General features: G+C 36.2%; 2 protein-coding genes and 2 long non-coding RNA genes across 8 annotated transcripts; 2 read left to right on the top strand and 2 right to left on the bottom strand.

Moving 5' to 3' along the window:
- Positions 1-3,339: 3,339 nt before the first annotated feature.
- LOC114291057 (uncharacterized) lies at positions 3,340-23,464 on the top strand. Of its 4 annotated transcripts, none has more exons than XR_003639253.2 (4): positions 3,344-4,650; positions 19,578-19,631; positions 20,690-20,938; positions 23,158-23,464. It is a non-coding gene; the product is annotated as an uncharacterized LOC114291057 (long non-coding RNA). The 4 variants fall into 4 exon arrangements; XR_003639252.2 differs by lacking the exon at positions 20,690-20,938 and adding an exon at positions 8,048-8,079; XR_003639251.2 differs by lacking the exon at positions 20,690-20,938 and having other exon boundaries at positions 3,340-4,650.
- A 19,305-nt stretch (positions 23,465-42,769) lies between these two features.
- LOC114291031 (ABC transporter C family member 2) lies at positions 42,770-116,698 on the bottom strand. 2 transcript variants are annotated; one of them, XM_028235019.2, is made up of 28 exons: positions 116,494-116,698; positions 115,300-115,789; positions 114,669-114,847; positions 113,533-113,572; positions 112,675-112,831; positions 111,947-112,061; positions 111,782-111,862; positions 111,661-111,685; positions 108,614-108,670; positions 107,364-107,429; positions 85,315-85,389; positions 84,719-84,826; positions 76,959-77,093; positions 71,375-71,481; positions 71,189-71,282; positions 67,302-67,469; positions 65,897-66,037; positions 62,785-62,985; positions 62,441-62,539; positions 62,170-62,322; positions 61,369-61,754; positions 52,529-52,709; positions 52,003-52,326; positions 46,659-47,415; positions 45,480-45,601; positions 43,760-44,005; positions 43,166-43,592; positions 42,770-43,020 (listed from the first exon to the last, which is right to left on the bottom strand). In XM_028235019.2, exons 2-28 carry the CDS (start codon positions 115,633-115,635, stop codon positions 42,923-42,925), a joined length of 4,878 nt encoding a protein of 1,625 aa, XP_028090820.2. In that variant the 5' UTR covers positions 115,636-115,789; positions 116,494-116,698; the 3' UTR covers positions 42,770-42,922. The 2 variants fall into 2 exon arrangements, with proteins under 2 accessions (XP_028090820.2, XP_028090821.2); XM_028235020.2 differs by lacking the exon at positions 116,494-116,698 and adding an exon at positions 115,882-116,192.
- Positions 58,467-60,590, top strand: LOC145798699 (uncharacterized). Its single transcript, XR_014340123.1, has 3 exons — positions 58,467-58,594; positions 59,510-59,562; positions 60,326-60,590. It is a non-coding gene; the product is annotated as an uncharacterized LOC145798699 (long non-coding RNA).
- A 25,633-nt stretch (positions 116,699-142,331) lies between the features above and the next one.
- Positions 142,332-143,643, bottom strand: LOC145799642 (uncharacterized). The gene is made up of 2 exons (XM_082889244.1): positions 142,790-143,643; positions 142,332-142,587 (listed from the first exon to the last, which is right to left on the bottom strand). Exons 1-2 carry the CDS (start codon positions 143,641-143,643, stop codon positions 142,332-142,334), a joined length of 1,110 nt encoding a protein of 369 aa, XP_082745370.1.
- Between the last annotated feature and the right edge of the window lie 536 nt (positions 143,644-144,179).

The raw sequence follows: 144,179 nt of genomic DNA, 5'->3' as shown, positions 1-144,179 counted from the left end.
AACCTCTCCATCAATGAATTAAATCATAAAATAGAATAAGGACAAAGAACAAAAATAAAAGAAAGAAGAAAGCTAGAAACCTACCACACACCCAAAAGTTCTTCTTTGATTGCAACTTCTTTTTTTTTTCTTCTCTCTCAATCTCTCTACTCGTGGTAGTGTGGCTGTTGCTGCTGCTATATATGGTGAACAAATAAGAGAGTAGGATTTGTGTTTATTTTATTTTGTACTAGTGGTGGGCACACATAATGCATATGCAAGTCAAATAAATAGATAAATATACAAAATATTTATATAAGTTATATGCAACTCAAATGGTAAGAGCCTTATTTTTTAATTTTGTGGTCTAAAGTTCAACTCATACCTTCTTCTCTATTTTTTATTTTTTATTTTTTATAATAAATCTTGCCTCTAAATTAAAGGCTTTCACCATAAATTTATTTTAGGTTTAAAATTAATTAAAAAACCCTCCAAATATTTAATTTGTACTTTAGGATTTACCATCAAAATATTTGAGATTGCAAAATTATTATTATTTAATTATTTACTTTATTTTATATTTGAGTTCTTACATTCTCTCCCCCTAAAAGAAAAATTCCGTCCTCAAAACTAACATGAGTAAATCATGAGAATAGATGTGGGTACTTCTCGCGCATCTCGTCCTCGCGTTCCCAAGTCTAGATGATTACGCCACAGTACCTCAACCAATTTAATGGCCTTTGTACATAACATTTTCTCTTTCGAATCCAAGATCTGAACAGCCGTCTCCTTATACGAAAAATGAAGCGACTAATAATCAATCACATGTGACGGACTGTACACATATTTCCTCAACATAGACATGTGAAACACATTATGCACTCCTGCCAACCTAAGGGGTAGAGCAACATGATACGCAACCTCACCACCCTTCTCAAATACCTCAAATGGTCCGATGTATCTAGGACTCAACTTTCCTTTATTTCCAAACCTGATGACTCCTTTCTATGGTGATACTTTTAAGAATACCATATCCTCCACATGAAACTCTAAATCTCTTCTACGATGATAATTTGTCTACTTTGAGCAGTCAATAATCTCTCTCGGATGGTGATAATTTTCTGTGTAGCATTCTCCACCAAATTAGGTCCCAACATTTGCCTCTCACCAACCCCATACCAACACAAAAGAGACCTACACTTCCTTATATACAAAGCCTCATAAGGTGCTACTCCCAAATTAGAATGATAACTATTATTATACGCAAACTCCATGAGCGGCAAATAATTACCCTAATTACCTCTCCACTCCAAAGAAAAAGCCCTCAACATATCCTCAAGGGTTTGAATAGTCCTCTCTGATTGCCCATCCGTCTAAGGGTGATAAGTTGAACTAAAATTTAACCGAGTACCCATAGCTGACTGTAACGCACCCCAAAACTTAGACACAAAATGAGGGTCCCAATCTGAGACTATTGACATAAGTGCACCACGCAATCTAACAATCTCCTTCACATACAACTATGCAAATTGAGCTAGAGAATAGTTCATCCATACTGCAATAAAATGTGCTGACTTGGTTAATCTATCAACAACTACACAAACTGCATCGTGATTACTACTAGTACGAGGTAATCCGTACACGAAGTCCATGGTAATATGATCCCACTTCCACTCTGGTATAGGTAAGGGCTATAGTTTCCCCGCGGGTTTCTGATGTTCTACTTTAACTTGTTGACACACCAAACACTGAGCCACAAATTTTGCAATATCTCCCTTCATACCATTCCATCAAAAATGTTCATGAAGATCTCGATACATCTTAGTGCTTCCAGGATGAATGTTGTAACTAGAGCTATGTGCTTCCGTCATAATCTCCTTCCTCAAATCACCACTAGCAGGAACACAAATTCGGCTATGAAATCTAAGCAACCCATCATCACTAACCACAAAGCCTACATGCTTAGCCTTTGTCATTCTTTCTCCATTTCTTCAAGACAAAGCTTCAAATTAAAATGTTAGGAGTTCTAAAACATATACTAATGATGTAGAATGCATAGAAAAACATTTCTATGCAAGAATTCTAAACTCAAACCAAATCAAAACATGATTTTCACAACAAATCTTCAAAACCTATCTTTCTTTTCCAAACCACCATTCAAAACACCAACTTCAATCCTCTAAATCCTATCTTAAATGATCTTCTAGGTAGATCAAAGTAACAACACAAGAAAGGGGATATGATTTCTTACCTTTTGGTGAATTTCTTGAATGTCTAAGCTTAGAATTGAAACTCCACTATAGCAAAACTAGGTTTTTACGGCTTCACATCAACGACATACATAAATGCAAGCTGTGATTTCTCACTTTTACGACTTATTTTTTTTGCATGTCGTAAATAATTTTCCGATCACAACATGTCTATTGGGTAGGTCGTGAATGCTAATAACGAGAAATTTTTTATGACTTGCAATGTTAGCCGTAAATAATAAAACTTTCTATGACGTGCATGTCATGTCGTTATGCACAACATGTGTACTCTAGCTGTTAAAAATATTGAACATTTCACAGCACATAAAAGGCCAGCCGTTAAAATTTTCACTTTTCACAACGCACAAAAAGCCAGCCGTTTAAAATATTACACTTTCCATGAACGCAATTGCTATCGTGAAAGGTTCGACCGGAGGAAAAAAAAATGTAGCACCAAAATGAAAATTTCAAATGCCAAACACCAAAAAAAACTTAAAAAAAAAAAAAAAAAAAAAAAAATCAAAAGCCCCAACTCTTCAGCCCCAACATCAATCTTAAAAAAAAAAAAAAAAAAAAAACTAGGAATTTCAACATATTAGACATACAAGAAAAAAAGTTCAAAATACACGACTGTTTGGGTTCTAATGACTTCTAATCATAAACGAACATAGAAATCGTGCAGAGAGACGTTTTGAGGTCGAAAGAGAGGGAGAAGAGAGAGTGTTCGAAGACAAATTTTAGGCACTTCGATCTGGAAGAGTTTCAATCTCTCTCTTTGGAGACTTCGACCTGGTTCGGCGGCGACAACAATCGACAATACAATCTCATCTTTTCTCTTCTCTTCTCTTCTCTTCTCTCCTCTCTGCGTTTCGTTGCTTTTGGTTTGGTTTGGTTTTGGTTCGTCGTCTTCAACTTGATTCGGTACAAACCCTTTCTCAATTTCTGATTCGATACTCGAATTTCATTCTCTCTGAATATTTGTTTCGCTCTATCATATCTATGTTTTTCATTTTTTATTAGGGTTTTATAACTGTTCTTTTCGATTCACATGTCTTGATTTTCTTCTTTTCGAAATGGGTTTTTAATGTTTTTGTTGATTTCATTAGGGTTTTGAATTTTCTTTTTATTTTATTTTATTTTTTTTTATAACAAAACTCATTTCTTGTTTGTGCTTCTTATAGTATTACTTCAATTGATCTTGGTTAGTTATAGATTTTGGTTTGTTGGGTCCAATATAATGAAGAATCAACACTAAATTTATGACTTGTTTGGTAGTGTTTTTAGCATTTTTTGTTTTTATTATCTTAAAACTTGAAATTCCAGTGATGAAAATTATGAAAATGCCCTTGAAGTCGTTTGGATTTCAGGAAGTTTGTTGCCACCCTTTGTTAAATTTGCAGTTGATTTTTAGATGGTTTATCTAGTGAATTGAAGACATTTTTATTTTTTCTATGAAGTTGTCTTGTGCTTCTCATGGTGGTGAGGTAAAACTGCATATTTACAAGGTGAAATGCTAATGTTTGCCCAGCTGGTGGTCATTCATTAGTCTTGATGAACTTGTAAATTGTATAAAATGTGTGAAAAGTGAATAAAAATATGTAAAAATGTTGAAGGATGTGTAAAAAAATGTGTTAAAATACCAAATACTTTGGCTGTTTGTTTACTTTAATGACAGTCCAATTGTTGGCACATAACACTTTGAAATATTCTGAAGACTGCTTTTTCGTTCAAGCTAAAAACGAAGAGTTGATGCAGAATTTACTTCTTTTTTCTTTCTTTCTTTTACACTAGAGATGTAATGATCGGTTTCGTTGCGCGTCGTTTCTCTTTTGTCCTCTTGGAATTTGTGGTGTTCGAGAGCTTTCTTTCATTTCGATTCTTGTCTATTTCCGGGTAGGGTGTCTCTTGTTTTGAAGGGTATACGACCGAGTCCGGAGTGTCCGAGAGCGAAATAGGGAAATTCTGGACTGGGAACCAGGGCCGCACGTGCGGGGCCTTGGGCTGCACATGCAGGGAAGGATGAGTTTTAGAGGGCTGCACACTGCCTAATATGCGGGTGTGGAGGGGGAGGTGCGGAAGGAGCCGCACGTGCGGGAGGCACGCTTTGCATGTGCGGGGGCAAGTGCCGCACGTGCGGTCGGGCCTGAGTCCGGGGGGCTTTGTTTTTCTTCTCTTTTTGGGCTGTGTGTATCACTTTTCTTGTATCACTCTCTCACTAAAAATCATCTCCTCTCCCCTCTCTATATTCCTTACCCCCAAAAACACCTAGAATTCTTGATCTCTTTGGATCTATTGCTTTTCTACCCCCAAGTTCCTTCATCAAAGTTAAGGAGCAAGGCAAGGGCTTCACTTTATACGGAGGAGATCGGATTTCTACACCATTTGATCCTAGGGTTTCATCAATCTCTTCATCAAGCTTGAGGTAAGGAAATTACTTAGAGTTATATATATGTTTGTGCAAGTTTTGATTGATCTTGAGAGCTCCTCTTTGTTTATTTCAAAAATGAGTTTTGGCTCAAGAAATAGATGGTTTTGTAAGAAGAAAATCCATCTTTGTTCTTTTTATAGACTTTCTTGAAATATTGCACCATATGGGTTGAGATTGATGTAGTAATGATGTTTTGAAAAGAGATGAGGAAATGTTGGGGTTTTTGTGAAAAATCTAGAAATTGGGGTTTTTGGAAATAATAAGGGGATTTATGGAACTATCTTAGATTAAATGAAAGAATGTGTGAGAATTTTGTATTGTTATGGTAAACATGATTACTTCTTGATGAATGAGGGTTTGGAAACCAAACTTGAAATTATTGTTGAGTGCATGTACACATGTAGTTACAAATTGACACATTGTTGGAATCCATGGGTTATGAGAATTGTATATCTTAGAAGTTGATGTTTAAAAATGTTCCATATAGTCTTGAAAGGACTAAATTGTTGAGAATTGTACAAAATGAAGAAATGTTGCCATGTGTTGGTGGCTTCTGTTGAACTTATGGCCATTGGGTGAGATGGCATTGAGGGGAGGAAAAATGGGAATTTGGGTTAACATTGTGTTGTTGTTGAGACATTTAAGGATGAGAATTGTTTTGTAGCATTGTTAATTATTATATCACATTCTCTTTCAATTAATAATTTTACACTTGAAACAAGTTTGGAATGTTTGCATTGAGAAAATAATATCGTGAAATGAAATCATGGAAATGTTCATGGGGTAAATACATTGGTAAGTCCGGATAGGAGGTGTAAATGAGATTGATAAGTTGGCCTGAGTGTTCGGGGTGAAAGACCGAAAACACGTGCGGAGGAGGTACTACTTCTCTTCCGACTAGCAACCGGTAAAGTGGGGTTTTGGTAGTGCTAGTTGAGCTTACTTGCAGACACCAACCTAGGGATTACTTGAGTCGTATTTACCGCCCCCATTGGATGAAACTGTAAATTTCGAAATTGTTGAGATTTCAAATTGTTGTTGCATATGATGATATTTTGAAAGAGTATATAAACGAAATCCTCTTTTAAAAAAAAATTTAGCATTGCATGTCTTTTGCATCTAATAATGGAAATTTGGCATAAATGTATATACTTTGTTAAGGATTTCTCTACTGGGCTTTATGCTCACCCCTATGGGATTTTGGTGCGGGAAAAGATGTGGTGATCCCGTCGAGTTGAGGGCGTGGATATATTTTCGTGAAGAGTAATGACTATTTTTGTTGTGATTCATTTTGTGAGCCAAGGGCTATTCATGTGTGGGTTCATGAAAACCATTTTGTGTAACCGGCTTGAGCCTTGGAAATTGTAAGCCCGTGAGGGCATTTTATTTACTTTTGGGAATTGATGTTCTACATGCTATAGATTCATGTATTTCTGTATTATTGAATGTCTAATTCGCATGTGGAACTTTTGTACGAACCTTCTTAATTAATGATGAAAAGATTGGAGAAACTACTATTATTCCTGTGTGATGTTGGTCGATATATTTAATTTATGTTGGATTATTTCGGGGCGTTACAAGAGAAGACATTGACATGCTTCTGTTTGATATCTAACTTTTATTGGTTGGCAAGAAGCTTGTGTTAAATCATAGAGATGCTTATGTTGTGACCTAAATGATATTTGACAAATTTATTTATAGAACTACACTTTCTTTTAATTAAGGAGACATCGCAATAACCAAAGGGGTGACTTTAAACATCAAAGTCAATCAGATGTTATTATGACTTATAAGATTGACAAACCAAACATCCCTAGCTTGTGACAAATTGGAACAAAAGAGTAGGACAGTATATTAAGCAGTAACAGTAGTAGTTCAGAAAATGAAAGTGAGAAATTTAAATAAGTGCAACCAGGCACAAACCACCGAACTAATTTGGAAAAAAAAAAAAAGAAAGAAAGAAAAGAAAAGGGTAGGTGATGTGGTATAGGAGGTTTAGTAACTGTTTGCTCAATTCAATAAAGGAAAATGCTATTTTACGTGTTTTTTTTTTTTTTTTTTTACTTATACAAGTTTGCCTTTAAGGTCCTACGGTTTTCTGGGATTTGTTAGTTCCACAATTTTTGTTTTTTAAAGTTTCTTTGTGTCTTTTATTTATTAGTGCCTACGTGTGGTTGTGCCTCTTTAGTGGTTTTTTGATTATTTCGATTGGTGGGTTTGTTGAATTTCATGTTTCCTTGATTTGGTTCGAGTGTTTGGATGAATACAATTTTCATAACAAAAAACCTGCTCTCTCTTCCTCTACCCCCCACCCAACTTCTTCTTCTTCTTCTCCTCTCTCTCTCTCTCTCTCTCTCTCTTCCTTTGTCTCTCTCTGCTTCTGCTTCTTTTACCAGACCAAGTCAAAGTTTTTCATCCTCTTCACTTTACTACCTTGCTGTTTTCTTTTTTCTTTTTCTTTTTTTTTTTCTTTTCCTACTTCGATAATTGTTGTTTTGGATACTTGGATGTACATATTATATTTTTTTGGTTTAATGTTAGTATTTTAATGTTGGATGCTCTGTTTTTTGGTTTTTGAAATTCTTTAAATATTTGCTTAGTCCATTTTCAATCCTCACCTATACTTTTACTCAAAATTATGCTTTTATATGTTTAGTTTCATATATTATGAATAACAGTCTTTTTAAATTAATGGCGTTTGAAAAAGCTAATGCCCTAAAACTGCTCAGTTGACTATAAGTAGGACACTTGAAGAGACAAAAGCTCTATTTTTATCAAATGATGGAAAAATAAATTAGTTTTTCCAATTGTAAATTTTGATACATGATCACAATTGTTTTGTTTTGCTTGAATGTCTATTTATCTTAAACAGCTAACTATTTTGTCTTCACAAAACATTCCACTGCATGTTTATATGCTCAGAATATAGGAATAATGGTAAGGAAATTACAAGACACTATTATTCAAGCATATGATTACATAATATTTTAAAATCATGTAATAATTTCAAATTTTATTAAATAGTCATGTGAACCTAGCATGGTGAGAACAAATTATATCCATCCATACCATCAATATGAACGCACAAATTATATGTATATACAGATATTTCCAAAGATGCTTTTTGTTTAAAATGATCGAGAATTTAGTCCTTCATATGGGTTTTTTTTAGTCGTAGAACTATGGTTTGAATTTTTGTTTAGTTGTTTCTATTGCTCATATAAAGTCCAGGATTTGGGTAATTCAAATATTTAGAGATTTGGGTTATAAGATTTGTTGGAGAAGAATTCTAGCCAACTCTGGGTTATTGAGATGTTCTGTTCAAGTACTTGGTTGTTTGGAGCTGTCCTTTTTGTATGACTGTGTTGCTCTTGTATGCTTAATGGAGCAGATGGCCAGGTTACAGACCCAACCCAACAGAAGGTAATCCCTTGAATTAGCTTTTGTTAATTTATAGGCCTTTATGATTTGCCATGTTTTTCACCCATTTAGTTGTATTGGTATGATGGCAATCTTGGCTGTAATTCTTGAGTCGTGTTTTACTTGTAAAAATCAAATAGAGAAGTTCACTTCCATGAACTTTAGTTTGTTAGAAATTTAGGAATTACATATTTAAGCGAATTTAATACATAGTTTCAAAGTTCCCATTAATTTACAAGGACAGATGTCATTAGAGTTCACCATATGCAATGTAAGGGAGCTTCTTTTTTCATTTTTTGTTATCATTTGACAAGAACAACACATTGAAGAAAAGTTTAAACATTATTCCCTCTTTTTGGGTAATTTACCAAGAAAAAGAATGGATAATGTTTTATGCTATTTACATTTGCATAAATCTTGATTTCTTTATCTATTGGTGTATACTATTTGTATGTCAAACCTTATTACTTGTTATCTACATTATCGCTCCGCATTTGGTTTTCTATTGAAGCATGCTAGGTTTTTATAGCGATCCCGGGTTTACCCTTGTTGTACAGTGATCCGGACATGTGTCCGTGAATGTTGGTAGTTGTTTATTTTCTAGTTTGCATCCTCTTTACTTTGTATATTGGGTTATGGGATGTGTTGGGCAGGTTTGTTACAGGTTGGTTGTGCTTGGGAGCCTAGTGTTGCTGCCCAGATTTTTGGTCCTTCGCTTGAGCGAGGAGTTTGTCGCTCGAGCGAGAGTAGTGTTGCCCCGGTTCTGGACCTGAGAGTTGTAGTTTCTGGCTCGAGCGAGCTTTTCGTGGCTCGAGCGGTCTGGGTTTTTCTTCGCTCGATCGAGAACTTCTTGGCTCGAGCGAGAGTTTTCTGTGTCTGGTCGCTCGAGCGACCAATCCTTCGCTCGAGCGAGAGTGTTTTATATCAGCGGACAGCAGCGTCTTAAACATCACTTTTTCAGTCCCTTTCTTTGAGCAAAACCTAAATTCGACACTCTCTCTTCCTAAACTTACACTCTCTCTAAGATTTGATCTCCCTAGGGTGTGAATCTAGCCTAGGGCCTTTGTTAAAAAGATAGAGGGCGTTGAGAGCTTCGATTTAATCTGAAAAAGTTTGGATTTGGAGCAAGTTGATCTTGGAGTCTTCATCTCCTTTTGGGCTAAAACTTCAAGGTAGGGATATCCTACTCCTCTCTATGGGTTTTGTCTTTAAATTTTGGTATTTTGAGATGTTGGGCTTGGTTTGGTAATTTTGTAAAAGTTTGGGGCTTTTGTGTAATTTTACAAAAGTTGGGGTTTTATTCATAATAAACCTAGATGCATGTTTGGCATAGAAAAATGGAATGATTGTTGAATCATTAATGAAAATGGAACCTAAGGGTTGAAATGTTAATTATGGGAATTGACCTAATTACATTGTATAATTAATTGGGATAATTAATTGAGAAGAATGAGGAATGAAATGTTGATTGAATATCCATTGTGCGTTTATCTTCTGTTTAGAAATAACTGCTTTGGGCTATCGGTGGAGGATAGTCGTGATTGTTGTAGACAATGCATGATGATTAGGTAAACTGAAACTAATCAATGAAATGTGTCATGGAACTTGACGGTTAATTGAATACATTAACTGTATGTATTGTGTGATTGTATATAGAACCAATGTGTTTATATACGTTATGTGTAGAGGAGGAGATAGGGGATGTACTCCGCGGTTTAGGGGAAGATAGGGGATGTACCTCTAAACCGGATAGGTATTGGGAGGAGATAGGGGATGAACTCCGTAGACAGAGCTCATATGCTTGTCTAGAGAAGTGAAGATAGAGCTCATATGCTTATCTTTGTGAAGTGTGGATATTGTTGATATACATATCTGTTGTAGAATGTGGATACAGCTTGTATGCTTATCTGTGGATATTGTTGATATACATATCTGTTGTAGAATGTGGATACAGCTTGTATGCTTATCTGTGGATATTGTTGATATACATATCTGTTGTAGAATGTGGATACAGCTTGTATGCTTATCTGTGGATATTGTTGATATACATATCTGTTGAGAATGTGAGATATAGTTTTTATACATATCTGTGGAAATGATAATAGAGCTAGCATGCTTATCTATTGAAAAGGGAAAATGAAAAGTAATTGGGACTTGTAAGTCGTTGACATAAATATGTAATTTATGTGATTGTATCAGTGTTGACCAACTATCAATTGCTAATGTTTTAGTCATTGTCCATGGTTGGTTTAGTGTATTTCTACTGGGCTGTGGCTCACCCTATATGGGATTATCATTTTCAGGTGCAGGAAGCATGCCACCTCCAAGGACATAGCTGGGAGGCTAGTGGCGGGCATAGTTTTGTTGTTGTACTTTTGATGTATTACATGTAATTTCAAGCCAAGGGCTTAATGTGTAAACGAGTTAGAACTCTTTGTTGTAACCAAGTGTTAACTTGGAAAGCTGTAAGCCCGTAGGGCATTTTGTTATGAGGTTAACATGTAATACTTATGTAATGGAACTCTAATGAATGAAAGAATGTGGTTAGTCTATATGTAAATGTATGTCTTATTAGATGGGTTTATTGTTGTTATTTTGAGGGCGTTACAACTTGGTATCAGAGCGTACCGGGTTCGAATACTTTGGGTACGTGGGAAGTGATTAGTATCACAATGGGTTTGTCTCGCTTGATAGAGACTTAGATGAGGTATCATATGCTATGTGCTTAAGTGATAACATGCTTATGTGACTATGTGGGTATGGGATTTAATTTCTGGGATGTTGATTGGATCCTTAAGTTTCTGGGAGTCTTGTTGGAAAAGCATTTGATCAATGCTGTTTCTAACCGGAACTCTAGTAACGTCTTGGGACTATCATTATCCGGAAATGAAATTCGTAAGTGCTTATGTGTTTATGTGCTTATGTGGAGTGAATTACACTTGTCATGCATTAGGACGTGAGTGTTTAGTTTCGGCACACCTATGAATGTGCTAATGTTCTGTGTTACCTTTATTAGGATGTCAGGACGAGGAAGAGGTGCTAGGCGTGGTAGACCTGCGAGGCAGGAAGTACCGTCACAGGGTGAGATTCCAGCAGTGCAGGAGGGAGTGGGGCAGGCCAATGTGGCCGAACCAGTGGGTCAGCAGGCTATGGGTGCCTTGGCCAGAGAGATAGCAGGAGCTTTGGGTATTCTCAGAGCTGGGAATCAGGCAGCTGAGGCAGGGCCTTCTTTCTTGAAAAGGGAGTTCTTCCGGTGTAATCCGGACGAGTTTATCGGGGATCCTAAAGAGCCGCTTAAGGCAGATGAATGGCTCGAACAGACAACGAAGACGTTTGAGATGCTTGGCATCGAGGACGGAGCACTGAAAGTGACCTTGGCATCCTTCCAGCTGAAGGGAGATGCGGGTCAATGGTGGAAGTACGAGAAAGCTCGTGTTGGGGGTACTTGGGAGGCGTTTATAAATGCTTTTCAGGAGAGGTTTTTGTCTGCAGTAGCTAGGGAGAAGCTGAGGGATCAGTTTAGCCGGCTTAATCAGCAGGGCTTGTCAGTGGCCGAGTTTGAGGCTACCTTTACTAGTCTGTCCAGGTTCGCACCTGAACTGGTGGCGTCTGAGGAACGCCGTTGTTATGAGTTTGAGCGGAAGTTGAGGCGGGGCCTCAAGTTGAGAGTTGGTGGGTCCTATATCCGGGAGTATAGACACCTAGTGGACGCTGCAGCTCATATGGAGCTTATGATGCAGGAGGAGGATGAGGGGCAGAGAGGCTCCAAGAGGAGCCAAGATAGTCAGAGTGATGGCAGGAGGCAGAGGGGTTCTAACCCTCAGCAGTCGCAGGGTGGTGTTGCTAGATCGACCTTCCCAGTGCCGAGTGTAGGCTCAGGGAGAGGTGGTCAGGGAGAATTCACTTGTTACAAGTGTGGCCAGCTGGGTCACAAGGTATCTGTTTGCCCGCAGAAGGGTGGGGGTCAGAAAGCTGCTTCTTCTTCAGCTAGACCGCAGAGTCAGAGTTTGGGCAGGGGGCAGCTCTTGACTTGTTATCAGTGTGGACAACCTGGGCACCTGAAAAGGTTTTGCCCACAGTTGAGTGCCACTTCGGGAGCGTCTGGTTCTAGGCAGACGCAGGGTTTTCAGCCAGCTCAGTCTGTGCAGGCCTCGAGGGCCAATCCGGGAGTTTCGTCATCCCAGTCTGTGCAGCAGTCTTTTGCTCCGAGAGGTGAGCAGGTAGACCAGGGGCCTACGGGGCGCGTGTATGCTGTTACCGCGCAGGATTTAGTACCGGCTCCATCAGTAGTGAGAGGTACTTTTCTGTTTTGCAACTCGGTTGCTAATGTGTTGATAGACACGGGTGCATCTCATTCTTTTGTATCTGCTGCATTTGCATCTGTTTTGGAATTGGAGTTAGCACAGTTAGCATCTCCTATTTGTGTGGTATCGCCTTTGGGTGGTGAGTTGATCCTGAAACAGGGTGTTAGAGGATGTGATATTGAGGTCGCCGATTATAGGCTTCCTTTTCCGTTTGTTGTCATGCCCATGAAGGGTTTTGATGTTATTTTGGGTATGGACTGGTTATCGTCATACCGGGCTGTTATTGATTGCTACCGCCAGAGGGTCACGTTATGTACCTTGAGCGGGGAGTGGTTCCATTTCTTGGGAGACCGGGTTGGTAGTGTTTTGCCACCGGGGTATGATTCGCGAGGGCGAAGTGAACTTAGTAGTCTACTTGCTAGCCTTGAGAGTAGCGAGTGTGTTGAGACTCAGAGTGTGTTGCCAAGGGTGGTTTGTGAGTATTCGGATGTCTTTCCCGAAGATCTTGTTAGTTTGCCACCTCACCGAGAGATAGAGTTCTCTATTGATTTAGTGCCTGGTACGGCGCCGATTTCTATGGCACCTTACCGTTTTGCTCCAGCAGAGTTGGTTGAGTTGAAAGTTCAGCTCCGGGAATTGCTAGATAAGGGTTTCGTTCGCCCTAGTGTTTCGCCGTGGGGAGCACCGGCCCTCTTTGTTAAAAAGAAAGATGGTGCCTTGAGACTGTGTATTGACTATCGAAAGTTGAATCGGGCTACGGTTAAGAATAAGTATCCTATGCCCCGTATAGATGATTTGTTTGACCAGTTGAAGGGTTCCCGTTGTTTCTCTAAGATAGACTTGAGATCGGGTTACCACCAGTTGAGGGTCAGGGAGGAGGATATTCCGAAAACGGCATTCTGTACGCGGTATGGCCATTATGAGTTTCTGGTGATGCCATTTGGGCTTACCAATGCACCGGCAGTCTTTATGGACTTGATGAACCGGATTTTCCGGGAGTTCTTAGACCGATTTGTGGTTGTCTTCGTGGACGACATTCTTATCTATTCGCCTACTGAGGAGGAGCACGAGGCACACTTGAGAGTGGTGCTTGAGTTACTTAGAGCCCATAGGCTGTATGCCAAGTTTGGGAAGTGTGAGTTCTGGCTGGGGGAAGTCAAATTCTTAGGCCACGTAGTATCCGGGGAAGGGGTGTCTGTTGATACATCCAAGGTTGAGGCAGTGCAGGATTGGGCACAGCCTAAGAGTGTGTTTGAGATCCGCAGTTTTCTGGGATTAGCTGGGTATTACCGTCGGTTTGTGAAAGATTTCTCCAGGTTAGCGTCACCGTTGACTAAACTGACTAGGAAGGGAGTCAAGTTTGTGTGGAGTGAGACTTGTGAAAAGTCGTTCCAAGAGCTGAAAGTTAGATTGACCACCGCTCCGGTGTTGATTATTCCGGAGAGAGGGTTGGGTTATGCGGTTTATTGTGATGCCTCACGAGAGGGTTTGGGTTGTGTGTTGATGCAAGAGGGGAAAGTGGTAGCTTATGGCTCACGTCAGTTGAAAATACACGAGAAGAATTACCCTACTCACGACCTAGAGTTAGCAGCAGTGATCTTTGCCTTGAAAATCTGGAGGCACTACCTTTATGGTGAGAAGTTCGAGGTGTTCTCGGACCACAAGAGTTTGAAGTATCTGTTTACACAGAGAGACTTGAATCTGAGGCAGAGGAGATGGATGGAGTTCATCGAGGATTATGATTTTGAGTTGCATTATCATCCGGGAAAGGCCAATGTTGTGGCCGATGCCCTTAGTAGGAAAACCATTAGTGATGTAGCTTGTATAGCCATCCGGGAATGGGAGATGTTGGGAGCACTTGGCGAGTTCGATTTGCTACTGGGCGAATCTGTTGAGGCTGCGGCCTTATTTTCTGTTGTTGCGCAGCCTACACTTGTGACTAGAGTGTTAGAGGCACAGAGAGGTGACCTTGAGGTAGAATCCCTCCGAGAGAAGATCTCCAGTGGGACAGTTGAGAAGGGTTTGACGGTGTATCCCGACCTGAGTGTGAGATACCGAGACCGTTTGTTTGTACCGGAGGCTTGCCGAGAGGAAGTACTCCGAGAGTTTCACCGTTCACGCCTTGCGGTGCATCCGGGAGGTACTAAGATGTATCAGGATTTGGGTCGCCAGTTTTGGTGGCGGGGTATGAAGAGAGATGTGGCTGTTTTCGTATCGAAATGCCTTACTTGCCAGCAAGTGAAGGCCGAGCATCAGAGGCCAGCGGGTTCGTTGCAACCCTTGCCTATTGCCGAGTGGAAATGGGAGCATGTCACTATGGACTTCGTTGTAGGTCTTCCGAGGACTCAACGGGGTAGTGATGCTATTTGGGTGGTTGTAGACCGGTTGACTAAGTCGGCGCACTTTATCCCTATGCGCGTGAGAGATTCGGTAGATCATCTTGCCGATTTGTATATTCGGGACGTAGTGAGATTGCACGGGGTCCCAGTGACGATCGTCTCAGATAGAGATCCTCGTTTTACTGCTAGGTTGTGGCAGAGTTTGCAGAGTGCCTTGGGTACTAAGTTGACCTTTAGTACGGCTTATCATCCTCAGACTGACGGGCAGTCCGAGCGTACTATTCAGATCCTCGAGGATATGCTTCGGGGTTGTGTCCTGGACTTCAGTGGGACGTGGGAGAGGCACTTGCCATTGGTAGAGTTTGCCTACAACAACAGTTTTCAGTCTAGCATCGGTATGGCACCGTTTGAGGCCTTGTATGGCCGACCGTGTAGGTCTCCAGTTTGTTGGGCCGAGGTGGGTGATGCACCTTTGTTGGGTCCGGAGTTGGTTAGGGAGACGACGGAGAAAGTTGAACTTATCCGTAGGAGGCTTGTTACAGCCCAGAGTCGACAAAAGAGTTATGCCGACCGTAGGAGGAGGCCTTTGGCGTTTGAGGTAGGTGATCATGTCTTTCTGAAGATATCACCTAGGCGAGGCTTGATGAGGTTTGGGAAGAGTGGGAAGTTATCCCCTCGGTTTATTGGTCCTTTTGAGATCCTTGAGAGGATTGGCGAGGTTGCTTATCGGTTAGCCTTACCGCCGCAGTTGTCCGGAGTGCATGACGTGTTTCATGTGAGTATGCTTCGGAAGTATGAGCCAGATCCATCACATGTGTTGGATTGGACTGATTTAGAGGTAGATGAGGATGCCTCGTATGAGGAGAGACCGGTTCGGGTCTTGGATAGGCGGGATCAGGTCCTGCGTGGCAAAACCATTCCTTTGGTGAAAGTCTTGTGGAAACATCACGGAGTGGAGGAAGCCACTTGGGAACGTGAGTTGGAAGTCCGAGAGAAATATCCGGACTTGTTTATTGATATGTAATTTTGTATTTAAATTTTACATTTTGTTGAACTTAAGAGCTTTTATATATGTCTTAAGTTGTGAAACATTGAAAATGTTTTGGTTATTGGAAGTATGTTTGGAACTTGCCTCATATGGAAGTTGAATGTAACATTATAGGTGTTTAGTATATTGTTGACATTGGAAAGTTAGTGCATAATGTTGATGCATGTTAATAATACATATGTTGTTTACATATTGTGATATGTCTCTTGTTAAAGGGATGGGATGACCAGTAATGGGTCGAATTGTTGAATGTTAAATTGTAACATTGTTTAAAATGGAGGAAAACCTGTTTTTGAAAACTTGTGCTTAATTTCGGGGGCGAAATTCTTTAAGGGGGGGAGGTTATAGCGATCCCGGGTTTACCCTTGTTGTACAGTGATCCGGACATGTGTCCGTGAATGTTGGTAGTTGTTTATTTTCTAGTTTGCATCCTCTTTACTTTGTATATTGGGTTATGGGATGTGTTGGGCAGGTTTGTTACAGGTTGGTTGTGCTTGGGAGCCTAGTGTTGCTGCCCAGATTTTTGGTCCTTCGCTCGAGCGAGGAGTTTGTCGCTCGAGCGAGAGTAGTGTTGCCCCGGTTCTGGACCTGAGAGTTGTAGTTTCTGGCTCGAGCGAGCTTTTCGTGGCTCGAGCGGTCTGGGTTTTTCTTCGCTCGATCGAGAACTTCTTGGCTCGAGCGAGAGTTTTCTGTGTCTGGTCGCTCGAGCGACCAATCCTTCGCTCGAGCGAGAGTGTTTTATATCAGCGGACAGCAGCGTCTTAAACATCACTTTTTCAGTCCCTTTCTTTGAGCAAAACCTAAATTCGACACTCTCTCTTCCTAAACTTACACTCTCTCTAAGATTTGATCTCCCTAGGGTGTGAATCTAGCCTAGGGCCTTTGTTAAAAAGATAGAGGGCGTTGAGAGCTTCGATTTAATCTGAAAAAGTTTGGATTTGGAGCAAGTTGATCTTGGAGTCTTCATCTCCTTTTGGGCTAAAACTTCAAGGTAGGGATATCCTACTCCTCTCTATGGGTTTTGTCTTTAAATTTTGGTATTTTGAGATGTTGGGCTTGGTTTGGTAATTTTGTAAAAGTTTGGGGCTTTTGTGTAATTTTACAAAAGTTGGGGTTTTATTCATAATAAACCTAGATGCATGTTTGGCATAGAAAAATGGAATGATTGTTGAATCATTAATGAAAATAGAACCTAAGGGTTGAAATGTTAATTATGGGAATTGACCTAATTACATTGTATAATTAATTGGGATAATTAATTGAGAAGAATGAGGAATGAAATGTTGATTGAATATCCATTGTGCGTTTATCTTCTGTTTAGAAATAACTGCTTTGGGCTATCGGTGGAGGATAGTCGTGATTGTTGTAGACAATGCATGATGATTAGGTAAACTGAAACTAATCAATGAAATGTGTCATGGAACTTGACGGTTAATTGAATACATTAACTGTATGTATTGTGTGATTGTATATAGAACCAATGTGTTTATATACGTTATGTGTAGAGGAGGAGATAGGGGATGTACTCCGCGGTTTAGGGGAAGATAGGGGATGTACCTCTAAACCGGATAGGTATTGGGAGGAGATAGGGGATGAACTCCGTAGACAGAGCTCATATGCTTGTCTAGAGAAGTGAAGATAGAGCTCATATGCTTATCTTTGTGAAGTGTGGATATTGTTGATATACATATCTGTTGTAGAATGTGGATACAGCTTGTATGCTTATCTGTGGATATTGTTGATATACATATCTGTTGTAGAATGTGGATACAGCTTGTATGCTTATCTGTGGATATTGTTGATATACATATCTGTTGAGAATGTGAGATATAGTTTTTATACATATCTGTGGAAATGATAATAGAGCTAGCATGCTTATCTATTGAAAAGGGAAAATGAAAAGTAATTGGGACTTGTAAGTCGTTGACATAAATATGTAATTTATGTGATTGTATCAGTGTTGACCAACTATCAATTGCTAATGTTTTAGTCATTGTCCATGGTTGGTTTAGTGTATTTCTACTGGGCTGTGGCTCACCCTATATGGGATTATCATTTTCAGGTGCAGGAAGCATGCCACCTCCAAGGACATAGCTGGGAGGCTAGTGGCGGGCATAGTTTTGTTGTTGTACTTTTGATGTATTACATGTAATTTCAAGCCAAGGGCTTAATGTGTAAACGAGTTAGAACTCTTTGTTGTAACCAAGTGTTAACTTGGAAAGCTGTAAGCCCGTAGGGCATTTTGTTATGAGGTTAACATGTAATACTTATGTAATGGAACTCTAATGAATGAAAGAATGTGGTTAGTCTATATGTAAATGTATGTCTTATTAGATGGGTTTATTGTTGTTATTTTGAGGGCGTTACAGTTTTACAGTATTTGTGCAATCTTGAATTTATAAAATTCTCTGTAATTGTTTTGTCAAGTGCAGCTATTGTGAGAACCCGAATACAAATCAAATAAATAATTAGGTATTAATAATTTTACAAATATCAAATATTTTACTGTGAATCTTAAAGTGCAAACTAAATATTATTGGAGGATCTTTTAATTAATTTTAAAACCTAAAATAAATTTATGGTGAAAGTCTTTAATTTAGAGGCAAGATTTATTATTTAAAAATAAAATAAAATAATTAGAGAAGAAGGTGTGACTTGAACTCTAGACCACAATTTGATAAATAATGGTCTTACCATTTGAGTTGCTTACAATATATTTAAATATTTTGTATATTATTTATTTATTTGACCTACACATGCTTTAGGTGTACCCAACCACTAGTATTAAATAAAATATACACAAAACCCTACCTTATTTGTTCTTCACAGCAGCTAAGAGAGAGAGAGAGAGAGAGAGAGAGAGAGATTTGAGAGAAACTTTTGGCAACATTAGTGGTCAACAACACTAAGGTATTGTCCTATTTTATTATATCTATATATTGTGATGGTTCATGTGTAATCTGCTTATTGTTGGGAAGGAATAGGAGAAACGGGTGTGTTGTTTGGGTGCCAAGTCTGTGATTGGTGATGAGAAATAATAAGTCTAATTCTTAATCCAAAAAATTCTGTACATAACCACAAACTGTAAAAATCAAGAAACCTTATCAAACGGATGAATTTTGAATTGAAATTTTTACAGTAGATTAATTACATATTGAATTGCATATCAAAATTTTCTCAAAATTTGTGGAAGTCAAAATCTATATTAACTGGTGCGTTCAAATCTGTTCAGAAAATTGGTGTTAAACAGTAATTTCGGAAGTGTTGTTCTCTTTGTGTATAAATCAGAAAATTATCAAATCAGCGTCATTAGAACTGGTTACGAGTCTAGTTTCTTACATTTTTGGCCTTGCGTTGATTGCTCATGTATACTAAGAGAATCATTAATTTCTTTAAAGTGCTGCAGAAAACAATCTGTTTGGGCATAATTAATTGTAAACAATTATTTTGTTAAGCAAATCAAGTGAAACCATTTGGATTTGAAACTTATGATATATTAGTTGATATCTAGAGGGTTTTGGAATTTTTCGAACAACATGGAGTGGGTTTTTAATTTTTAAAGTTAGCAAATAGATTGGGAAAACTTGTTTAAAACTCTGTTTTATTTTGAAGTTACATTTAATTAAGTTTCGATCTGAACCCATGTCTTGGGTAATTTTAGACCTTGAAGAACATGAGCTTAGGTAATATTTAAGAGTAACGATGAGTTGTGTTTAGCCATGTTAGTGCACTTTAGTTTGGGGTTACTTAGTTCTTATTCTTTAGTATTTTTAAATAAGTAGTGACGTGTAGTCTTCATACTTGATTCAGGACACTAGTTGGACTTTCATACTCTATTCGAGGATTATATTATTTCGTTTTCAGGTGAGTAGTTTCATGCTACATATTTTTATAAATGTTCCCCTACCCTGAACTGTTGGAAAATTTAATTTTGTTTCAAGACTAAACTATTTTGATAAATTATTATATTATCAATGGAATCAAATTATTTCTGAAACATGTGTGAACTTGGCATACTGTAAACTATTTGTTTTGGTCTCATGTTTATAATGGTGAACTACCATGTTTTGCGAAACTGATGTATATCGATTATTGGAACCATTTGTATATTTTAGTCAAGGGAAATTATTCCACTGTGTGTGGTGACTCTGGCCACTAAGGAACAGATCTGGGTTGGGCTGTGATGACTCTAGTGCTCAACGATTGTAAGGAAAAGACCTAGGTTAGGCTAGGTGACCTTCAATCGGATCGTCTTAGAGAAAAGGCCCGGGTTATCACCCTGAGGATGATTCTTAGTTCGGTGTTGGATCCAATGGGGCTTATAGCCTTGAGAACTGTGTGGCATATTACTTGTTATTTCTTGGTACCCAGAATATTATTGGTGTTCATTTTGTAATCTGTTTTAAGTGGAAAATGTCATTTATCATATTCTTGAGAGACATGAGTATTTTAACTGTTGAACTATGGAACCTTCTTTTTGAAACAGATTATTTTTATCAAAACTGTATACCAATCTAGTTTCTGTGATATATATCTTACTTTGGAATTGAATTCTGTTTTCAAAACTGTATTTACTATTTATGTTGCTACTTACTGAGCTATCAGCTGACTTAGTTGTTTATCGTTTCCAAGTGTTAGAAGGACTTAGAGTGGACTTATGGCGTAGTGGGGACTCAATTGCATGGACCACTAGGACATTCATTTATATTGTTTTAGATTGTTATTTCGAGTTTGTGCATATTTATTTTTATTTTTATTGAGATTCATTTAGGATTATTTTGATTTGTGGGCTCTTTGTATCCCATAAGTTTGGATGGTATTGATTATGGTTAGTTTGTCGTTAGTCACAAGTTTGGGTTTTGATTTATTTATTTCTGGGCTATCATCACTTTTATTCTTTGTGATTTTGGGTTCATGTTTAGGCTTACGTGTGCTTGGGGCTAAGTCCATGTGTGCCATGGCCGGTCATACCCGGGTTTGGGGTATGACAGCTATATTTCCCCAAATTAATATAAGGGACCATTATAAACGACGTAGAATAAGTAAGGAGGCTTCTGAAGAGGAAATCCAAGCTGTTAGGAATTTCCTAATACAAAGATATAAAGAGCACAAGCTGAGTATTGATGCAATTGAATCAGCCGATGATGGTGCACTCACAAGAAGATATTTGGGTAAATTTTGTATGGTTTATAACTTAATGATAGTTTTTTTTGGATGATTTAGAACATTTTAGACAGTTTTGAACGTAAAGATAGGTTTTGATGTTTAGAAACATAGTTTTTAGATTATTTGGAATGTATAGATAGTTTTTGGATATTCAGAACTTATGGATAGTTTTTTTTTTTTAATTTTTTAATTTTATGTTTAAAACAATATTTTGGTGGTTGATTAATGTTTATTTATATATATATATATATTTGTAAAGTTTGTTTGTAATGTTTTCTTATATTGTAGAGAACAAGTAAAATAGAGACTGCTGAATTAAAATATACATATACGTATTCTATGGCATGCAAAAAATGTTGTAAAACTTGAGTTATTTACGACAGGAAAATGGGTTGTATTAAATATTTAGTAATGAACGTCGTGGTTTGTCCTTTGAATGAGCAGCGTGCAAAAGTAGTTGTAAAGAAAATCAAATACGATGTACAAGATCTGCTATTACAGGGTTTAACGATGTACTATGGCATGCTGTTGAAGTGAATGACTTTCCATAACTGGTCATAACACGGCTTTACATTGCGTGTCGTAGAATCGTATCCACGACGTGTATTTGGTGTCGTAAAAACCTAATTTTGTTGTAGTGCTCTGATTTTTCTTCCTTTTCTTTTTATTTTCTCTTCTTTTCCTTCTTCTCTAGCTCAAGAACAAGAAATCTCTCATGCTTTCTTCTTTCTTTCATTTTGTTTGACGCAAAAAGATTAATTTACTGAAGTGTTTCACTAATTATTCCATTAGCTTAATTAACAAACCTTAGTTCTAATTAATCGAGATTACTTCATAATCATAATTAGTTTAATTAATCCCACTTAGGCTTATTTAATCTTGCTTAAGTTTGGCTAATCCCACTTAATTTTTAATAAAGTACCCAATAAACTCTATTCATTAGACTAAAATCATTAAGCTCCTAAATTAAGGTTTATACGATTTCTAAACATACAATATTCAAGTTCAAAGTCATTCCCCTAACTTTTGATGTTCACCAAGGTTCCTATGCTAGAACTTCTCTTTCAAACATAAGCATTCCCTAAGTTTTCTATCAAGGCTACCCTATTCATACTCAACAATTATAAGTTCTCTAAGCTAGCATATTACATATACAACACAAAGCAACATAAGAAAATTCTAAAATGAATGAGTACATGAATACAATGCATGGCTCGGGTGTTACATGTTTAATATGGGTTTGTGTAAGTGTATGCGGTATTTTAGTTGTATTTCATTAGGAGATTGATAAAGAAAATTGTGAAAATGCATGTAAGAAATAAGGCTTTGGAATTAGTTGAGTAATTCTTTATAATTTTCTTATTATACCTATTTTCTTTACATTAAATAGAATGTGGGTACTTTAATTTGAGAAAGCCCCAATTTTGGTAAAATCCTAATTTGTGAAATTGCATGAATTGTAAATATTATATCTCTTTCTTCAAATTGAGGATAACTACATGAGTATTATGTAATTAAATATTGTTAGAGATTGTATTGTTGGTTATTGGTGTAGAATGACACTATTGATGAGATTGACATCATAGGATGAGCTAAAACCCATTTTATAATTGCATATGTGAATTGTTGTATTAACCGGATGAAAACCCATTGTTGAATGGACGTGTGTTAAACACATTTTGAATAGAATTGAGTAATGGCATAAGTTGCCCATTTTACAATTTAAACATTATCGTTTTAAGTTGATTGGTATGGTGAATCTAGATAACATATAGAAACGATGATTAAGGTAGCGAGATAGTCCTTGGTGAAAGACCGAAAACCCGCGCAGGATAGGTACCCATTTGTTCTTTCAGTTAGTCCTGGTAAAGTGGGGGTTGATTAGGTGGTGCTTAGTGATGACTACTGGCAAAGTGATGGTTATGATAGATTACTAGTTGATTATGTGGTGCTTAGCGATGACTACTGGAAGAGGAAGATAAATATACCTTGGTAGGATTTACCATGATAAAATGATGATTTGGATTATGAAATGAGTATTTATCAAACTTGTGATGCCTAATGATTTTTAGAAAACAAAACTTGCATTGATTTGAGATATCATTTGAGCATCCTATACATATGTAGCATCATGATCATGTGCTTGCGTAAACGCATATTAGTAGATGGAAAGATTATCCTACTGGACTATATGTTCATCCTACGTGGCTGAAATCTTTTTTAGGTGTTGATGATGTACTACACAGTGAGTGCCTTGGACTTTGTGCAAGGGCTTCCTGGAGCTCTCTTGGATGTTCACTCTAGGGCCATTCTTTGTAGCGTAGGCCGAGTGCCCTTTATATTTCATAAGGGTTAATCCCTTTGTAATTGATGTGAGCCTAAGTGCATTTCTTATATCATTTGATGTTTTGTTTTGTATGACACATTGTATATTCACTTCACTTAAATGTTGAATATATGATGTATGTAATGAACCAATTTAATGTATTTGACGATTTTCATATTTATATACACAAGGGACCTTTTGATTATATTTATTTATTCATTATTTAAGTTAAATTAGTTGGGATTCGGATCTTAGAAATCCGGGGTGTGACATGAAAACTTAACAAATCAAAATCTCTTCAGACTTGCTCTTCTTCATACCTCCATACATATAGGGGAGATGGGTGAGCCATTCTTACACATAGTTCAAGAGAGTTTAACAAACTTTGGAAAACAATAATCGTTCTTACACATAAGTTAAGAGAGTTCAAAGTGTTTCCTTTTTCAAGAGCATGACATTCAAAGCATAATAGTAATGTACATCCATCGGAACAAGACAATACAAGGGAATAATCGACTCGAATACCGATTAGACGAACCTATAATGCCCCCATAAAATCACTTCAACGATTGCCTATTTGTACATTACATTTCCAAACAGTGATCATAAATTGATACATACATATTAACAATGGGAAAATATATGATTCCCAAAACACTTGTCTTTATCATTGAACTTCTTTGATTACACATTCATAGTATGCTTCGCATGTTCCCATTAGTACAAGATTACATGTAATTTAAAAGATAGATGATGTATATACTAAGATGCCTTAATGGCTTACAATTTCCCAAAACTTCAAGTTTGGTTCACAAAACAAAATAATAAACAAAACAAAACAATTTGAACACATTAGTCCATTAATTAATCACAATAGGCACAACAAATGAGCATCTGTGCTCCACAAAAGGTTCAACCATGCCCTCTAATCAATGAGGTAGTGCTCCTTTGTCATGACCTGAAAGGTTGTTATTATAGGAATGAGCAATAGCCCAGTAGAGATGTAATGCACCCAAATAAATACAGTAAATCCAACCCAAAACATTTGTTAATAGTTACATAAATCAGAGTAAATAGTCATTTTATTACATGAAGTTAATGGTATAAAAGAGTTTAACATAAATAAATGTCCTTCGGGCTTACACCTTTCCAAGTCTTGGCTTGGTTACAACAAAAGTGAGGTTAGCTCATACAAATTTAGCCCTAGGCTATACAAAAATAAAACAAAACAAAAAGCTCTTGCTTTCCAAAGGTGCCTCCAATGCTATTATCTTGGTGGAGGCATGCCATCATTACCTGAAAATGTTTTTCCCAAATAGGGTGAACCACAACCCAGTAGGAATAATCTAACACAATATATGAGATTTAACAAAGGTATAAGTGCAATGTTCATATACAATGTCTGAGATAAAATATTTACACTTTTATACATATTCATAAAGATATCAAGTCCATATTCCATTTCACTTTCCTTCAATTCATTTCAATACATGAGCCAATTTCATTATTTCTTAATAACCCAAATGAGACTACAACTCAATAGCTCAACAATTTCACAATTAATACACAAACACTTCCAACTACCATTTTACGGATATTTCGTCTGCGAGATTGGCACCCATGTATAAGTTTTGAGACTTTCACCCAGGACACTCCGACCAACTTAATTATAATGAAGTCCATCCCCTTTCTCCTCACAAACAATCATACATATTCAATGTATTTAAACATATAATCACACATGGAGTACATTCATTTTCTCCTCCTAAATAACCATACATATACAATGTATTCACACATAATCATATTCAATGACAACCAACGAGTGATTAGTTTCAATTCACCTAATCCACATGCAGTTTCTACAACAATCAAAGCTATTCTTCACAGATAGCCCAATACAGATATTTCTAAACAGATATACAATCCAAAGACAAACAATTTAATGAAAATTTCCAAGGCTGTGAGGCATTATATATTCAATTCCATCATTTATTTTAATACTCACTCAATTCCATGTTTGCAACACCAATTTCAACCATTTATACAAAAATAGATATGACAATCATTTTAGGGCAAAAAATCCCCCTTTTCAAAATACCAATCCAAGTACCAAAATCACCTATTTTGACACAACATGACTTCGTTTTCAAATCCCATGTTCATTTATTTCATTTCTACCAAAAACCCCTCTTTTACATTTCACCCAAACCCTAGGTTTGGCTCAAAATACTCTCAAATTCCACAATTGTTACACAACCACAAATAACTAAGTTAAAAATCATAACAAAGTGTAGAAAATCCCTCCCTCAAGGAGAGAAGATGAGCCAAGCAAGAGAGAAACCCCAAAGATGCCGAAAATCAACTTTAGTCGGATCAAAGTGAAGATCTTGAGAAGCTCTATCTCATTATCAAAGGGGGTAGGGTGGAGAAATCCATAGATCTAGGTGGAAATGTAGAGAGAAGGTAAGTTTAGAAAGAGAGAGTCTCAACCTAGGTTTTTAGAAAGTTTTAGAGAGAGAGAGGGATGAAAAAGTGAAATAAAATGTCACTTTCGAGATCTGATATATGCATAGTCCGCTCGAGAGGAAGAGTTGACGCTCGAGCGTCAGACACAAAAATTTGTTTCACTCGAGTGCAAAAAGAGACTCGCTCAAGCGCGGAATACACACGCTCAGTACTTTTGCAGACAACAGGCAAATTGCTCGTGCGTGGAAAACACTCCTCCAGTATTTTGCAGATGTGCAAAGCACTGAGTGTTTGCAAACCCTGCTTGAGCACAAGAAGGCCCGCTCGAGCGGAAGACCAAAATTCTGGGCAACACAAGGTTTGAAAACCAAGTAACCAACTTGTTCCAAACACACTCAAAGTGCCCAAATAACCAAGTTTAAGGAGGAATAAAGAGCAAAAGACAATGAACAACATTCAGAAACCATAAACTCGAATCCGGAGTACAACAAGTGACGGGTTAAAACAGAAATCGCTATAAGAGAATATAAAATCTATTGCTCAGAATCTGTTGTGTGGACATATTCGATATAATCATGTGTAACCCAAAATCATTTAACAAGGTGTATAAACATTCGATATAATCATGAGTAACCCAAAATCTGTTGTTCTAAAACTTTTATTCAAAACAAATTCACACATATATGTAAAAGAATATAAAATCTTTCCAAACAATCCCACATTCTCCATCCCCACACGGATGGGTCAGTGGGAACCTCAAACTTTTCACATTTATTGTCCTCACACGATCAGGCATATAAACACCTCAAACATTCCCACATTTATCGGCCTCACACGATCGGGCACATGGGCACCTAACTTCCCTACACAGGTACCAAATACATCACACAATATATCATTTAAACAAATCCCTAAATTTGTCTCATCACAAGATGTCTCAACACATCCTCATCTCCTCAATTCATTTCCCATTGATTTCCAAAATAAAGAGCCATAATCAATAGTTAGGGTTTTGCATGAACTTAGGGCTTTTCCTCCTATTCTCTTTAAATCCAAGAATCATGGGATAAATGTTTTTTCTTCAAAGAATATTCTATCATTATAAAATTATTGAGGCAAAGCCCCCTTCTTCCATTAATGTCCATAAAATCATATCACCGCTTTTGTAGCACACATATATCATGAAATCTGTCACATAATCAAATCAAGATATAGATATACACAATTAAAAGTATTCCTACCTCAAGAATGGAAACAAGGAGATAGAAGCCCAACAAGAACTTTGAAGAATATGCGAATCAGTGAAAACCTTGATCTAAGCTTGCTCTTCACTTATCTTGGAAGATCTAAGGTGAATCTATAGTAGAAATGAGAGAAATCAAGAGTTTTGGGTTAGGGTTTTTCGAAAATAGGTGATAGAGGGAGAGATGAAATGAAAAAGTGAGAAAGAAATGAGCAAAAGTCAATTTTTCATAAGCTAACTCCAAACAGACCGCTTGAGTGCTCACCCTTGCACTCGAGCAAAGAATGAAGGCTCCTAGAATCCCAAGTGTGAGGAGGAGACCGCTCGAGTGCTCACTCTTGCACTCAAGTGAACTGAGATTTGTTGGACAAACACAGCCTTATAGACTCAGTTCCTAAGGCGCTCCTTGCACATCAACCTTATTTCCATTTGTAACCATTTAAGTAAACACTTTCATTTAGCCTCTTACATTTATATTTCATTTACTTAAGTTCACAATGTAAATAAGGAAATGCCTCCCATTCGGATTCAAAGAAAAATATAAAATAAAAAAAAAATGAAAATCCAATTAAATCAAAAAGTGGTTTCCCCAGTTTTAGTACAAAAATAATTTTCCAACTAGAATTTCTAAGTTTGATGTTGAAGTAAGGGGTTAATACTATGTAGAAAAATCCCATAAAATTAAATAAGACTATTGAATATATATGGAACAATTACCGCTAAAAATTATTTTAAAAAGCGTAAGTTTTGGAAAACCCAATTTTCACACAAAAATTTTTCAAGTTAAGTCTAATTTTCGATAGAAAACTTTTTTAATACAACATCTTTATACAAAAAGGAATAAGGGTCAGATATCGACTCGAGCCGTTACAGAACCCTCCCCTCAGGTGGCAAGTGTGATCTCTATCACACATTACTAGCACGCTTATGATCCCCTAGTGGCTAGGATATCGTGCTACAAAATAAATAACCCGAATCCGAATAGAAAAAATCACAAGATTAGGGAATAATTAATAAATGGTTTCATCCAAGGATTCATCAATTAAATTATTATAACTTCAGGGATAACGCAAAAAAAGGGGAATTAACTTGCTCTCTGATATGTATATATATATATATATATATATATATGTAACATTCACAAAATGGACTTACAAAAGGAATCACATACAACCTATATATATTCACAATTTCTACATGATATGAATATATATGGGATGTGATCGGATCATCATCTAGCCTATACACAAATATTCTACCTATGGCTTATACAAAATAAAGAGGCCATTCCCTTTTGCAAGTTTAGCCCTCGGCCTTACAAATAAAAAAAAAATAAGTCCATAGCTCACAAAACAAGTAAAAGAGAGATACGTGCTTTACATCTTCATACATCATTAAGATGGTGGTACACCATCCAATCTTGAAAAATGTTAACCATGAAGGGTGAACAAAAGTTCAGTAGAAAATTTCTTTACTTAAGAAACATGCTCTGACATAACTTATGATCATGATGCATTGTGATAACATTGTATAGGCATAAAGACAATTTCACAAGTTAAAACTTACTATTCATGACGGTTAATACTGTCGCTAAATATTTGAAAGTTAATGTATTCGCTACTGTTATTACTGTCGTTAAAGAATTCAAGTAATATGTATGCAAGACAGTCAAAACCATCGCTAATACTCACGAAGGAAATGAAAGACTACATTAGCGATGATTAAAACTATCACAAAAAATAATAATTTTGCTTAAACAAATATATATTTTATTAATTCATTGGTGTAATTTTGCGACGGCATTTAATCGTTGCGAAAAATAAAAGCATATATCATGTATTAAAACTATTCCCCATATAAATAATCAATAATTTCTGAAATAAAATACATCCACATTCACAACATCAATTATTAATATTTCATGGAACAATAATAAATTCACATTCACAAAATCATGTAGGAATAATAATGTAACAACCCGAACCCGCCCCTAGAGGTCTAGGTCATGACCGGCCAGTAATCTCTAATTACCTTCGGCCTCAAAGACAAATACAAATTGTGTAATGGACAACGGGGCTTAGCAGAAGCATTAACAATAATTAAACAAGTCCATTGAGTGGTGCTTATATGCCAAAGACTTAAACTCCATTCAACTGATCATAGTAATATTCACAATAAACTTAAACTTTTAACACAACTCTAACATACAAATAAAGACTTCAAATAACAAAAGCAAAAGATTAAACAAAAAGGGTTGACAAGCTTGGCGCCGCTTGAGACCAAGTAACGCCCCATCACGAAGGCAATTCATGAACGACTTTAACAAAAGGGGTGGACTTCCGAAGCAACTCTAAACTTGACCTACATATATATAAGGGAGAGGGGTGAGCTAGAACCTAGTGAGTAATATCAAAATAAAGAGGTTAAACGAATGGAGTCCAACATAATACAAAACATACTTATATTCTCAAAACGAATCATATAAGGAATTCAAATCGAACATTTGTCAAATCGAAAACCATTAATCATGCATCGTACATGGTACATCCAATAGAGTAACAAAGGGGCCTGAAGGCTTACCAAAGGGACCATCAAGGTCTAGCAAATGGGCCATCAAGGTCTAAACAAAGGGACCATAAATGTCTAGCAAAGAGACCACTTGGGTCAATCATTAGAGGTCTCTGTAATCCAATAATCGAAAGGCTATGATATTGTCTCCCCTAGGCGAGGCCTCACTAAAGGATATCACAAATACTTTTCAAATAGGACATTCATTCATTCATATAAAAATAACATTTCATAAATATCATTCTTGAAACAATTCAAAATACATTTCAAACATATCTTTATAAAGACACTACTCACTGTGGGCTTGATCTGATGTAAGCTTTGAGTGACCAACCTACACAAAACATATAACAAAGATAAAGGAAGCAAACCATACAACAATTAATTGAGTAAACCCTATTCCGATTCAATTCAATCCCTTAAGTAGGTTTCCTAGCTTATTTCCTCATGAATGATGCTTAAACAATGCCCAAAATGCCTAAAAGATCATGAAAATGAAAATATGCACTTCAAAGTGTTTTTCAAAAGTTGTTGAAACAAGGCAGTTCGCTTGAGCGCACCTTTGGTCGCTTGAGCGATTTACATGGTCTGCAAAAGTACTAGATGCTCGAAATTTAGGCTTGATAGTCGCTCGAGCCAAGTGCAATGAAAGATGAGTTCACTCAAGCAGACTCTTGGTCGGTCGAGCGATATGCAATGCCTCTGCAAAAATACTGGACATCCATGAAGTGCGCTCGAGCAACGTGGTCAAATTCTGGGTTTTCCAAAACAGAATTTGAGTTCCAAAATATGAATTTAAGTTCCACAGCTAGTTTGCCCAAAACCATTGTCAATTCTCAAAATCAAACTCAAAACTTCACAATCCAACCATGCATGCAAACGATTCAAGTATAACACTTCCAAAATGTCAAAACATGGACAATTGTGTGTAAAACCATGAAGAATTCTTAAAAACAATAAGTACGAACTCCATACAAGTAAGAATTTTTGGAAAACAAACTCAACAATGATGAATTATGCATGCATGTACACATTAAGCCAATTCTCACCATCATTAAGTTCATTCTATAATTTCCTTAACAATTACATGAAATTCACCCTAATTACTTCATGAATTCAACTCTTAGCTGAATTGTCTACAATAATTAAGGTTATAGTTCTTACCTGGAGCTTGAATTAGTGTTTTATTTCACAAATTTCTTCAATTCTACCTCTTCTCCTCACAATTCCTCTTCTATTCTCTCTCTAAAGGTTGATCTCTCTCTCTCTCTAAATTTTTAGTTCAAAGGGTTGATTATGAAATCAAATTCCCTTCATAAGTCATATATATACTTAGGATTAGTTTAGGCTAATTAAGTGTACTTAAGGCTAATTAAACAAGCTTTGAGTTAATTAAACTAACTTAATTCTAATGACTATCTGTAATTATTTTAATCTGAATCAAATTTTAATTAAAATTTCCAAAAAGCTCTAAATATTCTGATTGGCACATTTAACTTGTCAATTTCTATTTCTGAATTCATTTGGACCTTTAATTTTTTATTCAAAGTAAGCATTCTAACAGATATTTCATAAGCAAACAGATATAAACAAAATTACACACATAACCATGCAAATTCCTTTAATAAAATAATATGCAAAAATGATATGCATGTTGGAGTCGTCACAAATAATATGTCCTGTAAGAATACAAAATCAACCAAACACTCATTACAAAAATATATAAAGTATCTCCAAATAAATATTATAACATCTAATACAATATTGTCTAATAATTTAATAGAACTCGAATTTGTATCTAAAACAAAACAAATATTAGCATCGATAGTACAAATCAAAACAAATATTATAACATCGACAATATGTTTTAGCATCATCAACAGTAATTTTCAACATCGACATGAGAAGATATCATCACTTACTCAAAAGGGTAGCATATGCAAAGAAAGAAAGAAAGAAACAAATTATTTACAGTATAATTAATTTTAAGCTAATTACAAACATTGTAAAACATTCGATATTTATTATTAAAAAAAAAATTAAATTTGTAATATATGCATGAGTCGATCGCAACGCAATGTGTCACATCCCTAACCCGCCCCTAGAGGTTAAGAGCATGATTGTAACAATTTGTTCTAGGACACCGCACGAACGATCTATTGGTCGCTCGAGCAGAGATGCGAACCTCTCAGTATCTTACCTGTTTACAGGCGAGACCACTCGAGCGGTGAAGTGGTCGCTCGAGCGTATAAATAAGACTTCCAGTATTTTTACTGTAGTTCTGCAAAACTTCTGAGACCCTGTATTTACCGCTCAAGCAGTGAAAAGTTCACTCGAGTGGTCTGTTTGGGACAGCACACTGAAAAGTCAATCCAAAATACTTTTTCCCTCACTTTTTCCATATCTCTTCTCTCTCTCTCTCTCTCTTTCTCACACACACCTATTTCCGAAACACTAGTCCCTAAACACTTGATTTCCCTTGATTCCTACCAAGATTTACCTTATATCTTCAAAGGGGGTTGATGAACAAGCCTGGATCAAAAGTTCTATCGATTGTTTTGTCATTTCTCGAAGTTTGAAGTTAGGTATTCATCTTTTGTCATCAACCTTGAGGTAGGGGTACTTTTAACACATTATATCTTTGATTTGAGATAAAATTGTGGTATTTTCATGGTATTTATATTGATATCTTGTGGTGCGAGGAGTGGTGTGTTATTTAATGGGTTTGATCAAAAGGGGGCCATCTCTTATGAAATACTTAAAGGGTTTATGTTTTGTGTTGATGATTATGTTATGGGTGATGAGAATTGACCTTTAAATGCTTTGAAAGGAAAAAGCCCCATTTTATTTATTTATTTTTAAACCCTAGCTTTCAAGTTTGCTTAATAAAGGGGATTTGGTTCAATTGGCCTTCTAATCATGAAATTGGATGTATTGACTTGATGCTTATGTTGGAACGTGAAATGTTGGGAAACTTTTATCTCAATGTCTTCAAATAATGATGGGTATGACTTGGAGAATTACCCTAATTGGATATGTTTAAAATTATTGGATTATTGTGAATTGAAACTACCTTAGGGAAATTGAGATTTGTAAAACCATACATCATATACATTCATTATTTATACAAGTGGCATGGAATTGTTGATGTTTAGAACATGTGGAGGGGGTTAAATAACATATAAGTCCGTGTCATGAATCGGGTCCTTGGTTTGAGTTGTGTCATGTATTTTGGTTCCCGCATAGAGAGTCAAGGTGCCCAATTTCCCTGTCTCGTGCATATCGCCGGATGAATGCGGAAAAGATTTTAGGGTGTCCATAAGCCTGCCATTTCTAGAGTCGGCAAATGTGGACAACATGGTTTTGGGTGTCCACGAGCCTACTGTTTCAGGAGTCGGCAAATGTGGAAGAGGAAGGTTTTGGGTGGCCATTGCCCGCCATTTTTAGAGTCGGCAAATGTGGAAATATTTTTTGTATATAAATCTATATATATGTATGATTTTGCAGCTCTGCTTGGGACTTCATAGTGTATTTATATCACACGATTTTGAAAATAAATAAATATGTTATGCAGTTTGCTTAATTTGATCTCCATGGTTTTCACAAAGGAACGGGCATGGGTTTTCTCATTGTTGCATGGCATGATCGTATGTATCTCAATTAATTATATAATTTGTTAATGATATTTCCTATTGAGCAATTGCTCACCCCAAAACTAACAACCTTTCAGGGAATGATGTGGACGTGCCATTGAAGTGATTAACATTGAGGAGTACTTGTCGAGGGAAGTGCGGAGGCTCTTATTTGTGTTATGTGATGAAGCCTTGGGCTACTTTTGTGTGGAGTTAGAACTCCATCTTTTGTGTACTCAAGGAAAAATCCTTGAAAAAATGTAAACCCACAGGGCATTTTGTTTGTATTCTCTCTTATGCTTTGAACTATTATGTTAATGTGTTTAAACAATGATGTAACCACATAAATAGTTCAAGGGGGAAGAGATGACTTTGATATATGTAATAGATCACTTAATGCTTTGAATTCTCATCATTGGTTATGATATTCTTGTATTAGCATTATGAATGGTGATGAAATATCAAGACGTTACAATGACCAACCAGTAATCATAGATTACTTACGGCCTCTTAGACAAACACAAAATATTTATTAAATATCGGGGCTTGAAACGGATGCAAATTCAATAATAAAACAAGTCCATTAAGCTGTGCTTAAATGATAAACCATAAACTTCCACAGAACATTGCATCATATCTTATAATATTTACAAAAAGATTAAACTTCATCTCATACATATACAAGTCCAAACACAAGACTTTACAAAAACCAAAAACTAAACAAAAGCTTGGCCTAATCATAAGTCCAAGCAAACGCCTCGACATGGAGGCACTCCACGGTTAGCTTCTCAAAAAGGTGGACTCCCAAGACAAACTCTAAGCTTAATCTACCAAATTCTCACCTACATACATATAGGAGAAGGGTTAAGCTAAAGCTCAATGAGTAACATCAATATAAAGTGGTTAATGATTGAAGTCTCAACATAATACGAAACATGTCTTTTAATTTTCAAACGAATCATATTTTAAATGCATAACGAAACATTATTGTATCCAAAATCCATTATCAAAGTGTCATACGTGGTAACATCCAATAGAGTAACAAAGGGGCCAATAGGCCAAAATCAATGGAACCATGAAGATCAGTACAATGGGACCAACAAAGGTCAAACAATGGAACCACTCTGGTCAAACATCAAAGATCTATGTACTTCAATCATTCAATGGGCCATGGTATTATATCCCGCAAGCAAGGCCTCACTAAAGGATGTTATGAATACATTTATAAAAAGGATCTTCATTCATATATACAAAATAAGTCACCATAAACATCATTCTTGAAATAGTTTCACAATCTATTTCAAAAATATATTTATAGAGATATTACTCACAATGGGCTCAAACGATTGCTAAACCTTGGGGTGTCGGACATATACAATGCACATAAACAAACACATATTGAAACACACCTTTCAAACGAATACTTCTTATCTAATCCATTTCCTTGTGTTGGTTTCTAGCATATTACTTTCTCAATGAAGCCTAAACAATGCCTAAGAATGCTAAGAAGAAGATGGAAGTAAAATTATGCATACGAGAATGTTTTTCAAAACATGCTGAAAACAGAGTCATTGCTAGAGCGATCATTCCATCGCTCGATCGATGAATGTAAGCTCCCAGTACTTGGTCTGCAAACCGAGATTCTAGATTGTCCAAATGTAGGTTCAAACGGTAACTTGACTGCTCAAGCAATCTGCAAAAATACTGGATGATCTCAAAGTGCACTTGAGCGACAATTACACCACTCAAGCGGTTTGTTCGAATTTTGTTTTCCAAAAATGAGGAATTAAGTTTCCAAACATGAATTCAAGCCTTGATAGCTTGCATGACTTATTCAAAAACATGAAAATACTTTGAAAAACATGAGTTCATGGTCAATTTTGAAACCATTAACTCAAAACATCATTAACTAACAAAATTGAAACCATTAACTCAAAACATCATCAACTAACAAAATTGAAACCAAAACCTTCATGCATATGGGATTTGTAGCACTTGTACCCTTTTAAAACTTTTGGGAAGTGTGTTTGAACCCTTTAGTTTATTTTAGGAATCTTTGGTGTTGTTGTATCTTGGTTTTGGAGGAGTACAAATAAATTTAAACTTGTTGGGATTGTTCGTTAACGCTTATTTACATTGAAAAGTTGTTTGGCAACTTAGAATTCTTGTTTTGGGGTTGACACCAATCTTGGTGGTGTCCACACTTGCCTTTTGTTGTTGGCCTTAAGGGTCGACACTAGTCTAGAAGGGTCGGCCCTTGTATGTTGCTGAATCTGGAAGTTGCTTGCTGAAATTTGGTGTCGACACCAGTCTGGGAAGAGTCGACACCTTGCCTGTTGCACTCTTTGCTTTTCTGTCTGAAGGGCTGACACCTCTGCCCGAAGGGTCGACACCTGCGTGTAATTTTCAGCTTTTTGGGTTGGTTTGGGCCCTACTTTTTGGGGGGTTTTGACTTGTCCTTTTTATTTGACTTTAGGGCAATTTTCTACTACTATAAATAGACCCAAACCACTTTCCTCTCATTACTCTTTCTCCTCTTTTCCTCTTAAACCGTGATTTCTCTCTTCTCTCTCTCAAACTTGACTTTTCGCACCCAAATCTCTAGATCTACTCACCTAGAGTGGTCTTTTCAACATAGTCCTTTGAGAAAGATTGTAGATCTTGTCAAGGGTTTTCTTTTGGTCCGAATAGTTTGTGGTTTCGTCGCCGGTGAATTTTGGGTTGTTATCTCTTTGCTTCAAGAGGTAGGGATTTCTTTGCTTCTTTCCAATACCTCATCTATAAATAGATATGTGGTAGATTTTATTGCATAAAAACCATATTCATTATGGATTTTCTTGAAAGCCATGAAAGGAGATCTAAGGTTTGATATTTGTGATTGGAGTTGTTAAGTTGTTTGTTGTTTGGGTTAATTGGGAAATGATTTAATATGTTTGTGAAGAGAGAGAGGAAAGCCCTAATTTAATATTATTGATATAATGGATTTAAAAGGAAGGAAGTTGAATAATCTTTATATTTTGCTAATATGGGTTGTATAATTGTGTTTATATGAAAAAAAAATAAAAAGAGAAGTAACCACGGTGTTGGTATTATTTTAGACTAATCATGTGAAGTTGAGTTAAATTATGGTTTTGATACCAATGGAATTGGTTTTGTAAAATAAAGAGAATGGATTTGGTTTTGGTTTTGTAAAATAACGAGAATGATTTTTTAGAAAATGGTTGGAGTCGTGTGGATTGTAAAATAAAGAAAAGTGGTCTTTTTGAATGTAAATGAAATTATCACCCTTTGTATATTGATAATGAACTTGAGGCCAGATTTTGAAACTTTTACATATTATCATTGTTATTGGACTGAAAGTCTTATGAAAATTAAAATTTTGTTTTCCTTTCGTATTAGATGTAGAAATGGATAGATATGAATGCAAATGGTGGAGTTGGATATTTGTCATCTCTCACCTATGAAAATATGGATAGTTTATCTATTTTAGATATTGTATATCAATTTAGATATAACTGTAATAGGCTATCGGTGGAGGATAGTTTTGATTGTTGTAGAAATTGCATGTGGATTAGGCGAATTAAAATTAATCTTTTGATGATTGTCATTGAATATGGCCATGTCTATATACATTGTATATGTATGATTATTTGGGAGTGAAAGGGGATGTACTCCATTGTTTAATTTTGTATTCATATACATTGCATATGTATGAATGATTGTTTGGGAGGAGAAAGGGAATGGACTCCACTATAATTAAGTTGGTCGGAGTGTCCTGGGTGAAGGTCCCGAAATTATACATGGGTGCCTAGCCCGTGGACGAAATATCCGTAAAATGGTAATTGTAGTGCTTGTATAGCCTACGTTTACATGAGTCTCGTTTGACGGTTGCCCGTGGACAAAATATCCGTGAAATGGAAGTTTGAAGTGTTTATGTATATGTGTTGTATGATTTGAAAACCATTGAGTTGTAGCCTCAGTTTGGTTGTTGAGAAATAATGACATTGACTCATGAATTGAGATGAAATAAATTAACTTGAAATGAATTGTCATGAAATGAAGTAAGACTAAAATGGCTTGAGGTGTATCTTTGGCCTGGCATTTCGTTATGGAAAGGTGTATCCTTGGCTTACCGTGCTTAAGGCAGGTAGAGTAGAAATTATTTATCATTATTGTCTCAGTGTATCTGTGTATATTATGGGTTATGATGGTTATGGTTCTGGAAGGCCGAGTTGCCTCATTCGTTGAGTAAATAGTTGTTGGTTGCTTGTTGTTTTCCCTTTGTACTGATGGTATATGCGTATAAATATGGGTGTGTTGGAAGTAGACGTAAGTACTGTATTGAGATTGTGAATAATGTGAATGACATCAGATACTTGTGAACATGTTTCAAAAAGGAAAATCAGGTGTAAGTCTGGAAGTTTGGAGAAAGCGTAATGGGCTTTGTGAAATTGTTTTCAAGAATTTGTTACTGTCATATGAGTTGTGATAAAAGGTAACAAGAAGAAAGAAAAGTAAATTGCTTATGTTGTTGAATGAAGTGAATGATTTTGAGAAAAAGTTCTTATATAATTATATTTCTATATAAATCGTCACATTATGTATATGATATAATTTAAAGCATTCATGATCATAGTTATCTGTATGTTGTTATTGTTTAGGATCATATTTGGGATTCCTACTGGACTTTATGTTCATTTCACGTTGCTAATCCTTTTTCAAGTGAACATCGAGAAGTGTTTCAAGATCGAGGATCTTCTTTATGTGTTGGCTACGAGCCTTTTGTTTGTGGGTAGAATTCCATTGATGTAAAAGGGTTAAACCCTTTTTTTTTAATTTAAAATATATAAGCCTACGGGCAATTTATTTATTTATATATATATATTTTTAAACTCATGTTGCATTTACTTCATATTCGAATGAGAGAACCTTTAATAATAGTACTCATTATTATATTGAATTTCCATGCAAGATCTCTGAAAGTGTGTTACAATAAAGGATTTGGTAATGGTATCCGTTGGCATAAAAAGTAGGGCGTGACTGGATTTTCAACACTTAACACCATAAAGAAGATAAACATGCAATGAAGAACAAGATTCATAGAAATATTTTTGGAAATATGCGAAGTTTAAACTCTCATGCATGCTAGAATGACAAAATTCAAAGATAAAATGATGAAACATAACATATTGAATCATGAACATGCACCTTAACTTGATTTCATCATTTTCTTGACAATTCCTTACAAATTACATGCAAATGATTCTAATTACTCCATGAATTCAACTCTAAGGTGGATTTCTTCAAGAATTAAGGTTGTAATCCTTTAATTTGATGTGTTCTAGCAAATCCTTGATCCTCTTTTTCAATTATTCACAATTCTACAAGTCTCTATCTCTCTCTAGAGTTGTTCTCCCTCTCTCTCTAAAATTCTCAGCACATTTGAAATAGAATGAGCTCAATTCCTTTTCTTCTTAAGTTATATATATTAATAGATTAGCTTAATACACTAATGGTTCATTATCTTAATTAATTAAAACTTAAGGCTAATTAATTATACTTATGTCTAATTGGTTAGTTCTAATTATTATTATTCTGAATCAAATTTTTAATTAAATTCCCGTATGGTTCTATGCATTAAATTAAACTGATTAAGCTAATCACTTATTGTTTTCTAAGTCATTTAGGCTTTCCATTCCTGATTCAACTATAATTCCTAACAATGTATCAATGCAAATCAAATAATTAAAACACATATTATGCAAATCACTTTCAAAATCACATAATCAAATATATGCAAAAATGATATGCATGATGTGGTTATCACACAATGTATCTACCAACAACTTCTTCAACTATTCTTAGACCTCAATGTGGTATTTCCAAAAGGGCATTCAACTTTTTCACTTTTAAGATACAAACTTTGCAATATTCGGGCCCAATTGGAACTCCATCAATTTCAGACGATGGATAGACACTAATAAGAAGTCCCTCTGTCAATTAAAACGTGAACTATCAAAAGAAACTTTAATTCCAACCTACAATGATGATAATACTATTAAAACCATAAAAAAATAAAAATAAAAATAAAAACTAGAAATATAGACAAGTGTGTCTAAACATGAATTAGGCTCTGAATCCAAAATTGGAAACTGGTTTTGAGCAATCATTTGTGCCTAATTAGTCGTGCGTGCCAAGTTTTGTTGACATCTGACACCGTTTGACAATTTGTGTGTCAATTACTCAAAATCTAATTTTTAAGGACAATTTTCATAAATGGGAATTTGGCTCTAACTACCAAACCGGAAACTGGTTTCAAGTCTCGTTTTCTCTCTCAAGTCATTTGTGCCTAGTTAGTCATGTGTGCCAAGTTTCGTTGACATGTGATACCATTTGACAATTTTACTGTGCCAATAGCTTGAAATATAATTTTCTTAAGGACATTTTTTTATACACAGGATTTAGGCTCTAAATCCATAATCGGGAACCAATTTCGAGTGTGTCTTCTCCTACAATTCATTTGTGCCTAGTTATGTGTGCCAAGTTTCGTTGACATTCGACACCGTTTGACAATTGTAGTGTGTCGAGGGCTCAAAATAGAATTTTCTTCAGGACATTTTTTCATAAATGGGAATTAGGCTCTAAATTAAAAACCGGAAACTACTTTCATGTGTTGTCTTCTACTACAAGTCATTTGTTCCTAGTTATTCGTGTGTGTCAAGTTTCATTGACATCTGACACCGTTTGACGATTTTAATGTGTCAATGGCACAAATTGTAACTTTCTTAAGGACAAGTTTTCATATTCAGGGATTAGGCTCTGACTACCAAATTGGGAACCAGTTTCAAGTCTCGTCTTCTCCCATATTTCATTTGTGCCTAGTTAGTCGTGTGTGCCAAGTTTCATTGACATCCGATACTATTTGACAAATTTAGTGTGTCAACAACTCAAAATGTAATTGTCTCAAGGACAAGTTTTCATAAAATTGGAATTTGGCGTTAACTACTAAACTGAGAACTGGTTTAGAGTGTCATCATCTTTCACAAGTCATTTGTGTTTAGTTAGTCGTGTATGTCAAGTTTCATTGACATCAGACACCGTTTGACGATTTTAGTGTGTCGACGGCTCAAAATGTAATTTTCATAATGACAAGTTTGCATAAATGGGAATTAGGCTCTAACTACTAAATCGAGAACCGGTTTCAAGTCCTATCTTTTTTCACAAGTCATTTGTGCCTAGTTAGTCGTGTGTGCCAAGTTTTATTGACATCCGACACCATTTGACGATTTTAGTGTGTCAACGGCTCAAAATGTACCTTTCTTAAGGACAAGTTTTTCATAGTAGTGAATTAGGCTCTAACTACCAAACCGAGAACCGGTTTCTAGTCTTATCTTCTCCCGCAAGTCATTTGTGCCTAGTTAGCTATGTGTGCAAACTTTGATTGACATCCGATGCCATTTGACAATTTTAGTGCGTTGACGACTCAAAATGAAATTTTTGAAAGGAAAGTTTTCATAAATTGGAATTTGGCTCTAACTATCAAACCGGGAACCCGTTTGGAGTGTCGCCTTCTCCCACAAGTCATTTGTGCCTACTTAGGCATGTGTACTAAGTTTCGTTGACATTTAACGCCATTTTACCATTTTAGTGTGTTGAAAGCTCGAAATAGAATTTTCTTAAGGACATTTTTTCATGAACAAGAATTAGACTTTTGAGTGTCATCTTCTCACACAAGTTATTTGTACCTAGTTAGTCATGTGTGCCAAGTTTCATTGACATCCGATGCCATTTGATGATTTTAGTTTGTCAGCGGCTCAAAATGTAACTTTTTTAAGGACATTTTTTCATAAACTGAAATTAGGCTCTAACTACCAAAATCGGGAACCGGTTTCGAGTGCCATCTTCTTTCATAAGTCAATTGTGCCTATTTAGTTGTGTGTGCCAAGTTTTGTTCACATCCAACATCGTTGGATGATTTTATTGTGTCCGATGGCTCAAAATGTAACTTTCTTAAGGACAAGTTTTTGTATTCGGGAATTAGGCTCTAGCTATCAAATCGGGAACTAGTTTTGAGCCCTATCTTCTCCCACAAGTAATTTGTGCCTAGTTAGTCGTCTGTACAAGTTTCATTGATATTCGATGCCAAATAGTCGACAACTCAAAATGTAATTTTCTTGAGGATAAGTTTTCATAAACAAAAATTAGGCTTTAACTACCAAATTGGAAATCAATTTCAAGTCCCGTCTTCTCTCAATTGTCATCTCAAGCATAGAATGTCAGAGCATTAAGGAATTTTAGTTGCACAACTCATGGGATTCGATTTCAAAATTGTTTAATTGACTGATTTGTAAAAATCAAGAGTGAGCAACAGATATTCTGATCCGCCCAAATTGATCGAACCGAACTGATCTGCGGCATTTTGAAGGGAAGTGTGATGACGAGCGAACGGTTGCAGATTGATTTTTTTCAATCCTCCTAATTTTGGACGAATGGCAGATTTGAGATTCTTTTGACCGCAACCAAACTGCCAAACCATGAGCACCCCTAGTAATTTATAAGACTTTGTATTTTCAATTTATTTAGATCTGTTTGTATTTTCAATTGAAAAGGAATTTAGATATTCTGTTGTATTTTCAATTTGAAAATCCTTTTATCAAATGGCAAAGGTTGATATTTGATATTTGTGTGGAAAATATAAGATTTAATTGTCATCTTTTAAAAAAATCAAATTAAATAGTTTTTGAATAAAAAAAAAGTAATAAAATAATTTTAATAATGCATGATTTTCTTATATGCATTTATTATTGTTATTTTACAATTTATTTGATGATCGTTTGGTTATGTTGAGTTGGATTATTATCCAAAAAAAAAAAATGTTCAAAGTTTTATTATGTTCAAAATTTATAAAAGTTTAAACTGCCAAACCGATTCGCATCCATCCGCTTATCCGCCAATTCGTTCGATCTGCATCCATCAATTCGGCAGACAGATGCGGATTGATTTTTTCCAATCTGCCCGTCCGGCAAATGGATGATGGATTAAAGGTTTTCTAACCGCAACTGAATCCCAAACACCCCTAGTAAAAATGTTGTTTGAATTGTTTTTAATGAGAAAAGCAAGGGTCATGTATTCCTTTCTGATTGACCAATTGCGCAAAGTAGTATATATACATACTAAGCCAAAATCCATACTTAATCCCTAATCTTATATTGTTTTTATATACATGCTGAAACGTTTCGAAGTACTATCTATATATATAGAGAGGGGTCCATGCAAGTTTTACATTCTTAATATGACGAGCTGTTGCAGGCTGGGCATCAACTCTTACAACTTTGATTATTATCACAGCCTTGAAGAAAGCTTGATTGTGCTATGAGGTGACATGATTTGATTTTGTATGACTGAATGGTGATATACTGCAACTCATTTTTTGTTAAGCAAAATTGTGATGAAAACATAGAGTTGCTGAAGAAAAACTACTCGTACCAATGTTAAATTTACCATTTGGGAATGAATACAAGCATAAAGGCAGTGAGTTAGAGTTCAAAAGCAGCACTGCAAATCAGACATCACTGACTACCCAAACTAACGAACCAACTTACTGCAAAACTGGACATTATATTATTCTAAATCAGAAGGTAGAACAGGCAATAGTAGTACAATCTTTGAAAAGGAAGGTGCAAGCAGTTTATAATTAAATATCAAATGTTGCAACTTGGAACGAGCGAGGTACTTCTCTCTCTCTCTCTCTCTACATGTCAACACGGTCCCAGTCAATTGTTCCATCTTCAAATCCATATCCTGATTGGTGAAGCCTGTTTCGACCCAGCCTGCTCATCACTGCAAGACCTAAACATAAATGAAAACAAATTTCAGTCAGGAAGAATCATTAAAAATTTCTTCAGTAAATTCTCAATTTCAATTTTTAATAGCACCAGGAAAATAAATATTATTTCTAGAATGGTTAATGTATCTGACGATATTTAATTTGTACCTTCAACCATTTTGTAGAGAGATGACCACCATCTATCACTAGGAACCTGGTATTGATTAAGGGTCTCTTCAATGACCTTGTCATGCTTCCCTTCCAAAACTCCCTGCAGAGTTATAACTGCATCTTTTGTTTTTGTGAGAATATTGCTCTCATCTGCAATTTCCAACTGTATAAGGTCATTCTGCGACGAAGTGAGGCTGACAGCAAGAGAATACTGGGCAGCTGCAGCCCAACGAGAAGAGGCAAGCCATCTTCTCTGCCCAACTAATTGCCCGCTCTCTTCTCTCTCCACTTTGTTCTCTCCTTCCCCACCGAGTACTAAGCTGCGCAAATATTGAGCATTTGCGGCGCCAGTACTCTGAACCATCTTAGAGAAAGCACTCTCGTCATTTTGCAGCAGCTCCTCAGGGGTTGCACATTCTAAAACCTGGACACAAGGCACAGAAACACAAAAACAACAAATCAACAGAAAGTCACACTAAACCGAAGATCAATAATCAATTTATAAGTCTTTCGATGGATACCGTAATGTGAATCCAAATTGGGTAAACTTCTAACCAAGACAATGTGAGGGAACGATAAAGTAAAACATACCCGACCAGCTTCAAGCAGAATAATTCGGTCACAGTCAATGATGGTATTAAGACGGTGTGCAATAATGAGCATTGTACAAGATTTGATTTCTTCTCGAATTGTCTTCTGAATAAGAGCATCAGTTCTAACATCAACAGAAGCAGTTGCTTCATCAAGAACAAGAATCTTTGATCTGCGAAGCAATGCTCGAGCAAGACTTAACAGCTGCCTCTGTCCAACACTGAAATTTTCCCCTGCCTCTGAGACCTGGACACACCACAATGAGAATTAGTCTAGTAAAAAGTTGAAATTTCTTTGAAGTTTTAAAGCATAAGAGGTTATATAGAAACTAGTCTTGAAAATTAAAGGAAGAAGCTCTTTTCAAAACATTTCAGTGAAAACCATATCGAAGACTATCTCTGTTAATATTGTTAAGAAGGGGTCATTGCCTGCCCCAATCCTAAAAGCTCAAGCTGCCAGGCATGAGAACTCAAATTCGAGTTCAATGGCAAACCACTTTGCGCAAATAATACTGAGGATTTATTGGTAACAGTCTACTTCTCCCAGCACCTGACACTTGCAGGACTAGCATTGAGTATTGCCCCTATATTTGTTTATCAATAACTTCGTTGTGGTATTTTTCCAGTCAAGACTAACCCATGAAAATAGATGCAGAGATGCATAACACAGTGGCAGGTATCAGCAAGATTAAATCATTCTAGATCTGGAGTATTTCATTATAAATATTTGAAGTAGATATAAAAAATGAAAATTACTAGATATTCCAGCACCTAAGGATAGGGTTGAATGTTTATTATCTCTAACACTCTCAATCAAGAAGAACATAGGTCCTAAACAAATGCTTAAATCATTTGACTAATGTTTCTTTTAAACAAAGAATAACAATTATCTTGAGCTTGAAAATAATTTTCTGACAAACCAAACATTGCCTAGTAAACACTTCTCTTCCGCATGCATCCTTATTTCTCATAGATATCTGAATTATAAAAATATCTGTACATAGGATTGAGCACATCAAACCCTATCATCTATTAAAAGAAGGTCATCTTTAGATTTGAAACAAATGCCCAACTCCACCAGACCAAACTTAGCAGAAAGAGTCAAGGATTACCGAAAAAAGGGGGGAGACACAGAAAGAATCAGTCCTGTACAGTAGAATCCATGAGGTCAAATGAGAGAACCACGAGAAAATCCACGGCCTATTCAAGCATAAGTTCTTCCTCTAGAATAATTCAGCTGAACGATTAAAAGAATACACTTCCAGCCGCTGACTCACCATGGAAGAAAGGGAAAAGGGATGGAAAAGGTATCTCTAAGGAAAGGAAGCTGCCTATCCCTTTTTTTGTTTGGTTTAGTAAGGAAAGAAAGAAGTGGTTAAACAAAACATTCCTTTCCTCCTCTTCTCTTCAATCTTTCTTTCCATTCATCCACCCTACCAAACAGTGTAAAAATGACATACTAGTAGAGATCAAAGGACGGACCATATATTGAAACTAATATCATGAAACCACCGCAATTGACAACTGTAACTTTCAATTAAAGAAATCCTCCATAACTTTCAAGGAAAGAATTTCTTCGTTTAGTTAACAACCGAAAGACAATAGAATCTGGATGACATGTCAATTAACATCATTCATGGATGGACAACTGTTGAGAAGAAATTTACCACGCCAAACCAAAAATTATAAAGCTTCAGTGAAGCAAATATATGAGCATATACCTCAGCGTCCAGTCCTAAGGAATTCCTCCTGATGACATCTTTCAGGTGTGCCCTTTCTAAAGCCTCCCAAAGGTCAGCGTCATTGTGTTCGCTGAAAGGATCAAGATTAAATCTCACAGTTCCTGAACAAAATAAAAGCAAAGATCACATATACAATACAGGAATCATCATTTAAACATTTTTGTTAAATCATAATGACTTGAAAAGATTTTATTTTTTATTTTTAAATCACTTGTCAAAGAAACTTAATATTGTTATGGAATAAATAATTTGGCATGGATGCTTTAACCTGAGGAGTAACTAAAGATTAATACAAACTACTAAATAGTTTTATAGGCTTCATTTTATTTGAGGAAGCAAAGATGATAGAAGGTTCTTCACCAATCTCTTAGAATGATGTCAACACAAGGGCTATCAAACCTTTTCTCATCACAATAAATACAAAAGAATCACAGGTGATCTCTAAGGCAAAATACAAACAGATAATGCAAATAGAGGTTAGCAGAATACTACAGTAGGTGTGAAGTAGTTGACATATAAGGTTTTATTATTTTTATATCTATATATATTGTCTTTTCTTCCTTTCGAGTTTTCATGTAAGGTATTATAGTTCACAAACACATTTCTCCAAAATAGGTGGCCCCTTCTTCTCAATCCAAAATTTGACAAAACTGGAGCTAATTCAATTCTAATCCACTCCCATAAAGTTGGAAGGAAAATCCAAGGCACCTGCACCATGACATTTTAAGTAACCAACTGCTGAACTTCGAATATTGCCATCTAACAATTCCTCTTCATGTCACGTTATTTTTTAGCAATTAATATCGACACACACATAAAACATGACATGTATGGTATATTCATGCATGCATAGACATCCGTGGGATCTAGAAACCTCCTCCCTCATGTTCCCAACTAAGTATAACTGTCACTTTGGTTACATTACATAACAACAAAAAATCAATAACAGAATCAAATTTCAATCTTAGCTGATGAGTGCCTGGAGCAATAAAATTACTACAGTTCCCTATTAAGAGTAACAAATATTCAAAAGGATATCAAATACAATGATAGAGAAGATGATACCATATCAAATCAAGCTACACAGAAAAATTTAGATGTTTCACTAGCTACAACTGGTAACTATTCCAATGAACCCACAATTGACGACATTCATACCTGAAAACAGAACAGGTGCTTGTGGTATTATACCAAGAACCTTGCGGAGATCTGTCAATCCAAACTTTGCAATATCATAGCCATCAATCAAGATTCTACCTGTTTCCAGTTCTACAATCCTAAATAAAGCGTTGAGCATGCTAGATTTCCCAGCCCCAGTTCTCCCAACTACTCCCATTTTGTCACTTGGAGTTACTGTGAAGGACAAACCATGCAAGACTGGAGGAAGTTCAGGTCTGTAACGGAGGACAACATCCTCAAATTTAATGGATCCTGAGGAAGGCCATGCAGGAGGGGGACGATTGCTCTCAATAATAGATGGACCCTCAGAAGGCAAATCTATATAGGTGCCAACCCGCTCAACAGCATTTAAACTATTCTCAGCCAGACTTGCAAGTCTCAGCACAGCGGTTAATAAACTTGTAATATTTAAAGCATAACTGAGAAGCAGACCCATGGTAGAAGCAAATGCCTCCTGGTTTTCTGCTCTTCCATTCTGCATGACTGCAAAGGTTGCTGTAAGCCAAATTGTGAGGCCTCCTAATGTTTCCAGACGGATTGCAAGCCAGCGGTTTGCACTTATGTTCACAAGAGTGAATCTGATATTGTTGTCCATGGATTTCCCATTAATGTTGGCCATTCGATCATATGCTTTGTATGCACGAATAGTTGACAGACCATTCAATGCTTCTCCAAATTGTGCATACACTGGAGATCTGGAAATAGAATCTAAACGCTTCACCTCACGCGATGTACTCTACAACAAAAGAAAAAGCTTAAGTGAAAACAAAAGAAGAAATATTTTCAAGGGCTTAGTGATTTGGACTTATAGACATGGTAAACAGATAAGTGTTTCAAAGCATATGAGCCTTCCGTTTGGCATAAGCTAAAATGGGGCTTTTTGGCTAAAATAGCCACAAAAAGACAAAATAGACTTTTTAGCCCAATAAGACAAAATGTCACATCCAAACCATAATTATTTCATTTTTTCTCACAAAAGTCAAAAAAGCCAAAAAGCCTATCCCAAACGAGGTTTTTTAGCCCCAGGCTAAAATGGCGAAAAAGCCAAAAAGCCAACCCACATCCCAAACGAACCCTGAATCACAAATTTTAAGAAACCACATATTGCCATTTGTGACAACTGTGAACTGAATAAGACAAAATCGAACCTTATATTCACACAAACACACGTACACAATAACAAACATGCCCAATCTGTTAAGTTACTAAAATTTCCAAAAGCCTAAACTGTTAGGAAACGTACCCAACAATGTATATCAAGCTATCTAACACCTTTCCTCACTTGCAACCCCGTCTTGCATATGGAGAGAAACAAAGAACCAAACAAAAGGAGAAGCAAACAACCAAACAGAGAGCGAAAAATCAAACGGGGACATACTACCAAATGCTAACAGAGAGACTTGAATCCTGTTGGAATGTGTCCCATATTGCCTGGAGTTGCCCCATTTGTGCTGGTTATAAGGCTCCAGTTTCCCTCTCCTTAATACTTGGGTTTTAAGGAGAAGTGTAGGTTGAGCGTTTCAATTTGGTATCAAAACTTGGTTAGGCCTGTAACTGGTGGGCTATTTGTCCAGCTAGTGTGTGTTGTGGTCCAGGAGGGTGTGTTGGAATGTGTCCCACATCGCTTGGAATTGCCTCATCTATGCTAGTTATAAGGCTCTAGTTTCCCTCTCCTTAATACCTGAGTTTTAAGGAGAAGTGTGGGCTGGGCTTTTCAACTTGGTATCAAAGTTTGGTTGGGCCTGTGACTGGTGGGCTATTTGTTTAGCTAGTGTGTGTTGTGGTGGTTCAGGAGGGTGTGTTGGAATGTGTCCTAAATCGCCTGGAGTTGCCCCATCTGTGCTAGTTATAAGGCTCCAGTTTCCCTCTCCTTAATACCTGGGGCAACTCCAAGCGATGTGGGACACATTCCAACTGTAACGCCCTCAAAATAATAACATTAAACCCATCAAATACGACATGCGTTGACGTATAAACAAATCCACCTTCTATTATTCATTAGCGTCTCATTACATAAGTATTACATGTTAACATCATAACAAAATGCCCTACGGGCTTACAGCTTTCCAAGTTAACACTTGGTTACAACAAAGAGTACTAACTCGATACACATTAAGCCCTTGGCTTGAAGTTATATGTAATACATCAAAAGTAAAACAACAAAACATGTCCGCCTCTAGCCTCCCAGCTATGTCCTTGGAGGTGGCATGCTTCCTGCACCTGAAAATGATATTCCCATATAGGGTGAGCCACAGCCCAGTAGAGATACACTAAACCAACCATGGACAATGACTAAAACATTAGCAATTGATAGTTGGTCAACACTGATACAATCACATAAATTACATATTTATGTCAACGACTTACAAGTCCCATTTACTTTTCATTTTCCCTTTTTCAACAGATAAGCATGTCAGCTCTATCATCATTTCAACAGATATGTATAACAACAATATCCACAGATAAGCATAAAAGCTATATCCACATTCTACAACAGATATGTATAAGAACAATATCCACAGATAAGCGTAAAAGCTATATCCACATTCTACAACAGATATGTATATCAACAATATCCACAGATAAGCATACAAGCTGTATCCACACTTCACAAAGATAAGCATATGAGCTCTATCTTCACTTCTCTAGACAAGCATATGAGCTCTGTCTACGGAGTTCATCCCCTATCTCCTCCCAATACCTATCCGGTTTAGAGGTACATCCCCTATCTTCCCCTAAACCGCGGAGTACATCCCCTATCTCCTCCTCTACACACAACGCATACAAACACAAAGGTTCTATATACAATCACTCAATACATATAATTAATGTATTCTATCAACCGTCAAGTTCCATGACACATTTCATTGATTAGTTTCAGTTTACTTAATCATCAAGCATTGTCTACAACAATCACGACTATCCTCCACCGATAGCCCAAAGCAGTTATTTCTAAACAGAAAATAAACGCACAATGGATATCCGATCAACATTTCATTCCTCATTCTTCTCAATTAATTATCCCAATTAATTAAACAATGTAATTAGGTCAATTCCCATAATTAACATTTCAACCCTTAGGTTCCATTTTCATCAATGATTCAACAATCATTCCATTTTTCTATGCCAAACATGCATCTAGGTTTATTATGAATAAAACCCCGACTTTTGTAAAATTACACAAAAGCCCCAAACTTTTACAAAATTACCCAACCAAGCCCAACATCTCAAAATACCAAAATTTAAAGACAAAACCCATAGAGAGGAGTAGGTTATCCCTACCTCAAATTCGGAGTCCCAAAGGAGAAGACGACAAAACCCAACGTGCTCCAAAACCCGAGATTTTCAGATTAAAATGAAGCCCTCGACGATCAACAACTTTTTTGTAAAGGCCAAAGGTGAGTAAATCACTCCTACTAGATCAAAACCTAGAGAGAAGGTAGAGTCTAGAGTGAGAGGCTCAACAATGGTGATTTTGGAAAAGTAAGAGAGAGAAGAGAAAGTGAAAAAGTGATTTGAAAAGTCACAACTTCGAAACTTAAACCCAGTCTTCCGCTCGAGCGTAAAACACCCCGCTCGAGCGGCCACTCACAGACTTACGCTCGAGCGGCCAACCTCCCGCTCGAGCGCAGAATGCACTCGCTCAGCACTTTTGCAGAACCAGACCTCCGCTCGAGCTCCCAACCCTACGCTCGAGCGTACAACACTGCACAACAAATACTGGAAGGGTGTATTCCCCGCTCGAGCGCCAACATTGCCGCTCGAGCGTACAGGACAAAAATCTGGGCAACTAGTTTTGGTTTCTAAACTCAACCAACCTGAAACAAACCTACCCAACACATCCCATAACTCAAATATGAAGTAAAGAGGATGCAAACAAGATAATAGTCAACTACCAACATCTACAGACACAAGTCTGGATCACTATACAACAAGGGTAAACCCGAGATCGCTATACCAACACACTCTCCTGGACCACAATACACTAGTTGAACAAATAACCTACCAGTCACAGGCCTAACCAAACTCTGATACTAAGTTGAAAAGCCCAGCCCACACTTCTCCTTAAAACCCAAGTACTAAGGAGAGGGAAATTAAAGCCTTATAACTAGCACATATGGGGCAACTCCAGGCGATATGAGACACATTCCTATACACCCTCCTGGATCAGGACATACAATAGCCAGACAAACGCACATCAGTTGAGATGGCACCCGATCGTGATTATGTGTGATTAGTCAAGGCATCTATTCGGTGTGAGATTGATCTGCACCATAGATCACCGATTCAATGGTCAGATCTGATTGGATGCGATCAAGTGACATGACCATTCGATCAGATGCATCAAGGCCTATAAATAGGCTGAGAAATTAGCCATTTCAATCCATCCAAAATCCTAAACGCATTCCTGCAATTCTCTCTCTCCCTCTTGATTTAGAGCTTTCGATCAAGAGTTTCTTAAGCAAGTTTCTGCTTTTCTTACTGGTAATCAAATTCTACAAACTTGATTATTAGTGTCTTGGTTTTATTGATTATATCAAGAGTATTATGATCTACTATCATCAGTGCAAACTTTGGTAGACTTGATCCTTAGATCAGGCTTCATTGTATCCTAGAGGCAAATTTGTTATAACCCCTTGCACACTTATTGGTGGATGCAAATATTGTCTTTAGGAAAGCGACTAAGTAATGCGACTTGAAGCACCAATTTTATGTTCTACATAAACAAGATCATTGCCAAGTCTTAAAGACCCGAAGACCACCAACTGAAGAATTCAAGACTAATTTATCCACCAGTACATATATAAAAATATATATTGAGGAATGGGTTTGTGTTGTCAGCACTAGTAGTGGTTTGAAACTTTGAATATGTCAAATTGGGTGAAGGGGAAGGGATGGAGCAACGGTGAGTAAAGGGAAGGGTAAGTTGGGGCTGATACAATGTAATTAGGTGTATGATAGGATTGAGATGGGTGGTTTAATGGTTGATAAAGGGTGATTGTGATTTGGAGTAGTTAAATTGGAGTTGGGATTGGCATCAATTAAAAAGAGGGAATGAGATGATGCCACATGTACTGCAAATTTTCCTCTTTTAGTGACTTTAAAAGAAGATGGACAGATGGTTTGAAGTGGAATCAGTTTAGCAATTCAAGGTTTATAGCGAAAATTTTAAGAAGTTAGGGTTTAATTTGTTACAAGGGTCGAACCCTAGAGATTACTTATTTATTTTCCTGTTTGTTGATGCGTGCATGAGGTCAAAACTGGTTATGTTCTCAGAAAAGTATAAAAACACAAAAAAAATAAAATAATAACTTTTGCATACCTGATAGTATAGATAGGCTGCATAAAACAAAAGTAGAAGTGGCAGTATCGCCCATAAGGACATTGTACTCACAATTCCTATCAACACAAATGTTGACAAGAGCTGTGATACTTGCCGCAGAAACAGATTCACAAACATTGCAACATTCCGATCTATGTCACCAAGATCCTTAGAAAATCTGTTGATAATCCGTCCAAGGGGATTTGTGTGAAAGAAGACCATTGGAGCTCGTAGTATAGCATTAAGCATTGCATCATGCAACCTTTTTGCTGCATAAAGGCTTGTGATGATCAACCAAAATGAATTTGCCAAAGTCACCATAACCTGAATCCAAAAAATGTATAATCAGCTATGACATTATGTTTTCTTTGCAGCACTAAAATTTTAAATCAAGGCACCAAAGTTACACAAGAAACAGTAGCATTAGAGTTGATGCCACACAGTCATAGGATAGGTCAATTGAAATTTAATGACAATTAAATTGAAATCTAAATGACACAAATTAACATCCGATTGAAAGACATACTTGACCCAATGATAGAAGTGCATAAACCAGATTGTAGAAACCAGGCCCGTAGCGCTTTGAACTGCTTTGATCTGTCCACTTACTTAACCATGTGCTACTGGTAATTCGTAGAACTTCTGTTAGGAAATAGCATGTGAAGAGTATCATAACTACCCATAGGCCTCCCAATGCATCCTTATACCTGCAAAAAAGAATATTGAGATTGACAAAATCAATAGACAATTTCATCACACAGTCAATTGAATCGGACATCTCACAACATTTGATTTTTGCATCAACAAATTTAACCACTAGTATTACTAATGTATTAAACATCATTTTGACACCCATCACTGCATCATGAAACTAAAAGATTACGGTATTTTTTACTAGTTTCTGATGCAGCAGATGTAGATAAGTTATTCAGGCACTGCACATCCTAGGAAGACCAAGTTAAAAGGTCACTTTAATACAATCAGTCCATAGTCCTCTCATTGGGACTTTGTGTCTGTTACTTCCATCAGAAATTTAGTTTTTCTATGCAGAACCTATACTTAGTGGGTCAGCTGCTTAACTCTTAATTAGGGATATTTTAGCCTCAGCATTTTTTTTTAAAAAGGTAATGTAATTTTAATTTGGGACATAGTTGGACAGAATAAAATTGCTTAGATTCGATAAATAGAGCTGAGATTGCTATTTTGTTGGGGCTACGCTAGTATCATGCAAAGGTGGTTCCAGAATAACAAGTTATGAGTCATAGTGAGGGAATCTAGAAAGGACTCCATGCCGATGCATTAAGAAATTAATGCAATAGATTTTGAATTTATTAATTGGTCAAATGAAAAACACAAAGAAAATGTTGGAATGACATTTAATTGCATAATTACCAAAGCAAAAATAATAAATAAATAAATAATCAGTACCAATAAATGCAGACTAGTTATGTTCTTGAAGCAAACCAAGTACAATCACTGTAACTGCTTGATCCATCAGTTGCACATGGACATTTTGGAATGGTCAGGAGTACAGGAGAAGGTGAAATGGTACCACCATCATAAAGTTAGACAAAGGAATTGTATGAACAAAGTCATTATATGAAGGCATATCCTCTAATAAATTCCTATTATGTCAGCAACTAAACAAAAACCTAAAAGCTATTATTATTTTTGGGCAAGTAAAAATTTCATCAGAACTGACAAAAACTAACGTGCATCAAGTACACAAGGGGCTGTACAACAACTCAACTGTTAGGATTCTTATCCTATGACTTGGTTGTTTTTGACAAAATTCCTCGCAAAACACACTTCTTTTTATCTTAATGGTTATTGATTTTGTTTTATCCATCTTGAAATATTTGATAAAGTCATAGATTCTTAAATCATGTGATTGATTTTCTATATCTATCTTGGATTAATCAGATTTTGTCTTTGTTTACAAAGTGGACAATTGGTTGGTCAAACATGTGCACAAGCATGTGCAATGTTATGATTGCAAGCATGGGCAAAGACTGCTGTTTGTCTCGTAAAAGAATGAAGAAAATCATTCCTTAGCACGTGGAGAGAAGAAAGAAGCCTGTAAAAGTCTGAAAAAGCAGCTTGGCTGTCTGCATCATCACACCAGCGAACATGTAATCGCCCCCGTGATTAAGAGGAATGGCAGCCACGATCAGGCCACGACCAAGCCGCGAGCAAAACATGCTCCCAGTACTTGTCTGTAAGTTTAGAGAAGAGAAAGAGATAGGGAATGAGAGATAACTCATCCCCTTTGATATTAAAAGTAAAGCGTAATTACAGGAGTGCCATTAGGAATGAATTATGGGCCAGCCCATTACCGCAAAGAAAAACAAATAAGAATAAAATATATGAAATATTGTTTCCTATTCTAGCACTCCCCCTCAAGCTGGTGAGAAGATATCTTTCATGCACAGCTTGTTGAGAATGTCATGAAATGGTTTTCTCCCTATTCCTTTGGTGAGAACATCTGCTAGTTGGTCCACAGACTTCACAAATGGAGTACATATGGTTCCACTGGTAAGCTTTTCTTTGATGAAGTGTCTATCAATCTCCACATACTTGGTTCTGCCATGCTGAACTAGATTATGAGCTATGTTGATCGCCGCCTTGTTGTCACAATACCACCTTATGGAATCAATCTGATGAATCCCCAAGTCTCTCAATAACAGCTTAATCCATAACAACTCACATACACCCTGAGTCATAGCCCTAAATTCTGCCTCTGCACTGGATCTTGCCGCCAACAAATGTGCAATACCCAGAAGTTGATCGTCTATCAGTGACTGATCGAGCCCAATCCGCATCAATAAATGCCTCCACACCAAGATGACCATGTTCTGAGAAATAGAGACCTTTTCCAGGAGAAGATTTTAAGTATCTCAAAATTCTCATAACTGCCTCTAAATGTGCAGCTCTAGGAGCATGCATAAACTGGCTAACCATATTTACCACAATGGCAATGTCTAGACGTGAGTGAGATAAGTATATGAGCTTACCCACTAGCCTCTGGTATCTACCCCTGTCCACTGGCTCTCCCCCTTGATCCTCACTCAGTTTTTGGCCCGGCTCTAGAGGTGTATCACATAGCCTACCTCCAAGCATCCCAGTCTCCTTTAGTAAGTCAAGTACATACTTCCTTTGACATATGAAGATGCCATCCTTGGACCTAGCTACTTCAATGCCCAAAAAGTACTTCAAATTGCCCAAGTCCTTGATTTCGAACTCCTTGGCTAGGTACTCCTTTAACCGAAGGATCTCTTCAACATCATCCCTTGTTAGAATAATATCATCAACATAAACAATGAAGGCTGTAGTCTTACCATGTGAGGAGTGTTTCACAAATAAAGTATGACTAGCTTGACTTTGCTTGAACCTATATCTCAGCATAACTTGAGCAAATCTTTCAAACCAAGGCTGCTATTCGGTGTGAGAATGATCTGCACCATAGATCGTCGATCCAACGGTCAAATCTGATCAAATGCGATCAAGGGACATGACTATTCAATTAGATGCATCAAGGCCTATAAATAGGCTGCGAAATCAGCCATTTCAATCATCCAAAAAATTCATAAAGCATTCCTGCAATTCTCTCTTTCTCTTTCTCCCTCTTGATTTAGAGTTTTCGATTAACAGTTTCTTAAGTAAGTTTCTTCTTTTCTTACTGGTAATCAAATTCTACAGACTTGATTATCAGTGTCTTGGTTTTCATGATTATATCAAGAGTATTCTGATCTACTGTCGTCATTGCAGACACCGATAGACTTGATCTTTAAATCAGGCTTCATTGTATCTTAGAGGCGAATTTGTTGTAAACCCTTGCACACCTTTTGGTGGGTGCAAATATGCTAAGTAACGCGTCTTGAAGCACCAAATTTCTGTTCTTCAAAGATATGTTCATCGCCATGTTTTGAAGACCCGAAGACCACCAACTGAAGAATTCAAGACAAATTGTTCCAACATGACACACATAGCACCTTCTTACAATTGTCCGTGCTTAGCTAATTGTTTATGTGAGAACCCGAATATAAAAATTAAGTAAATAATTAAATAATAATATTACAATCTCAAATATTTTGGTGGTGAATTCTAAGGTACAAATTAAATATTATTGGAGGATCTTTTAATTAATTTTTAAACCTAAAATAAATTTATGGTGAAAGTCTTTAATTTAGAGGCAAGGTTTATTATAAAAATAAAAATAAAAATAAAAATAGAGAAGAGGGTGTGACTTGAACTCTAGACCACAAAATTAATAAATAAGGTTCTTACCATTTGAGTTGCATATAACTTATACATATATTTTGTATATTTATCTATTTATTTGACCTACACATGCTTTAGGTGTATCCAACCACTAGTATAAATAAAATAAACACACCCTAATTCTTATGATATTGTTTTCCCACAACTTTTCTGAGCAGTCGTGAGAGGTAAAGGGAGGGAGAGAGACGTCTAGGTCATTGGGTGAAAATTTTGTTGAGTTTTGAGGTGGCCATTGGCAAGGTAAATCCCTTATTATTTTTATTCCTTCACTATCTTTTTCTTCTTCTTGTGAGTTGCTAAGTAGTTCATGGATCAAATCGGTGAAGTAGGTACATGTGTTGGGCATGGCTATGAAATATTTGGCAGATTGGGATAGTGTTTTATGTATAAAGAATGGTGTAATTCTTAGTCCAAAAATTCTGCACAGAATCACAAACTTTAAAAATCAAGAAAACATGTCAAACGGATGAATTTTAATCTGAAATTTTTACAGTAGATTAATTACATATTGAATTGCATATCTGAATTTTTTCATAATTTTTGGGAGTCAATCCATATAAACTGATGTGTTTAAATCTGTCTAGAAAACTGGTTTTTAACAGTAAATTCGGGAGTGTTGTTTTCTTTGGGTATAAATTCAAAAATTATCAAATCAGCGTCATTAGAACCGGTTACGAGTCTAGTTTCTTGAATTTTTAACCTTGCGTTGATTGCTCGTGTATACTAAGAGAACCGTCAATTTCTTTAAAGTACTGCAGAAAACAACCTGTTTAGATATAATAAATTGTAGATAATTATTTTGATAAGCAAATCAAGTGAAACCAATTGGGTTTGAAACTTAGGATATATTGGTTGATATCTGGAGATTTTTGGAATTTTTCGAATAGCGTGGAGTGGGTTTTGTAATCTTCAAAGTTAGCGAATAGATTGGAAAAACTTGTTTAAAACTCTGTTTTATCTTAAAGTTATTTTTAGTTAAGTTTCAATCGGAACCTATGTCTTGGGTGATTTTAGACCTTGAAGAACATGAACTTAGGTAATATTTAAGAGTACCGGTGAGTTGGGTTACTTAGTTCTTATTCTTTAATATTTTTAAATTAGTAGTGACGTATAGTTTTCATACTTGGTTCAGGGCACTAGTTGGACTTTTATACTCTATTCGAGAATTATATTATTTCGGTTTCAGGTGAGTAGTTTCATGCTACATATTTTTATAAATGTTCCCCTACCCTGAATTGTTGAAAAATTAAATTGTTGTTTTATGACTAAACTGTTTTGATAAAATATTATATTATCAATGGAATCAAATTATTTCTAAAACATGTGTGAACTTGACATACTGTAAACTATTTGTTTTTGTATCATGTTTATAATGATGAACTACCATGTTTTGCGAAACTGATGTGTATTGATTATTGGGACCATATGTGTATTTAGTCCAGAGAAATTATTCCACTGTGTGTGGTGACTCTGGCCACTAGGGAACCGATCCAGGTTAGGCCGTGATGACTCTAGTGCGCAACGATTGTAAGGAAAAGACCTTAAAAAAAAAACTAGGTGACCTTCAATCGGATCGTCTTTGAGAAAAAGCCCAGGTGCCACCCTGAGGATGACTCTTAGTTCGATTTTGGATCCAACGGGGCTTATAGCCTTGAGAACTGTGTGGCATATTATTTGTTTTTCTTGGTACCTAGAAAATTATTGGTGTTCATGTTATAATTTGTTTTAAGTGAAAAATGTCATTTATCATGTTCTTGCGAGACATGAGTATTTTAAGTGTTGGACTGTGGAACCTTCTTTTTGAAATAGATTGTGAGAACCCGAATATAAAAATTAAGTAAATAATTAAATAATAATTTTACAAATCTCAAATATTTTATTATGAATCTTTAAGTGCAAATTAAGTATTATTGGAGGATCTTTTAATTAATTTTAAACCTAAAATAAATTTATGGTGAAAGTCATTGATTGAGAAGCAAGATTTATTATTAAAAAAAAAAAAATAGGGAAGAGGGTGTGACTTGAACTCTAGACCACAAAATTAATAAGTTAGACTCTTACCATTTGAATTGCATGTAACTTATATATGTATTTTGTATATTTATCTATCTATTTAACCTAAGTGTGCCCACAACTAGTATAAAATAAAATAAACACAAACCCTAACTCTTGTTATAATTGTTTTCCACAACACTAGCAGCCCTAGCAGCCGTGGGTTTATGAAGAAAAGAGAGGGGTTTTTCAATCATCAAGATTATTGTTGTAGCCAAGAAGGAGAGCTTTGGGTGTGTTGTGCTGTGTGGCTTCCTAGGTTTTCTTCTCTTCTTTCTTTGTTCTTTATCCTAATAATATTGTTATTTAATTCATTGATGGAGAGATTGTAGGTGTATGTATTTTGTGTATATATATATGCTGTTAAGAAATCTAAGGAGTTAAATTCATGTATAAAGAATCGGTGTGAATCTTAGTCCAAAAATTCTGCACATAATCGCTAACTTTAAAAATCAAGAAACCATATCAAACGGATGAATTTTAATCTGAAATTTTTACAGTAGATCAATTACATATTGAATTGCATATCTGAATTTTTTCATAATTTTTGGGAGTCAAAATCCATATAAATTGAGGTATTCAAATCTGTCCAGGAAACCAGTCCGAAACAGTAAATTCGGGATTGTTGTTCTCTTTGGGTATAAATCCAAAAATTATCAAATTAGTGTCATTAGAACCGGTTATGAGTCTAGTTTCGTACGTTTTTGGCCTTGCATTGATTGCTCGTGTATATTAAGAGAACCGTCAATTTCTTTAAAGTGCTGCAGAAAACAACCTGTTTGGATATAATAAATTGTAGATAATTATTTTGATAAGCAAATCAAGTGAAACCATTTGGGTTTGAAACTTAGGATATATTAGATCATATCTGGAGGTTATTGGAATTTTTCGAATAGCGTGGAGTGGATTTTGTAATTTTCAAAGTTAGCGAATAGATTGGGAAAATTTGTTTAAAACACTGTTTCATCTTAAAGTTATTTTTAGTTAAGTTTCGGTCGGAATCTATGTCTTGGGTGATTTTAGACCTTGAAGAATATGAACTTAGGTAATATTTAAGAGTAACGGTGAGTTGGATTGAGCCGTGTTAGTGCGTTTTAGTTTGAGATTACTTAGTTCCTATTTTTTTTAGTATTTTTAAATTAGTTGTGACGCGCAGTTTTTATACTTGGTTCAGGCCACTAGTTGGACTTTTACACTCTATTCGAGGATTATATTATTGCGTTTCAGGTGAGTAGTTTCATGCTACATATTTTTATAAATGTTCCCCTACCCTGAACTGTTGGAAAATTAAATTGTTGTTTCAAGACTAAACTGTTTTGATAAATTATTATATTATCAATTGAATCAAATTATTTCTGAAACATGTGTGAACTTGGCATACTGTAAACTATTTGTTTTGGTCTCATGTTTATAATGATGAACCACCATGTTTTGCGAAACTGATGTGTATTGATTATTGGGACCATGTGTGTATTTAGTCCAGGGAAATTATTCCACTGTGTGTGGTGACTTTGGCCACTAGGGAACAGATCCGGGTTGGGCCGTGATGACTCTAGTGCTCAACGATTGTAAGGAACAGACCTTTAAAAACAACTAGGTGACCTTCAATCGGATCGTCTTTGAGAAAAGGCCCAGGTGCCACCCTGAGGATGACTCTTAGTTCGGTATTGGATCCAACGGGGCTTGTAGCCTGAGAAATGTGTGGCAGATTATTTGTTTTTATTGGTACCCAGAAAAGTATTGGTGTTCATGTTATAATCTGTTTTAAGTGAAAAATGTCGTTTATCATGTTCTTGCGAGACATGAGTATTTTAAGTGTTGAATTGTGGAACCTTCTTTTGAAACAGATTGTATTTACCAAACTGTATGCCAATCTAGTTTCTGTGATATATATCTTATTTTGGAATTGAACCCTGTTTTCAAAACTGTATTTACTATCCATGTTGCTACTCACTGAGCTATCAGCTGACTTAGTTTTTATCACTTCCAGGTGTTAGAAGGACTTAGAGTGGACTCATGGCGTAGCGGGGACTCAATTGCATGGACCTCTAGGGCATTCCTTTAGTTTAGAGTGTTATGTCAAGTTTGTGCATATTTATATTTATTTTTATCGAAGTTCATTTAGGATTATTTTTGATATGTGGGTTGTTATTATCCCATAAGTTTGGATGGTTTTTGATTACGGTTGATTTTGCCGTTTATAATTGTGACATGTCTGGATTGAGTTTTGGTTATTTATTATTGGACTATTGTTCAGTTGTTCAATGTGATTGGATTCGTGTTTAGGCTTACGTGTGCCTTGGGCTAAGTCCCTGTGGGCCACGGCCGGTCATGCCCGGATTTGGGGTGTGACATAGATTGTATTTACCAAACTGTATGCCAATCTAGTTTCTGTGATATATATTTTATTTTGAAATTGAGCCATGTTTTCAAAACTGTATTTACTATTCATGTTGCTACTCACTGAGCTATCAGCTGACTTAGTTTTTATCATTTCCAGGTTTTAGAAGGACTTAGGGTGGACTCATGGCGTAGCTGAGACTCGATTGCATGGACCTCTAGGACATACATTTATTTTGTTTTAGATTGTTATGTCAAGTTTGTACATACTTCTTTTTATTTTTATTGAGGTTTATTTAGGATTATTTTGATATGTGCGCTGTTTATATCCCATAAGTTTGGATGGTATTGATTACGGTTGGTTTTGCCGTTTATACTTGTGGCATGTCACTGGATTAAGTTTGGTTATTTATTACTGGACTTTTGTATAGTTGCTCAATGTGATTATGGATTAGTGGTTAGGCTTACGTGTGCGTTAGGCTGAGTCCCTGTGGGCCACGACCAGTCATACCCGGATTTGGGGTGTGGCAGTTTAGACTTTAGAACAAGCCGGGGCATGTTGGTAATTCAAAAGAAATTATTTGTATATAAATATTTTTTTTCTGTAGGCATCAGTGTAAATTATAGCAGATGAAGAGAAGATAAACAAGAGAGTGCATTTTGGTGCACATGACAAGTTGCTCACTGTCTTACCTCTTCAAAACTTTTCGGCTGACAACACCCATTTCCCTCTCTTCCTGCTTAATAAGAATAGATTTTCCTTCTTTTTTCTTATCTGTTTGGGCTGCATCTTTAGGCAACTCATTGGTCAGTCCATCAGCAACAGGCTTTGAGGTTTCATGACTGGCATTTTCATCATCTTCCTTTTCTTCCACATATTCTTCCATTTTTCCTGCATTTTCCATCAGTTTTTGGAAGAGCACACCATTACTTGACAGGTACTCAAAGGTTCCTTCCTCTTTCACCATACCTTCATGGACCAGAATAATTCTATCAACTTGTGAAAGAAAATGAAGCTGGTTTGTGACTAGAACTCTTGTTTTCCCTCTTAATTCTTCCTTAATGCATTTTTCAAAAACCTGCAGGTGCAAATGACACTGGTCAATAACAAAGGAAAGTGAAGAAAAAGGAAAAAGAAGTTATGCTACATCCATACAACAACTCCGTTCATGCAGCAAAAATTTCATAATTTCAGTTTACAAAGAAACAGTTAACATCAGTCATACAGTAGCTCTCTACAAGGGTTTTTACTTAATCTCTCACTAGAGACATTTCCACACACACACATATATATTATAAAAATCATCTATAAGATGCATTTGTGTTAAAATAGAAACTGAATAACTTGACTAAAAAATGATAGCCCACAGGTCAAGGAATAATGTGGCTGTAAATATAACAGCATATTACAAAATTAAGACTCAACAAGTAGAAACTAAATGCAACAATGATAATGAGTGACTATAATATTATTAATTAAAACGAAGTAATTACCTGCCGACCAACATGAGCGTCCAGAGCACTTAAAGGATCATCAAATATGTAAACATCTGAATTAGAATATACAGCTCTTGCCATTGATACTCTTTGCTTTTGACCACCGCTAATATTAACCCCTCTTTCACCAATTTCAGTAAGATCACCTCCCTAGTAAATAAGACATGAGAGACACACAAAACATTAGGTTACAAGCAACTCATCAATAATAATATAAGACTACTGCACATTCATGAGAGAAGTAATATTACTCTGAACTTGTACTCACAGGCAGCAATTCAAGGTCATGCTGTAATGCAGTAACATCTATTGCCTTCTCATATCTTGCAGACTCAAAGACAGACCCAAACAATATGTTCTCACGTACCTGAAAAGTGAAATTGAATGTCACAAACTTATAAGATATAAAGCCCTTAACACCAAGTGGACAACGTACTCCAAATTGACCTAATTGTTTCAAAAATAGAGATCATTTTCCACTTGAACCATGTAGGTTACATATTTATAACTTATATTGGCTGTGATCAATCACAGAACGCAGGAAGTATTAAAATGGCAGATATTTTGCTTAGACACTTAGATCAGTATAAAACAAGCATGCTTTTCACTTACAGTTGAATTGAAAATCCATGAAACTTGTGGGACATAAGCCACTGTTCCTCTGATAACAACACTTGCATCTGCTACTGGAGGAAGCTCTCCAAGCATTGCCGATACGAGTGATGTCTTTCCTTCTCCAGTACTTCCGACAACAGCTACCAAGCTACCCATTGCTATATCCAAATTAATATTTGACAATGTGGGCTTCTCTGCCTGAATTCAAAGTAAAATAAAAAAATTAATACGCAGAAGGTAACCATTGTGTAGCATTTCAACAAAATTATATATATATATATTTTGTAATAAGTAAAATTTCATTAAATATCATTCTTCTAGAAGACCAAATTGAATCCCATCTAAGTATCTACAGGGACATACAACTCTTCCAAAAAAATCAACAAAATTGTGCAACAAGAATAGAAAATTCTCCATAAACCACAAAAAAATAATAAATAATAATAAATGAAACAAACAGGGGGACAACCAAAGTGCCTTTCAAACAAAATAGACTTCTCACAATTATCAAAACATCTCTGATTCCTTTCACTGCATAAGCAGCCCATGAGGCAAAGAGAAGTCACCTTCCATGCCCTTCGATATCTACCTCTCGGACAACCACCACTCCAGGACACAAACAAATATTGGACTGAGCAAGGCATCACCCATTCCACTCCAAAAATCGAGAACGCAGAGCTCCACACCTCCCTAGCTACTAAACAGTGAAGGATGAGATTATTAACACTCCCCTCACCTTTAATTTGGCGCCAATATAAGTTCCCCCACACAAATGTACTCATACATCCAAATTATCCATCATCAAGATGGCTCCCTTGAAAGGAGCCTTAGGTCTCCAAATCCTCTTCCAATTGAAATCCATAACTCATCCTCCAATCGAGGAATCATAGAAGAAAAAGACCCACAAAAAGCCATTCAAGGTCCCTTTCCAAACCAATTCGTCCTCCACGCCAATTCTCACTTGAGAGTCTCGAAGAATACGAAAGAATGTGTAGGTTTTAAGGTATTAGAGGTGGTTTGTTGTTGACCTCTAGGAAGATGGTAGGCACTTCAATAGCCAAAGATTGCCAGAGACGGCGGAGTAGAACACCAAGGTAGCATTAGAGCTATAGAGAGGGTGGGCCTTTCATCCTTTACTATGTGTTTGTTTAATAGGAGAAAGCACTTACTAATCCCAAGTGGAAAGATGCTATGGCAGAGTGGATAAAAGCTCTGAGCAAGGATGACACTTTAATGTTAGTCTCTCATCCAACTGAGAATTACCTTGGGCTGCAAATTGGTGTTCACTATCAAGCAAAGAGCAAATAGAATAGTTGAGAAACACAGCGTAAGGCTAGTTGCAAAGGTATCAAAAGACTTTTGCTCCTATGATAAGATCACTTTTCTTATTGTGTTTGCAGATGACATAGTTGACAAGTAATGATATGAAGTGCCTCAGTTCAAAATACTTCTAGCCAAGGAGTTTGGGATCAAAGATCATTGCAATACTCTCTTAGGATTGAAATTTCTAGATTAGATAAGAGCATTATTATCTGTCACATAAAGTACATCTAAACTTTTTTGAAGAAATAGGCATGTTAGGTTATAGACCAACGGATACTCCTATTGAGGCCAATCATTAATACTTGATTGGATATTGCATATGCAGTATGGGTTGCATACCTCTCTCTAGTAGTAGTGTGTGTTGGTGATCTAGTGGATAAGGGAAAGTGCCAAATACTTGTAGCGAGACTAATATCTCTCTCTCACTCACTCTTGATCGGATATTGCATATGCAATATGGGTTGTTTGTCAGTTTATCCATAATTCTCATACAGTGTGTTTATATTTTCATTCGATTACCTTAAATTCACTTTAGGTAAACGAATCTTGTTCTCCAACCATGATCGTTTGAGGCTAGAGGCTTTTGCTAATGTAGATTAGCTAGGCACATTTGATGATAGGAGGCCTACCTCTGCCTATTGTACATTTGAAGGTGGGAATTTGGTACTTGGCGAAATAAGAATCAGCCAGTGGTGGCCAGATCCAATGGCTCATGAAATTGGCAAGCTTATGGGGCTTTAACTTTTAGTGGGAGACTTGGGAAAGTATGGTGATGGACCCATGAAGTTGTACTATGATAATAAGGCTTCCATCAATATTGCCCATAATCAAGTTCAATGTGACAAAACCAAGCACATTAAGATAGACTAGATTTATTTTTTTATTTTTTTCCCCAGCAAAAGTTGAATAAGGGTTGGATTTGTATGCCCTTTTTGAAATCAAAAAGATCAATTGCCTCATGTAATCATTTAAGGGCTTAGTGGCAAAGTTTTTCATCCTGATGCATGCAAGTTAGACATGAGAGATAACTATGCTCCAACTTAAGAAGAGTGTTAGGCTGTGCTATGAGGGTATTTTTTTTATTTTCTCCTTAATTAGTATAAATACATGTAATAAGGGAGAGAACCTATATTCTGGCTATCTCTCTCTTCATGTTGTATCACGTCATTTTTCTCTTCTATGTTATTCTTCCTCTTCTCTTTTCTTTTATTTCATTCTCTTCATTACACTTAATTTAATTTCCTCCAAGGTTGAGATCACATATAATATTTATCAATTAAGAAGTTGAACTGGCTTGGCAAGGGCTTCACATACATGTGATAGCAAACTATTAAGAAATGCTCAAATTTTATAATTTTAAAAATTAAATTGATCAATAAAGACCTTACTCCTAGAATAGGACTATGTATACAAGTATTATGTGTGTGTGTGTGTGTATTGTTAAAATGTGTTTCACATCGCCTAGAGCTGCCCCATCTGTGCTAGTTATAAGGCTCCAACTTTTCTCTCCTTAATACCTGGGTTTTAAGGAGAAGTGTGAATTGAACTTTTCAATTTGGCATCAGAGTTTGATTGGGCTTGTGACTGGTGTGCCGTTTGTTTGGCTACTGCATGTTGTGGTCCAGGAGAGTGTGTTGAAATGTGCCCCACATTGCCTGGAGTTGCTCCATCTGTGCTGGTTATAAGACTCCAGTTTCTCTCTCCTTAATACTTGGGTTTTAAGAAGAAGTGTGGACCGGACTTCTCAATTTGTATCAATAAAAATCAATAAGGTTATGAGGATGACCTTTGAATCCCAAGAAAAGTATCCGTCTTTGACTGAGATAGCCGGAAGTCCTGGTTCAATGGGTGGGTTGGGTAAAAGAATTCTCTCTTCAGCTAAAAGAAGTTCCTCCAGACGTTTTAAGGAGACATTTGCATTTACAACCTGTAAAATTACAATGGCATTAGAAGCAAAAACACATAATCAGTTTTTACAAGGATTTTTCTTTAAGAAGAAAGTTTTGACCAATAAATTGAGGATAGGATAAACATGAACAAGGTATACAACAATAGAAAAAAAAAGAAAGTTTAGATCAATAAAACTTTTTGAAATTAAAATTCACCCATTAAAGGCATGTAAACTAAATTCTAAAACTAATCATTACATCCGAAAAAGGAAGACCATATTCAAAGGAACTATATCAAGAACAGCTTATTAAGTCATGGCTACTGCAATGAAAGTTGTATCAATCAAGTTGAGTTAACAAAGAATAAGAAATGGGAAAAGAACAAATTGAGAAAAAAATTACAGTAAAACAATTAGTTGAAGCCCAAAAAGAGCTAGCAAAGAATATTATGTATGTTCTAGTTTACCACCAATGTTTTAAGGTGTTTAATTCTAAAACAATAAGCTACACCTCCAGTATAACATGCATTTTCTATGGCTAGTAGACACCAAACATTAAAACTTTATCATCCAACAATGTTATGTCAAACAGTTTCAAATACAAAAGTAAATGATAATAATAATAATAATAATAATAATAATAATAATAATAATAATAATAATAATAATTAAAAAAAAAAAAAAGGTAGCTTCATTAATGCTGCATCAAATTTTTTTGGTGCAAGAATTAACTATGTGAGTATTTAAATTGATTGCAAAGACAGATCAACATGTAGAAAGAACAATTACAAGTGTTGGGAAACAAAACACTGCAATCTAAAAAGGCTCTCTTCCAAGGTGTACCTTACTAACAAGGGTTAAACAACCACTTGTCCTGAAATTTTAAGTTGTTAGGAAATGGACTGAACAATATATATCAAGCTCTCACACCTTCCCTTAAATGCAACCCGCTCTTGTTTTTCAAGAAGCGGGTTGACCAATTTACTGGAGTGCACAGAGACATACAGAATGGGGGAACAAATGCAAACAAAGACTTGAACAGACCTCTCAAAATCAAAAAGGTCTGATAGCATGTTAAACAGCCATTTACCCCAAATGCTTGAGCAGTTGGGGAATGGGGTGAGCAACAAACATCAAACTGTCATAACAAGTTATGGGATAAAGAGAATTAGCATAAAGTAAGCTTTCCCATGAAACAAATTATATAACCCTTCCAACAATAATAATGATGCATAAGATAGCTGATAAAAAATAAAAAATTATGTCGGTGAGATGATAACAAAACCTAAGAAACAGTCAGAACCTGAGTTATTATGTCGGGAAGCCTGAATAGTGGAACCTTTAGCACATTAAACAAAGAAAGTGATGTAAATGCCCTTGCAGGTGTCAGATCTCCTCCAAGCAAAGTGAACACCCCAAACGAAATCACAGACACAGTAATTGGAACACTGTTTAGTATGAAAGTGTTACACTGCCAAAGAAGAGAAAAAAGCATGCAGAAAATTATTACACCCTTAGTCACAAAATGAGGGTCATGACTGAAAAAGCACAGTTCAAGAAGCAACAACAAATTCATATCACTTGACCTTTTTGGCACAACGCATCTAACATTCCCATTAGCAGAAGTGAAGTACACCCAGTTTAGTCTCCACTAGATTGGGAATATAGACTTAACATTTCTAGAATTTGCAACATATTTTGTGGTGAGGTGTATCATAGGAAAACAGAGGATATTACTTCGAATTTTCCATTTTGTACATCCAAAAATGAAGCAAGATACACACATTTTTAGGACAGAATGAAAAATATTCAGGAAATCAGACAAGGAAAATATAGGTGAAACTGTGAAAACTTGTATACCTTGTATAAAAGTAGGTTCAAGACTTAACCCCAAGGGGTTGGTTTGGAACTCCAGGGGGTTGGCCTGGTGGTAAGGCCTTGGGTCTTGGGAGTGTGCTCCCTCCTCCAAGGTTCAGGGATCAAAACCTCTTAGGTACTAACAATTCCTTGAGGCCATCAGACTGGGGGAAAACTCTTGAATTAAACGTGATACACTTGTAGGAAACACTATGTTGATGGCTTGTGCACCCCTAGGGATTAGTTGGGTTTTGATCTGGATACCCCCCATGCCAATCAAAAAAAAAAAAAGTAGGTTCAACACTTGTGGTTCTATCTTCCTCGGACCATTTTGCCCTCAAACTTTCTTTGTCTATATAGGTTTACCATTTCCTTTTCTTCCCTCCATTACCAATAAAATAATAACTCCCTTAAGTGTCCAGATACATGTTATCAGTGCATATACCTATCTATGTACTCTATAAAATAAAAAAGCGGGGACTTGTAGTTTAAACTTTATTTTAACATCTACCCTTCACTATTTTACTTAATTCCAAATGACGCCTTAGTATAACTTCCTACTTTATCAAAGTTTTTAATGGTGAATGTGTAACGTGAGGCATTTTACCCCTCCTGAGGCAAGGCATAAGCCTTAAGTAGTCAAGGCGTAAACCTTTCAAATTTAAAATTTTATATTTAGTAAAAAAATTAAATATTTTCAAATAGTAAAATTTATTAAATATTAAATATTAAGGTGTAAATATTTGGGGGACTTACATGTATGCCCTAATAGGTGGACTTATTGTCCAATAGATCCTGTGATAATTAATGATATTTTTTATCAAACACTATTTAAAAGCATTGCTAATTGTTAATTTTCAACAATAGTTTGAAAATTGTCACAAAAAATGTCACTAATTATAAGTTTTAGTGACAGTTCAAAAAAATCATCGCAAAAAAAAAAAAAAATCACTAATTTTTAACTTTCAATGACCATTTGAAAATTGTCACAGAAAAACGTCACTAATTGTAAGTTTTAGTGACAATTTATAAAATCATGACAAAAAAAAGTCACTATTTGTCAATTTTTAGCGACATATACAAAAAAATCGTCAGAAAATATGATTTTTAGCGACGATTTTATTATTACTAATTTTCAATAGGACTTGATAGGAATTAAGTCCAACTATTAGGATCTATTGGCAGTTTACCCCTCAAGGTGTCAAACATTTCACTGCAAAGAAAACAATTTGCCCTTATTAAAAGTGAAATTGATATTCTTAGCTTTAGTGATCGAACTTGTCACTTGAGTGTTAACTTTGTTTTTTTTTTTTTTTTTTGCTTTTTCTTAATTAGTCATTTACATCATTTTTTCTATGGAATATAGTCGCAAAAGAGGTTCTTTTTTATTTATTTTTATTTTTTATGTTTAAACCATCTACTAGACTAATTTTAACAAGAGCCTAGGATAAGTTCTTTATACGCATACTCCTCATATGCTTATGCACAAAGAAAAATGCTAAATATAATCCAATTTCTTACCTCATTTTTTCACTCCTAGACACAAGTGAGTGGGTCCTATGTGCATTTATTAATGTGGGCCCTATTGCTTTGTGTCTACGAGGAAGAAAATGAGGTAAGAAATGGAATTATGTATAGCATTGCTCATGCACAAAAGGCATACAACGCGCACCTAAGCCGCATGCCTCAGACAATGATATGCAAGCCTTTGGGAAGTATAACCTAAAAATCAAAGCCTTGATGTGTTTTACCTTAGCCTTGCCTCGAGGCGAGCCTCAGTATAGCTTTTAAAACATTGTTCTTTATCACTTCAATCTTTCTAATCTTTGTCCCTCTAAAGATCCAAACTTTAAACTACAAGTTTAGTACATGAAGATACACAGAAGATTCTATGCTCAATATAATTATTCATTCTCATAATGTGTTAGACACTTACATACACATACATATATGTGTATATAAATCATTATTTTATTTAGTGCTTATTTGCAGCTTGGAATTGGTGGTTAATGTAGGTGGACAAAAAAATATTTCCATAGTGATGGGGGCACCAATGCTGTGGTAGATGGGTGGCAAAGAGATGGAACTAAAGGTCAGGGTAATGGTAATGCCAACAAAATGAATTTGATGATTTTGTAACATGCACAGAGTGGCTACTCATTGAGTTTTCTGTTGGAGTAGTATGGAGATTTTAATTGTGATGCTGGCCATTTACAATTAGTTCTGAGGTTGCCATTGATTGGTGGAAATAATAACAGGAGCAAATGCTCATTGGTGGCATTGTGGTCATTTTGTGATGGTTCAGGCCTCAAACAGAGAGGGTGGTTTATTTTTTGGAAAAGGAAACTTTTTGAATGTTCCAAACATCATACTTGCAAATTTACAACTTATCCAAAATGCAGGAATTACTGCCAGGATCAAAATCTTATATACTAAAACAAAATGAATTCAAAAAATATATGTATACCTTTAATATCTGAATGATTTATCAAAATTGAGAAGAAAAAAAACATAAATATTACTAGTATTACATTTGCAGATGCATTAATGATTAACCTCTCTCTATATCAATCTATTCATTGTGTTTAGTCATAGAACCTCCAAGTGCAGATGAGGCGGGTCCAACTAATGAACGAAAGAAGGGGGTGTGTGGAGTGCGAGCATAAAATAAATATATGCATGTCATTGTATGTGTGCGAATGTGCAAGTGTATATTGCATGCATGGAGTGTGTATAGAAAGGGAGAGGGATGGAGAGATGACCAAATGTTAAATTTTAGTGGGGTCACATAACCCTTGACGAATGCATATCATATTAAACACATGCTTCTAACCATGTAGTTCTTAATAGGATAACTAAACTAGCAATACTATTTCAACCTAAATACTTGCTAGGATCCTAATCATTTAATCAATTTATTTGTTCTATTTCCTTTATAAGTTGTGGATTTGCTATCTCAACAATAGTGATTTGATTCTACCTTTGTAAAACCACTTTTCAGAAGCAACAAAGTGATGGTTGACACCAAAAAATTGTATCAAAGCTATAGTCCCTGAAATAAAAGGACTAGAAATCTGGAACCACACACATGTATATGTATGTACTTGCATGTCATGCAGTAGATATAACAGATCCTAGTGATGTTAATAACAATGGTCCAGAGGAGATCATATTTCTTTCACAGTAAATGATACCGTAAAAATATGTTACATATCATTGAATAATAGCATATACATAATCCTTATCCTTCTAAATAATACTAGAATAAAAGCTAACATATCATTCTTCTCGACTAAGGAAAATTTATGAAATTTTCAATGAGTTTTGCCATACCGCTGCTAGTAGTTGCGCTTTCCAGAACCATGCCAGCTCATCAGTCCGAACACTTTGAACTTTGGATTGGAAACTATTCTCCCATGCATAACATCTGAAGCATTTATTAAACAAAGGGTCAAATGATTATTTCAAGATTCCAATTTGCGCAAGTTTCAGATAAAGTATTCAGAAAATGAACTATACTTCACAGTGTCCATAGCAGCCAAAATTTCATTCATGAGGCCAATTCTCTTGTCCGTGCGTTGCAATCCTTCCTTGGAGAGTTTCCGCATTTTGCTTATCACGAAGGTCTGTCCCCACAAGATAAAATTCAAAAGTTAGAGACAACATTATTCAGGATAAAATTATATGATAACATGGGATAAGTATAAGTTAAAATATCACACTAGGGGCTGGGTCTCACACTAGGGGTGCCGCCACAGCCTGAGGGCTTGCCGAAACAAAAGAAAAAGAAGAGAAGAGAAGGGAAGGGGCTGCTGACTGAAGAGGAAGGGCTGCCGGCAGTGATGGTGGTGGTGGAATGAAGAAAGAACTAGGGTTTGGCTTTGATACCAAACAGAAAGAAGACATTTGGTGTAATTGATATACCTTTGAGACAAGGTTAGTCAGGTATTATAGCGATCCCGGGTTTACCCTTGTTGTACAGTGATCCGGACATGTGTCCGTGAATGTTGGTAGTTGTTTATTTTCTAGTTTGCATCCTCTTTACTTTGTATATTGGGTTATGGGATGTGTTGGGCAGGTTTGTTACAGGTTGGTTGTGCTTGGGAGCCCAGTGTTGCTGCCCAGATTTTTGGTCCTTCGCTCGAGCGAGGAGTTTGTCGCTCGAGCGAGAGTAGTGTTGCCCCGGTTCTGGACCTGAGAGTTGTAGTTTCTGGCTCGAGCGAGCTTTTCGTGGCTCGAGCGGTCTGGGTTTTTCTTCGCTCGATCGAGAACTTCTTGGCTCGAGCGAGAGTTTTTTTGTGTCTGGTCGCTCGAGCGACCAACCCTTCGCTCGAGCGAGGGTGTTTTATATCAGCGGACAGCAGCGTCTAAAACATCACTTTTTCAGTCCTTTTCTTTGATTAAACCCTAAATCCGACACCCTCTCTCTCTAAACTTGCACTCTCTCTGAGATTTGATCTCCCTAGGGTGTGAATCTAGCCTAGGGCCTTTGTTAAAAAGATAGAGGGCGTTGAGAGCTTCGATTTAATCTGAAAAAGTTTGGATTTGGAGCAAGTTGATCTTGGAGTCTTCATCTCCTTTTGGGCTAAAACTTCAAGGTAGGGATATCCTACTCCTCTCTATGGGTTTTGTCTTTAAATTTTGGTATTTTGAGATGTTGGGCTTGGTTTGGTAATTTTGTAAAAGTTTGGGGCTTTTATGTAATTTTACAAAAGTTGGGGTTTTATTCATAATAAACCTAGATGCATGTTTGGCATAGAAAAATGGAATGATTGTTGAATCATTGATGAAAATGGAACCTAAGGGTTGAAATGTTAATTATGGGAATTGACCTAATTACATTGTTTAATTAATTGGGATAATTAATTGAGAAGAATGAGGAATGAAATGTTGATTGAATATCCATTGTGCGTTTACTTTCTGTTTAGAAATAACTGCTTTGGGCAATCGGTGGAGGATAGTCGTGATTGTTGTAGACAATGCATGATGATTAGGTAAACGGAAACTAATCAATGGAATGTGTCATGGAACTTGACGGTTAATTGAATACATTAATTGTATGTATTGTGTGATTGTATATAGAACCAATGTGTTTATATACGTTATGTGTAGAGGAGGAGATAGGGGATGTACTCCGCGGTTTAGGGGAAGATAGGGGATGTACCTCTAAACCGGATAGGTATTTGGAGGAGATAGGGGATGAACTCCGTAGACAGAGCTCATATGCTTGTCTAGAGAAGTGAAGATAGAGCTCATATGCTTATCTTTGTGAAGTGTGGATACAGCTTGTATGCTTATCTGTGGATATTGTTGATATACATATCTGTTGAGAATGTGGATATAGCTTTTATGCTTATCTGAATGTGAGATATAGTTTTTATACATATCTGTGGAAATAATGATAGAGCTAGCATGCTTATCTGTTGAAAAAGGGAAAATGAAAAGTAATTGGGACTTGTAAGTCGTTGACATAAATATGTAATTTATGTGATTGTATCAGTGTTGACCAACTATCAATTGCTAATGTTTTAGTCATTGTCCATGGTTGGTTTAGTGTATTTCTACTGGGCCGTGGCTCACCCTATATGGGAACATCATTTTCAGGTACAGGAAGCATGCCACCTCCAAGGACATAGCTGGGAGGCTAGTGGCGGGCATAGTTTGGTTGTTGTACTTTTGATGTATTACATGTAATTTCAAGCCAAGGGCTTAAGGTGTAAACGAGTTAGAACTCTTTGTTGTAACCAAGTGTTAACTTGGAAAGCTGTAAGCCCATAGGGCATTTTGTTATGAGGTTAACATGCAATACTTATGTAATGGAACTCTAATGAATGAAAGAATGTGGTTAGTTTATATGTAAATGTATGTCTTATTAGATGGGTTTATTGTTGTTATTTTGAGGGCGTTACAGGTATATATGTTGATGATATGTACAGAGAAAGGAAATAACATAAAAGGAAACGAAATCAAAATCAAGGCCCAAACAATGGCCATAAAATAAGTCCTAATTGATTCTAAATAATTTTAATTCCAACAAATTTTACTCTTAATTTATTTTTTATATATATGTAATTTCAAATTTAATAGTGATGTTTGATAGATCTCAACAAATAGGTTCTAAAAATATAAATTTTATAAAAAAATGGACGTGTACAATGAAAGGTATGAAATTTTAAAGATTGAAATACAAAAATTCAAATAATGTGCCACATTAACGTGCCAATGTGCACATAGTGAATGTAATACAACCTAATATATGGATCATTTAAAATAAAGGTAAAACAACCATACTAGTAACCCATAAGCCAAGAACAAAATAATTATAGAATAATTAAAGAAATGTAAAAGTTAAAAGCATGACTCCAAATTAAAACATTCAATAACTGTGGAACTGTATGAGTCAATAAATTTAGGAAAATTTTCTATTTACACACCTTCAATCCTCTCAGTGCACACAATCTTTTTAAATTTTTTATTAATATGTTATCCTTTTAGTCAATTACATTTTCAACTTTTACACAAATCAATCATCTCTTAATCCACACCACCCCACAAACCCTAATCATAGCTGTCGCTAGCACCGCCCACTAGTCGCCAACACTTCCTTCTTTTCCAACGACTCTTCCCCTCCTCTGTCGCATCTCTCTCTCTCTCTCTCTTCTTCTTCTTCTTCTTCTTCTTCTTCTTCTTCTTCTTCCAGCCTTTGTCATGTTTCTCTCTCTCTGCAACTCGCGTCGCCTCTCCCCGCTGCAACTTGTGCCACCTTCTCTGCCGCCAATGCTGCAACTCGTTTCTTTGTTGAAGATTTGAAACCCTAGGCTTCTCTCTCTCTCTCTATGAGGTGGAGGAAGGCTGGGTTGCAATGGAGGTGGTAGGGGAATGAATTGCAATGGTAGGGTTAGTCACAACGGCAAGTGTGGGAGATGGGGCTGTTGGCGATGGTGAGGGGGGAGCAAGGTTGTTATCTGTGATGATGGCTGGTAACGACGGTTGAAGGTGGTGGTGAGGGAGGATGACAATGATGAGCAGCGGGTTGGGGAAAGAGGGCGACAACGAAAGAGCGATGATGCGGTGGTTGATGGAGGTAATGAGAGGAAGGAGGCTGTGGAGGGGCAACCACCAAAGGTGAAGAGTGGCGGTGGTGGCGGTCGGTGGTGGTAGTAATTCGGGTTTGGGTTTGTTGAAGAAGAGGGTAATTTGGTATTATTTAAAAAATAAGGGTGTGTAGTGGAGAGCCTCTATTTACACACCACATTTCATCTCAAGCAACACCATTAATTGGTTTAATTTTTATTACAATATTAACTTTATGTAAAATGACCACAAAGGACAAGGGTTATGACACACACCTTTTGTAAAATTACCATAAAAGACTATAATGAATGTAATACACACCAAGTATCTAAAACGTTATGTTAGACAGCCTACCTCCAAATAATTTAGTTATGTTCGACACTAAAATGTCAAACAAATTTACATTGTTCGATAGAAACAATCCGGACAAATGGTTAATGTTTGAAAGTGCAGTGTCGAACGGTTCGGAAAATGAAATTTCAAATACAATGCTCATGGCAATGAAAAAACATATATAAAACCCTAAAATCTAAGCTAAATCAGAATTCTCACCTACTGTATCTCCAATGTGAAGTTGTTTCCAACTGTGATGACAACAACGAACACCACCGGCGACGTCTTTGATGAAACAGATATTGGAGGAGAATGGGTCTTCACCACTGGTTTAGACTGGGACGACAATGAAAGAATGGAGGGTGAGATGAAAGATCGCGGGTAGGTGGGGTATGTGAGTGAATGAGGGTAAAGATGGAAGATTGTGAGCAGGGTGTATGAGTAAAGGTAAAGATGGAAGATTGTGGTGTGTATTGAGCAAATGTTTTATTTATCAAATTACTAAAGGTGTGCCTTAAGTAGTGGCGTGCCTTGAGATGAAATGTGGTGTGCAAATAAAGGCACCCTGTGTAGTGAGATAAAATTACACTTTCCAATTTAGGTGTGGTTAACTAAGAAAATATGAGAATATGGTGTGAATTGAGAGGTTTAGTGGTGTGTAAATAGAATTACCCATAAATTTATGGCAAGATTAAACTTAATAAGACCAAATTATGAGACTTTCCACCAACTTTCCCTAAAAGAAACATAATCACCAACAAGCCAAATTAGATTCTTCATTAATAAATATAATCCCTTGGATAAGAAAATGCTACATACTTCGTGATACCAAAGAAAGAATCACCTTCTAAGCTAGGAATTAGGATATGTTCTTCTATGAATTTCCATAGTCCTAGGTCAATTTCAAGTAAGACTTAGGATTATTTCTACTATGAATTTCAAAGCTCATGAATTTCCATAGTAATAGGTCAACTTAAAGTAGATTATTTGCAATGCATTCAAATATCACACCTCCAATGTGTTTTATCCCCCATCTTTTGTATATAATCTCCACAAATGTTTTTCGACGAAAAAAAATCATTCTAACCATACATTTCTGTCTAGTGTTATCATGATTAGTACCTGGAGTAATTTATTACCACAGTGAGTCTTCTAATTGATATATAAACATTTTGTTTGGAAAGGCACTAATGCTAGCCACAACATGGTCCAAAAAGAATGCAATTCATTTATTGAACTATACATTGTAAACTTAGACTCACAAATAAGTTGACAATTAAAGAAGGGCAAAAAATGCCCTGAAGATCACGATTTACTGCTCCTTTATTAGTACTTGTAATCTTTGTATGAGTTAAACTCCAATGTTTTGCCCTAGTTTTTGTAATTTTGATAAGAACCAAGTCCAGAACATCTCCAAAAACCTTCAATTCCAAGCTTAAATTGCTTGCTTAAACAAATACCTCGACTGTTGACAAAAGAGTTAAAAGATCAATAAACAAGGTGAGCCTAGAACAATGGGATTCACATTTACAGTGATTCTAAAAGGGGCCAAACAAATAAATATATTAAAAAAATTAAAAAATTAAAAAAATACAAGGGGAAAAAATATCATTACATCTAATATTGCACTGTATTTTTCCAAAATATACCATGAAAACAAAAGAAGACAGACAGACAGAATGAGAGAGCCATATACCTGTACAGGAAACAAAAGAACTAGCATTAGTGCTCCAAGAAGAGAAGCAAAACCCAACTGCTGGTAAAGCAGAAACATTGCGACGATAATACGAAAGGGAGCTGACCACAAAATGTGAAGCGATTGACATACTTGCTGCAGGTAGGAAAAAATAAAGACTCAGCCATAAAGATGATCAAGAAACTTGTGTACATATGTAAACAGATTGAAATATTACAGATACGCATCAAATCAAGGTAGACCACTCTAATATTACAGGTGACAATTGCTTAGTGAATATTCACATTATTGACTCCACAGTAATCTTTTTCGAAGTGAGAATAGAGCAATCCTAGTGTTACCAAAGCGAGGACAGATTAATCTTAAGCTACTTTAATATATCTCCACACTAGTTACAGAATGTAAATTTAACAAAACTCTGAGGAAGACATTAAGTGTAACTCTGACACATGTTGGGCAGCACGTGTCTGTAACCACAAATCATAGGATTCAGTATAACTCCAAAACCACCAACTGTTAGCTTGAATGCACTGCCTTTAACGCAAGGGGTGGTCCAGTGTTTCAAGTTCCAAATGAGACATGTATGTAAAATAATAATAATAATAATAATAATAATAATAATAATAATAATAATAATAATAATAAATAAATAAATAAATAACGTTTGAGTGAAAACAAATGAGAGAGAAAAAAAAAGAGATTGAATGCAACTCCAGATAATATTTCACAGATAAAGAGGTCGTAGTGCTATAGTTTCCCACCAAGTTTGAAAAGCTTCATCAGCTGTGCAACTTAATGCCTGCTGTAATTCTTAATCAGCACAAAGGGCCACTATGGAGGTTGAAATCAGTGGTGGTTATTTGTTCATGGATATGACAAAGGAGATTTGGGATGTGGCTGCACAGACTTACTCTAAGAAGGGCAATATGGCACAAGTATATGAACCGAATTGTAGAATTCACAATACTAAGCAGCTGGATTCTACTGTTGTCACTTTTTTCCATACCCTTCGTGCTTTATGGAAGGAATTGGATAACTTTTTTCTTGATGACCAGAATTGGGTCACTGTCAGACTCTTGCAATGGATAGTACCGTAGATGCATTGAAATCGCAAAAGTTGATTGAGCAAGAATGGATTATTGAGTTTCTTGCGGATTAAATCCACAGTATGATCAAGTCCAGATTCAAATTTTGGGTAGAGAGCCACTTCCATCATTTTTCCAAAAAAGAGAAAAAAAAAATTGGAAAACCCCTGTAAGGCCTCTCCAATGAAAAAACAAAAAAATATAGGATGAAAGAGCATTGAAAAATGAGCCTGGGAAGATTTTTTTTTTTTTTGTAACCTTAGTACGTATTCTTCAGTCCAGAAAACAAAGCCTTGGATGATAACTTTGCTCTAATACCATGAAGAATTAAATAAAATAATAAAAGAAGAGAATGAGAAAAGAGGAGAGAAACAGACGTAGAAGAAAAGAGAGAATGAGAACATTAGGGTTCTCTTCCCTGTTCTTTATTATTTATACTAATAAGGAAAAACTACAATACTGCCCTTCTTACTAACACATAACCAACATCCTTCATTTCTTTTGTTGAAGAAAATTTTTCCTTCTTTGTTGACTTAGTTAGATATTTCTAAATTAGTTTGCGAACCTTATGAACTTGCTAAACACCATCGTGTGTCTTTTCCTATCAGTAATAATAGAAGTACCTCTCCTTTCACTATAATTTATACTGATGTTTGGGGTCCTAGTCGAGTTGTTGGTTTGTTTGGTTTCAATTCATTGATGATTTTTCTTGTTTTAGTTGGGTTTATTTGATGAAGGACAAGAATGAAGTGTTTTCTTGCTTTCAACTGTTGCACAAAATGATACTCACCCAATTCAATACCCCTATATGCATTATTCGTTCTGACAATGCAGGTGAGTATTTTTATGGGGGCCTATGCTCATATTTTCATGACCATGGTATTATCCATCAAACCTCTTGTAGTGACACCCCTCCCACCAAAATGGTGTTGCTAAACAAAAGAATCGTTCGTCACCTCCTTGAAGTTACTCGGGCCTTAAGTTTTTCTATGAGTGTTCCCAAGGTCTATTGGGCTAATGTTGTCTTCACTGCTGCTTATTTTATTAACCACATGCCTTCTTTTTAGAGTCCTAGGTTTCCAGTCCCCCATTGAAACTTTATCCACCTCCTCCGTCTGTTCCTTCTCCACCTAGTTTTTTAGTTCCTCCTCGTGTTTTGGTTCTGTATGCTATGTTCATATTCCACAGTGTCTACGTGGTAAGCTTGATCCTAGGGCAACCAAATGCATCTTTGTTGGTTATTCACCTACTCAAAAGGGTTACAAGTGTTATCACCCTCCTTCGGGTAGACGGTTTGTATCCATGGATGTGGCCTTCTTTGAAGCTATGTCTCATTACCTGCCAAAGCCTTCTCTTCAAGGGGAGCAGTTGAGTGAAGATTCATCTTCTCCTGTGCTATCTTTTGTGTCACTAAGCCCAGTGGATCAAGGTTCTAAGAAGCAGAAGGTTTCTATGGAGAAGGAAAATGCTCATGACCATGTACATCTCCTATGGAGTTGAAAGTATACTCTAGACAACAGAAGGATAAGACTGTCTCTTTTCCATCTACTTGCGAATCCGATTCCTCTGACTCAAGTAATCCTGTTTGTGTACCTAGTTCTGAACTCTCTAATCATGAACTTATTCCTTATGTTGAATTTGATCTTAATGTTCTTATTGCTCTTCGTAAAGGTGTGAGATCTGTGCTCAATATCCTATCTCTAACTTTGTTTCCTTGCATCATCTTTCACCATCTTATCATGCTTTTGCATCCCAGCTTTTTTTTGTGTCTGTTCCTCATAATGTTCAGGAAGCACTTAATGATCCTAAGTGGAGAAATGCAATGTGTGAAGAGATGAATGCTCTAAAGCAAAATAATACTCGGGAATTGGTTGAATTACCTAAAGGGAAGAAGTTAGTTGGATGTAAGTGGGTGTTCACTGTGAAACATAAGGCGGATGGTTCAGTTGAGAGATATAAGGTGAGACTAGTGGCCAAGGAATTTACTCAAGCATATGGAATTGATTATCAAGACCTTTGCACCAGTAGCAAAGATAAATTCCATCAAAGTCATTCTTTCATTGGCAGCCAACTTGTGTTGGCTTCTTCAGTAGCTTGATGTAAAAGATGCATTTCTTTATGTTGACTTGGAAAAGGAGGTGTACATGGATTATCCCTCCTATATTTCCACTTCCTAATAATAGTGGAAAGGTTTGCAAGCTAAAGAAGTCATTGTACGATTTGAAGCAATCACCAAGATCTTGGTTTGAGAGATTTACCAAAGTTATGCTCAGATTTGGGTGTTGTCAATGTCAAGCTGATCACATTTTATTTGTCAAACATTCCTCACATGAGAAGATAATTGCACTGATAGTGTATGTTGATGATATTGTATTGATTGGGAATGATATAGTTGAGATGGAGAAATTCAAGAATTCCTTAGTTAAGGAGTTTGAGATGAAGGACTTTGGGGAATTAAAATACTTCTTGGGTATTGAGGTTACTCGATCTAAACATGGTATTTTCATCTCCCATCGTAAGTATGTGCCTGATCTTCTTAAGGAGACTGGGATGTTAGGATGTAAACATGTGGACACTCCTATTGAACAAAATCATAGACTGGGGGATAGTGAAAGGGATACTCCTGTTGATAGGGGTCGTTATCAAAGACTTGTTGGTAGACTTATCTACCTTTCACTCACTTGTCCCGACTTAGCATATGTAGTCAATGTGGTTAGTCAGTTTATGCATTCACCTCGTGAAGTTCATATGAAGGCTGTATAGAATTTTGCGGTACTTGAAGTCAGTTCTTGGTAGGGAGGGGCATATTATTTTTAAAACATGATGATTTGTAGATAGAAGCTTCTACTGATGTAGATTGGGTGGGATCCATCATTGATAGGAGATCCACTCTAGGGTATTACACCTTTTTGTAAGCGGTAATCTTGCAACATGGCATAGCAAGAAGCAATCTGTGGTCGCCAAATCGAGTGTGGAGACAAAATTTAGAGCAATGGCTCATGGAATAAGTGAATTGTTGTGGTTGATGTCACTTTTGAAAGAGTTAGGTTTTGATCAAAAAATCCCTATGAAACTATATTGTGACAATAAACTACAATTAATATTACACACATCTAGTCCAACATGATAGAACAAAACATGCGGAGGTTGATAGGCACTTCATCAAAGAAAAACTGAATGAGGGTTTAATTTCTACTGAATTTGTCAAGATAGGTGATCAACTTGCAGATATTTTAACCAAGGAAGTGTTTAGTGTGTTGTTTTACTCTGTTCTTGACAAGTTGGGCATGCACAATATCTTTTCCCCAACTTGAGGGTGGGTGTTGGTTATGTGCTAGTAAGAGGGGAAAGATTGTAATTTTTCCTTATAAGTATAAATAATAAAGATTAGGGAAGAGGGGCAAGATTGTAATTTTTCCTTATAAGTATAAATAATAAAGATTAGGGAAGAGAACCCTAATGTTCTCATTCTTTCTTTTCTTCTACATCTGTTTCTTTCCTCTCTTTTCATTCTCTTCTTTTATTATTTTATTCAATTCTTCACCTCCCTCTCCACCCAAAACCCATGTTTCGACAACCATAGTTTGACTTTGCTTACATCCATCATGGGAGCTTCTATTTGCACAAAACAAAATTCTCAATTCACACAATTTTGTCATTCAAATATCAACTATCAAACAAAAATTAGTAGTTTGGATATCAATTATCAAACAAAAACTCAGTTCGGCACTTGATGTTCAAACAATTAGTTTTTGTTTATTAGTTGATGTCCAAGCAATTGATTTGTGTTCAATAGTTAATATTTGAATTGACAAAATGGTGTGAATTGAGAAAAAGGGTGGTGTGCAACATTTTCATATCTTCAAGAGTGACCTTACTTTTTATTTAGTGCAGTAACCAACAATAAGTTCTCATGTGAACCCTAAAAGTTCTCAAACATTGAACAAAAGCCCCACCCCCTCATTTCCATTTAGAACTTCCAATTGTACTAAAACTTCCATATTCTGCACAAAACAAAACAAAAACAAAAAGCACAGCCTCCAAAAACAAAGGGATAGATAATAAAATAAAAACTCATAACAAAACAATTCCTTAATATTGGTCCATATTTACCAAGGATTTGTGGAATGGTGGATCACATCCAAACCTACCACTTGTCATCATGCATAAAGTGACTGCTCTAGACTTGCATTTTCACTCTTTGCAGCCAAAGAATTTACCATTGTACCAAACAACAGCTCCTAAGAGAAAGGAGCTTATGAATAATATTAATAATTCCTAAACGATGCATTTCTAAAATATGTATCTTCTAAGAAGCACAAACACTTCTATGAAGATAACGGTGTTGTGTCATGTAAAGAGAAATAATTATTATATGTCATATATATGAATATTTAAGCCAAAGATAATAATTTTGGAAATCTAAAGGATGTGAATAACTAAAAGAACATATCAATAAACTTCTATGAACCAGCTTCATGGCAACCAATTTTCCATTGATCGAAACTGAGTATCCGAAGAAACTTCATAAGTTCAGAATTAAGTATCCAAACATATATAATTTGTTTGACACTGAGCATTCAAATGAAAATGTTACAACCAATTTTCTATCTTTTGAAACTTAGTACATATTTAATTTGTTCGGCACTGAGTATCCGAAAAAACTTCATAAGTTCGGAATTAAGTTTCCGAACATATTACGGAGTGTCCAGACGAAAAAGCTATAGACTTGGGGTGTAGAAAGCAGCATTTCTAGGATTTTTTTGATTTTTAAGGTTATAATAGGTATTATTTGGGGTGTCCAAACAAATAAATAAATATTTAAATTTTCAATTGGTGTATTCCAAGTAATGGGGTGACCAACATAATTTTTGGGGTGCATTTAGAGCTACCCATAATTTGCAAGTCTTTCAGTTACACAAAGGCCGCTTATCTACACACAATAACTCACACATGTGCATACATCTATGCAGGGTTTCCAAAAGCGGTGCTATGTAACGGTTGTGGCCGTTAAGTGACGGTTGCGGTAGTAGGCGCTACCCATTACACCCGCTTTTGTGGTGTGATAGAAATTCACATGTGTAACGATCATTTCGGTGTTACCGTAACGGCCCGTTACACACCTTTATAATATTCTAAATAGCTTCCTTTCAAAAAAAAAAAATCTTATAAAAAAAATAACGAATACTCGAATGATCCAAGCCAAAATAATAAAAAAAATTGTATGGATTTTTTTTTCTATATAATTTTTTTTTTAATTTTTATTTCATTAAATTAGCATGTAAAATAAAAAATATATAAACAATGGTTGTATTTATTTTTATAATCATTTCATTTAATATTTAATTGTAAGGCCATCTCCAACTGTGTACCAAATCCATCACCAAATTCAAATTTGGTAAAAAGTATCCTTTTTTTCTACTCCAATGGTTTCATCAAACAGATATCAAATTGAGAATATCAAAAATGTTTCACCAAACTGAGGATGTTTTGTGCCTTTCATCAAATCACTGTTCATTGCCGTTGTATTTTCACCACTGGATGTCCCCTGAATATCCTCCCGAATAACCACTTCAAGGCAAAATTTTGTGAAAATTTTAAACTGGCCGGTTGATCACCCGGTCGACCCCCAGGATGACTACCTCAAGGCAAAAATTTGTGAAAATTTACATTGGCCGGTCGGTCGGTCGGGCGGCCGGTCAACCGGTGGTCTGATGAAAAGCCAAAATCCTCCGTTAGAGCAAGTGATATCAAAGAAAACTTTTACTCAAATTTGATAAAAAAAAATCAATGCACCCTTGGAGATGCTCTAAATATTTTTTATTTTGTTACTATAATGTGTTGTCTGAAAAATGTCTTTAGAAAAAATCAATAGCTCAAAAATAATTTTTACTTATGGCACAATTTTATTTTTATAATCATTTTATTCAATACTTAATTGTAAATAATTTTATTTAGTTAGCTATAAAGTTGTCTAAAAAAGTCTTTAAAAAAAAATCATTAGCTCAAAAATAATTTTTGTTTATGGTATAATTTTTATTTTTATAATCATTTTATTTAATAATTGTAAATATTTTTTATTTAGTTAGTTCAAATATTAGTCAAAAATAATTTTGTAGACATTAAAAATCAATTATTCTTAAAGTCATTAACTATTGAAATAAAATGTAAAAAACTCATTTTGTAATGATTTAAAAATATGAAATATATTGGATCATACTTAAAAACTAACAAAAATTGATTAAAATCTATTTTAAACCCTAATACATGTGATTCTGGAAAAAAAAAAAAAAAAATTGTTTATCAGTAAGTTTCTTTCTTATCGTGTAAAAAAAATAAAAAAATTCACGGCTACGGTTACCGCAACCATTACGCTACGACATTTACACTCCGCAATCGCAATCGCGCCACCACAACTGTTACAGCGACTGCAACCACTTTTTGAAACCTTGCATCTATGTCAATAGTGTGTTTAGATCTAAACAAACATCTTGGCATCTAAGTAAATTTTATAGAAATGTAAATATACATAATGTTGACTTTTGAACAGTATAACCATCATCCAGCAAAAAGATAATTGCATCATTATGAAGCACATTAGCTACGCAGATTAATTGCATCATTTTGAAGCAAATTCGATATTCATATGCATAGTGTCATAGAGCTAAAATATACCTGGAGTGATTCAACATCAGTTGTCATCAAGTTGGTTATTTTTCCAGATGCAAACTTCTTGCGACTCTCATGGGTTAACCTTAAAGACTTGCAGAATACAGCAGCAACCTACAAATGAAAGGAGTCTCAATTATTGTGTCAACAATATGAGCAGTGTTGATGCATTCATGTAGCTCAGCGTTAAAAAAAAAAGAAAAAAAAAGAAAGGTTAGCTTTATAGCTAGACCTAACAGAAAATATTACAGAACTCGTTAATACACCCAAACAAAAGTCAATGAACCTACCTTACTGACTTGAAGTTGAACTATATAGTTGAAACCTGAACTCGCCCAACCACTTTCTGCCTTAACCTTTCACCAACCCCCAGGCCCAACCCCACCTCCCAAAAATAAAGAAATGATTGCCAACAAATTAAGTAGGCAATTCTATGCTTCTAATTACCAATAAAATAAGACCCACTATGAACAACCAAAATGATTGCCAGCTCAAGAACCACATCAGCCCAAATCTTATAACAACTTCAATTTGGAAAGAGGAAATACTACAAGAATTATTTAACAGGATGTTAGCAAAACTAAAAAATAAAAAAAAATTACCAGAGTTGATCGTATCCGGTAACCAACACGCATAACATTTTGAAAGTACTGAGCTTCACACAACACTCCCAATACCTGAATCAAGTTATAAGCATCAGAAATACTAAGTGCTTCATGATCAACAAGCATTTGTTCAAATCAATTCGGCTAAAAAAGAAGTTCAGTGAAGTGATTACTTCAAAAACCAGCACAGAGGTATTGATCACAAGGACTAATGAAATGTAAAATAGGAGGACAAAATTAAGAGATGCTTGCTACTTCTGCTGGACGGAAAAAAGTAATGAAATTGTATTGAGGGGCACAAATATGAAAGAACAAAGTGATCAAAACAAAAATTCACCACATATAATAAAAGATATCATGAAACCATTGGACTATAGAACTGCATAAACATTCTTTGCTTTCAGGCTCTGACTGAAATTCAAAAGCCATATCTTTAATTATTCCTTAAAAAAACCCCAATAAATAAGAACTTTTAAACAGATACAATCACCAAAAGTCTCAAGAAGACAGTCATAACGATTTGAAGGTCTTGGCAATTAACCCCAAACTCACATCATCAAGCATTATCTTAAACATCTAGTTTAATTACATCAGTAGTTTAATGACAGTACATAAATGTGTGTAATTATGCAGTATAACACCAGACAGCGTGCTAATTATTCATATTTCACAGTTCATTATTTCATTACAATTTTCTGATCGGCAACAGAAACAAAGGATAAAAAAAGTTCAAAATACACCAAAGGGGACAAGGTAATTAATCTGACTTTTTCTCTTTCGTATATGGCTGAAGCCATAAACCACCTTGTAAGGCATGAGAAATCCCTATGGGGCCCTGATACAAAACTTCAACCAGGCCTACAACCGTAAGTAAGCAACTTTCTATTGGTTATGCTCTCTCACACAAAGCTGCCTAAATCCTTTTGGGGTGAGGCAATGAGGCCTGCGGTTGATCTAATCAACCTTTCACCTTCAGCTCCACTTGATGGTGATATACCGGACAGAGTTTTGACAGGGAGTGATGTTTCTTATGGGCACTTGAAAGTGTTTGGGTGTAGAGCATTTGTGCATATTCCTAACAACGAGAGATAAAAGCTTGATGGAAAGACAAAGAAGTTTATCTTCCTTGGATATGGGCATGAGGGGTTCGGGGTACAAGTTGTGGGATCCAGTTGATAAAAAGATAGTCCGGAGCAAAGATGTAATCTTTTTTGAAGATCAAACCATTGAAGACCTTGACAAAGTTGAGAAGCCAGTTTCCACAAATCAGTACCCGATAAACTTGGATCCAGTATCTCCATCCACGGTGCATAATGATGATGTTGGAGATGTTCAAGAAGATGTTGGTGATATAGTAGCTGATGATCCTATGGCTTTAGAAGAGCAAGAGGAATAAGCACCTCTTGACCCACCAACAGAACCACAATTGAAAAGATATGCTAGAGAGCGTCAGTCTTCAAGAAGGTATTCTCCTAATGAGTATGTGATGTTTACAAATGAGGAAGAACCAGAGTGCTATCAAGAAGCTACAACTCACAAGCATAAGAGGGAGTGGATGAAAGCCATGCAAGAAGAGATGAAATCCTTACATGAGAATCACACTTATGACTTGGTGAAATTGCCTAAGGGAAAAGAGCACTCAAGCACAAATGGGTCTACAAATTGAAGACAAAAGAAGGAAACTCATAAACTAAGTACAAGGCAAGATTGGTTGTGAAGAATTTTATCCACAAAAAAGGAATTGACTTTGAGGAAATCTTCTCACCACTAGTGAAGATGTAATCTACAAGGTTTGGCCGCAAGTTTGAACTTAGAGGTTGAACAACTGGATGTGAAGATAGCTTTCCTTCATGGTTACTTGGAGGAAGAGATCTACATGGAACAACCTGAGGGGTTCAAAGTGAAAGGCAAGGAAAACTTAGCTTACAAACTAAAGAAGGGTTTATATAGATTGAAGCAAGGACAACGGCAATGGTACAAGAAGTTTGACTCCTTCATGGTTGATCATGAATACAAGAGGACTACTTCAGATCATTGTGTGTTCGTGAAGAAATTCTTCAATAGCAACTTCATCATTTGCTACTTTTATGTGGATGGCATGTTGATAGTTGGGCATGATGCGAGCAAAATTGAGAAGTTGCAGAAAGAGCTTAGCAAATCGTTTGCTATGAAGGATTTGGGTCATGCAAAGAAAATACTTAGCATGAATATTACCCGTGTCAGGAAAAATGGCAAGATTTGGCTATTACAAGAGAGGTATATTGAAAAGGTGCTTGAAAATTTTCACATTGACAAGGCTAAGCTAGTGAGTACTCCACTTGCAAATCACTTCAAACTTAGTTCAAAGCAATGTCCAACAAATGAGGAAAATTCCTTACGCATCCACCATTAGTAGTTTGATATATGCGATTGTGTGCACCAAGACGGATATAGCTTATGAGTTTCATGTCATGAGTAGATTTCTTTCAATCCTAGGAAAGATCATTGGGCCAGAGTGAAATAGATTCTCAAAAGGCATTTCCAAGATGTGTTTATGCTTTGGAGATGAAAAATCTTTGTTAGAAGGCTCCACATATGCAAAACATGGCTGGAGACAATGATTCTAGGAAGTCTCTACCTCAGGGTCCTCGATGACTTTTTCAAGCGAAGCTATTTCTTAGAAATCCAAGTTGCAAAAATGTGTTTCTCAATCTACCACAGAGACCAAGTGCATCACAGTCACAAAGGGATGCAAGGAGATAATATGGATTGAAAGGCTTCTACATGAATTAGGTGTAAATCAAGATAAGTATGTTCTCTTCTGTGACAACCAAAGTTGTGACAATCCCATTTTATGTTATGCTGTTAATCTTAATTATACTTGTGATTATGTGCTTAATATGATTTTGGATGCTAATGATGTGATTATATATGTTTTTGAATTCATATCTGTTCATTGTAGGAAAAATCTGTTTTAAATTCTGTTATAATTTAAAATTGAGGGTCGTAGAGGCGACAGAAATTAAAATTGACCTTGTCATTGCGATTAGCATAATTTTTAGAGCCTACGGTAAAACTCTTAGTTTGCTTCCACTTTTGGCCTCGTATTATAAAATATGTGTCTGAGGTTGTAAGTAATCTCATGATTACTGGTCGGTTATGATCCTAATCCTTAGGGGCGGGTTTGGGTCATGACAAATGTGTTATCCGCTTGAACAAGAATATGACATTCCACTCAAGGTCAAGCACATTGACGTGATGTATCATTGGATACGCAATGTGATGGAGGAAAATTTGCTTCAACTTGTTCACACCAATGAGAATGGTTCGGATATAATAACAAAATCTTTGTCCAAGGAGAAGCATGAATTTTGTAGAAGCAAAGCAGGGTTGGTTGTGCCCCCCACCTAAGTTGGGAGTAGGAGATTTGCTGAGTGGTGTCCCTCCTAGTGGGGGCCCCACACAAAGACTCCTTGGAGTCAAAATTGTTTATTATATATTTTATTTGTAAAGCTTTTCTTGGAAGCTTTGTGCCTTTCAAGACAAAAGAAGGAAAAAATAGACATTTTGTCTCTTAACTTTGAAATCAAGATCGGATGGCCATTTCAAGTCCAAGAATATTCTCTTGGTGATTGTATACCTTTAGTTGTGACTAAAGATGAACCCTTATAATCCCATTATTTTATAGTAAAAGTTTGATTCGTAATTAAACCTATGGACGTAGGCATTTTGCCAAACCGTGTAAATTTGGCACCTTGTGACTGTTTTGTTGCCTTTAATTTTCAGCCATAGTATTGCTTGGTATATTTGTCGTTTCTTTGCCCATTTCTATTCACATGAGGAAGGAAAAATAGAGGGCTTTCCCAACAAAGACGAGACATCAAATGACAGAATTCTAGGGAAAAGAAGAAAATTGCATCAAGATTTATCTCTAATTATTGAAGAGCTAGCCTATTCATAAGCTTACAATAGAGTGCTAATCAAATACCAATGTAAGAAAATAGAAAAATAAGGAAACACAATACTTTTAGTAATATAAATTAACATCCCCTTCAAACTCTTGTAAGTAAACCAACATGACTTTGGAAAGAGAAACTGAAAATAGAGAATAAAAAATAAAAAGCCGCATGACGAAGGTGACTGAGGTGGTGGTGATGTAGCAGTAAACAAGAAATGCAGCTTTGACTGACACAGTGCAGGCCGAAATCCAGTACCATGCTGAGGAGTGCATGGGTGCAAGATTTGAGAAGACACTAGCATAGCGAGATCGCACCGGAAGGCCAAAGAAAACAGATTAGACAGTCTGACTGAGCGTTGTATTAACCTTTTTGGGATTGGATGTATAACTTTAATTTTAGGGTAGTTTCGTCTTGTCTTGTTATTAGGGTTTCACTCATTACTTATTCTTGGTAAACTATATTATAGTGTCTAATTTGTGAGGTTAATAAGATAACCATTCTTCTCTTGAAACACTAACAAGCTGGGGCACACAATGTGGAAAGTCTGACAAACCAGCACACAAGATGCAAAGTGTGACAGAGTTAGATAACAAACCGGGGCACACAAGGTGCAGAAGCCGATACAGATAGAAGAGTGTTAGATAGCTTGACATACATTGTTGGGCTCATTTCCTAATGGCTTAGGCTTTTGGAAAAACCGGTGACTTAACATGGTATCATAGCTCTGGTTGAAAGAGGTCTTGGGTTCAAGTCTCTCCATTAGCATTTGGTATTCTATCCCCTTTGGGTTTCTTCCTCTTTGTTTGGTTGTTTGCGTTGCCTTCTGTTTGCCTCTCCATGTGCAAGACGAGGTTGTATGTGAAGAATGGTGTTAGATAGATTGATATACATTGTTGGGCCCATTTCCTAATAGCTTAGACTTTTGGGAAAATTGGTGATTTAATAGAATGTGACATTCAAAACTCCTTTCATGCATCACGTATATTAAACGGTTCATGCATTCATGTTATATATTATGAGCTTGTGTGATTTAGGACTTACTAGTGTTAGAAGAGGAGAAGCATGAAAGACTACGTTAGGATTTGTTTGCAACGTGTTTTAAGGGATAGTTTAGATCTTGATTTGAGAACTATAGGACATGCCTAAACCTTAAGTGAGGGGCTTAAAGACCTTAGTCTAATAAACTTGATCCTTCATGCCACTTGTTAATTTGCTAAATAGGATTAGTGTTAGTTAAGTATGATTAGGGAACCTTAAGTGGAATTAGGATAAGTTTGATTAGTTAGACATAACTTAGGTTAGCTAAGCTAAATAAGTAAGGTTAGCTAATTAATGAAGCTACAACCATTGCCCTAGCTACACATAATAGAATTTCATGAGCTACATCAAACAACACCTTCATCTAGCTAGGAGAATCAAGAACAACCGTGAGAAGAAGAAAAGGAGAAGAAAAGGGAGAAAAACAAAGAAAAATCCAAAGGAGCTAGAGATTCAAGCCTAGAAATCATAAGAAAATCACAACAAGGTAAGAAACTTGACCTCTTCTATGATCCCATGTCAAAACTTAGCTAGATATTGGTTAGAAATGAGTTTTGGAGGATTGAAATGGAAAGAAAATAGAAAAGTTTAGGAACTAGGAAGGAACTTGAGAAATTCATGGAAAAATTAAGGTTTGAATTGATTTTATGCAGGATTTAAGCAAAACTGTAAAAATTGATGTATTATTGATTGATATGTGTTGATGTTTATTACAATGATTCATGATTCCTATATATAGAAGAGGGTGAGTGTGTAGTAGGTGAGGAGTAGGTGAGGAGTAGGTGGAGAGTAGGTGAAGTAGGTGAGTGTGTAGTAGGTGGTAGTGGTAGGTGTGTAGTAGGTGGATTTTAACAGCCCCCCGCAAACTCAAGGGGGATAGGAACTAACCAACTTGAGTTTGGAGAGAGTAACAAAACAAGAAAATAGACCAATACATAAAATAAAGAGGATAGGAAACACTGGATAGTTGTGTCATAACGGGGTAGAGGACACTGGATGGGTGTGTCATAACGTTGTAGAGGACACTGGATGGTTGTGTCATAACGTTGTAGAGGACACTGTATGGTGGTGTCATAACGTTGTAGAGGACACTGTATGGTTGTGTCATGTAACGCCCTCAAAATAACAACAATAAACCCATCTAATAAGACATACATTTACATATAAACTAACCACATTCTTTCATTCATTAGAGTTCCATTACATAAGTATTGCATGTTAACCTCATAACAAAATGCCCTATGGGCTTACAGCTTTCCAAGTTAACACTTGGTTACAACAAAGAGTTCTAACTCGTTTACACCTTAAGCCCTTGGCTTGAAATTACATGTAATACATCAAAAGTACAACAACCAAACTATGCCCGCCACTAGCCTCCCAGCTATGTCCTTGGAGGTGGCATGCTTCCTGTACCTGAAAATGATGTTCCCATATAGGGTGAGCCACGGCCCAGTAGAAATACACTAAACCAACCATGGACAATGACTAAAACATTAGCAATTGATAGTTGGTCAACACTGATACAATCACATAAATTACATATTTATGTCAACGACTTACAAGTCCCAATTACTTTTCATTTTCCCTTTTTCAACAGATAAGCATGCTAGCTCTATCATTATTTCCACAGATATGTATAAAAACTATATCTCACATTCAGATAAGCATAAAAGCTATATCCACATTCTCAACAGATATGTATATCAACAATATCCACAGATAAGCATACAAGCTGTATCCACACTTCACAAAGATAAGCATATGAGCTCTATCTTCACTTCTCTAGACAAGCATATGAGCTCTGTCTACGGAGTTCATCCCCTATCTCCTCCAAATACCTATCCGGTTTAGAGGTACATCCCCTATCTTCCCCTAAACCGCGGAGTACATCCCCTATCTCCTCCTCTACACATAACGTATATAAACACATTGGTTCTATATACAATCACACAATACATACAATTAATGTATTCAATTAACCGTCAAGTTCCATGACACATTCCATTGATTAGTTTCCGTTTACCTAATCATCATGCATTGTCTACAACAATCACGACTATCCTCCACCGATAGCCCAAAGCAGTTATTTCTAAACAGAAAGTAAACGCACAATGGATATTCAATCAACATTTCATTCCTCATTCTTCTCAATTAATTATCCCAATTAATTAAACAATGTAATTAGGTCAATTCCCATAATTAACATTTCAACCCTTAGGTTCCATTTTCATCAATGATTCAACAATCATTCCATTTTTCTATGCCAAACATGCATCTAGGTTTATTATGAATAAAACCCCAACTTTTGTAAAATTACATAAAAGCCCCAAACTTTTACAAAATTACCAAACCAAGCCCAACATCTCAAAATACCAAAATTTAAAGACAAAACCCATAGAGAGGAGTAGGATATCCCTACCTTGAAGTTTTAGCCCAAAAGGAGATGAAGACTCCAAGATCAACTTGCTCCAAATCCAAACTTTTTCAGATTAAATCGAAGCTCTCAACGCCCTCTATCTTTTTAACAAAGGCCCTAGGCTAGATTCACACCCTAGGGAGATCAAATCTCAGAGAGAGTGCAAGTTTAGAGAGAGAGGGTGTCGGATTTAGGGTTTAATCAAAGAAAAGGACTGAAAAAGTGATGTTTTAGACGCTGCTGTCCGCTGATATAAAACACCCTCGCTCGAGCGAAGGGTTGGTCGCTCGAGCGACCAGACACAAAAAAACTCTCGCTCGAGCCAAGAAGTTCTCGATCGAGCGAAGAAAAACCCAGACCGCTCGAGCCACGAAAAGCTCGCTCGAGCCAGAAACTACAACTCTCAGGTCCAGAACCGGGGCAACACTACTCTCGCTCGAGCGACAAACTCCTCGCTCGAGCGAAGGACCAAAAATCTGGGCAGCAACACTGGGCTCCCAAGCACAACCAACCTGTAACAAACCTGCCCAACACATCCCATAACCCAATATACAAAGTAAAGAGGATGCAAACTAGAAAATAAACAACTACCAACATTCACGGACACATGTCCGGATCACTGTACAACAAGGGTAAACCCGGGATCGCTATATGTCATAACGTTGTAGAGGACACTGTATGGTTGTGGCAGACTGTTGTAGCAGATAAAGTCTGGACAGGTGACGAGGTCACACCGGACCGATGGAGAAGCTAACCGGAATCAAATGTCGGGACAGTTTATGGGGTCATGTCGGACCGTTGGAAAAGCTAACCGGAATCAATGTCGGGACAGTTTTATGTGGTCATGTCGGACCGTTGTAGATGCTAACCGGAATCAATGTCGGGACAGTTTTATGTGGTCATGTCGGACCGTTGGAAAAGCTAACCGGAATCAAATGTTGGGACAGTTTATGGGTCATGTCGGACCGTTGTAAAAGTTGCACCCTCAAAAGGTGTGCCCAATGTTGTCAAAAGGCGTGCCATCAAAAGGCGTGCCCAATCCATAAAAAGGCGTGCCATCAAAAGGCGTGCCATCAAAAGACGTGCCATCAAAAGCCGCGCCCATGTTGTCGTCGAGCGCCGAGCGGCGCATGATGCGCGTGTCTGCCTCTTCGTCAGGGTCTTTATAAACTGAGGCGGAGGCTGTGCTTGGAAGCATAACAAACTAGTTGAAACCGCTGAACATTTTCATTCTGAAACATCTGAATATTTGCATTCTGAAACATCTGAACAATGGCCTCTTCTTCCCGTTCAGCTACCCAGAATATGGCATCTTCATCCCGTGGTCTACTCACTCTCTTTCCCGACCTCAACGAGTCAACAAGAGAGATAACGGGTGCGGTGGCCAGTGAACCTCAACCAAACACCTCGGGGTTTGCTCCGTTGAACTTTCCGATGCGGTCTGTGGAGCAAAAAATGGCGGTGCAAACTGATATTGAGGCCAATCAGTATACTTTGAAGTCATGCGTGGAGACCATGACGGCGGTCACAAACTTGTCGCACCGGCTTCAGAGCAGGACAAATGAGGTGCAGCAATTAAACGTCCAACTGGCTCTGCTCCAACGCATGTATAAGGATGCGCGAGCAGAGATAAGTGTACTAAAGGCGGAAAATAAGGAGCTGAAGCGGAAGGCTACAGTGATGTTCTGATTTGGAGGTCCGCCATATGCTACAGTGGAGGAGCAAGGAGTAGTGATCGTGCCCAGTGGAGTGGGAAACACGGAGGTAGCACCGTCAAGGGCCGCACAGGACGGAAGCAAGAAGAAGAGACCAGCGGCAGAGTAGAGAAGAAAAATCCCACTGTTCCGATTTGTGTTGGTTTTTTTTTTTTGTGTGTGTGTGTGTGTGGTGGAAAATGGTGATCGGGGTGAGCCCCGACATAAATAAAATGAGTTTGGTGTGCAATTCATCTTCTTCTTTTTTCTTTTTTTTTTTGCAAAAAAAAATAATAATAATAATGAAAAAAAAAGATTAAAAATAAAGTGAAAGAAAAAATAAAAAAAGAAAGAAATAATGAGAATATATGGGAAATCAAAACGAGAGAGTATTGTGTTTGGGTAATATAGCCTCCGTTTGGGAAGTGGGTTGGCTTTTTGGCTTTTTTGGCTATTTTAGCCTGGGCTAAAAAGCTTGGTTTGGGAAGGGCTTTTTGGCTTTTTGACTTTTTGGCTTTTTTTTGTGAGAGAAGAGTGTAATGATTATGGGTTGGATGTGATGTTTTGTTTGTTGTGGCTAAAATAGCCTGTTTTGTCTTTTGTGGCTATTTTAGCCCCAACCCACTTGCCAAACACCACCATAGTATAATAAAAAGAGATAGATATATAGATAGAAAATAAAGAAAGTTGGATATTTAAAAAAGATTAAAAATGAATTGGAGAAAATAAATAAAAATAATAAATTTTGAAATCAAATGAAGGAGAGAGAGGGGACAATCCATGTGATAAAGTGGAGAGAGAAAGAGCCCATGTGATTCTGATATAGTTGTGAATGGATTTGGTTGTTTTTGTTTTTTTTGTTGTTTTTTTGTTTTTGTTTTTTTTTTTTTTTTATAAAATATATATATTATAAAACCAATAAATAGAGCAAGCACGTGGATGACCCAACATGAAGTTACCTCAAAAAGCAGCCATACATTAGCTAAGTTATATATACAAAACTCAACTTTATGAAGACCACTTCAGAAGTCCCAAAACCAATCTGACCAACCACACAAATCCGCCACGTGCTAAGAACCGTGCTGGAACCTGCAGACATCACATATCCATACATCACACTCTGCCCCACGTTTGAACCAACAAGCCTACAGCTGGCTATAACACTGCAGCACGCCATTTGAGCAAAAAGGAAAACTAGACCCCGGATTTTGATTAAAAAAAGGGACCAGAGAGAGAGATAGTGGGTTGATTAAAAAAAAGAATGTGGGGTTGAAAGTGGGTTCATTCATCAACTTCATGGCCTCAATGATGCAGAGAACCTGTCCCTGCTGTACTTGGTCTCCAACCTTAACAAGCGGTGGTTCACCAGGTGCTGGACTTCGGTAGAATGTCCCTGCCATGGGGCATTTAAGAGGTGGAAGGGATGAAGACAAGGGTTTGAAATTGGAGGGTTTGTGATGTCCTTGTTCGTCGGAGGTGAGGAAGATTTGGAGGTCGGAGGCGTGGCGGAGCTCCTGCAGGAACTGGCGGCAATGGCCGCAGGGGGCGGCGGAGACGGTGAGGGCGAGTAGGCGGGGGCTGCCGTGTACGACGAGGTTGGTCACGAGAAATTGCTCGGCGTGGACAGAGTGGTGGAGGGGGAGACCAGGGAACTCAAGGTTGACGCCGACGAAGATCCGACCGTCGGATCCTAATCCGACGGCGCCGACGTGGTAGTTGGAGATAGAAGGGCGAACTAGGGTTTGAGCTGATTTGACGAAGGTAGGGAGGAGTTGGAGGAGAGAGAGGCCTGAGTGAGTAGCCATTGATGAGGCCTCTGATGCTGCAATCACAAATCTGGGTCCATCCATTTTGGTGAATCAATGGTGATATATATGTGTGTGTGAGAGAGACAGGAGGGGGGAGGCATGTGTAGAGGTCCGGCGGGCGGCCAAGGCAAGGCTGCCGCCCGCCGGTGAAGTAGAATTACTAGCTTCTTAACCTTGCTCTGATACCATGTAAAAATTGATGTATTATTGATTGATATGTGTTGATGTTTATTACAATGATTCATGATTCCTATATATAGAAGAGGGTGAGTGTGTAGTAGGTGAGGAGTAGGTGGAGAGTAGGTGAAGCAGGTGAGTGTGTAGTAGGTGGTAGTGGTAGGTGTGTAATAGGTGGATTTTAACAAAAACAATGGTCGCACTATGAACTAGCATCACTTATTCATATGATTAGGACGCTTTAGAACTTGATTTTGAGGGATTGGAAGTCATGAATTAAAAGGAGGTATTCAAAAGATTTAAAAGTTGAATTTAATGTATCTTTTGCATGTTTAATCTTCAAATCAATACATGTTTATGAGTTTTCATTAGTTTTTCATCATTTATATACATATTAGGATGTCATGGAACAAGATTTAAACCTTGAGGATGTGAAAAATGAAGTTTGGAAGCTGAAACCACCTGGAACAGCAGCCATCGCGGCTGTGTTCTTCTCTCCACACATGCAGCACACCCTCCGCACGTGCGGAATTGGTCCCCGCACGTGCAGCCAGCCAACCCAAAGCACAAATTGTATACTACTTTAATTGCACGTGCACCCGCACGTGCGGCAAGGGTTCCGCATGTGCGGCCCTGTTCCACCTCACGTGTGGTTTGCAGGGTATTGGCTCGTTTCGTTTTCTTTCGTTTCCTTCAACCTTCGGACACCCTTATATGCATTTTGAACCTTAATAAAGACCGAATGCACTTCGAAACTAACCTAAAACAAGTTAGAATAATAATGAAAACTTAAGTTAAAAACTGATTAATCTTGTTTGTGTTTACGAAGTTCAATGTTCTGTTCTTGTTTTGTAGGTCAAGCCTAGAAGAAGCTAAGCCTTTGAGCAAGGAGCCAATTGTGAGTAGTAGTGTAGTAAAGTCATATTCTTAAAGCTATGATTCAAAATGCAACATCTGACATGTTTAGAAAGTTATGTTATTGTTTTATTATGAATGAACATCCTATATTTTTGTACCATGTATTAAGATGACATCTTGGAACATGTTTGTTATTGGGAATCGCGCCAATAACTTTGTACTAACTGAGCTCTTTGCCACTTGTTGTGGACAAGTTATTTGCCAAGCCCTGAGAATGTTTATCACTATGTATATGCATGCAAGTTAAGTTTTGTTACCCCATGCAAATTATGCTATATTTGAAATGAGCTTGTGATTGGTTTTAATGAAATTTATCGGTGTTCATTCATTAACCACTTTACTATATTGTTATTCACTGGGCTTTGAGTCACCCCTCTCCCCTACATGTATGTAGGTGATGCCGAGGATCCTGTTATGGATGAGAGATCAAGCTAGAAGTCTTTTTCTTTTGTTTTTTCTACTTTCGGGAGCAAGAGTTCTTGGACAAGGATCTTATATTAGAGTTTTGGTTTTTGTTGGTTGTATATTTGTAAATATTGCACTTGTCTTTTGGATGTTGAGTTGTAAAAAGTTGAAGATAAATAAATAAAGTTGCTTGTATGTACCATATGATCTATGCACAAGCCTTGGAAGGACTCTTGGTAATTAATGAACTAAGTTGATCTTCCGCTTAAGCCCCAATGTTTTTAGTCCAACCTTGTTGTCTTGTTAGGCCTTTGGTAGTCCGACATTGCTGGCCGATCATGACTACTATCCTGTTTGGGGTGAGATGGGGGCGTGACATAGAGAGAACAAGGGCAAAATTCAAAATGGAGTGTATCTATTATGTATCCAATTAAATTAGTGAGAAAACTATTTATTATGTATTTTTTTTAATTTTTTTTCTTTCATACTTGAAATTATGATCCCAGCCCCTCTCAACATTAAAAATTCGCCAAGGATTGAATGTCCGCCATACATGTAATCCAATTAATAAAATTTGCAATCAAACATAGGATTGTGAATCCATGGACTAACAATCCAAATCCTATGCTATAATCCTACTAATCAAACATGCCCAGAGAGAATAGAGCAAGCTCAGTGAGATAGAGTGGCTCACGGCATGGACATATCAGGAATTTTCCCACCAACAGAGCATCTAAATTGCACTAGATAGAGTGACCAATAAGCAAAGAGTTGCCAGTTTAGGCCATGCAGGACCCGACAGGATTTCTCCGACTGGAAGGGGGCAAAAAAATGTATTAGTAGGTGAGATACATAGGTGCACCATGTGAGAGGTACACTAAAGAGGTGGAATTGAGCAAAACATAGGCCAAAAACACGTACAAAGGTCAAAAATAGTCAAAAACTGGTTAGAACCAATAAAGAACCGGCCAAGAAAACAGTGAACCAGTCAGAGAAAAATTTAGGTGGTCTAATCCGGTTCAATTGAACCAGGAGAGCCAGTAGGGGTAGGCAGACTGCAGACCAAGAACACAATATGCATGAGAGGCAGGGCCAGATTGGGTCAAGAGAGGTGACCCTAGGCCATGAGTGACAGGACCAGATTGGATCAAGAGAGGTGACTCTAAAACACGAGTGAGACAAACAACACATGAGGGAATGTAGAGGTGTCTACCATGTGATAGCGAGTGGAATAGTAGTGGCGACTAAATCATCACATGTCATCTTGTAACTGTGTGTGAGGGCGTGATGTAGGAAGCTTGCTGGATTTTTAAACAGAAGTTATTTAAGGGCCCAAATAGTGAGTAATTAGGGTTTGAATGGTTAAATTAAAGGCTAATAGATAGGGAAGGGATTAGGGTTTATTTGGAAGTGAGAGGATAAGGTTTGGGACTGAGAAGTATACTTTTAGTGAGCTGTGAATAGTAATCAGCGAATAACAACTTGGGTATGTGAGCAAAGAATATGACAGAGAATAAGTAGAAGAAGAAGAGAGAGAAGAGGTGCTTCACCCTCACAAGAGTTAGGCCAATCACACAAACGCAATCTCAAATTCTCATAACATCAACAATTCTATTGAATCATTGGGATTACACATATAATTATAGGAAAAGACTCTCCTACTTCTACAAGGACTATGACTCAAATTTTGAAACTCATAATATTTGGCAACCACTAGTATTCGAAACCAACCAACTATGACTTCCAATTCCACTTTAATCATAATAGGAAACTTTAATGATTTCTAATTCTACTCCAACTTCAAAATAAGAATCTCGGACTTTTGAGCACTAAGATTAATCTAGACATGGTAGAAACCAATATATAATGGTTCATTTAATAACTTGACCCAAAATAAAATCCTAGGGAGCTTCTATTTGCACACACCCATTCCACTCTGTGCACACACTTAATGATAATTATTTTTATTACAATTTTATTCCCAAGTGAAATTACTATTATGGACATCACACACAATTCAAATAAACACATTCGGAAGTTGAATGTCGAAAAAATGAAACAAATCAGAAATTCTATTGTCGAAAGAAATGATAATTTTCGGAATTCTACTTCCGAACAAGTTGTTTATTTTCGGAATGCTACTTCTGAACAAGTTATTTATTGAGAAGGATGTGCATAGAGTGTAATGGGTATGTGCAAATAGAAGCTCCCAAAATCCATGGAGCCATGACTAAGAAAGTATAAAATTACTAAAACACCCTTAACTACTAAACACTATCATGGACACTTCTTTTTGGACAAAAAAGGCTTCTTGACAATCATGGGACTCTTAGACTTTGACTTAGAAAATATGAGGAAGAAGAACTCCGAAAATATGGGGAAGAAGGAATATATTTCTGTTATATTCAAAAACTTCTTATCTTACAAGACCAAATGACACTCCTTATATAGGAGATATTACAAACATCATTATAACCCATTATATGCCACTTACATATTATATATTACCACTATCTACCACTATCATATTCTATACATGCCACTATCTTCCACCAACACCACTATCATATTCTATACATGCCACTATCTTCCACCAACACCACTATCATATTATATACATGTCACTATCTTCCACCAACACCACTATCATATTCTATACATGCCACTATCTTATTATATACATTAACACAAATTTCCAGCACTCCCCCTCAAGCGGGTTTGAAGATATCTTCCATAGCCAACTTGCTAGTCAGCTTATCAAATTGCTTCTTGTGTAGTCCCTTCGTTAGCACATCAGCTAATTGTTCACCTGTTGGAAGGTAGGTCATACAGATTATGCCAGCATTGATTTTCTCCTTGATGAAATGTTTATCCACTTCTATATGTTTTGTGCGATCATGTAGAACTGGATTATGAGCTATAGATATAGCTGCTTTGTTGTCACAATAGACCTTCATAGGTGTCGGGTGAGAAAGCTTTAATTCTTCAAGAATTCTTTTAATCCACATTACTTCACAGATTCCATGGGCAATAGCTCTGAACTCTGCTTCTGCACTACTTCTAGCTACCACATTTTGTTTTTTACTCCGCCATGTAACTAGGTTCCCACCTACAAAGGAGCAGTATCCGGATGTTGATCTCCTGTCTGTAACACTTCCTGCCCAGTCTGCATCTGTGTATACTTCAACTTGAAGATGTCCATGTTTCTTGAACAGTAAGCCTCTCCCTGGAGTTCCTTTCAAATATCTTAAGATCTTATAAACGGCCTCAAAGTGCTCTGCCCCTGGTGAGTGCATGAACTGACTTACCATACTGACTGCAAAGGCAATATCAGGCCGCGTATGAGACAAGTAAATCAATTTCCCTACAAGTCGCTGATATTGTTCCCTCTCTTTGACTTCTTCAGCCTTAGCAGCTTGTAACTTCAAGTTAGGCTCGATCGGAGTCTCCACCATCTTACAACCAAACATACCTGTTTCTCCAAGGAGATCAAGAACATATTTTCTTTGATTAACGAATATACCTTCCTTGGATCTTGCAAATTCCATTCCGAGGAAATACTTGAGGGCTCCCAGATCCTTAATGTGAAATTCTTTTGCGAGTTTCTCTTTGAGGGCTGCTAATTCTGCTTCATCATTACCAGTTAAAATGATGTCATCAACATAAACAATCAAAATTGCAATTTTACTGTCTTTTGAATGTTTATAAAATATTGTGTGATCTGCTTGACTCTGCGAGAAGCCACAACTGATAACTGCCTTCCCAAAGTGCTCAAACCACGCTCTTGGTGATTGTTTGAGGCCGTATAATGACTTGTTCAATCTGCATACTCTGTCGCTTCCAAGTCTCTGCTCAAATCCCGGTGGTAGGCTTATGAACACCTCCTCTTCAAGATCACCATTGAGAAATGCATTTTTAATGTCAAGTTGATGTAGAGGCCAATCTGAATTTACTGCAAGAGATAACAGTACTCTGATAGAATTTATTTTAGCAACAGGAGCAAACGTCTCCTGATAGTCGATCCCATAAGTTTGAGTGATGCCTTTAGCCACCAGTCTCGCCTTGTATCTCTCAACGCTTCCATCTGCGTTACATTTTATCGTAAACACCCATTTACACCCAACTGTTTTCTTGTCTTTGGGTAGATCAACTATCTCCCAAGTACCACTTCTCCTTAAAGCATTCATCTCCTCCATGACTGCTAATTTCCAATTCGGATCATCCAATACTTCCTGTATATTCCTTGGAACAAACAAGTGTGAAATCCTAGATGTGAAAGCTCTATGGTTTTTAGACAGTCTTTGATAGGAGAGGTAATTTGCAATAGGATGTTTAATGCAATTTCGGACACCTTTCCTAATTGCTATAGGAACATCAAGGTCGGAAATAGAAGGAATAGGATTACCTAAAATTTCGATGCCAGAACTCGGGTGGACATTCGGGTCATTAGGATGGACATTCGGGTCATTATTCCTCAGATGAAATCGCTTCCTAGTATAAACCTGAAGTTTAGGATTTAGATCATTTTGTAGTACTTCTCCCCCTAAACAAGAATCTTCTTGACTAGGCACCATAGAACTTGGTTTTCCTAAGTGATCATTATCAGACATATGTGGTTTTTGTGTAGGATAAATGACATTCGGGAGCGGGATAGAAATATCCCAAAAACGGTCTTCTACTCCATGTGTCTCCCCCTGAAGAGAAGTGTTGGGGAAATAGGATTTTGTTTCCACAAATGACACATCCATACTCACATGAAATTTCTTGGTTTGAGGATCGAAACACTTATACCCTTTTTGTTTGAGGAATAACCCAAAAAAACACATTTTATAGCACGGGGGTCAAGTTTTGAACGAAATTGACTGGGAACATGAACATAGGCAGTACATCCAAAAACTTTGGCGGGTAAATCAGAAAACAACCTCATGTCAGGAAAAAAAGTTTTGAGACAATCAAAAGGTGTTTTGTATGTTAACACCTTTGTAGGCATCCTGTTTATCAAATAAGAGGCTGTTAAAATTGCTTCACCCCATAAATATTTAGGAACATGCATGTAAAACATTATAGCACGTGCTACTTCAAGTAGATGTTTATTTTTTCGTTCTGCAATGCCATTTTGTTGAGGGGTATCCCGACATGTAGATTGATGAAAAATTCCCTTTTTTTCCAAAAACTCACCGAACTGCTCATTGAAATATTCTGTTCCATTATCAGAATGTAAAATACCAATTTTGGTTTGAAATTGGTTTTCAATCATATTGTAAAAATTTGTGAATAAATTTTTCACGTCAGATTTTTTATTCATCAAATAAATCCAACATAAGCGGGTATGGTCATCAATAAATGTAACAAACCATCTTTTACCAGAAAGAGTAGTGATTTTAGAAGGGCCCCAAACATCACTATGAATCAAATAAAAAGGTTTGGAAGCCTGGTAAGGTTTTGGCAAATAAGTAGAGCGATGAAATTTTGCAAAAATGCAACTTTCACAATGAAAAGAAGAACAATCAATCCCTTTAAATAATTCTGAAAATAAATGTTTCAGATAAAGAAAACTAGGATGTCCTAGCCTATAGTGCCATAGCATTATTTTTTCTCGAACAGAGATTGAACTAGTACTATTAAAGCTCTGAGCTTTTTTATTACTAACAGGTACTTCATCAAAGTAGTAAAGACCTTCAAGCATCCTAGCACGCCCAATCATCATCCCCGAGTTCTGGTCCTGAAATTCACAATGGGATTCAAAAAATGTAACACGACAATTAGAATCCTTAGATAGTTTACTGACAGACAAAAGGTTACAGGCTAAGTTGGGTACGTGAAGAACAGCATTGAGATTAATTTTCTCAGTTAGTTTAATAAATCCTTTTCCTGCAATAGGTGAAAAACTACCATCGGCTATTTTGATTTTGTCATGACCAGAACAAGGGAAATAGGTACTAAATAAATGGGAAAAACTAGTCATGTGATCGGAGGCACCGGAATCTATGATCCACGGAGAGAAGTTTAGGCAAGAGAAGGCTTTAGGATTTCTACCTGTTTGTGCCAACAAAACACTAGGAGTACCGGATGAGGAGTTGGATTTTATCAGCTTTAAGAGTTGATCAATCTGCTCTTTGTTGAAGGGACCTGAATCGGCTTCATTAGCGGTAGGAAAGCCACGATTATTCTCTCCTTGTTTGCTGCTTTTCCAGTTGACAGGTTTGCTATGGATCTTCCAACACGTTTCGCGTGTATGACGAGGCTTGTTGCAAAAATCACACCAGACCCGTGGCTTATCATCAAACCTGCGCTGGTAATTTGCAGCCTTGTTGGCCGCAGCATCGCTAATTAAAGCAGAAATTTCAATTGATTCACCAGTACCTTTTTTCTTAAGCATGACGCTCCTTCGGCTCTCTTCCCTTCTGACTTCGGCAAATACTTCGCCAATGGATGGGAGAGGAGGTCTGCCAATAATTCTTCCTCGCACTTCATCGAACTCAATGTTGAGGCCGGCAAGAAACTTGTAAATACGGCTGTCTTCCACAGTTTTCTTGTGGTGGTTGCAGTCGTCAACCGATTTCCATTCGTATGTGTTGAAGATGTCAAGATCCTGCCACAACCTTTTCAACGAATTGAAATATTTGGTGACGGAATCATCTCCTTGACGAATCTCTCTCAACTTCAAAGTTAATTCGAAAACTTGAGATTGATTTCCTAGGTCAGAATACATCTGACTAACATTATCCCACAACTCTTGTGCAGTAGTATAGCACATGTAATTAGAGCTTATATCCTCCTCCATGGAATTGACCAACCATGTCATAACCATGGAGTTTTTAGCGTCCCAACTGTCGAACAACGGATCATTAACAGCAGGAGCCTTCTTGTCACCAGTGATGTAACCGATCTTTCCTTGCCCACGGATATACATCCGGACAGATTGTGACCAGCGGAGAAAATTATCACCATTTAGGCAGATGGTGGTGATTTGGACAGAGTGAGAGTTGAACGTTTTCACTGGAATGGCAGCGGCAGGGGTTGAAGTGGTTTCGGACGTGACTTCCGACATGGCTATGATGGTTTTAGGGCTGCTGTGTTTTTTGTTGCTTTGATACCAACTTAGAAAATATGAGGAAGAACTCCGAAAATATGGGGAAGAAGGAATATATTTCTGTTATATTCAAAAACTTCTTATCTTACAAGACCAAATGACACTCCTTATATAGGAGATATTACAAACATCATTATAACCCATTATATGCCACTTACATATTATATATTACCACTATCTACCACTATCATATTCTATACATGCCACTATCTTCCACCAACACCACTATCATATTCTATACATGCCACTATCTTCCACCAACACCACTATCATATTATATACATGCCACTATCTTCCACCAACACCACTATCATATTCTATACATGCCACTATCTTATTATATACATTAACACAAATTTCCAGCACTTTGTTTTGAGCTTCCAAAGCCTATCGTACTTGTTTAGCCATCCAATAAATGTTGCATCAAGGAGCATCCAGGTATTGTTTGAGATCAAGTTTAATGTGTTGAACTCGTTGGTCATGGTTGGCTTGATATTGTGATTGAAGCATTAGAGAAAGAGGCAGTTGACTAGTTGTGCGTTTCATTGTTAGTATAAAGAAACATAATACTTTTGATAATACACATTTTTTTTATCAGCAACAAGAAAATTTATTAAAAATAAAAGCACTGAAGTACAACTAAAGGAGAACAAGAAGTCCACTAAATAAAAATAAAAATAAAAAATCTCACTCTACATATTGCTCTCCAATCCCTAGAAATATAAAATAGTGAAATCCCTGTAAAGGAGGAAGCCACTGACGGCCAATAAGAATCGATATAAACCTATTTCTCCAAATAGACTCCAAGTCAGCAAATTTCTCCTCAAAAACTCTAGCATTCCTTTCAAGCCATAATACCCAAAAGACTACAAGAACCACGCAATTCCAAAGAACCCGAGCCATGCCCTTTGTTCCAAATCCTCAGAAATCAATGCAAAACTTTTGGTAATATATATTGACATTAGATATAGCATCCAAATGTGGCCCACCCTAGCATTACTTAAAAAATAATAAAAAAGAGAGAGTAAAAAGCTCACCCTAAAAGCCTCTAAAAATAATAATATCTTAATTGGAAAAAGATGATAATAAGAGAGGGGGGGGGGGGGGGGGGATGCCAAACTTCAAGCAAAACAAACAAGGCCTAAGTTTGTATAACAGCTACGGGGATTTAGAAGTCTATACAAGAGGCTGATGAGGAAAAAAGGGAAATAGCCATGCAACCCCACCAAAAGACCTTTGGGTACTACAAGTAGTGTCATGTTATTGAAAACCACTCTTGACCAGTTTGATTGAGCCCAAATGGGTCCAAATGACTCTAATACCTTGCAATTAGGGAAATTTATAATTTTCACAACCTTTTTTGTATCTTTAAAAGACTAGGGATATTTTAGTAATTTTCTCTTTTTTTGGTGTCTAGTAGCTTTGTTCTTTGGTTAAGAGTTTGTATCCCAAAATTCACCAATACAATTTGTAGATTTTTGTGTTCTTCAATGATGAGATGAGACACCATTACTAGATAGCCTAATGTATATACTAAGTTGCTTATTATCTTTATTGTCATTCTATTTTTTCTTCCATTCAATTTTCGTTTGCAACACTTTTGTGCATAAATCAAAGGCAATATCCTTTAACCCTGATAAAATAAATCTAAAGACATTGGATTTCCCTAAACCAAATCAAAAGTTGTTGCCGAATTTTCTTTTTGACTCTTGGTCTCAAGTGAGGTTATTACGGCGATTTCTGAGAAATCCTCTTCGTCCTTGAACTTTAGTTGTTCATTTCGTCCTCCCTGGGAGTGTAATGAGCTGAGAGAGATAAAATCCTAGTTTCTTGTCACGGATCTTATTGATTGACAGTCCTATGTTATTGCTACTCCCACGGGGAGGGGAATGATGTTGAATCACATTAGGTTTGTCACAATAAAGTGGTGTCAGCTATTTATATATATATGTATAATTATTATTATTTTTTTACCATTCTGATTGTCAAATATTATTTTTTACTAGTAGATCCCATGTTAGTTTAGGTCTTTCCCTGCCTTAAAATTTCCATTTATGGTGATCACATCACTCTTCCGTAACGTTGCACCTATAGGTTTTCCTTGTACATGACCAAACCTTCTTAGATGTGTGATAAGACTAGGAATGACAGAATTATAGCAAGCTATTTCTTTTGATTTCAAACTAAAAATAACCTTAAATCTCAACCCATTCAATCCCATGTTAGAGCTTTTCCATACAGATCATAACCGCTTGCCTCTATTTCTCTCATCTCTCTTCCCATATACCTATCCTTTTCTTTCTTACTGCTTCACACACAGGTCTACCCTCTTAAATTTTAGATTATGGATAACTTGTTTTCCCAATTAAAAATACCAGTAACTATTAAATCAGCTTCCATTGTCAACACACATAATATGATTGTAGTAGCAAGCACAATATAATCCAAAACAGTAAAACTATGAAAATCTTAAAGCACTAAGACTATGAAATCATGCTTCAAAAAATATTCCAGCAAGATAGACAATCCAGAAAAGAAAACAGGGGATTTTACTCATACCACTCCAACAAAAATTGAGAAAGCATAAATATAACCAATCCGAGCTGGATCCCTGCGCTGCATAGACTGCAAGTTGTCCACAAAATAACATCAGTGACAGAATTATACAAAGGAGGCAGAAAAAGGGGGGGATTGTTATATCACAATTTGTTTTCCAGCAGTGTTCACTAATGCACTCATTTTCTTATATTTTAATGTTTGGAACCTTTTCTTAATAATGAGCACAAATTCCTCACATTGCAACAATGACCATTCTCATAAAGTTAACAATGTGTCAGAAACCAGCAACTCCAGCACAACATTCACAAGGCCTAAAGACCTATTAGCAAGCAACTTTCAATAAATAAGCAAATATTGTCATTTGCATCAGTTGAGATACCATTCATTTTAATGTTGGATGCCTAAACTCAAAATGCTATCGTGTGAAGTGCCTGAAAGCATGTTTTGACAACCATTTGAAATGATTAGAAATGTTGTTCTTTGAATAGGATACATTTATATGCTTTGTTATCAAATGCCTATAACTGTAAATTGTCTGTGTCTCTTTGATATGGAACGAGAGAAAACTAAGAGATAAGAAAGAAAATTTTCATTTTGTGTATGACATGCTTAAAGATGTTTCATTTCCTTAATCAACAAGCTTGTTTTGGTCTAATGTGCTTGACATTTTTATGTATTGTGTAACAGGATTAGTAGTAATTGAGTGTGATTAGTAGACTTAATCTAAATTAATTAAGCTTAATCATAAATAATTAGGCTAAGCAAGCGTAGAGACTTAACCTTAATTAGTACTAACCTTGAGTAAATAAGTTAGTTATGTGATTAGTGAGCTGTGTAGTAGGCACACACCTCAACTTAAGGAGGTGCCACCTCCTATTTGGAGGATAGGCATAGAAGAGAGAGAGAGAGAGAGAGAGAGAGAGACCAGCCACTCGAAAAGACAAAACAAGAGAGAGAGAGAGAGAGTGAGAGAGAGAGAGAGTTTCTGGAAATGAGAAAGAAGAGGAATAAATAAATAAAAATATAGCATTAAATATGCTCCCGAACTATGAAAATGTTCAGTACAACTGCCAAGCATGAGTATCATCAATCAGAACACAACTCAGAAAAGGGCTGATATAGCTGTCACGCATGAGTATCATTAACCAATCGGAATCACAAATTACACAACAAATAAATAATCCAACTGAGGGAGAAAATGACAATTCAAATTATATATCAAGTGATGAATTGCCAAAACAGTAACTGACCTCTAAAAGTTGGTCTAATATAAGTGGCCCCACAAACTGGGAAGCATCATTACCAATCTACAAATGGATCAAAGAAGAAAGAAATGTTATGAACTGAAATATCAAACTAAAAAGTGATAATTCTAGCATGCAAATACCAATTTTAGTAATAATTTACACATGCAAATACCAACTCCAGTAATAATTATTAAGAATTCAGTGAATGCTAGATTCAGACAATACATCTGTACATGAATAAATAAAAATTCAGATGATAATCAACCATATATTCAGGATATTCATGCCAAATCTGAAACAGTTGGACTCATAAAGAATTAGTAAAGACATCCAATATGTATATTAGTTGATTCAGCCAAATTTTACAGAGATTTAGTCAAATGTGGGACATATCAGAAATTTTCACCAAATGGTTTAAAAATAGATTTCTGCATTTGATAATGAAAATGGGAACTTCTATTTAAATGGATTTCAATAGTGTTCTGACTTGACTCAAAATTCTCAAAGTTAAACCTTGATTTCATTTTAAATCTTCTTTTGCTAAAAAATATATATATAAAAATAATAATAATAACAATAAAAATTAAAAAAAATAAACTTCTAATATATGGAAACTGAAAATCCTAAAAGTGAATATTTGTCCAATCATGATTCCTTTCAAGATGGACATAAAATTTTAACAAAGAGATTGCAAAAAGATACCTTAGCTTATATTGACAAAACAACAAAAAAAAAATTGATGCAATACAGAATTATTTTCATTGGAAAATAAGCAAAAACAAAGATTTCCGTGCCAAATGAAAATATCAATTTAAGAATATGAAAAGATTCAAACAATTTATAAAAGGACTGCTATTTCTTAAATTTTGAAGTACAATTTAACAACTAGACGGCAAAAATAATGCAAATACATCACAAATTTGCATTAATGCCACAGTATATATTACTATTTTTCTTTTTGTCCACATACAATGTTATGATACTAACAACAAAAGCATCAACAAAAATATTTTCATAAGCATTTGTACATGTACTACTAAATCATCAACTAGACACAGTCACCTATTAAAACAACCGAAACTGCATCGCACACAGAATCTTTAGCAGGTGATTCTGATGTTTAATCCACCAATTTGATCCACAAGTCATATTAAACAACAAATATCAGTTACACAGGTGAACCATAACCAATCATTAACTCACTCCAGGTTATAGAATGATGAACCATATATAATAGTCAAGGACATGGGTCATATAGCCTAGATAGAAATTGTTGAATACAAAAACTAGAATAGAATAGAAATTAGAATATTTTTATGTTGATTGTAGGAATCTCTCTTCTTGTTTATACTGTTTCCTAAAATTGTATCATAAATATGTTATATATATATATATGGCCTCTACCTCATTCAAAGGTAAGCCAAAAACCATTCTTTTCGTCCTTTTGAAATCACTAAAATGCAGGACTAGAAAGCATGGCAGAGAAAAGCCGTAAGTGCCCATTTAGGGAAAGTATAGCTCATGAAAAAATGATTTTGAGAACTAATTAAGATATAATTGACTTTGTTATCATAATCTTACAATTCACTAATCGATTCGCAATTTTTACAAAATTGATACGAATCTATGAGTGAATCTATTTTGGAAGTGAATCTCTAGTGAATCTATTTTGGATTCGATTCACAATTTTTGCAAAACTGATACGAATCTATGAGTGAATCTATTTTGCAAGTGAATCTCTAGTGAATCTATTTTTTAAGTGAATCTCTAGTAAATTTATGAGTGAATCTATTTTGGAAGTGAATCTCTAGTGAATTTATGAGTGAATCTATTTTGGCATTTATGTTCCTTCTTCTATGTGTATGTGGTATGACAATCAGGATGCTATCTTCATTGCGAATAATCCAGTGTTTCATGAGCGTACAAAGCATATCGAGGTTGACTGTCACTTTGTTCGTGATTTGCTACTCTACAAGCAACTTGAGACTCTATTTGTTCAGTCTGAAGATCAATTGGGTGACATTCACCAAACCGTTAGCTCGGTCATCTTTCCACCAGTTATCTACTAAGGTGGATATGTTTGATCTCTATGCTCCAGCTTGAGGGGGAGTGTAGAGTAGTTTTTTGTCTGTTATATTTCCCAATCTTGTTAGTAAGGGTATTATGGTCATTTTGTAGTTTGCACTCGAATATAAATATATGTGGGGGGCTAGATTATGCAACCCTAATCTCTATTCTCTCTGTCACTTCTCTCTTTCTCATTCCAACCCTAATTTGTCACATACTCTATTCTTTAACTGTATACTCCCGCATCTGCATGTGCATGTGCAAATGTGTTAATGTTCTATCATTTATTTAATTAAAACAAGGACCAGAAATCAAACCTACATATTTAATATCAATACATTTTATAAATATGTTAGAAGCGCAATGGTAAGGCTGCTTGTTAATGTTCCTAGTGGTGCAGATTCAAGTCACAAAATCAGCCTCTTCATGAATTGAGTTAAGGCTGCATTCATCTTGCCCACCCCGCACTTTAACAGGAGCCTCATGCACTCAATTGCCTTTTTCTTTTACCATTTCATAAATATATTGCAGATATAAGATGTCTTCATACTACAGTACACTTGGTTGATAAAAATAGGTACAAGCTTGGATTGGTTCTAGTGGTTGTCAGATATTATCGCACATTAGTAATCAAGGCCCTAATCTAAACAACCTCTCTCATCTTCACTTAGAAAAAGTTAATGATGTGAGATAGAGAAATAACAAAAAGAAAAGGGTATAATTGAATAGTAGCCCAAAACGACCAAAATGAAAAGGGAAAAAAACTTTTGGCAAATGCAATTATGCATTGCCAATTGTATTTGGACCCAAAATGTGAAAGCAAAATGAGCCTAAGCATAGAACATTGCAACCAAGAAACTAAATTTGTTAAGAATTTCATAAAAACCACATGCATGTAAATATTATGCTCCTAAATCAGATGCAAGATTTTTAACTTAAATAACCGAGGTCCTAATGAAACAGTTGTTTAAGGAGCTCATTACCTTCCAAACACCTCCCCACCAAAACCTACAAAAATCAGAGAACATGTCACAAAAAACATCAACCAGATTAAACTACAGTATATGCAATGCAAAAATTATAGTAATGTAACAATATCCACACCTTCCCCCAAGGCTACGATTTAATGCCCTTAAAAGCCATGGTTTAGACCTCCGAGATTCCTCGGCCCAACATTGCTGGAACCTAAGGAGTCAACAAAAAATATGACACGAATCTTGCTATGAATGAATCCAAGTAAAAGACAAAATTAGATAAACAAGGACTCACTTGCTATTCAGTGTTTCAGTTCGGTCCCATGTGTCCAGTTTCCATATATCCTTCTCAGTCAGGGGCCTTTTAAAGCCTAGATGCATAAGTTGATTCATCCATGCAAAAGTAGTTTCTGCAGAAGAAACCATGAACCAGAATATCAATTTAAGTGAAGCAGTTCAAAGGGAAAAAGATAATTTTTTGTTTTATCAAGAAGATGTGGTGGTGTAACAAACAAATACAAATGTGTCAAAGATTACTGGGAGGACACCATAAAGCACAAAAGCAGTGTCTCAATTCAAGCAATTGACAACAGTAGGAAGGTGAACCAAAAAGGTGTGGAGATAACAGTGAAGAATATTGTGAACCAAGCTCAAAGCACAAAGTTTAATTTTCAAATCAAAGAAGCGAACAAATCACTTTATGACCACCCTTCTGATTGTTTGGGAAGACAATCCATAGTATAGCTAAGATGTACTCCCTCCGTCCTGTTTTATGTGGTCTTTCCATTTTGGCAGTCCCATATCACTCTTTATTCAAATGGGACAAAGGGCATTTTTGCAAGCTTCACATTCAAAGATGTTTTCCAAAAAATCAATCACACCACACAAAATGGAAGGGAGGGAGTGGTTCAAATTATTCTCATCTTAACAACTATAATCAATATTCCATTCAAAGAGTCAATATAAGAATTCTAGAATAGCTACCATTGCGAATGAGAACATGTAAATCCACAAAGTACATACTCGAAAATATGTTAGCATTCTTCTCAGGACAAATTTGCTCTCCTCCAGGAAGTTCTTCATATTCAGTGTCATCAACAGATTCGGTCCGTATTGGGGTGTACCCCGGATAAGGATCCATACTGGGAAAATACACCAGAAAGAGTACTCCAAACAAGACCTATTTCATAAACAATAACCACATATTGAATTTGATTGTATGATGTAGCTAACGCAAAGTTAAAGACCAAGGTTTAAACCCTGATCCACAAATTGTTCATGTTCATTTTTGTCCCAACCCCTGGTTCTTGTACTTGCCTAGAATTTGGACATCTTGGGGTCCAAATAGCAAAAATGAGCATAAAGTTCAATGTCATTGGTTAGTAATAGCCATCCAAATCAGAAGGTCGGCACTGGTTAAGTTGGACCACAAAAAGGAGCATGTATCATCGAAAATTTTGTCAGGTTTAGAGATCCGCCAAGCAGTTGTAATGCAGCCTAATTGAAATCCAGAACAGGGCTGTGACTGCCCACTTTCGTCCAACCAATAAATTTGTATCTGTTACCACAATATACCATATTGCCACATTTATGTTTATATAAATCCAAAAAATTTGATTTCCATTAATCATAATAAGGGTGTCAAGGATGAAGCCCATAAATGATCTTGCACATGCAAGAAGGCATTTACAAATCATACATGCTGGGCACTGGCTCAAGTATTAAATGCTTCTCATAAGGCTTAGGTTAGTGTTGGCCTGGTCTTGAAGGGCCGGTTTTTAGCTTTTGTCCACACAATATTCCACTGGACGGAAGATATGAAGTAAAATTACATAACTAACAATCTTAAAAAATATAAAGAGACAGAGAAGAGCACCACACCTGGACAAAGACCTCACTGATGTACCAAAACAGAACAGATCTGCATGGATAAAACGCAGCCTTAAATTTGTACTGCGAGCATATCTAGAAATATCTATTCAACAATTTTAATCAAAAAAAACTTCCAAACTACGATACAATACGACTCTGTACACAAATTATTCACAATAAGGAGATTTTGACACTTTCAAACTAGTAATTTCTTAACAAGAGCATGCCTCATAATTCACTCAAATAAAATAGAAAATTGAAGTTGTTGAGAGCATAACAGTGATTGCCAGACCCCAACCTACTATTATTTGGCTCTAATCAGCCAACTCTTGCACTCTTGAGAGTTTAGATCTTCCATTAGTTGCTTGAATCCAAGAATCACACCTTTATAGGTTCATTAGGATAAAATATGAACATTTTGTGTATATCATCCACACAAAAAATTAGGTTAATCCGATAATGGTAGCCTATTCAATTTATCACATTTGTGTTCAATAAAATGAATGACAAGTGTATTTTTAAAAATAAATCATCCATTTTTTTGGTGACAAACAAGATATATTGAATAAGTTAAGATTATCAAATTCGCCTAATTTTTTGTGTGGATGATATACGTGAAGGACCCAACAAGATACAGCTCGAATTATCAAAACAAGACCCATTTCACTTCACTCAACAGTCCTAAATAATCAATATCAATAACTGAGGTTGATACCGATTGTCTCAATCCTAAAGACACTTGAAATTTCTGGTGTATCAATGCATACAGACAAAATAGACACAAAGAAGCAGCTAAAAAGAAATGGAAACCCAATGAAAGGGGCACCCTCACCTCAACAGCTAGTTTTTGGGTTGAGTATTACCCAAGATCGTGTAACACATTGCACTTTATCACAGGCACAGGCACATGCACAGGCTAGCACACGTGCGCACACACAAACATACATAACATTAAAGTAAATGTCATGTCCAAACTACTACAGTTCTTTACTCACTGTAATCATAGTTTCAAAATAACTGTGAACTATATTATCAGTGGTCATTTCACAATTAAAGATATGTCATTCCTCATCCAATATTTGGTTTTCAGATCATCAAATGCCCATATTTGAAAATTGCATATGGGAGCTTAGACAAAAACTAACCGACTATAAAACTCCTTCACCGGAAGAATGAGACTGAGCATCACAATGTCCCCTACCAAAGCATAAATGACCCCAAATCCGATGTACCACCTGAACTTACTTATGTAGACCTTTGTTTCTACACCAAGCATGACCACCATAGAGCACCAAGCAAAAGCCTCAATGATGAGTGAAACCATCTGCGAAAATAAATGAACCATAAAAAATTAGCAAGAGGTCACAAGTGATGGACAATCCTCGTGTGGTCTTAATTTAATTATGGATTCAAGTATCCAAAACCAAACGAACATTATAATTGGTACTTGTTTTTGAGTGTTTAGGATGAAGTCCTTGGATGTGACCTAAAAGAAAGAGGAGGGGGGCGTTATCTAAAACCCATAACACAAATACACTTTAGGTGGTGAACATAACAAATCAACTCACATTCAAGCTGACCGAATAACACAAATACACTTTAGGTAGCTACTTGCAATAGTAAGCTTTTAAAATTCAAAAATGCAAAAGGGTTGCTGCTTTTGTCTCCAAAGGAAATGAAAGGAGGTCATGTCATTCGAACATGAACACAATTCAACTACTGAATATTTTGAATTTTGAGCAACAGAGAACACACATATAGAAGGGGAAAACCTACCTCAAATGGAGCGAGGCCGCCAGTCTGTCCATCAAGATTCAAGGCCGATATACCCATGACCAATCTGAATAAAGGTTCTGCGGTACAATAGGCAGCCAACAATACCAACATGTAGTTGTAATAATTTGACCTCAAACGGAACCTCTGGACTGTAAAATCTTTCTTAGTCAGCCATATTCGATATAAGCACAGGCCCATAAGAACCAAATTGGAGATGGAAACAACCAAAGTGTCTGTTGCACATGGTGTGTAAGCTCCAAACGCATTTTCCACTACCTTTGCCCACACCCCGTTCGCCACTGGCCGACAATACCAAACCAGTGGCTCAAAACCCATCTTTAAGCACTTAGTGTCTACAGGTCTGTCTATGGTTCTATCCACTTCCACTACAAAAACATTAGAGACTGTATGCTCTCCTTTAACTCATAAGGAGTTGTAGTTCACCACTGAGAATCTGAGATGGGTCAACTGCTCAGGATACTTACTACTCCTGCAAAAACAGATCAAACCAATTTCAATTATAGAGATCATATGTAACATATCTAAAGCTGTTAACAGAAAATAGATTTAACAAAAGTCAACCCTTCAAGTTTGATTCAACAAAATTCTTCATTCCAACAAATACAATTTAGTTGGTGAATGAAGCATCTTTGTGATTCTAATAATGGCAACTGAGACATATTTTAATTGTCCCCAAGACATATCAAAAACAATACTATATTTTAGGTAAATAACTGAAGCATCAAGATTTTTTTTAATCTTTCTTGTAGAAAAATAAATATAAAAAAAAAAACCCATTTATACAAACAAGCGGAGAGGTTTTTTCTGACCAGAAGAAAAGAAAAAAAAAAGCAGATAAATATCTAAAAAATTAACTGCAGTCACAACTCAATACAACAGAAATGCATTTGACATACATATATAAAGAGTTTCTGTTTTTGTTGCTGAATATAGTGAAACACTCATGAATGCACATACAAAATAAATAAATAAATATATATATATATATAATAAAAATAAAAATAAAAAGAGAAAGGAAGAAGAATATGAAGAAGAGAGAAAACTTACTAGATTTTTTTTTTTTAACATATGATCAAAAAATAATGGGTTAAAAATAACAAATCAAAATTGTACATAATTAACCATACTTGGACATCATTAATGACTCCCAACACATGATCAAAAAATACTTACATAAGCTCATGAAAATTCATCAGTCAGAAAAAGCCAGTACTTTGAGAAAATGAATGAAATAAAGACAAACTTTCTTGCTTGCTTTTAATGAAGAAATTTGATTGGGATCAAAAGGCGAGGAAATAAACCGGGACGCAGAATAGAAGAGAATTTGCATTTAATGATGGAAACATTGTATGACATCCACCTTCTAATTAAAAAAATTGACATAATTTTATATATTTTGAATTATAACTAAAAAAATATTATATTTAAACATAAAAATAACATAATTTCATACTTCATAAGTTATAATTCAAAAAAATATATATTATAATTACACACAACATATAACATTTGAAAAAATTTAATTAGTCATAACTAAAATAATATTATAACTAAAAAAATATTAGATATAACTAAAAAAAAATTGTAACATCTCACTGGTAATCCAAAAGCTTTAAGTCCAAGTTATTTAATAGAAATGTATTGATGCTTTATATGTTCAAGATCACATGCAAACTTATGATGTGAGACAGGTGTTACAAAAATAGTATAAAATGCATATGATACATCAGTGTATATATTAAAATTTCTTTTGATGATTTTTTTTTTTTTTTCCCGGCATCCCTTTGATGACTTTAATGAAAGGAAAAGGGCAGCCAGATTTTCCTGGTAAAAGGAGAAAGTGAGCGATGGGGAGAGAAAGAGAGACGAGAAACTTTCACCTATTAGGCTCTTCGAAGCCTTTTTGCCGAAAGTGTCCGACTCGTTGGTTTGGGGCCTCTTGTTTCTGAAGTTAAATTGAGCGGGATTGTTTGCGTGGGAAATGTGAGCGAAAAAAATTGCTAGTACAGAGATTTAAAAAATTATATTTATTTAATGGTCGGCAAATTAAGAAGAATTTATACTTGTTTTGTTATTGAATAATATTATATGTACTAAAGGGTTTCGTTTGACAAGTGATTTTTTTAGTTAAAAAGTCATTAAAAAAAATTAAAAAGTCAACAACTTATACAAAAAAGTCAAAGATTCTTTTTTTTTTTTTTTTTTTGCACATCTTTTCGTAAAAAGCTAAAAAGTCATTCCAAATATACTAGTTTTTTTTTATCATATTTTAGCCAAAAAACTAAAAAGTTACTAAAAATGCTTGTTCTCGAACGAGGCCTAACTAGTGTACTAATTGATGATGTAGTATAGTTTAAGAGTTTTTTTTTTAAATTTCTAATGTGATTAATGAGTGGAGTTAATAATAATAATATAACTAGTGTTGGTATACTAGTTAATACATTAATTGGTACATGTAGCACCACCATTTGTCATTTTATGATGAGATTAATCGTAAAAAATTTCATAAATATCTTTACTATTTTTGGTATATTTTAATATTAAAAATATATTTTATAAATATTAAAATTATATTTTAATGTTAAATGGTATATTTTATAAATATATTATTTTTTTGGGTACTGTATTATTTTTTATATAAATGTTTTTGATATAAATATTATTATACTATTATATTTTAATATCAAAAATTAATTTTATATTAAATTATTTTGATATAAAGAATGGTGGAAGTTAAAAATGGTAAAATAATTTTAAAAAAATAATAGAAGAAAGACCATACCAACCAAATAGAGTAGTAAATTATGTAGGACAATAGGAGGGCAAAATAATAAATTCCCCTCTAATTTCAAGAGAATATTTTTTTAATACTAATCCCCTAATTCATTATGAATCCCTTCAAGGGAGGCTTTTCATAGTCCCAAAGAATTAATAATACTGACATATGCTTTATAAACAAATAAAATTTTAGTAATTCCAACCTCTAGCTTAATCTAATCCCCTCCTTCACAACCCAAAACAAAAGGTGTCTTGAAATCTACGAATAATAGGAGAGAATACTCTGAGTGAGAGAACAGTTCAAAATTATACTGGAATGGAAAACATGTTTGATTCCGGTTTTCTAAACTTATTTTTTGAAAATTTTAGAGTTTTTGTTTGCTAGTCTAAAAATCAAAAAAAGTTTTCAACTTTTTTTTTTTTTTGGATGCACACTTGGGAAATAGAAATGTGACTTGTTTTTTTTTTTTTTTTTTTTTTTTGGGTGCAACTGAATGGTTCGAGTAAGTTAACCAAAAGTCTAATGTGGTAGGATTTTGAATTTTACGTTAACCCAATATACAATGTGAAGAGATTTTAAATTTAAAAACAAAACAAAATTCAAAAATATTTTTGTATTTGATGTTGCAAAAGTTTGTAAGTTAGTTACTTAATTTTTTTATGTCGATTTATGATTAAATTACATATTTTGTGGTTGATATCACGAAATTTTATAATAAAATTATAAATTTAATGGTAAGAAATGCACCCATAAAATAAAAAGGTGCATACTAAATTATTTTTTGATTGTATATAAATACATAAAACAAATATGATAATATTTTTTATGCGATAATAATTTTTTTAATTTATTATTGAATACATCATTTAGGAAGCCCTCTCTCTCTATGTGTGGAGGAAAATTTAAATTACTTTACAATAGTCAAATTTTTAAAAATCAAACATATATTCATTTTCAAAACATAATTTTTAAATCACCTTTTTAAAAAAATAACTCAAAAAAATACAACCAAACATAATTAATAGTTTCCTCGTTACAAATTGGAGAAGCAACCGTCACCTACGTCACCGTTTACGCCAAATTTAATATTATCATAATTAAGTCAAACTCTGGTTTCATTTGGAAGGCGGATTAATTTTCTGGCTTTTTAATTTTTTAATTATTTTAGTTGAGAATTAAAATAGTTTCATTTGAGATAGATATTTTAACTTTTTTTATTTTTATAAGAGAAAAAATAATATAATAATTTAAATGTGACAATTTTTAATTTAAAACTAAAAAATTTATTTTATTTTTTTATAGCTATTTAACTCCAATCCACCCCTAACCCACATGCCAAACCAATGCTCGAATGGTGAAACTCTAAAATATTATAAAATGGGAAACTCATGATGTGCACCCTTAGCAGTACATACCATATACACTTTATGATAAATTAGTATAATTTAATTATAAAATACGTTATTTCGTCATAAATTAATATAATAAAAAATATCATAATCAAATTATAAATTTTTGTAATATAAAAACAACACAATTTTAGACACTTTGTTATATTAATTTGTGAAAAAATTATGTATTTTATAATTATTGTTATAAAATTACATTAATTTATGATAGATTGCATAAGGTATGCACCCTAAAGAAGTGCATACCATAAGCTTTCCTTTATAAAATTTAAAGAAAATTGTTTAAAAAATCCAATCTAAGGAGGGTATAATACTAGTGGATATTTTTTATTGGTGAGAAATCTACTCTTTGTGAAATTGTTTGGTAAGAAGTTCTTTTATTATTTTGAAGGACATTTTATTTCCAACTTTACCCCTTATCTATCTGTTGAATTCTTTTGACTTTTTGTTTAATTTTTTTGACTATTTGTTCAAATATTTTTTTATCTGTTTAATTTTTGACTATTTGTTTATTTTTTTGACTATCTATTCACATATTTTTTTTATTTGTTCAATTTTTCCCCTTATCTATCTAAATCTTATTATATGATGAAATTTGATCTATGTAAAATTCTATATGTTGAAATTCTTGTTTTATTTTTTATCTGTACAATTGTTTTCTCCAAATTAAAATTTTTGACTATTTGTTGAAATATTTGTGTCATTTTGAACAAATCGAAGCCATTTTTATTTGTCCAAATTGAATCTTTATGTTCAAAGAGAGTTTGTATGTTTTATATATGTAGACACCCCATTTTAACTAACCTTAAGATTGCGGGCGCTTGTAGGCTTCCCAATGATGAAATGGTGATACCTCCATCCTTAAAATGTTGAAAATTGCTTAAAGTTACTGTTACACCCTATTTCGGCCAAAAACTGACTATTCTGCAAAAAATGACCAAAATATCCCTAAATTCGTTTTTCAGCCAAAAACCAATTTTTTGACCCCCAAGAAGTCAAGGGAGCTTGATTGCACTTGGATTGATGATATTTTCCAAAATTACTGACTAGTTTTATTAAAAATATATATCTATCGATCTGAGAACAATTTGAGCTCGTTTGAGTCGTAAGTGGGCAAAAGCCATGCAAACCCACACCTAGCCATACAAACTCACACCTAACCTGCAAAGTTGACACTTGGACCCCTGGCCACACATGTGTCTGCACATGCATGGTATAAACGCACTTGGATTATGCGGCTACACTTCTACTGTGCGGCTGCACCTTCTCCTGACAAATAGGAATGAAAACTTTGCAAGGATGGTAATGCGGAATTGAGGAGAGACACAAAGGAGAAAGCGGTGCACAACCCTAATAGCCTCCTCTGGCTTCCTTTCCAAGCTGGGAGTGCCTGTAAAAGCACCCCTCCCCCCTCTTTAAGGGTTTAGGGGCTAGATTTCAATCGATTTCAAGAGACCCCTTTAGGATACGAAAAACATACACGACCAATCAAGATTGCTTGTGGAAAATACCACTTATGAAAAACTACTTATACTTTGTGCGGCTATCTCCAACCAATTTGCAATCAAAAAATGAAGAAAAGAAACAATGCATTGTTGACTATTTCCATGGTTAATTAGAATAGTAGTAGCTTGTGCCAAAATAGTATAAAATCATCACATGCATATTTTACTTTTTACATGATTATATTATTATAATCTAAATCTACATTCAATGGTAAAAGTTTATTTCATATGTTGTAACATGTAAAAAAATTACTATGTTTTGGTGTTTCAGAGCATCTCTAACATAATAGACATTTTAAACATTTTACCTAATCTCAATACAGTAGGTTTTTGACTCATCATCTCTTAAGTACATGCTAAGCAAAGTAGTTAGGTAATATAAAAGAAGGATATGGCTTCTCTTAAGTTGTCTTTTAACTTGAGAGAGCATTTAAACTTGGTAGGCCCATTTTGAAACTGATTTCGATAATTTAAACTTTTTATATTTTTAGACTCGTTAAATTGAACATTCATGCAAAAAATCAAGATGATTGGATATCGGTAGGTATATGTTTGAATCATATTTTTTTTTTTTTAAAGACGATAAATATAATTTTAAAAATAACCATTCATTTTGTGTAATACAAATTTGATTCAAACATAAAGCTACTAATGTCCGATCATCTTGATTTTTTATATGAATATTATACTCAACGAGTCCTAAAAAGTGAACAGTTTGGATCATCGAAATAAGACCTATGGTGAGCACCATGGACCCCTCAAATTCTCTCATATTGAGATATGGACATGATAGAAGTCTAACTCTATAAAGAAAATTTTATAATACACACATATCAAAAAAGCGGTGCACCATATGCTTAGTTACGACCTTTTGCGGTATTTAGTTTTGACTCATTATAATATTGGTTATGACTTATTGTAATGTTGATTATGACTTAGTTATAATCTATTACAGTTGTCATTTGGGTTATGACCGAAAAAAGTCTTTAGTTATGCCTTAAGTATTGTTTGATTATGACCAATATGACATTGGTAATGATTTTGTTGTGACTTATTATGGTATTGGTTATGATTTATTTATTACACATTATGAGTGCTATTTTGATTATGATAGGAGAAGTCTTTAGGTATAGTATTTGTTCTTATTTATTGTAATCTATTTAGTTATAATTGAAAATGATCTAATTATGACATTTCGTGATCGTAAAATACCATAATTTGTATATAATATTTTTTTTTGAATATATATATATATATATATATATATATATATATATATATATATTATAGAAGGATCCAAATAGATAATGCACTTACCTATCGGTGTTAAAGTTGCTCTTAGTCCAATAATAATTGCTATGAAGTGGACTTCATGATTCCAAACCCATTAATGCACGACTTGCTTAATTTGCTTTTTTATTTTTTATTATTTATTTATTTATTTATTTATTTTTACTTTTCTTCTCTTGGTTGGGGTTTCCATAATTGCTGAATATGAACATGCATAAGGTTTATTTTTTATTTTTTTGCCAACATGTATTTAAATCTCTTAGAACACCCCCACTAATTTCTACAATTCCCATCTCACATGCACAAAGTAATTACTAGAACAAATGCATGAGTTCACATTTACAAATGTTGATATTATTCATTGATTTCATATTTTATTTACAAGTCTTATGGCATGAGGCAGCAAAAGCCGAGTTTCATTGACATAATGCTATTGGCTTCTCATGCATGCTGACCAAGCTTAGAGGTGGAAATTAAAATCAATTTATTTCCTCTCTTTTTTTTTCTTCTTTTTTTTTCTTGTTTTATTTATATACTCTTATGTTTGAGCTTTCAGCAGTTATATTCCTTTTTTTTTTTTGGAAAAATAAGAAATTAATTTGATAAAAATAAACACCAAAAAATATATTTTTTTAATTTTGAAGAATTATTATCAATCCAAAAAAGAAAAAATATATGAAAATAATATATATTTTTTATTTTTTTTACAAAAATAGTTTTAAAAATTAAAAAAAAAAAAAAACAACAACAACAATAACAAAAAAATTGGACTTCAATTCAGTCCTCTAAGTGGACATTAAAATAACAACATTATATAGATTTGATTATTCAACCTGTTGGCTACTAACAAGCAAAAGAAACTCCACAAGCAGTTGACTGTTTTCTTACTATTACTCTTGTACTGTATCATTTGTATTGGAGAATGATGGGCATAGCCCAAATAGGTGGTCCATTGGGCCGTCCAAATAATTCATAACCCAACTTAGGCCCAGTGACCAAACAAAAAGAAGAGACAAGCCGCCCCCTTTTCTTTCGTGATTTATGTGACATGGCGACGCTGCCATGGCCAGCTACAGATAGCCATAGATTTATGGCTGGTAGGACAACATGAAAAGACAAAGACATGAGAGCAATCATGAGTAGGGCACGGTAAGCCAATAGGCCAACAAAGGTATGAAAGATTTCAATACATACATACTCTCTCTAACTATTTCTTGACTCCTTTTTTCCAATCTAACTTAACCATCGGAGAGTCCTCAGGAAGGGACCCCACCCATTGGGTCCTTCCTACCAGACTTAGTGTAGGTGTTGCTGGGAAGACGAAGTTCAACCAACCCGTGGAGCATCTGGATCCTGTATAACCCATCTCTCATCCAATCAAACTACATCATTAATCAGTGCCGTCTGTGGGAACCTTTCGGTTGACAGTTGTGTTCATTGTCGCCGGAAACGGTTTTCTTATCACCTATCTCTGATGTTAGAGTGAATGGTTATGACACGATCCATGGCTTCACAACACACCATTGGAAATCTTCAAGCCGAGCCCTCTAACCCAAACAACCCACCTTAATACTTCATCGAACTTACTAACAGCATTAACCACTTGGCTGAACAAAACCAAGCCTTAATCCATGACTTACTTCAACATGAGCTACCAACTCCTCCATCTCACCACCACAAGACATTCCACAAAACCAAGTCCAAGTCCAAGACAATCATCCTCAGCGACAACAAGGACTACTCCTTCCACCACTTGCCCCGCGAGAACCCCCACCAAATCCAAATGGCTTACCTATCCCTCTTCAAGGTTTGCAACTCAACCAAAATGACCTTCAGCCCTTCCAAAACCACCATCGACAACAACAAAACACTGCCACCCATGAAGGAGAAGCTAGCAGTGTCCAACTCCCTCATGCTAGAGGAGATAATATCCCTATTTGGGACGAGGAATTGCAGGTTGTCAAACTCCAACTACAAGGGGTCATGGAGAACATGCAAAATAAGACCTCCTTGCCCGTTAATAATCTTGTCCAAACCACTAACTCTCCCTTTGTTGCTTCTATCAAAGATAAGTCTTTACCCTCAAGTTTAAAATGCCCTCCATAGATACATTTGATGGCACGACCGACCCAGTTGACCATCTCAAAGCCTACAAAACACTGATGATCCTCCATGCCTTCCCCGACGAGATTATGTGTCACACTTTCCTAATTACACTCAAGGGGTCAACGCGACTATGGTTTAGTCAGCTTAAGCTTGATTTAATCACCTCTTTTTACCAGTTGAGCAAACACTTTTTGGGCCACTTTATCAGTGCTCAACGCCAACGGCAACCAGCAACTCAGTTGCTAAACATCAGACAGATTAAGGGTGAGTCCTTGCATAGCTATGTGACTCGCTTCAATACTGAGGCCCTGCAAATTGAAGAGAATGATGACAAAGTCATCTTAATGGCATTTATGGCTGGTCTACGCTCCTCGCACTTCCTATTCTCTTTCTCTAAAAATCCTTCAAGCTCCATGACAGCCCTCTTAACCAAAGTCCAGAAATACATGAATGTTGAAGACTCTATGGCAATTCGCCAAGGCTCTATGACCAAACCCTCACTAGCCAAAGATAAAAGAAAAGAGCCTGAACTGGAATATAACCAATATCCTAACTGATCCACCCAATACTCTGACCGACTCCCACGTTCTGAACGATTAGCTCCAGCTCATCCAACCAATTGGTTCGAGCAATACACACCTCCTAAATTCCTCCATAGAGCAAGTCTTACACTAAATCCAGCATGATTATAACTTGAAATGGCCTAGACTCTTAAGAGGCCCTTCTGACTAGCGAGATCAATCCAAATATTGTCGCTTTCACTACGACCATAGCACAGAGGACTGCATAAACATAAAGGATCAGGTGGAGAAAGTAATCTGCCAAGGCCGATTGAGCTGATTTACCACAGCTAAACCCCACAAACCCCTCCAGACACGGTGGCGGCGCTCTTGACAAAGGCCTAGAAGTACATGAACGCAGAAGACTCAACGGTTATCCGCATAGAGGTAGAGATGTGACCCATGCCAACCAATGAAAAGAGAAAAGAGCCCGAGCCCGAGCATCAACTCTGAACTTAGGGTAGAAACCTTCTTCATGCCGAGCACCTCAGGAGATATTTTCAATGGAGGTCCAATTTTATTTTGTCCAGTTCCATTTCATTTTTGTTTCATATGTTATCCTCGCTTTCAGTTCTTTAGTTTGCTACTTATGTTAAGTGCTAATTTCAACCCAATTATTGTCAAAACATTATGTATAAGCTAAACTTGAGCAGATCCCATCATCAATAAAAAGAGGCTACTATAATCTGATCGTTATTTTGCATCCACAAGCCATGACAAAATAAACAGCAGCCGACTATCCAAGGCCTTAGCCAGACTGAGTCATACCTTGCGGTAAGAGCTAATCCATCATCCATAAGCCATGACAAAAACAAACACTAACGGACTGTCCAAGGCCTCAGTCAGATTGAGTCAAACCTTGCGGTAAGAGCCAAACACTAGTTGACCGTCCAAAGCCTCAGCTAGACTAAGTCAAACCTTGTGGTAAGAGCCAAACACTAGTTGACCGTCCAAAGCCTCAGCTAGACTAAGTCAAACCTTGCGGTAAGAGCTAATCCATCAGTTGATCGTCTAAGGCACCTATGTGGGAGACCACCAGTTAGAAGACCACCAAGTGGGAAACCACCAGTTGGAAGACCACCATGTGGAAGATCGCCTTGTGGAAGACCCCCAATTTGAAGACCACCATATGGAAAACTGCCTTGTGGAAGACCACTATGTGGAAGACCGCCATGTGGGAGCGCCCCAGTTGGAAGACTGCCTTGTGGAAGACCACCATGTGAAAGACCGCCTTGTGGAAGAACACCATGTGGGAGACCACCAGTTGGAAGACCACCATGTGGAAGACTGCCATGTGGAAAACCGCCATGTAGAAGACCGCTATGTGGGAGACCACTAGTTAGAAGACCACCATGTGGAAGACCGCCTTATGGAAGACCACCATGTAGGAGACCACCGGTTGGAAGACCACCATGTGAGAGATCATTATATGGAAAACTGCCTTGTGAAAGACCCCCATATAGAAGACCACCATGCGAGAGACCACCATTTGAAAGACCGCGTTGTAGAAGACCACTATGTAGAAGACTACCTTGTGGAAGACCACCATGTATGAGACCACCAGTTGGAAGACCACAATGTGGAAGACCGCCATGCGGAAGCCCACCATATAGAAGCCCACCATGTGGGAGCCCACCATGCGGGAGACCACCATATGGAAGAAGATAGCTATTTGGAAGCCCACTATATGGAAGACCTCCATATAGAAGATAGCTATGTGGAAAACCACCATACGGAAGACCTCCATGTGGAAGACCATCGCCATACGGAAGCCTATCACATGGAAGATCACCATGTGGAAGACCACCATCTGGGAGACCACCATCTAATCAACAGCTTGAATCCCATTAACATCAAACGGAGACTGAGCAAACTATAACTAGGCATATGCTATCATACTTGACCTTTTATTTTTTGAATTCTATCAATTGCGGCTATCCCAATGACAACTCAAATATGCAAAACCTTAGAAAAAGTGCACGCCAATCTACTCTTACTTGGAGTCACCACTGTCGGGTCAACTAAATCCATCTCGAAAAAATCATAAGAAATTGATACTCTTCAGTTTCTCTTCATCATCATCATTAGCATGAATCTCCAGGAAAACTATAGCGCGCCATGAATAGCCCTCTAAGACTGCATGAACTAGTGAATGGTGAGCAGAGATTGAAAATAGAGAGAGAGAGATAGAGAGGAACCAGTATGCTCGGAGAAGCCAGGACGATCACTCGTTCCTCCATTCCTTCCAAAAAATGGCTTCCGTTAACAACATCACACTCCATGGCTTCCTCATTCTCTCCACACCCAAAACCAAACCTAGAAAAATCGCCGGCTTTTGGGTATATGGATATAGAGCGAAAAAGTGAAACAATTTTGCTTCCCTCTCTAAATAAGTCACTGTGATTCAAAGGATTGTCGTAGTGGGTCTCCTGAAATCTAAGAAAAAGAAGAGTTTTTATGAACTACTTGACAAAACATCAATCAAGCATGCCATTCAACAAATAAGTTGGTGGGGCCATGTCAATTCAATAATTCCAAAAATGGAGATAAGTATTGAATTTTGAAAAAAGACATGAAAACCAACCAAGCAAAGCAACCAATCATCAGAAAGCTAGCAGGTCCCATGGTGATCATAATACAACAAATATCAAAAATCAGATTCACGTGAATTATTTTCAAACAACCAAACAAAAGTCTTGCATGGGTTCCACCCAAAAATCAATTACTACCTAGAGTGGGACTAAGTTGTTGGAATAATGAAGCCAAAAAAATCAACAAGCTTATTTTACTAAGCATACGCAATGTGTATTATTTTGACTGAGCACCATCACATTAAATCAAGCAATAGACTAAGCGGCGTGTTAAATCAAGATCAATCAATACAAGCACAATCGAGCGTAACAAACCAGGCACTTTTGATTTCCTTCGTTGGACTAAAGCTGTACTCGGGAATGGGGGACTACTGATGGGTATAGTCCAAATAAGTGGTCTAATGAGCCGTCCAAATAATTCCTAACCCAACTTAGGCCCAGTGGCCAAACAAAAAGAAAAGACAAGCAGCCCCATTTTCTTTCGTAATTTCTGTGACATCGCGACATTGCCATGGCTGACTACATATAGTCATAGACTTATGACTGGTAAGACAGCGTGAAAAGACAAAGACAGGGGAGCAATCATAAATGGGTCATGGTAAGCCAAGAGGCCAACAAAGGTATGAAAGATATCAATACATACATATTTTCTCTAACTATTTCTTGACTCATTCTTTTTTCCAATCTAACTTAACCATCGGAGGGTTCTCAGGAAGGGAGCCCACCCCTTAGGTCCTTCCTACTGGACTTGGTGCAGGTGCAGGTGCTACTGGGAAGACGAAGTTCGGCCAACTTGTGGAGCATCCGATTCCTGTCCGACCCATCTCTCGTCTGACCAAACTGCATCATCAATTGGATCCTTCCTACCAAACTTGGTGCAGGTGCTGCTGGGAAGACGAAGTTGTTAGAAATGTTTTGAAAAAATCTGGGTAAAAACAGAATTTGTTCTTAACTTTGGTCTATTTTTTAGGTGGGACCCGTGCGCCAAAGTTGGTGGGTCTAAGTGGTAACGCGTTGTATGCCGTGTTGTGATTCACATGGTATATTCGGTTGCTCAAAACCATTATCGGGTGAATGAGAAATTGAAGCCAAAGTGAGCTCCATGGAAATGGAGTTTTGGTGGAAATTTCTTAAAGAGTTAAATAATGGCTTGTTCCACATTGATTTGGTGGGAAGTTTTGAGTGGGGTTTATAAGGCATGGGATTGGAACTTGGGGTAGGCCCTAAGGGGCACCCAAGTTTTGTAGAGAGGGAGGTTATGGCTAAAATGGGCTAGACCCATTGGACCCAAAAAACACCATACACGTGTGCGCGCGGCCGCCGCCGTCGTTCGTCCGGTCGGTTGGGCGGGCTAGGCTGGGCCTGGGCTTGGGCGCGAGTGCATGGTGTGAGGTTGGGTTGGGCTTGTTCGGCCTAATACTAATCTTTTTGGGCCAAAAATATTTGAATTTAATTTTATTTTTTGGTAAAATAAAATTTCTGTCCAGAATTCAAATTAATTCCGGAAATAATCAGTTTCGGTTTTTCCCTACATCCAAATAGGTCCCTACGGTTTTTGTCTATTCAAAATTTGAACCCAACAGATTTGAATCTATTTATTCAAACTAAACAGGTATCATACCTGTTCAAACAGGTTTTGCACTTGTTTAATTCAAATTGAAAAGCCACCACTACATTTATAAATAGGCAGCCCTCATTTGATGTTTTCATTCAGAATTTTCGTACTTCCCTTCTGCAAATATATTCTGCATTTTGCTGCATTTAATTTTTGTGAGAAAGAGTGTGAACATTTAGTGTGTTTGTTGTGCGAATAGCGCTACATTTATTCGTTGATTGATCATTTTATTTTAGGAGATAGACGTCCATATTCTGAAAGTACCGTGGAAAGGACGAATCTGTCTTAAGGACACAATGTCTAACACTGGACTTGATCAGAATATTGTATAAGAAATTTGTAAATCGTAAAGTATTATGACGCAGCGGATAAAATATCAGAATCATACCTTTTTACGATAGAACCTCGTGGGTAAATCACATGCTTCCAGAAGTTGAACAACGAACCCAGCAGTTGAGTGATACTACAAAATGAGTATCACCCACACAAGTTACAGTGCAAAATGGCTTGATCGTTGTTTAATGGGAGAGAGTCAGAGAGAGAGTTTGGGAAAAAAAGGTTTATGGGTAAAAACCACATAACGTATCTGATATCGATTTCTGATATCTCAATGTATTATCTAAAATATATAATCAGATATATATCCACCAATATCTATCTATCCATATCTATTGATATGATAGATATAAATATCCTGAATGGTTATCCAAATAAGTTTTGAATTAAAATTCAAACTTACATAGATAAGGTTCAAGAGGTTCAGGTTCAAAGGGTCATGCCACATGGGCGCCCAATTTCTAACATCTCCCACTCGCACATGAGTTGGTATGACACTGCCACATCTCTGTCTCAATCTCCCCCAAAATGAACAATCTCATACTAGCCAATGCACCGTGCGACTGCTGAGAACACCTGCATGTGGGAGCTTTATACTAGAAACTCAGAAATGAGCCAGCATAGAGACATCAACCCAAAAAAGAACAGAAATGGTATCTCATATACCCCAGACCCATCTAATTACACCGGTCCAAAAAACATCTCTAATCCCTCAAAAAGAGCATATTTGACCCTCTCAATTCTTGCAATATATTCACACTCAAGCCGCCTCTCATACAGAGCGATGTGAGTTGTCAGCAGTGAATATACAACAGTGGTGTAATACTAGATGATCTTCTCTTTACCCTTATGCCATTTAGTTTAGGATTGACCGCTTTCCCAGTGATGTCCCTTAAGGTCGAATCATACATGACCGCAGACAACATACCAAAGTAGCAGAACATCAACCCCTTACCTTATGACATTGTCAAAATTCACAAAAGGGTACATAAATGAAAGTCATATCAATAATGACACGTAAGACTCACACGGTGAGGAAACAGGGATCCATTCTCTCATCTCATTACTCGGTCGCCAAGAACATATAGTATGAATACATGTTACGGTGGAGTAACTCTTCCAAAAGAGTGGCGTCATACTCGATACACCGTACAGCTAGTAGTCCAGTCGCTTTCTAGCGCCTAACCCAAATTCTCTATTTGCTCGCCTTCCAAGCGCCAAATGAGATCTCGCATCTGGCTAATCATAACAGGCACAACATGGAAAGTGGGTACTAACATTCATGTTTGGTCCTTAACACGACCTCATCTTGGTTGTAACCAAGGCGACATGCATAGTGGATAATTTAAGCCTCTCTCGGCTCCAAATAAAAATAAACCACTAGTCTCATCCTTGCTCGCTCCCAAGCGCCAAAGGCGGTTGCTCGTGTGAGTGAGCCAATCTTGCCTGCTGACATCATCATATGCTAATCATTATGACACAAACCATAATAGTGTCAACATCCCATCATCTCACAACAAATAAGTGTGATCGATTTTAAAAAACACATCCACAGTCTGCGCAATTCTAGATTCCAAGCATAAGCCTTATCACCACCTCTTACGATAAGCATATACAACGGAATCCACCATTTGCGCCTCACATGAAGTGGTTCAAGATCACTATCTCTTGCGCAATTACCTCTCTAAAGATATTTTGGTAACCAATTTGCGTTCATTCTTAATGCGCCCAACTAGCGTATTGAATCTTGCAAGGAGAAAATTAATATACTACTAGTAAAGCATTCTATCCACAGTCTAATGAGCAAGGTCAATGTCTAAACAACTCAGTTGACCATTTATCAAAGATAATACTTATCATGTCGAATACGTCCACAAAGCGTACTTTAGGTTCCACAACAAAGAAAAGATCAAGGAATATAGGTCATTTATTTCTTACAAAGATACACTCAATAGCTAAGGCTCTGGCTTTTACCAATAGGTAAGTCAATGGGTTTGCAATTTTGCATCTAGAATCATTCTAGGATATTCCTTATGTAAGTCATTGAAGACAAACCGAGAATTTTCCCAAAACAATCCCTAAGGATCATACATCCGAGCATATAAATTACATCACACATGTCCATCATATCTAAAATAGAGGACTGCCCACCCTAGGTGGCGACAACCTTAAAAATTCCTGGCTCATAATGACTAAGTAAGGAAAAACTTCTTTTGGACCATTGATCATGCCTCAGTGGTCTTCATCGATCATCGTTGGCCTATCATGGCTTGACGAAATCTAAGAACCACTATTTGGATAACTGTTTTAGGTTGTAAAAGATTTATTAGAACTAGCAACCTTTTTGCGCTCCTAACTTTTCACCATAAAACAGAAGGTAAATCCCTACGGATCTACTTATCCAATTTTCTAACGAGAAAGTTGGGTCACAATGTCCACAAATCAATGTTTCGAACTTATGTCAATCATAGCCTAAGTCGAAATAACCTCACTCCCCAGGAGGAAGTCTTCTCATGGTCTACAATTTCTTAATGGTGCGACTTTTCGGTATCTAACGAGCCCTATGCCTCAACAATGACTATCCAAATTGAGCATAACCTCAGAACAGTTTCACGTCATAATGGAAAGTCAACCAAATTATAGAAATTGTTAATCCTCAAAGACTTTGTCTCAAACTGCGCAACATCGATCCACTTTCTAAAAACAAGGGACTAGAGCCTTTGGCATTATCCTACGCTCTTTATCATCTTGCGGAGCAATCATGAATGTTTCCTTCTCAATCACCCAATGATGACGTGAAAAATTTTCACATTCGCTACCACGCAACTAAGAATGTAGAGTATTCTTCTCTAATGGAGTAATTCATTAGAAGGCACATCGCTCCCACTGTCCCTAGGATATTGGAAATTTCTTTTCATTCTCAACTAGGCTACATAGAGCGCTATGCTTAGAATTCTCTATCTTATAGAGTTCCAAAAACTCTATTCACGTCACCTTTACTAAGAAAACTTTATGTGACTTAGTTACACTCCCACAAAGCTGTTTACCTATATGCACATGACCCGGAGGGTTTACATGACAGCATACAATAATGCGCCATAGAACTCTAGGTCTTAACTTCGCAATCTTATGAGAAGTAAAAATAAAGATAAGCTGCTTAACGGTTACAGATCACCCATAGATGGCTCTCCACTAACCCATTACATAAATGCAGTGTAAAATTTAATATGGAGGGCATTTAGTTAGGGATATAGGCAACAAACTAAAGTGTAATTCCCAATTGGGAAACATTTTGCGCCATCATCCACCTAATATTAACAATACTTAATTCCTTATCTCTACTACACCATTGTGTTGTTGAGTATTAGGAATAATCAATTTTTTAAGCATCCATTTCTCTTCACAGAGTTTTTTCTAAAATAACTCAAATAGATACTTGCCACCTTGGTCAAAACTAAAAGCACGAAAGCTGTTATCTAATTGATCTCAACCTCATATGTGCAATGTCAAAATCATCTCAAAACTTTTGACTTATGGGAGATCAAATAGTCTTGACTCAGATGCGTATCGTAATCTATACATATGTTGAGATTGAGGCTTAGCTATCATACCCTTACACATATCTAGTCACAAATATCATAGTGGACTAAATGCGCCAAAACAAATGACCTTCTACGGCTTTCCTAGTTACTTGTGCGCACCCATTGCGAACAAAGTTGCACATTCACATGAGAGCAGGATGTGCATAAGCGAGTGGGCCCGAGAAGGCCTACTCAAACCATCGTGTCATCATCTCATTAATGTGATTTAGTATAATAAGCCACTGGTTCATGACCAATGTCATAAACTAATTCCAATCATCTTAATGTGTGAGTTCTCGAAGACAAGTTTTAAAGGTTTAGGCCCAACTAGGTAATGACTCACGACTACTTCATATTCACTAGATCATAAAAGGATGTCATGGAGATATCAAGTGCGCCTAAGTCGCAAATTTAACTAGTAAGTGCTAATCCCCTGCACCTTCAAGTCAATTTTATTCTCCATACACTTTACTGCATCTAGTTGAAAGATGACGATACTCCTCTTGCCATATCTATTTCTCGCTTCATAGTTACTTGCAATTAATTCTACAATCCACAAGAAGGAGATAATAAGCTATCAACTATGACAGCTCCTGAAGTAACTTAAGTGCGAATTAGGCTAGAGAGTCTAATTCAACACAATGCTCTCACGAACCATGCATCAAATTCTTAGAGTCATAACAACCTTGTCGGCCTTGACCTTTTCATTACTATGCTGCAATGTTTGCGCTTAGTGATAAACGTTATTCAAAAACGTCAGCCTAGCTAAGGAATCATACAAAGAAGCCCCTCCTCATGTCTCACACTCAAGTGTGGAAACAGTAAGTGTCCAGACTTAGACAAGTTGGCAATGCTAATAGATTTTGTAGCCACTAAGCGCTAATCTTTTCACTTAGTGTTAATAGATTTTGCAGCTTCTAAGCGCTAATCTTTTTACATAGTGTTAATGGATTTTGCAGTTTCTAAGCGCTAATCTTTTCACTTAGTGTTAATAGATTTTGCAGCTTCTAAGCGCTAATCTTTTAACTTCATGTGATATTTCAACGCACATTATTATAGTGCATGAAATTTTGTTCCATCCACTCCCAATAATTGGGTAGAGAGCAAAACATTGCTCATACTGGCTACTCATCTTACACTTAATGACTAATTTATTTAAGCTCGCATTTCTTGGATGGCGTGACTCTTGAATGTTACTTCATCCAATGATGTAACATTATTTACAAGTCAAATTACAAATTCAGTCTGCGCAACTCAATAGTCAAGATCATATACAGATCTATTGAGGGCTTACTAATTTCATAACTCAAAAACTCGCCAATCAAAACTACGCAGTGTGCCGCTAACCATAGCGCACACGTCAAATTTTGTTATGCCAAACAAGGCAACAAAACCAGGGCGACTTTGAGTCATGTTTCCTTACTTTGGCTCAATTAAGGTCTGACCTAAAGTCTCCAAAACTTTTGCTCATCTAAAGAATAGAATTACATTGTTCACATTTAAACATCTCTACTAAGTCTAGGACAACCAAATTAACTTCCATAAGCTAAGTCAATTTAGAGAGAAATTCGCATTGGGATTAATTTTTTTTTTATTAGCATAATATAATGTTGCCGCAAAAATCTAAATTAAATAGTGACAATATTACACAAGTCGCAAGATCGAAAATCCGCTAAGCTTGTAATCATCTCTTGCGCCACAGGTGACAATTATCCAAAATTTAATTTAATTTATGCGCAAAATATGGTTTTCGGGAGTAAATCTACAAAGATTTCTCTCAACCGAACAACCTCCCACTGACTATGGCATGTCTAAAAGCATGACAAAAAAATTCCAATTCCGTACAATAGCATCATAATGTAGATTCACAACCAACTCATGCTATGTCACAATTAATAATGGAATTTAAACAAATAACAATTGATCATGCTATTCTAATTACAACATATTAGAAATTCTAGGCAAAAAATAACAATATGCTATATTTAATATTCAAATTATGCCATAACAGAAAGTATATCACTTCTGAAATTTTCTGGAATTTTCTGGTATTTTTTGGAATTTTAAATAACTAATAAACACACATAAAATTAGAAATAAATATTTCAGAATCTGGTAAAATGCAATAACCATACCAGTAAATAGTAAACTACAACAGTAGTCTACAATAAAAAATTCAACCCCGGAAACTTAATCATGCAACACCATGCATTTTAAAGCAGAAATAATGAATTATTATTTCAAGAAAAATATTTTTAATTTTTATAAAATTTTGAAAATTTTACAGAAGATAGAAAAATTAATTCTGAGTCTAACGGTCCCAACCACGCTTAAAACAAAGCTATAACGAATTAATTATGACCGTTTAACGCGATTCAGAATTTAAAACAAAACAAACAGCGCCTTAGTACCAGTAGCCAAGCCGCGGAGGAAAAACGGCGTGGCTCAGGGCGCGGCTCATCGAGCGGCTCAGCACGCGGCGCGAGCGTCCAGAGCGCGGACGGCGCGTGCGTGGACAGCGCGACTGACGCGTGTGATGGCACGTGTAAGAGCGTGTATTGTGCGCTTGGCGCGCGGAAGCACGTAGAGGCATGTGACAGCGCGTGGTAGCGCATGCCCGCCGCTGACGGTGTCATCTGGTGCGTGAGGCACACGCGCTGCCTTTCGGGGTGTCTTCTGGTCCAATTTCGGTACACTCGAACTCCATTTTCCAAAATAAATACATTTATGGCATTACAAATATAAAAATGAAGTATTTTATGCTCTTAATCTAATGAAAGTAGACATCTTCCTCCTTTATTAATATTCATGCATATATCATGTATATATATTTATACAAAAATATACACATATTTTAATGCATAAAAATAAGCACGAAAATACCCATATTGGCTCAGATACCAATGCAAATCATAAAGTATTTTGACTCAGCAGATAAAATATCAGAATCATACCTTTTTGCGATAAAACCTCGTGGGTAAGAGCGAACCCAGAATAAAAATAAGTATCACGTGCTTCCAGAATCTGAACAACGAACCCAGCAGTAGAGTGATACTACAAAATAAGTATCACCCACACAAGTCACAGTGCAAAATGGCTTGATCGTTGTTTAACGGGAGAGAGTCAGAGAGAGAGTTTGGGAAAAAAAGGTTTATGGGTAAAAACCACATAACGTATCTGATATCGATTTCTGATATCTCAATGTATTATCTAAAATATATAATCAGATATATATCCACCAATATCTATCTATCCATCTATCCATGTCTATTGATATGATAGATATAGATATCCTGAATGGTTATCCAAATAAGTTTTGAATTAAAATTCAAACTTACATAGATAAGGTTCAAGAGGTTCAGGTTCAAAAGGTTCAAAGGGTCATGCCACATGGGCGCCCAATTTCTAACAAAATTAATCAAGTAAGTTAATTCTTTTTCTGTTTTATTATTATTTATTTAAATCAGATTTTGATTTTGTTTTTGTAACAAAATAAAAATCTGTTTTTATTTATTGGTTTGATTTTTGTAATCAAACATTCTCTCTCCTTTCCTATTTTTCTTTTGTATTTCAGAATTAATTTATTTAAGTGCAGTGAAGATTATCCAACAGAAGTTCGGCCAAACCATGAAGCATCCGGATCCTATCCGACGCATCTCTCGTCTGACCAAACTGCATCATCAGAGGAGGTGAAATTGAATTTCTTTAAAGAAGTGCATTTAATATAAAAACATGCAGTATTATATGAAGGTTAGTTAATATAGGGAAATTCCACTTACACAACACATTTATCTCTTTATACCTTCCATTTGAAATATATATATATATATTTTTAATTTTACCATGTATGAAATTATCTTTAAAATTCTACTAATATATGCAGTGGGTTGATTAATTGGGTAGATGATGGATAATATATTATAATGCCTGACCATGTAGTTAATATTATATTGCATGATGATGTATACACTGATGGAGTATTTCATGAGAATACATATATAGTATATTTTAGTTGAGGAATCAATTACAAGTGGTGTTTAGGTGATTGGTTTTCAGCAGGAGCAGGTCGTGGGTCGTGGGTTTTTCAAACTAAGCATGCATGTATACGTATGTAAATTATTAATGTAAGCAAGCCCAGATTTAACTCTTAAGCCATCAAAGTCAATGTTTTTGGCCACATATGTTATGAAGGCCCTAATTTTTAAAAATTAGAGTTAATGCTTATATAATTTTTTTATTTTTTAATTAAAAAAGTTCCACCTATTAAGAAAAAAGTCTAAAATTATTATTTTAAATGAGTAAATATTATACAAATATTTTTTTTTACTAGTTTATTTTACCGATCGAAATAAATATATAATATGAGTAATGATACGTAAAATAACAAATTTTACAAAAAATTCTTACTCTTTGATGTGATATCTTTCTTATACATTGATGAAAAATTTGATAATGAGACAATACATTTTTTGAAGAATTTTTAGAATTAGTTAAAGTATTAAACTATGTAACAAAACTTGAAAGGAAGATTTAATTGGTAATTTCGCATATTAAAATTAAAAAAAATAAATTTTAAATAATATTTTTATAATAACATAAAAAAATTTATAAGAGGCCTCATTTTAACTTGTTATTTTAAATTCAATTTGTCTTGAACCGGTTATAAATATATGCATGTACAATATTTTATATTTATTAATATGTATGTGGAGAGAGAGAGAGAGAGAAATTGGCAGCCAATTTCCCTGACTATGGCATTCTCAAAATTTTAGTCCCACTCTAGGGTGTGTTTCTTACTTTATTCCCATTATAGGGCAAACCGGTCTTCCTAAAGCCGTTTTCTATAAAATGGTTTTGTCAATGCCCTTTTTAAAGAATAAAAAAAAAATAAAATTTTTGTTCACCAAAACGGTTTCTTAAAAACTGTTTTTACTTAATGTTTAATTAATTTTGAGTTTATGGAAAACGGTTTTTCTAAAACCGTTTTTTTAGTAATTTTATTTCCCAATATTTTCCAACATAAATAGAAATTGCCATAAATAATGTAATTCAGAAAACGAGTTTTGTAAAACCGTTTTATAATACGGCTTTAGTAAAACCGTTTTTATTAAAAAAAAAAATTCTTTTTTTTGGTCTTTGTTTTGAGTTAGACGGTGATATTTATATCCTCCACAGTTCGAAGGACACCCTGCTCTTCGACAAACAACGACGAAGGGTGAGGCGCGAAGAGCACCGCGGAGGAGCCCAAGAAAACGAAGGCCACTGCGAGAGCTGTAGCAAGAAGGAAGAAGAGAAAGACCTCAATACATCATCTCACCTCTCCCTTCCATCATCGACATTGAGGTTTGTTTTGGATAAATTAGGGTTTACATTTTTGATTGGGGAATTTAAAGTTCAAAATTAGTTATTTTATTAAACTCCAAACATCTCAGTCCAAGACAACCGTTGCTTGGGGTTCAGGGGATGAGGACCAGGGTAGGACCCCTGAACCCCAAGCAACGGTTGTGTTGGACTGAGATAGTTGTTATGCTTGTTGTGGTCTTGTAGAGAGATTATCATGTTTCTGTGGTGTATTGGCCCCCCTACTGAACCACCGAATTTCGTTCTTATTTCAGCCCCCAATTTCTGATTTTTGTGAAGCACCCATTCCTTTCCAGAACTGAGGTATCAGACCATCCACTTTCCTTTGAGATTGTTTTTTCAGCCCCCAATTTTTGTTTTTTGTGAACCCCCCATTGGTTGACTTCCCATCATTGTGGTCCTCATTCTGACTGGACTTTGAGGAATTGAATGGTGACTGTTAATGCTGTCCTAATGAAGAGGCCCAGTGAAGGGAGGTTTTTGATGGAGCTGCCCATTCTGTTTGGTGTGCCTTTATTGTGGGCACTTCGTGTGTCTGAAATGTATTAGCCTCGAAGTTTAGTTTTCTGTCAACACCCCCTTCCGTAATAGAGTGGTCATCCTCATTGGACTTGCCAGAATTCAATGGTGAGTCTATCTTCTTGAGTTTCAAACAATGAAATTTTGGACCCAGACCATGACTATTTGAAGAAGCCTAGTTAAGGGAAGCTCTTGACTGAGCTACCTGTTCTGTTTTCTGTGTGGTTGAAGAAGGCACGTCATCTGTTTGAACTACATTACTCCCCCAATTGGACCAACCACTTGGCTTTGAGATTGTTTCTCTAGGTCCGAAATTGAACTTTACTCCAGCCCTTTTCACTCGAACAACCCCAACCTCCTCTACTGGACCCCCAACCATTTGCCTTTGACGTCGTGTCGTCTCCCAAATTCTGTTTTTTGTCAATAGCCCACTCCTTGCTACCATTGGACTCACTGTTTTTATTAGAACTCCATATATTAGCAGGTGACTCATTCTCATGCCCGGTTTGAGATTGTATTTAATCTTTACTCCCCTTAATATTGGAAGAACCTAAAGCAACATAAGTTTGTAACTGTTACCTATTCTACATATTCTGACTGGACTGTATGAGCCCCCCAATTGGACCAACAACTTGGTTTGGATACCGTAGGCCCTGATCTCCAATTATCTGTTCTATCCACATGTCAACTGGGTTACGAGATTGCAGAACAAGTTCATCTATCACAGTTGTGAAGGAGTAATATGTGATTGAAGTTGCATATGTTTTTACGAAGTTTATGTGTTAATGTAATTCTCAATGTCTTTTGATTTGTTTAAGCAATTGTGGCAGTTTGAATGAAGGTCCTTTTGGAGATTTGTAATGGTGTATGCTTCACAATTGTAATGGTGTATGTTTGACAGTTGTAATTGTGTACACGAGTAGATTGGATTGTGAAATTTGTTGTGGTTGGCTTGCTTTCATTCCCTATAAGGTGTTTATATTTGTATATTTAATGCTTCTAACCTACTGTAGAGGAACTTTAATAAAATGTAAACTGCATGACGTAGATATTGGCCGAAGTGTGTTTGTTTTGGTTGAATCTTGTATCACTGGATATTTTTTGCTATATTTTTGCCAACAAGTTGTCAACTGTCACTCCATAGTTTGTAGTTTGGTTGAATCTTATTTGAACCTTTTTATTTTTTGGTTGGCAATGAGTAGCTCTTAGGTTCTTAAAGGATAGGCTGATTGTTGTTGATTTCGACTAATGTCATTTTTGGTTGTTCATGTGGGTAGGGAAGTACACAAGTGAGGGAGCTGTATGAAATTATGAACTCTTCTAAAAAGTGTAAATGACACTGAAATACTAGATAAAAGTTTAGAAATAATATGCACTCAATTATCAATTATACAGTAAGTAAAGTGCATTATTTCGATTACAACACTTACGTAGCTTGTGTTTGGTTTAGTGGTGGACTTTTGAAATGTGTTTTGAAAGTAATTTTTAAAAGAGTATTTGAACTTGTTATCTCCAATAGAGGCTTCAGTTTTGAAAAGAGTTGTAAATTGTATTTTGAGTTGTCAGTTGTTCAATTTGGAGTTGTAGTTGAAACTATTGGGATTTACTTTTTTGAAATATGACAACATGTTTGAAATGGAAATGTAAAATTTTTCAGTTTGGTAATATTTATAAAAAAAATAGGAAAAAGATGGTTCTGAAATGTAATCCACATTAATGTAGGACTTGGAATAAGAAAAGTAAGAAAAATTGTAAATATTGGAGAAAAAATTTAAAATTGTTTTAGAAGACTACTGAAAAGTCAAAATAGAATTGAAATTGAAATTTGTTTTCAAAACTGATAACCAAATAAATTTGTTTTTCTGTCAAGTTTATGTCATTTGAAAGCTTCATCTGTAATTGAGTTGAACTTAATGTATTGGAAGTTTTACCTATGATTGAGTTAAACTTATTATTGGATGCATTTTTTTTCATTTTGGTTATGACATGGCAATATAAATTACAATGTTCGAAAAGATGGAAAGTTAGTAAATGTTCTATATAGGAAAGTCCAAAATGTGAACTCCATGACTTTTAGAAGAATGCAAGGCATGAAAATAGCTATAATTTAACTTTTAAAGTTTTCCCAATGTAACTGGTTTTCAAAAAGTTTTTCCCAATATAACTTTTTAGAATGCAAAATTTTTATTATGTATGATGCTTCACATATGGAAATTGTCTACTGTAAAAATTATTATACTTTCATTACAATGATGATAAATGTTACGTATTGTCGTAGGAAATGGCAGCATACTACGTTGTGTTTGTGGGGAGGGCACCTAGGATTTACACAACCTGGGCAGAATGCAGCCAACAAGTTAACCGATTTGCTGGGGCTATATTCTAAGGGTATAACTCGTTTAATGAGGCACACAATGAATGAATTAATTATAGGAACAGATGTGTACACGGTCAAGCCGGGGAAACACAATTTGGAAGTGCAGTTGATGAAGTGGATGGTAACGAAGGCGAACATTTAGTAAACTACACACGTGCCAATTTCAATGGTATTAGGCTACAAAAATCTTGTGGGTCCATTGTAGCGTACTGTTTTTTCTTTTCCCTTGGCGTTATGGTCACTTTTGTTCTAATAGGAAATATGAAATTTTGGTGATGTATTTTTTACATACGAATCGTACTTTTTCATTTTTTGCTATGTAATGTAACTTGTATGTAATTTGGTGTATGATTATGAATAGGAACTTATGTAATGTAAATATTGGGTTGGAGTTCATGTTATTGTGATTCAATTGGTTTCACGTATTTCATAAGACTGATGTGCCGCAATGAAGGTCAGGACACAATGGACAGATAAATAGGTGTCCATGGAGGTCAGGACACAATGGACCATCAATGCACCAAAGTGTTCACAATGCAGTACACGAACGTTTCCGAAAAACTAAGCAGTAAAGGATAGGCTAAAACAAAATTAATTTCAAATCCCATTTGAAGAGATTTGCCACATTTGGCCAAATCAATGTCATCATTAATCGACATTTTCTAATTCAAGTGGTAAATACATTATCAAATTACTAAAATACTGCTTCATTGATTAATACATCAACTGCAATTCAAAGAATGAAGCAAGTTGTGTGGCACTAATACGTAAACTAGACAAAAAACTAATGTCAAATCGATCGGATTCTCGCAGGACATTTTCTCTTATCGTGACCTCTCTACAAACACAAACTGCAATGGTGCATTCCACTTTTTCTGGAGGTATCCATTTCGTTGTGGATGCAACTATGTTGAGGATGACCCGTTTTAACCTTACGCTGCCGGTTTGGGATAGCGAGCAAAGTTGGGTAATCATCGTTAGATCAATATTGCTGGTGTGGCATGGGCCTAAACTTCTGCACGAATATATGCTTGTGGACCTCCAACCTATACTCTGGTGCAACGAAAGGAAAAGGGTCCTCGCCCAAGTCTATTGTCACAACAAGCATGTGGGAACATGGCAAGTGAAATAATGTGTACTTCCCACATGAACAACGCGGTGGTTGAAGACTGACAATTTGACGAGCACCACCCCCCATCCCATGCGGTGCTGTTCTGACCTCATATTCCCCCATTCCCCTGCAGAGAAAATGTATGTACGTGGATTAATATTGAGGGTATGTTCAAATATAGACTAACATGAACGATCGATGAGTGTGAAATGATAATGTGTTGTGAATTCCGTGCATCCAATGAATTTTACCTATTAATTGAAACCAACATATGGACATTCGCTTTAGCTTGGTGCTCGTCAATCCATCGCTAAACGTTAGTCATGTACAAGTGACCCCAATTACTCATTTTTTTAGCAATGGTCCTGCCCTCGTCAAAATATTTGACGAGCCGATAAAAAGTTATCTCAACAGATGCTGTAATCGAGACACTACATGCACCTTTGAGTATACCATTGAAGCCCTCTATATGGTTTGTCGTCAATATGCCCCAACGACAACCACCATCATGGCACAATGTCCAATGAATAGGGTTCATCCGACTAAACCACCATTTAGCATTCTTCTCTAGCTTGTAGATATCCTCCATAATCTTGTTAAACTTCTGCACTTGTCGTATAGAACTAGCTCTCCACACAAGATCCTTGGCTACTGTATTGCCGAATCTTTCGTTGAAATTGCTACATACGTGTCGCAAGCAATACCTATGGTAGCCTATTGGTTGCACTGCTGGATTGTCCCAAATTCTGGATACCACACTAAGCAAAGCCGTATGTTGATCGGATATCAATGTCACCCCCTCTTGGTCACAGCACACATGTCGCCAAAGGAGAGTAATGAACCAACCCCAACTCTCTATCATCTCCTTGTCAACAACGGCAAAGGCAAGAGGTATAATCTTGTTTGCAGCAGTCATTGCAGTGGCCGCAATAATCTTGCCTTCATATTTCCCATACAAGTGCGTGCCGTCAATGCATATCACTGGACGACAGTACTTGAAGCCTTCTATTGCTGGTTTAAATGCCCAGAACACATTGTTCATGTACATTTCAGTACCGATTGAGGTAGATTGCAATTTCGGGATCATGTCCCACATGACAACTATGCCTGGATTGAATGCCTGCAATGCAGCCATATATCTGGGCAACCTTCGGTACGATTCGTCCCAGTCCCCAAACACCATTGCAATAACTTTCGTCCTAGCAAGCCACGCTTTCTTATATGATATCGTGAACTAAAACTTCTCCTTCACAACCTTAGTTATGGTAGCAAGAGGCAATTCTGGTGATATCTACAAATATATATTACATTTCAATATAGTAAACGCATACTTAAATCCTTAACAAATTATATCATGTTACTTACCGTAATCTGTCCCTTAATGAAATGAACAATGAGATCGGACTTCAGATTGCAATTGTCCCTATTCATTCTTGGGTACACGCACTGATGCGGCACTTCAAACATTCTGATTTGAAAGAAATCTTTATCTTTCAACTTCGTTGCCCGAACCCTCCAGTTACAGCCGTGCTTGCACTCGGACACCCAACTGTTTCCTTTAGATTCTATGACCTTGCATTCTCGATTGCGCTTCAGGTTATACAATTGAACAGCATGCACTAGGCTTTTCTTATCAATAAAGATCATTCCTTTCTTAAAATCAGTAGTTTCGGAGTCCCACAATGGCCAACGTTCGACAACATCGCGGCTAGTGATGGA

The sequence above is a fragment of the Camellia sinensis genome, chromosome 9 (genome assembly GCF_055761805.1).
Source record: "Camellia sinensis isolate YWXY chromosome 9, ASM5576180v1, whole genome shotgun sequence".
Classification (NCBI taxonomy): Eukaryota; Viridiplantae; Streptophyta; class Magnoliopsida; order Ericales; family Theaceae; genus Camellia; species Camellia sinensis.
Note: the sequence above shows the minus strand (reverse complement) of the source record. Positions and strands in the feature narration are given on the sequence as shown.

Excerpts from the sequence above, each read along its gene's own strand:
- LOC145799642 (XM_082889244.1), bottom strand. The coding sequence starts at position 143,643 with ATGGTGTTTGGGGACTGGGACGAATCGTACCGAAGGTTGCCCAGATAT. Across the intron at positions 142,588-142,789 it reads ATGAGTAATTGGGGTCACTT|GGGAATGGGGGAATATGAGG; the intron begins GTACATGACTAA and ends TTTTCTCTGCAG.
- LOC114291031 (XM_028235019.2), bottom strand. The coding sequence starts at position 115,635 with ATGGGTTTTGAGCCACTGGTTTGGTATTGTCGGCCAGTGGCGAACGGG. Across the intron at positions 85,390-107,363 it reads TCTCAATTTTTGTTGGAGTG|GTATTGGGAGTGTTGTGTGA; the intron begins GTATGAGTAAAA and ends AACTTGATTCAG. Across the intron at positions 52,327-52,528 it reads CACTTCTATCATTGGGTCAA|GTTATGGTGACTTTGGCAAA; the intron begins GTATGTCTTTCA and ends TTTTGGATTCAG.